This window comes from Phacochoerus africanus, chromosome 3, assembly GCF_016906955.1.
Source record: "Phacochoerus africanus isolate WHEZ1 chromosome 3, ROS_Pafr_v1, whole genome shotgun sequence".
Classification (NCBI taxonomy): Eukaryota; Metazoa; Chordata; class Mammalia; order Artiodactyla; family Suidae; genus Phacochoerus; species Phacochoerus africanus.
Window position 1 is genome coordinate 125280303 of NC_062546.1, and position 144179 is coordinate 125424481.

The following is a 144179-nucleotide window of genomic DNA, read 5'->3' on the forward strand; positions in this document are numbered from 1 at the left end:
AAATGATTCATGAGATGTCTCTGTCTAGGAGTTCCCATTATGGCTCAGCAGGTTAAGAATCTAACATTGTCTCTGTGAGGATGCATGTTCAATCTCTGGCCTTGCTCCCAGTTGTTTAAGGATCCAATGTTGCTGTTAGTTGTGGCATAGGTTGCAGATGCAGCTCAGATCCAGCATTGCTGTGGCTGTGGAGTACGCTGGCAGTGGCAGCTCTGATTCAACCTCTAGTCTGGAAATCCATATGCCACAGGTGCGGAAAAAAAAAAGATATCTCCTTCCAGATCCTGTCTTAAAATTTGATAGAAATACATTTTGGATACATACAAACTCGTCTCCTGCTTTTTTTTAAAAAAAAATTGACATTGAATCATAAGCATTTTCTTATGCTGTACCAAACTTTAACCACCAGTCTTTAAAGACAGCATGGTGGTCCACCCTACCAGTGCTCCATCATTTGTGTAACTGTCATCCCTGGCTAGACATCACAGGCTGCTGGTCCACTGCTATCACCCACAACAGTGCAATGTACAAGTCTGGGCTCACAGCTTTGTATGCATTATGTCATTACAGGGAGATTCCAGAAGGGAACTTATTGAAACAAGGGGCTTGAATGTTTTGTCACTAATCTTTCTCAAGTGGTGCACCAAATCCTCCCTGCCAGCCAGAAGGGTCCATGGAACTGCAAGTACCTGTCTTGACTGCTACGTGGATTGGCAGAGCTCAAAGGGGAATACCCTGGAGTTCCCATTGTGATCAGCAAAAAATGAACCTTACTAATATCCATGAGGACGTGGGTTTGATCCCTGGCCTTGCTCGGTGGGTTAAAGATCTAGTGTTGTCATGAGCTGTGATATAGGTTGCAGACTCGACTCAGATCTGGTATTGCTGCAGCTCCAATTTTTTTTTTTTTTTTTTTTGGTATTTCTTGGGCCGCTCCCACGGCATATGGAGGTTCCCAGGCTAGGGGTCGAATCGGAGCTGTAGCTGCCAGCCTATGCCAGAGACACAGCAACGCAGGATCCGAGCCGCGTCTGCAGCCTACACTACAGCTCACGGCAATGCCGGATCCTTAACCCACTGAGCAAGGCCAGGGATCAAATCCGCAACCTCATGGTTCCTAGTCGGATTCATTAACCACTGCGCCACAACGGGAACTCCTGCAGCTCCAATTTGACCCCTAGACTGGGAACTTCCATATGCTGCAAGTGAGGCCATAAAAATTAGGAGGGGGCCACCCTGAGGGGCATTTCTCTGAGAGCCTCAGGTTCTCTGTTGCTGAGATACTCCAAACCCTGGAAATCAAAGTGGAAATCTGGGCCCTCGGGGCAGGACCTCCGCATCACATGTGTGGCCAGATTGTGCTTTCCCACAGCTTAATGCTACTTTCACAATTCTCAAGATGCAAATATTCTGCTGACCTTTAAAAATACGTTTCTTCGGAGTTCCCGTCTTGGCTCAGTGGTTAATGAATCCGACTAGGAACCATGAGGTTGCGGGTTCGATCCCTGGCCTTGCTCAGTGGGTTAAGGATCCAGCATTGCCGTGAGCTGTGGTGTTGGTCGCAGATACGGCTCCGATCCCACATTGCTGTGGCTCTGGCGTAGGCCGGCAGCTATAGTTCTGATTAGACCCCTAGACTGGGAACCTCCATATGCCACAGGTGTGGCCCTAGAAAAGGCAAAGAAAAATAAAATAAAATATAAGATAAAATAAAATAAAAATAAAAATCTTTCTTGGAGTTCCCCTTGTGGCATAGGAGAAACGAATCCAGCTAGTATCCATGAGGATGTGGTTTTGATCCATGGCCTCCCTTAGTGGGTTAAGGATCAGGGGTTGCTGTGAGCTGTGGTGTAGGTTGTAGATGCAGCTCAGATCCTGTGTTGCAGTGATTGTGGTGAAGGCTGGCAGCTACAGCTTGGATTCGACCCCAGCCTGGGAACCTCCTATGCCTCAGGTGCAGCCCTAAAAAGCAAAAAAAAAAAAAAAAAAAAAAAAAGAAAAGAAAAAAAAAGAAAATTGTTTCTTACTTGAGCCGAAAAAGCCTCTATGGGACAGCCTATGTTTCATTCCATTTCTGTCCCGTGATCAAGGCTATGGTAGTAGCACCATAGCAACTAAAACAGAGAACAGGGAGTAGTTCATTTCAGTTCTGCCAACACATCATAGAGTGGCCTGAAGTGGCTTGTTTCCTGGTGACCCTGATCATCCCATCTTGCCTACAACAGCCAAGTTATCCATTAACAGTATAAAACGGCATAGCTGTGAGCATAGGTGCCTGCGGTTGAGTTTCTCTTTAGAGAATGTCATAGTTCTCAGTCTCAAAGAGAACGGGCATTTTATGACTATTTTCTATGTACTGGGTTTCTTGCATGTGCCATCTTGCCCAACCCTCACCTAAGCCCTACAAGTTAGGGGTATTTATCCTCGTTTCACAAGAAGGAAATGAAAACGAAAGGAGTTAAGAAACTTGGAGTTCCCGTTGTGGCTCAGTGGTAGCAAACCGGACTAGTATCCACGAGGACAAGGTTCGAGCCCTGGACTTGCTCAGTGGATTAAAAATCTGGTGTTGCCGTGAGCTGTGGTGTAGGTCACAGACACGGCTCAGATCCCGCATAGCTGTGGCTGTGGCGTAGGCCAGCAGCTGTAACTCCGATAAGACCCTAGCCTGGGAACTTACATATGCCACGGGTGCAGTTCTAAAAAGACAAAAAAAAAAAAAGAAAAGAAAAAGAAACTTTCTTAGGTCACATGGCTAAAGTAGGTGGATGGGGGCAAGATTTGAATTGAGTCTACCTGACTCCAGGGCCAGTGCTCACGGCACTAACTGACACCACACCAACTATCAAACCATCCTCGGCTCCCCCTTCCCTCTCTCAAGAATGGATAATATACCCCATTTTTAGAGATTTTCAGGGAAAGTGCTTCCCCCCCCGACTACCGCTTGCTCACCCTAGCCCAGGATCTGAAGGGCCCTTCCTTCCCCTTTCATTTCTGTGATATCCGAAGTGCTAGGGCCAAGGAACATCTGGGAAGAAGCAGGGCTTAAGTGCCTCTTTGGAAACAGTTATGCACAGCACAGGAGTGCTTGTCAGAGAACACATTCTATCCGGGTAGTGCAGAGTTTCTCAACCTTGGCACGATTGACACTTCAGACTATATTATTCTTTACTAGGAGTTGAGGGGAGCTTTCCTGTGCACTGTGGGATTTTTAGCAACATCCCTGGCCTCTACCCGCTCTATGACCCCCTTGGTGGTGCAATGAATTGCCTCCAAATATTTCCAAATGTCTCCTAGGGAGCAAAACCATCCCCCGTTGAGAACCAGTGGGTAGCTCATAGGTCTGAGTGCAGTTAAGGCTGGGAGAGGGAGGAGGCCAGCAAGGGCCAGAACAGAATGTCATTCTGGAAGACATGACATCAAACTTGGCTTCCTTGACAGGCAAGAAGATACAACTCAGAAGATGTGGGAGGTATAGGGAAGGGGCTGTTGGATTAGTGCTCCCTGAAGGACTGTGGTTCTGACAAGCCAAGGAAGTGCCTGAATCAACAGGTCAGACCGAGTACTTCATCCTCCCTGGATCTGCATGTGTGAGGTAGGCATTGCTAGACTGGGTGGACCTCAGATCCAAAGTCCTGATGAGCTGGGGGGTGGGGGAGTGGGAGGCGTCCACCATCTCAGTCTATGAGGAATGACTCATTTCTATTTTGTGTGCTTGTTTGTTTAAATTTTTAGGGCCACAGCCATGGAATATGGAAGTTCCCAGGCTAGGGGTCGAAGTGGAGATATAGCTCCTGGCCTACACCACAGCCACAGCAATGACAGATCCCAGCAGCATCTGTGACCTATACCACAGCTCACGATGTTACCCCTGAGCAACCATGGGAACTCCTAGAGGAATGACTCATTTCTAATTATGCTTTATCACCAGCCTTCTGAGGAACACACCCAGAGGTTCGTCCAAGGTAGCAGGAGGAGCACAAAATATAAGAAACATCAGAGTACTTTCTCTTCTCTGCAGAACTGTGGTCAGTCCAGCGACTAAATCTCAGTCCTCAGAGAGTTCCCATTGTGGCTCATCAGGTTAAGAACCTGACATAGTCTCTGTGAGGGTTCAGGTTCAATCCCTGGCCTCGCTCAGTGGGTTAAGGATCTGGCATTGCGGCAAGCTGCGGCATAGGGCACAGATGTGGCTCCAGTCCAGTGTTGCTGTGGCTGTGGCATAGGCAGGCAGTTGCAGCTCCTATTGGACCCCTAGCCTGGGAACCTCCATATGCCATAGGTGTAGCCTTTAAAAAAAATCTCAGTCTTGGGCCCTGGCATTTTAACTCAGGCCTCTGGTCATAAACAGGGAGGACCTCTGCTCCATGACCAGTGTCAATGGCATCCTGGTGACTAATTTGACTGCCCTGGGGAGGTTGAAGCAGTGGAAGGAGAAAGCAAAACTTGATTATGTGCCAACTCAATAAAGCAGCTAAATTATGCTGATGATACTGATTGTGATGATGATGATAATAATAATGCTTTGTCTAGATCTTGGAAGAGGTTGAGGGTGAGTGGCCCATTGCTAAGAGTTTTAGTTATGAAAATATGAAGCATTAGGATGGATTTCTTACTCCTGGCTGGAATGCTCCTTTGTGCACCAAGGTCAAGTTCTTTCCCTTTTTTTTTTTTTCTTTTCTTTTTAGGGACACACCCACAGCATATGGAAGTTCCCAGGCTAGGGGTCCAATAGGGGATGCAGCTCCCTGCCTACCCCACAGCCACAGCAACTCCAGATCCTTAACCCACTGATTGAGGCCAGGGATCGAATGGGCATCCTCATGGATAGTAGTTAGGTTTGTTAACACTGAGTCAAGTGGGAATTCCCCAAGGTCACTTTCTTTTCCTCTTGGTCCCACAGCTGGGATACACTTTCCAGCCTCACTCATGATTAGGCTTGGCCACGGAATGAAGGTTAAGTAATAAGCTTCACTTCCAGGCTCAGCCCATTCAAACTGCCTGTACCATCCTTCACTGTCTCTCTTCTCCCCTCTGCTGGTGGCATGTGGAACTGCATGGGGATGGGGAGCCACAGAGTAGAAAGACCCTGGGTTCCTGAATAACTCCTGGGTGCAGAGGACCACTTCTATATTATCACTGACCCCACTGCCCACTTGCAAGAGCAAGAAATAATTTTTGTATGTCAAGCCACTGAAATTTGTTGTTGTTATAATAGGTAACGTACCATGATTAAAATGCAGTCCCTCTCCCATCCAAATCTGCCTTTGTGTTTCAAATAGCAGCTCAAATATTCCTTCCCCAGGAAGTTGGCTCTGACTGTTACAGTTCACTCTAGCCTCACCCTCTTTCAATTTCTAAGGCACTCGTTACCAAAGTCACATAATTTACCTACTAGCATGTTTTATTTTTTCTTTTTACAGCCATACTTGCAGCCTATAGAAGTTCCCAGGCTAGGGGTTGAACTGGAGCTGCAGCTGCCAGCCTACACCACAGCCACAGCAATGCCAGATCTAAGCCACATTGTGACCTACAAGCTCGGGCAACTCTGGATCCTTAACCCACTAAGCGAGGCCAGGGATTGACCCCATATCCTCGTGGATACCGGTTGGGTTCTTAACCCACTGAGCCACAAAAGGAACTTCCTAGCATGTATTTTTTTTTTTTTATAGCACTTCCTGATGGACTGTAAGTTTCTCAAGGCAAGAATCACATGTTAGATTTTTTTTTTGGGGGGGGGATCATCATAGTACCTGGTAAGAATAATGATAATAACTAGTGTATATGATGTCCCAGGAATCATTACTTATACATAAACACACTTATTCCTCGTGACAACTCTATGAGATAAATACTACTACTATCCCCAACTTATAGATGAGGACATTTAAGCACAGAGAAGTTCAGCCATTTGTCCAAGGTCACAAGGTAGAAAGTGACATAACCAGGATTCACACCCAGAAACTTGGGTAAGGAATGAGTTTCCAGGTATCATATCATTTTAACCATAATATTTTCAGGACTGTTAGCTTACCTGTTCAGTGAAACTGCAGGCCCCCTTGAGCAGGGAGCAATGGTATTGATCCCATTTGTTCCAATACTTGAAGCTGGCCAGTCCAGAGGAACTGCCACCCAACACCTGCTAACTGAAGGAACTGCAGACCAGCTGGAAGCAAATTGTGTGGGCAGGGCAGAATTTGCTCTCAGTGCTGGTATGTATTTACCATCTAGAGCCCTGGAAAAGGTCTCACTGCTACTTTAAACTAGTTTTGTAAAAAACAAACATTTTTTTTCCTGTGTGTTCCTTAAATCTAGAGACTACAACTCTTGGTAACTTCTCCTAAATTTTTTTTTTTTTGGTCTTTTGTCTTTTTTAGGGCTGCACCCGAGGCATATGGAGGTTTCCAGGCTAGCGGACTAATCAGAGCTGTTGCTGCCGGCCTACACCACAGCCACAGCAACGGCAAATCCGAGCCTCATCTGAGACCTACACCACAGCTCATGGCAATGCCAGATCCTTAACCCACTGATCAAGGCCAGGGATCAAATCCGCAACCTCATGGTTCCTAGTCGGATTCTTTTCTGCTTCGCCACGACGGGAGCTCCTCCTAAATCTTCTTTTAATTTTGTTATATTTCCAGTTTTGCATGTCAGGTTAAACCAGACTCTTAGACCCAAAAGGAAGTCCAGAATCTCAAGGTGGCCTGTCGTGGTCCCTCACTGGCCGGTTCATTCAGTCACTTGCTCAGTGTGTGTTTACTGAACCCCTGGCTTTCCAGCATACCATTCTGGGTTTCAGGGTGCAGGGTGGGGATGGTGAATCACGTAGTTTCCACATCTTGAAGACTGCACGGACACAGGGAAAATGGAAGGAACTTGCGAGGGAAGCTTCTACTTGCTTGTCTGATTGTTTTTCATCAAAGAATTTCACACATCCCCCCTTGTAGTCTGGACTTAGTGACTTACTTCCAAAGAATAAAATATGGCAAAAGAAAAATACTAACTTTATGTTAGGAAAATCTGGAAGACACTACCCTAAGTGGTGTGGCCTGAATTGTGGTACCCCCAAAATTCACATGTTGAAGCTGTGTTCTTCCAGTAACTCAGAATGTGCTCTTTGGAAATAGGACCTTTAAAGAAGTAATAATTAAGGTTAAATGAGTCATATGGGTGAACTCTTGAGCCAATCTGACTGATGTCATTATGAGATTAGGACACAGACAAGAAGAGGAACAAGGCAGAGACAGTAGGAAAAGGCAGAAAGCTACAAGCCAGGGAGAGAATCCTTAGAAGAAACCAACCCTACTGCCATGTTGATCTTGAACTTGCCACTTCTAGAGCTGTGAAAAAGTCTCTGCTTATTAAGCTGCCCAGTCTGTGGTATTTGTCACACCTTCCCTAGCAGGTTAATACACCAAGTGATCAGGTTTAACATCTCTTGGGATATGTCATATTCACATGCTGTGATGAGAAGATACCTCACCTCTTCCCCCAAATCCCATAACCCTAGTCTAATCATGAGAAAAACATCAGACAATCCAAACTGAGGGACATTCTACAAAATATCTGAATAGGATGCCTCAAAACTGTCACAATCATGAAAAAAAAAGGGAAGTTTGAGAAACTGTCATAGACCAAGAGACAAAGGGGGCATGAGGATGAAATGCAATATGGTATCTTGGTTGGGACCGTGGGACAAAGAAGGACATGAGTAGAAAACCTGTTAAGGGAGTTCCTACTGTGGCACAGCAGAAACGAATCCAACTAGGAACCATGGGGTTTCGGGTTCAATCCTTGGCCATGATCAGTGGGTTAAGGATCCTGTGGTATAGGTCGCAGACAGAGCTCAGATCTGCCATTGCTGTGGTTCTGGTGTAGACTGGAAGCTGTAGCTCCAATTAGACTGCTAGCCTTGGAACCTCCACATGCATTGAGTGCGTCTCTAAAAAAGACAAAAGACCAATGCTTTGTCTAGATCTTGGAAGAGGTTGAGGGTGAGTGGCCCATTGCTAAGAGTTTTAGTTATGAAAATATGAAGCATTAGGATGGATTTCTTACTCCTGGCTGGAATGCTCCTTTGTGCACCAAGGTCAAGTTCTTTCCCTTTTTTTTTTTTTCTTTTCTTTTTAGGGACACACCCACAGCATATGGAAGTTCCCAGGCTAGGGGTCCAATAGGGGATGCAGCTCCCTGCCTACCCCACAGCCACAGCAACTCCAGATCCTTAACCCACTGATTGAGGCCAGGGATCGAATGGGCATCCTCATGGATAGTAGTTAGGTTTGTTAACACTGAGTCAAGTGGGAATTCCCCAAGGTCACTTTCTTTTCCTCTTGGTCCCACAGCTGGGATACACTTTCCAGCCTCACTCATGATTAGGCTTGGCCACGGAATGAAGGTTAAGTAATAAGCTTCACTTCCAGGCTCAGCCCATTCAAACTGCCTGTACCATCCTTCACTGTCTCTCTTCTCCCCTCTGCTGGTGGCATGTGGAACTGCATGGGGATGGGGAGCCACAGAGTAGAAAGACCCTGGGTTCCTGAATAACTCCTGGGTGCAGAGGACCACTTCTATATTATCACTGACCCCACTGCCCACTTGCAAGAGCAAGAAATAATTTTTGTATGTCAAGCCACTGAAATTTGTTGTTGTTATAATAGGTAACGTACCATGATTAAAATGCAGTCCCTCTCCCATCCAAATCTGCCTTTGTGTTTCAAATAGCAGTTGATTAAGGATCTATGTTGTCATGAGCTGTGGTATAGGTCGCAGATGTGGCTTGGATCCTATCTTGCTATGGCTGTGACTGTGGCTGTGGCCGGCAGCTGCAGCTCCGATTTGACCCCTAGCCTGGAAACCTCTATATGCCAAGGATGTGGCCCTAAAAAGGAAAAAAAAAAAACAAAAAAACAAAACAAAACAAAAAACTGTTGAAATCTAAGTAAAGTCTGGAGTTTAGTTCATAGTATGTATCAGTATTGGTTTTTGGATTTTGTCAAAAGTGACAACAAATGGTAATGTAGGTTGCTAATATTACGGGAAATTGGATAAGGGATATATGGAAACTATCTGCACAAATTTTCTATAAACCTAAAATTATTGTAAAATTTAAAATACACAGAAAAGCAGAGAATCTATGTGAGCCCCTTCTTTCAATTCTTTGGGATCCATACTAAGGAGTAGATTTATTGGGTCATATGGTAATCCTGTGTTTAACTTTTTGAGGAATGGCCAAACTTTTTTACAGTGGCTACACAATTTTACATTCCTACTAGCCACTGTGTAAAGATTTCAATTTCTCTATATTCTCATCAACACTTGTTAGTTTCTATTATTTTGATTACAGCAGCCATTCTAGTTGGTGTGAAATGACGTCCCACTGTGGTTCTGATTTGCATTTACTAATGACAAATGATGCCGAGCATCTTTTCATGTGCCTGTTGGCCGCTTGTGTATCTTCTTTAGAGAAATGTCTGTTCAAGTCCTTTGCCCATTTTTGAACTGGGCTGTTTGTCCTCTTGTTACTGAATTATAGGTGTTCTTCATATATGCTAGATATTAAGCCCTTATCAGATATATGATTTGCAAAAATGTTCTAATCTGTGGATTGTCTTTTCACTCTCTTGATAGTGTTCCTTTGATATACTAAGGTTTCTAGTTTGAACAAAGTCCTATCTATTTTTGTTGTTTTTGCCTATGCTTTTGGTGTCATTTTTAAGAAATCATCACTAAGTCTAAGGTCATGTAAATTTGCTTCTATGTTTTCCTCTAAAAGGTTTATAGCTTTAGCTTTTACATCAAGATCTTTGATTCATTTTGAGTTAACTTTTGCATTTGGTGTAAGATAAATGTCCAACTTCATTTTTTTTTGTAATTTTATGTCCAGTTTTCCTGTCACCATTTGTTGAAGAGATGGTTCTTTCCCCATTGAATGGTCTTAGTATCTTTGTCAGAAATCTGTTGACCACAGATGTAAGGGTCTATTGCTGGATTCTCAATTTTATTCAATTGTTCTATATGTCTATCTTTATGCAGTGCCACACTGTTTTGACTAATGCAGCTTTGTAGAAAATTTTGAAATCAGGAAGTGAAAGTCCCCCTAATTTGTCTTATTCAAACTTGTTTTGACTCTTCAGGAGTTCCTTGCAATTGCATATGAATTGTAGGATAAGTTTTTTCTATTTCTGAAAAAAAAAATGCCATTGGGATTTCACTGAATCAGTAGATCATTTGGGGTAGTGTTAACATCTTAACAATATTAAGTCTTCTACTCCATGAACATGAAATATCCTTTTATTTATTTGTAACTTCTTTAATTGTTTTTAAGTAATGTTTTGTATTTTCAGTGCACAAGTCTTCCACTTTCTTGGTTAACTTTATTTTTAAGTATTTTATTCTTTTTTTTTTTTTGCTGTTAGAATTGTTTTCCTAATTTTCTTTTCAGATTGTTCATTACTAGTGTATAGAAAAAACCTAGGAGTTCTCTTGTGGCACACTGGGTTAAGGATCTGGCATTGTCACTGCAGTGGCCCAGGTCACTCCTGTGGCACAAGTTCAATTCCTGGCCCTGGAACTTTTGCATGCCTTGGGCATAGCCAAAAAAAGAAAAAGAAAAAAACTAATATTTTTATATTAATTTTTTTTAGGGCCACATCTGTGGCATATTGAGGTTCCCAGGCTAGGGGTCGAATCAGAGCTGTGGCCACCAGCCTACACCACAGCCATAGCAATTCGGGATCCGAGATGTGTCTTCAACCTACACCACAGCTCATGGCAACGCTGGATCCTTAACCTACTGATGGAGGGGCCAGGGATTGAACCCGTCTCCTCATGGTCACTAGTTGGGTTTGTTAACCACTGAGCCACATTGGGAAATCCTATTAATTTTGAATCCTATATTTTTGCTATTCATAGCAGCACTGTTCATAGTAGACAAAAAGTGGCAACTATTCAAGTGTTCATCCACAGAAGAATAGATAAACAAAATGTGGTATATACATACAATTGAATATTATTTAGCCATAAATAATGAAGTCCTAACACATGCTGAAACATGGATGAACCTTGAAAATAAGCTAAGTGAAATAAGCCAGTTACAAAAGGGCAAATATTGTGGAATATCTAGAGTAGGAAAATTCATTGAGAAACAAAGTAGATTAGAAATTATAAGGAGTTATAAGCAAGGGAAAATGGGGAGTTATTGCTTAATGAACACAGAGTTTCTATTTGGGATGGTGAAAATTTTTGGAAATAATGGTGATGGTTACATAATGTTATGAATGTAATTAATGCCAATGAATTGTACACCTTAAAAAATAGCTAAAATGGCAAGTTTTGTATTTTATATATATTTTTTACCATAATAAAAATAATTTTAAAAAGGGGCTGTGAAGGTCACTTGGACCAACCATGGTTCCAAAGCTGAATTTCTTTATGACGCACTGGCAGTCTCTGCTCTTACACTTCCGGTGACGTTGTGCTTCCCACAAACCAAAATCAAAACCAAAAAAACTAAAACAAAACAAAAACAAAGACTCCTTTTGTAGCTTGAATAATTATTCAGCCACACACAGGTAATTATGCATTTACATAGGCTTTGCTCAGTGTAGGGCATATGTCTATGATTTCTATACAAGGTGAGAGCAGAATCCATGAAGACATCGCTGCCTGGATCACTGGGCCTAGAGATGGGGCTCGATCATGGCAAATAAATGTGGGTTGCTTCCATACCATGGACAACTGGAGAATGGCACTTCTAGTTTTCAAATTTTAGGCTGGAACCATTAGTGGTCTGTGACTTGTTTTGCTGACCTAAGGCAATAAAACAACCATAGATTTTATCAGCAAAATTAGTTTATTCAGGAACAGCAAAGAATTGGGATTCACTGAATGCAATCATAGGCAGGTCCAAAGAACAAAAGAGAGGACTGTTTTTTATAGAGAAGGGGGAGGTAGAAGGGGCTGTTAAACAGGGTCCATTGAAGGAAATTAGGAGTTTGGAGTATAGTGGCTTTTCTTTGGCTGAGTTGTGATAGTCTCACTGGCTGGCTTTTGCCAGGCAAAGAAAAATTCTTCTTTGCTTCTGCTGTAATCTTCTTCCTATTGGAGATGTAAAGATACTCCCCTTTCTTTTCTTTCTTTCTTTTTTTCTTCTTTTGCTTTTTTAGGGCCACATCTATGGCATATGGAAATTCCCAGGCTAGGGGTTGAATCAGAGCTGCAGCTGCCAGCCTACGACACAGCCACAGAAACACCAGATCTGAGTGTCTGCGAACTATACCCCAGCTCCTGGCAACGCCAGATCCTTAATCCACTGAGTGGGGCAGGGATTAAACCCTCATCCTCATGGATTCTAGTTGGGTTCATTACTACTGAGCCACAATGGGAACTCTGATACTTCTCTTTCTGTTGAGTCTGCGACTTATTTGGAGTAGTAAGGCATAAGAGTTCCCCTTTCTGACCTCCTAACTCCATTTTAAATGAGGCTCTAGGAGTTCCTGTTGTGGCGCAGTGGTTAACGAATCTGACCAGGAACCATGAGGTTGCAGGTTCGATCCCTGGCCTTGCTCAGTGGGTTAAGGATCCCGCGTTGCCGTGAGCTGTGGTGTAGGTTGCAGACACAGCTCCGATCCTGCATTGCTGTGGCTCTGGCGTAGGCCGGTGGCTGCAGTTCCGATTAGACCCCCTAGCCTGGGAACCTCCATATGCCGTGGGAGTGGCCCAAGAAATAGCTAAAAAGACCAAAAAAAAAAAAAAAGAAAGAAAGAGGATCTACTTGTCAATTTTCATAGACATGACAGAATTAAATAGTATTGAATAAACATTACCATGTGGAGCAAGAGTGATATGTGTTATTAAAAAACTAAAAAGCAGAGTTTCTGCTGTGGCACAGTGGGTTAAGAATCTTATTGCAGATGTGGAGGTGTGGGTTCTATCCCTAGCCCAATGCAGTGAGTTAAACTATCTGGCTTTGCTGCAGCTGCGGTGTAGTTCGCAGCTGTGGCTCAAATTCAGTCCCTGGCCCTGGAACTTTAATATGCTGTGGGTGTGGCCATAAAAAAAAAATGAAAACAACAACAAACTTAAAATCTTATTTCCACTCTTTTCCTTTTCCTCCCTTCAAAATTTTGTTTCTTGTACAATTTTCAAGTTTAAAAAATATGGTTACAGGCAAGAACAAATATATGTTCTCCTCCCCTTTGCACAAAAGATGGCATATTCTAACATAAGTTCTGCACTTTGCATTTTTTCCCCACAACTTAGAAATCTTCTTATATATCAGTACATAAGAGAGCTTCTTTGATTTTTTTTTGTAAAAGCTACACAACATTCCATTGACAGATGTATCAGATCTTTGTGATCATTCCTGTTTGGATATTTAGGTTGTTTCCAGTATTTTTCAAATATTGCTGCAATGAATAATTTTGTAGATACATCATTTGTACATAGTCAAGTGTATTTCTGAAGTGAAATTGCTAGGTTAAAGAGCATATGCATTACTAATTTTTATAAATATTGCAGATCGCTTTTTTGTATAGGGCTGCACTAACTACTCTCCCCACCACCTTATTACAGAGCCTCTTCCTCCATGGCCTCACCAAGGGAATGTTATCAGATTTTTTTCAGTCTAGAAGTGAAAAATATTACCTCAACATGATTTTAATCGGCTTTTATCTTATTTTAGGATATTTTTCACATATCAATATTTTCTCTTTTGTAAATTATCATATCCTTCGCCTGTTTTTCTCTTGAGTTTTAGTCTTTTTTTTTTACTGTTTTATTAACGCTTTATTTTTTAATTTAATTTATTTATTTATTTTTATTTTTTTCCCACTGTACAGCAAGGGGATCAAGTTATCCTTACATGTATACATTTTTTGCCCACACCCTTTGTTCTGTTGCAGCATGAGTATCTAGACATAGTTCTCAATGCTACTCAGCAGGATCTCCTTGTAAATCTATTCTTTTTTTTTTTTTTTGTCTTTTTGCTATTTCTTGGGCCGCTCCTGCGGCATATGGAGGTTCGCAGGCTAGGGGTCGAATCAGAGCTGTAGCCACCGGCCTACGCCAGAGCCACAGCAACGCAGGATCCGAGCCGCGTCTGCAACCTACACCACAGCTCACGGCAACGCCGGGTCCTTAACCCACTGAGCAAGGGCAGGGATTGAACCCGCAACCTCATGGTTCCTAGTCGGATTCGTTAACCACTGCGCCACGACGGGAACTCCTCTATTCTAAGTTGTGCCTGATAAGCCCAAGCTCCGGATCCCTCCCACTCCCTCCCACTCCCATCAGGCAGCCACAAGTCTTTTCTTCAAGTCCATGATTTTCTTTTCTGTGGAGATGTTCATTTGTGCTGGATATTAGATTCCAGTTATAAGTGATATCATATGGTATTTGTCTTTGTCTTTCTGGCTCATTTCACTCAGTATGAGATTCTCTAGTTCCATCCATGTTGCTGCAAATGGCATTATGTCATTCTTTTTTATGGCTGAGTAGTATTCCACTGTGTATATATACCACATCTTCCGAATCCAATCCTCTGTCGGTGGACATTTGGGTTGTTTCCATGTCCTGGCTATTGTGAATAGGGCTGCAATGAACATGCGGGTGCATGTAGTCTTATTGTTCTCTAAGGGTATACATTCATTAGGGAGATTAGCCCTTCAATGATATGAATTTAAAAAAGATTTTTTTATCTTCCAGATCATTCATCTTTTGGTTTTGCTAATAGTGTGCTGTTTTTGCCATGCATATGTTTTCACATTTCTTTTATTATTATTTTAAGGTTTTTATATTTATGTAGTCTAACTAAAAAAAAAAATTTTTTGAGGGTCGCACTCGTAGCACATGGAATCTCCCAGGCTAGGGGTCCAATTGGAGCTGCAGCTGCTGGCCTATACCACAGGCACAGTAACACCGGATCCTTAATCCACTGAGTGAGGCCAAGGATAGAATCCGAGTCCTCATGTTTACTAGTCAGGTTTGTTACTGCTGAGTCACAACAGGAACTCCTTTTTTCCTCTATTTTTTTTTTTTTTTTTATCTTTCTAGGGCCATGCTCGCGGCATATGGAAGTTCCCAGGCTAGGGGTCCAATCAGAGCTACATCTGCCAGCCTACACCACAGCTACAGCAACTCGGGATCTGAGCCAAGTCTGCAATGATCTACACCACAGCTCATGGTTATGCCAGAGCCTTAACCCACTGAATGAGGCCAGGGATCAAGCCCGTGTTTTCATGGATACTAGTCGGGTTTGTTAACCACTGAGCCTCGGACAGGAACTCCTTTTTTCCTCTATTCTTATTAAGGAATTCTTAGGTTGGGTTCTTGGTTGCTGTTTCAGTTGTTTACATAAATACAGTTATACCATTTATAGTATCCTATGACTGTTTCTTTCACATATTCTAGACATCCTTCCATGTGAGAGCTAAAGATTCAATTCAGTTCTATCAGCAGGAGTTCCCGTCATGGCGCAGTGGTTAACGAATCCGACTAGGAACCATGAGGTTGCGGGTTCGACCCCTGCCCTTCCTCAGTGGGTTAACGATCCGGCGTTGCCGTGGCTGTGGTGTAGGTTGCAGACGCGGCTCGGATCCTGCGTTGCTGTGGCTCTGGCGTAGGCCGGTGGCTACAGCTCTGATTCGACCCCTAGCCTGCGAACCTCCATATGCCGTGGGAGCGGCCCAAGAAATAGCAAAAAGACAAAAAAAAAAAAGTTGTATCAGCAGCTGTGTGGTGTGCCATGGTACTGATGTTTAATGACTCATTATCCAGGATTAATGGGCTTTCAAGTGAGTCCCACTTTTCAGTACTAAAGATGGTTTGGCAGGACAAATCTCAAAACTTTCAAAATCTAGTGAGTTTTGAGGCTGGGATATGAGAACATAGCTGGGGAACGCAATTGTTTCATTTGTTTCTTTAGCAGCAGGGCCCCCTAGTGGCTCAAGCACAGGAAAGTGGATCAGACTTGGAGACAGCTTCTCTTGACATAGAATAAAGGAAAGGGCCTTGAAATCTTCCGATTCAACTCCCTCATCTAACACAATAAGCTCAGAACTTGACCCAGAACTCTTATCTCTGAGCCCCCAAACCAAAGCTCTGCCAGTGCCAAGCTGTTCCTTATACTGTGTGATATTTCACTCTCAGAGGGGTTTAGCAAGTTACAGTGTATCAAAAGGCAGGTGGAATAAATCTTACATTCACTTAGGGAACTCCACATCTCTGAGACAGTTAAAACAGTTCTGGATAACTACAAGCTTTCTTCTCCCTTCCTCTCCTCTACTCCTTAGTGTCCTTGGTGGGAAAAACAGCCTGCCTTCTGAGTGCTGGCTCTGAGGAACAGTCAGCTGGTGAAAGAGGGCTCTGGAAAATCCTCCTGGAGCTCTGTTTGCATTTACAAGAATAAAGCTTTAACTAAGCACAATGTTTATTTCAAAAGTGTGTCTTGTGTAAGGTACTGGCTTCTTGAGTACAATAAATAGATTTGACATTTCCTCACAGCCTTCTGGGGCTGAGCACATTACTGTGTGTTCAGTCAGCTTCTATCTTTCCGTTCTCCACACCACCATGTCAGTTAGGAACTTTATGCTAAAATTCAATAATTATCCCCTTGTTACAATAGCCAAAACATGGAAACAACCTAAATGTCCATTGACAGAGGAGTGGATCAAGAAGATGTGGTACATATACACAATGGAATATTACTCAGCCATTAAAAAGAACGAAATACCAGCATTTTTAGCAACATGGATGGACCTAGAAACTATCATGCTAAGTGAAGTCAGCCATACAATGAGACATCAACATCCAATGCTTTCACTGACATGTGGAATCTGAAAAAAGGACAGACTGAACTTCTTTGCAGAACAGATGCTGACTCACAGACATTGAAAAACTTACGGTCTCTGGAGGAGACAGTTTGGGGAGTGGGGGGATATGCTTGGGCTGTGGGATGGAAATCCTGTGAAATCAGATTTTTATGATCATTATACAACTACAGATGTGATAAATTCATTTGCGTAATTTTAAAAAAAGCAAAAAAAAAAATAAAGAAAGAAAGAAACCATGTAAAAGGAAATACTTAAGGCTGTTGCCTAGTACTACATGTCAGATACTGACTCACAGACTTTGAAAAACTTATGGTTTCCAAATGAGACAGGTTCAGGGGTGGGGGGATGCAAATGCTGTAAAATTTGGTTGTGATGATTGTTGTACACCTATAAATGTAATAAAATTAAAAATAATAATAATAAAAAATACTTATCCTCTTGTAATTGCATTATTTAGCCCAATTACTTTCATGACTGTTGATTTTGTACCTTTGGTGAAGGTACAAGATCTTTATTGGCAGGATTTACACTGCGTTCCCTTTCATTGAACCAATTCTTGGACTTCTGCCCTGTTCACTCTGAATGGTCTCACCCATTCTCTTTAGAAGAGAACTTAGATACTTGGACTTCTTCTATTAGATGAATATTTATTTTTGTGCCTTTGGTTCCAGGCACTGTTAATTCCTTGCTCTCACAATTCTCAAAACAGCCTGAGATGTCATTCCTACCTCTGAAGGGGCAGACTTGAATTTAAAACCTAGTTTCCACCATACAGGGGAAAGAATGCCCATGAACTCTCTTGCAAGAAAATGAGAATTTCCAGAGAGAAACCATCCATCTTTCTTTCTTCTCTTTCCATGTCCTTTTCTGGAGCCTAGCATTGGGTTCTGCCAGCATATTCTGACCAGCTAACAAAGGGTTCCAGGGTTATCAAAGCTGAGATGTAGCTTGACTAATGGCATTCTGAGAATTCATAGCATAGCCAGCACCAGAGAATTCACATATCTCAACTTCACCATATGAGGTGGACCTTTCAGGGCACCACCTGAGACCTTATAGCAGGCTAGGCATGCCCAGAAACCCAGTCCAAGATATATGCTTTGTCAAGTAACAAAAGGCCCTATTTCTGCAAGGCTATACCTCCTAGGAAATAAATATTTGCTTATACTTCCCCTGGCCCTACTCCAATTAAAAGGCAATAACATCGTCCTCTTTAAGACAAAAACAATCAAGCAAGGAAATAGACTTCATTCCGAGTATTGCAAATGAAGAGCACTCCAGATATGAAAATCAGTTTGTCTACGCAGGATAGTTTTATGCTTTCATAGGGAGGAAGGTAGAAAAAATTATGGATTGACTTGCAGTCAGGAAATATCAGTCAAGTAAACAGAATATGCTTATCTCTGTATCTAGCTAGTTTTAGAAGAGCAAAGATGTGAACAGGAAATTGTTCACATCTTTGAACCTTATGAGCAGGTTCAGGAAGAAGGGGAAAGGTCTTTGACCTTGTCACAGGTAAGCAAGTGGGTCTTCTGTAAGTCTTATGGAACTCATGAAAAAGAGCAGAGAGTGAGTTTTACTTAAGAGACAAGGAGAAGAATGGTACTACTCTACAGTGAGTTGAACAGGTCTGTAAGTATCTTAACCACTGCTGTTTCCCGGGAGTATAAAGGGATCAAGGAAAGCACTTACAAGGCTCAACTAAGGTTCAAAAATGTTACTCTTCTCCAAGATTTCATCCAGGGGCCCTTCTGGATGCAAAACTCTGTACTTCCTATCATTGACCAAAAGGCTTCTTAATATGGAAATTCAGTAGTTTTTTTAGAAAGGAAGAAAAATCCCTTGAAAAGAGGCTCTTTTGATCATGCCACTTAGTAAAGCATCATAGTGCGTTAGACTTGGAACCACAAGTCCCAGAGAGCAATGCGACACTGCTTCCCCGTACTAAAGGCGGGAATCAGGAGCCTCGCTGCATGACGGGAGCGATAGTTAATTACCGTAGCATGGAAATTTTAATTTTAGCGGGTCTTCATTTTTCGGAAGATCCTCAAACAAGGCGCAGACGGAGAGCCAATAAGGTAATATTATCATCTCCATGGGAACCAGAGATAGGTTCCTCCAAAGGGAGGTTTTAAACTGCAGTTTCGACTCCCGCTCTGTTTCCCCACTAGTCTCCTTTCCGGCCGTGACGTGCGTTATTACCGTCGCGTCTTCTCATTGGCCGGGTGACAGATGACGGCGCTTGCGCACTGCATTCTTTTGAGGGTCGTGGGCAGACGCCATTTTGGCCCTAGAGGTGCTTCTGGGAAGTGGAGCGCTGACCCACACGCTTTGCCCGCCCGCCGGGTTGGGCCTCTGATGCTGGGATTTCTAGATCAAAGTGTTCTACCGCTGCCTGTTGCCTTATTCTCCGCACTCTCCAAACCCTTTGGTCGGGCGGGAGCCTCTGAGCACCGGGCTAGCGCCATCCGTGGTCACAGCGCCGGGAAGGAGGTGACGGGGGCGGCGCGGGGCGCAGACACTCCCCGCCGAGAGCCGCCTGAAATGGACTCGGAATATTACAGCGGCGACCAGTCAGGTGGGGCAGGGACGTAGGGTACAGGGCTGGGGGCTGAGTGGTTACTTGGCAGAACTTGGCCTCGCACCCGGCGGGAAAGGGGGGAGGCCCCAGAGACGTTCCCTTGCCGGACTCGGCCCGAAGAGGACCGAGGCAGAGCGGGGAGAGCCCGCCGACCGGCTGCGGGCCCCAAAGTTGGAATCTTGGAGAGAGGATTCTAGGGGGACAGCGGTCTTCTGAGTCGGCTAAAGGTGTTGAGATTGGGGAGTCACTTCTAGGTATTAGGCGCTTTCTTTGTGCAAAGTAATAGGGAAGGTCTCTCCTGATACGGGACTTTTTTTTTTTCCTTTTCAGGAGTTGAGAGTATTTTTCGAGAATCCAAGGGGTATATGAGGGTATATGGTATCTTATCTTCTCCAGACGTTTCACTCGGAGTTGGGACTAATTCGATCTCGCCTGCAAACTAGTTTCTCCCATTAAAGAAAATGTAGAACACTTATTTGAGTTGTATACATATTTTAGAATATGTATCTCTGGGACTTAACTGGTGATTTTGGTGCCCGTCCTTCACATTGAGAGCTTTCCTTTTTCTCCTCGCCTGAGTTTGTTCTCCTTTCTTTACCTGTTTACTCAATGAGCTCTCTGTCCCACTCCGCTAACTCTGTGCTAGGCACTGGAGATCGAGAGACGAATAAGGCAGGATCTCGTGGGGAATAAAAACGTTTCTTTTGCTTCCCTTTGTGTCCTAGTTCCATTGAGTATTCTTTATCAAAAAGTGCTTAAATAATTTTCTGAGCGTTAACTACCTTCTTTTCTGTTTTGAGTTACCTTCAATTCCTTATTTGACGGCGAGTAGTAATGACAATATACTGCTTTAAACGTTTTTTCCTATGTTTTCAAATTAGTTGTCACTTCATTTGTGTTTTTAAATTATTTTAAAACAAGTACTCATATATAATACATTCATATAAAGTGCTGAAAGACATGAAAAGTTAGTTCCTTGAATGTTCATTTTTTAAGCTGTTTTTTGTTTATTCCTGTATTCCTAATTTATGTTGTATCTTAGTGCATCTTTTTTAGGCATTCTGAAATGATTTCCTTTTATCCTAGGACTAGGATTTTAGCCTCTTCTGTGCCCTCTTCTCCCCCGTATTTTAACTGTTAAAATGTAATTTTTATTGACTAGTTAATAAAATATTAAATATATTAAAATTTAAGTATGCTTTACTCCTTACCTAAGTAGTCATAAACATGTAGTGATTTCATTCTTAAACAAATTTTTGGTTTTCTTGTAATTGTCTATAGTTCATTTTTGAAATTTATTTATTTTGGGAGTTCCCATTGTGGTTCATCAGGTTAAGGACCCAGCATTGTCTCTGTGAGGATGTGGGTGTGATCCCTGCCCTTGCTCAGTGGGTTAAGGATCTGGCGTTGCCTCAGGCTGCAGTGTAGGTCACAGATGAGGCTTGGATCTGGTGTTGGCTATGACTATGGCACAGGCCTCAGCTGCAACTCTGATTGAACCCCTCTCCCAGGAACTTCATTCCATATGCTACAGGTGCAGCCATAAAAGGAAAAAAAATTTTTTTTTAATCAAACTTTCTAACTAAGGCTTCCCATGTCCTCCAACAGCCCCACATTCCTCTCAGTACAATTTTATCCTTTTTTTTTTTGGTTGATCTGCAGCATATGGAGTCCCTGGGCCAGGCTTCAGATCCTAGCCACAGTAGTGACCTTATGCTGAATCCTTAACTCACTGGCCTGAACTGGAGATCAAACCTGTGTCTCAGTGCTCCCAAGACGCTGCTAATTCCATTGCACCAACAGCAGGCGCCCCTTACTTTGCATTTTTAAAGTATGCTTAAAGGTAGGTTGCAATTCGTTTTATAATAATAGTGTAGTAGTATATGCTCTCTTTTAAGGAGTTTGAACAATTTCTGGACTAGAGTTCTTTGTACTCTTCATTCATAAACAAATACTGTACATCATGTACAGAGCAGTGTTCTGAGCTCCAGGGATTCAACAGCGAACCAAAATCCCTGCTCTTTTGGCACTTGCATTCAAGTGAGGAAAGACCCACATTAAACAAAATTAACTTGGTAAGTTGTGTAGTACATTTAGAAGGTGGTAAGTGTGTGCTGTGGAGAAAATAGACTGTTATTTTAACATAAAGATGAAATAAAGTGCATACTATTATTTAGAGTTTGTTGACTCGGTCCTCGTTGATGTTTCCTAAGCTTCACATTCCTTTATGTATTTTCGCTGCCACATGTGTGAATAATACATGTTATCACTGTTGGTGTTTGTACAAATATTATACTGTTGTCTTATTCACAAGTTAGCATCATTAGTTATACTTCATCAGTGGTAACCTTTGCTCTTACATTATTCTTGATTCATTGTGTTCATTTCAGTTGTAGATGTCATCCATCTTACACCTTAAGTGGGTTTTTGTTTTATTTTTAAGCAGATGATGGTGGCGCTACCCCAGTACAGGATGAACGGGATTCAGGGTCAGACGTTGAGGATGATGTAAATGAGCAGCACTCTGGATCAGACACTGGAAGTGTAGAACGTCATTCAGAGGTATTGGCTAAACATCTTTGGGGAGCTTTTCCCTTGCGTTCTCCGAGACTTGTTTTATTTAGGAGTTGAAGAGACCCCTGTCATAGGGTCTAAGCTTCAAACTCTTGAAGTAAAGGATTATAAAATAATAACAGAGAACTACTTTTAAAATAAATAGGGATAGTGTGGTTACTTATGTAATCATAGGGAAATGAGTTCTGATTTAGTCCCATTTCGGATATTAGTCAGTTTCAACTGTGCTTATTGATTCAGAAGATAGGCCAGGCATTTGACATTTGACCAGGATTCCCCATTCCCAGAGTGATGTCTTAGAGCAGTGAGAGTTTGCAGTCTGAGGAAATACAATTGAAGTAGAAAGTTATGGGTGTTATCACCTATCAAATTTATATCAGGATTTGACTTTCTTCATATGAACTGTACCAATGTATACAGTGTATGTAATAACAACAAACAAAATTTAAAAAGCTGTTTTGCTTAATAATAGAGAATAGTGTTGGATCTTGTGTACAGCATTTCAACATGTTTGGCCTAATACATAAATATATTTGAACTGTTTAATTTGCTTTCCTGGTTATAGAGTCAGTACTACACAATGTTAACAAAATAAAATCGGGACTTTTCCAATAAATAAACTGTAAGTTTTCAGAAAATACAAACTGAAACATGTAGGAATGGTAAAGATGGCCAAATTTTCCTAAGATTCACATGCCATTTATTTGCTTGACTGCACATGCGGAGACTATTGTCCAGTTGTACATAGTACATGCAATCGTTAGAGACTATATTATTGACTCTGCTCTTTGACATATTACCAGTATACACATATATCCAAATATTTATTGAGCACCTGCTATGTTTCAGGCTCTTTGGACATATCAGTGACTAAATGAGTTTCCACTGCCACCAAAATCCTTCTCTTCTTGGATTTATTTTCAGTAGGGGGAGAAAGACATCAAACAATACACATTTTTTTAAAAATTGTGTAGCTTATTAGACGATGATAAATACTGTGGAGAAAGCAGAAATTTAGAACAGAGTGATGGGTGCCAGATGGAGGGCAGGTTTTGTTAAATTAGGAGAACCATGTAGACCTTATTAAGAAAGTGACATTTACAGAGTTCCCACTGTGGTGCAGTTGGTTAATGATCCAGCTTGTCTTTGGAGGTACTGGTTCCATCCCTATCCTGGTGCAGTGCATTAAAAGATCCAGTGTTGCTGTAGCTGTGGTGTAGGTTGCAGCTCCAACTCACATTCGCTCCCTGGCCTGGGAACTTCTAGATACCATGACCAGGAAAGACCGGAAAAAAAAAAAAAAAAAGGGGTGGGGGGGAGTTCCCGTCGTGGCGCAGTGGTTAACGAATCCGACTAGGAACCATGAGGTTGCGGGTTCGGTCCCTGCCCTTGCTCAGTGGGTTAACGATCCGGCGTTGCCGTGAGCTGTGGTGTAGGTTGCAGATGCGGCTCGGATCCCGCGTTGCTGTGGCTCTGGCGTAGGCCAGTGGCTACAGCTCTGATTGGACCCCTAGCCTGGGAACCTCCATATGCCGCAGGAGCGGCCCAAGAAATAGCAACAACAACAACAACAACAAAAAAGACGAAAGACAAAAAAAAAAAAAAAAAAAAAGGAAAGTGACATTGAGTCAAAGCATGAAAGGAAGTAACAAAATAGCCACGTGGCTATGTGGGGGAAGAACATTCCAAACAAAGATCCTAAGGTGGGAGCCATTGTGGCAAGATAGAACTAGGGAGCAGGTGAGATCAGAGGTAGGAGAGGAAGGCTTATCTTTTAGTTATTTTGATGTCATTCAGTTTTTTGTGTGCTCTTAAGCATTTAGACTAAATTCTAATTAATTATATAATTGATAAGTAGAAATTGATAACATAAACATTGTAAAGGTATATTTAATGTGTACTATCTTTCTATTTTGGAAAACAATATCAGGAGATTGACTCATGGCTTTATGCTTTAGTTATAAATGTAGTGTTGACTTTCTTTTTTCAGCTACTTTTTAAAAATTAGATAGATTCCAAATGAATGTGCATGTTGAAATTTGGAAATCATATAAAAATTTTAAAAAGAAAATTAAAGTTAGCATGCTCCTGACAGAAATGACTGTTAGCTTTTTATTATTACTTCTCTTGGATTTTTACTCTCCTTTTTATATACAATGTATGTATACATTTTAAAGTTACTTGAGATTTTACTATATATATTTTGTATCTATATAACATTTTTATCCCTTTAAGATTATACTTATGTATTTCCTCATGTCATTAAAGATTCTCACTAAGCATAATTTTTTTGTACTTCTCATTTTTTCTATTTTTTTTAAACTAAGCGTAATTTTTAATGGTGGGATAATATTTCATAGTATGGATGGAACATTACTTATTCAACAGTTTCATAATTAATGTTTAGACTGTTTAGCTATTATAAGTTCTGCCATGAACATATTTTTGTGCTTTTCATAGATATTCCCCTCCAGGAGAGTTATCCTAATTTACTAAACTTGCAAATTAGTTTCACTTTGGTACCTAATTTGATACTAGCAAATTTGGTGCAATTTGCCAATTTTACCCTTAAAAGAGTACTATTATCTTAAATGGAGCAGTGCAGATTATAGGCCCAAAACTTAGAAGATACGTATTGTTTTTCTGTTGCTGCCATAACAACCTGAACAGATTTAGTAGCTAAAAGCAACAGAGATTTGGAGTTCCCCTGGTGGCACAGTGGAAACAAATCCGACTAGGAAACATGAGGTTGCAGGTTTGATCCGTGGCCTCACCCAGTGGGTTGGGAATCCAGCGCTGCCGTGAGTGTTGGTATAGGTCACAGACACAGCTTGGATCCTGTGTGGCTGTGGCTGTGGTGTAGGCCGGCAACTGTAGCTCCGATTGGACCTCTAGCCTGGGAACCTCCATATGCTGCAGGTGTGTCCCTAAAAACAAAAACAACAATAACAAGAAATTTGTTGTCTTACAATTCTGGAGGTCAGAAGTCCAAAATGGTCTCACTGGGTTAAAATCAAGTGTCCTGAGGGCTGTGTTCCTTCTCTAAGGGAAAATTTGTTTCCTTGCCTTCTCCAGTTCTACAGGCCACTTACATTCATTGGCACATGACTCCTTCCTCCATCTTCAAAGTTAGAGCCATAGCACCTTCAGATCTCTCAGATTCAGTCCTCACATCTCTGTCTCTTATTCTGATCCTCCCACCTCCCTCCTATAAGGACCCTCCTTCCTATAAAAACCCTACTCAGATAATCCAGTATAATCTCCCTGTCCTTAGTTATGTCAGCATATCCCTTTTACATATTCATAGGTTCTGGGAATTAGGAAGTGGACATCTTTGGGGGAGGGCATTATTTTGCCTGCTGCAAGATGGTACTCAAAACATGATTTTCCAAATAATGTGTTTTGCCCATTTGCATTTTGGAGTTTAGGCTAGTTGTTTTAATTCATTTCACTTATAGTACTCACTCAACATGTATTTTTTTAGACCTCTAAAGAAAGTGTTGAAAAAAATCAAGATAATCTTTTAAAACTTAAAATTAATGCAGGGGTTCTCTAGTGGCTCAGTGGGTTGAAGATCTGGCATTGTCACTTCAGTGGCTTGGGTCACTGCTATGGCTCCAGTTTGATCCCTGGCCCAGGAACTTCTGCCTGCTGTTGGTGCAGCCAAAAAGAAAAAAAAAAAAATCGAAAACTTAAGTCAGGATCTTTAACAGTTGTTTGTTGTTCCATATTGGAGTCTGAGGCAAAAGGAAAACTCAATACCTATCCTGTTACTTAAATTTTAATATTTTATTCATCATGAAATTTAAAGTGTGCAATTCAGTGGTCTTTAGTATATTCACAACGATCACTCATCACTGTAGTCAAATTTAGAATATTTTCATTACCTCAAAAAAAAACCTTATAGCTATTTATTACCTCCTTATCACCCCTGCCCCCTAATCCCACTTTGTTCTGGGCATTTTATGTGAATGGCATTATAAAACGTGTTTTGTGACTGGCATCTTTCACTTAATAATGCTTTCAAGGTTTATCCAAGTTGTAGCATCTATCAGTACTTCATTCCTTTTTGTGATCAGTAATATTCCATTCTTTGGATATAATACATTTTGTTGATTCATTTGTCAGTTGCTGGACATGGTAAGTTGTTCCCAGTGTTTTTGTTGCTGCACCAGTTTACATTCCTACCAGCAGTCTGTGGGGGTTCCCTTCCCTTCTACATCCTCTCCAAAGCTTGCTATTTCTTTGTTTTTTGTTTTTTGGGTTTTTTTGAAAAGAGCCAGTTTTGACAGGCATAAGGCGATGTCTCATTGTGGTTTTGATTTGCATTTCCCTGATGATGAGTGATGCTGAGCATCTTTTCATATGTCTGATGACCATCTGTATATGTCTTCTTTGGACAAATGTCTAGTCAGATTCTCTGTTGGTTTTGTTATTGGGTTATTATTTTTTTAATGTTGTATGAATGTGTATTTTTGGATATTAGCTGCTTATCAGATATATTTTCTTAAAAATATCTTATCCCATTCAGTAGGCAGACATCATTTTGTTGATAGTTTCCTTTGCTGTGCAAAAGCTTTTTTTAAATTATTTTTTTATTACTCAATGAATTTATTACATTTATATTTGTATAATGATCATCACAATCCAATTTTATAGCATTTCCATCCCACGACCCCAGCGCATCCCCCCACCCCCAAACCTTTTTGTTTTGATATAGTTCCATTTGTTTATTTCAGCTTTTGCTTCCCTTGCCTGAGGAGACATATCCAAAAAATTTTGCTGAGACCAGTGTCAAAGAGTGTATTGCCTATGTTTTCTTCTAGGAGTTTTATGGTTTTAGGTCTTAATAAGTCTTTGTTCCATTTTTAGTATATTGTATATGGTGTGAAAGTAATCCAGGTTGATTCTTTTGCATGTAGCTGTCCAGTTTTCCCAACACCATTTATTGAAGAGACTGTTCCTTCCCATTGTATATATATATTTTTTTCCATTGTATATTTTTGACCTTTTTGTTGTAGATTAATCAACCATATATTCATGGGTTTTTGTGCTCTTTTTTCTGTTCTTTATATCTATGTGTGTCTCTTTCTTTTTTCTCCTTTGTTTAAATGTGTCTCTTTTTAATGCCAATACCATACTGTTTTTTTTGTTTTTTTTTTTTGTTCTTCTGCCATTTCTTGGGCCATTCCCACAGCATGTGGAGGTTCCCAGGCTAGGGGTCCAATCGGAGCTGTAGCTGCCAGCTTACACCAGAGCCACAGCAACGCGGGATCCAAGCCACATCTGCAACTTACACCACAGCTCAGTGGGATCCTTAACCCTCTGAGCAAGGCCAAGGATTGAACCCGCCACCTCATGGTTCCTAGTTGGAGTCATTAACTACTGAGCCACAACGGGAACTCCAATACCATACTGTTTTGATTGCTGTAACTTTGTAATATAGTTTGAGAGCAGGGCATGTGATGCCTCCAGCTTTGTTCTTTCTCAAGATTGTTTTGACTATTTAGGCTCTTTTGTGGTTCCTTACAAGTTTTAGGATTATTTTAGTTTTATGAAAAATGCCATTGCAATTTTGAGATGGATTGCATTTGGGTAGTATGGTCATTTAAAAAAAATATTTTTCCAATCCATAGGCGTGGAATGTGAATGTCTTTATTTATGTCATCTTCAATTTCATCTGTGTCTTACAGTTTTCAGTAACTTTGTTGGTTAAATTTATTCCTAGATATTTCATTCTTTTTGATGCATTTCTAAATGGGATTGTTTTCTTAATTTTGATAGTTCATTGTTAGTGTAAAGAAATGCAACAGATTTTTGTATATTGATTTGTATCTTGCAACTTTACTGAATTTATTGATTAGCTTTAACAATTTTCTGGTTGAGTCTGTGGTTTTCTGTATATAATGACAGTGTTCCTTCTTCCTTTCAGATTTGAATGCCTTTTATTTCTTTTTCTTGCCTAATTGTTAAGACTTCCATTACAATGCTGTATAAAAGTAGTGAGAGTGGGCATTCTTGTTTTGTTTCTGATCTTAGAGGAAAAGCATTCAGCTTTGCACCATTGAGTGCAATGTTAGCTGTGGGCTTGTCTTGTGGCCTTTATTATGTTAAGATACATTCTCTCTTTACCCAATTTGTTGAGAGTTTTTGTCATAAGTTGATGTTGACTTTTGTTAAGCTTTTTTTTTTGCATCTATTGAGATGATTGTGTGATTTTTAGCCTTCATTTTGTTAATATATGTATTACGTTTATTGATCTGTAGCTGTTGAGACATCCTTGCATCCCTGGAGTAAACCCCTCTTGATCAAGGTATATGATTCTTTTAATGTATTATCGAATTTGGTTTGTGAATTTTTTGTTGAGGATTTTTACGTGTGTTTGTTCATCAGGGATGTTGGCTTGTAATTTCTTTTCTGGTGTCCGTATTTGGTTTTGGTATCAGGGTAGTGTTTGGCTTCATAAAATGTGTTTGTTTCCCTTTTTTTTTTGTTTTTTTGTTTTTTGTTTTGTCTTTTAGGGCTGCACTCACAGCACAAGAAGGTTCCCAGGCTAGAGGTCGAATCAGAGCTGTTAGCTTCCAGCCTACGCCAGAGGCATTGCAATGCTGGATCCAAGCCGTGTCTGTGAACTACACCACAGCTCACAGCAACACTGGATCCTTAACCCACTAAGCGAGGCCAGGGATTGATCACACAACCTCATGGTTCCTAGTCAGATTCGTTTCCGCTGTGCCACGACTGGGAACTCCCAAAAAATGAATTTGAAAGTGTTCCCTCCTCTTCAGTTTTTTGGCAGCATTTGAGAAGGGCTGGTATTAATTCTTTAAGTGTTTGGTGGAATTCAACAGTGAAGTCATCTGATCCTGAACTTTTCTATGTTGGGAGGTTTTTGATTACTGATTCAGTCTCCTCACAGTAATTAGTCTATTTAAAATTTCTATTTCTTCATGATTCAATCTTGGTAGGTTCTGTGTTTCTATTAATTTATCCATTTCTTAAAGATTGTCCAGTTTCTTGGAGTATAATTGTTCTTAGTTTTTATGATTGTTTGTGTTTGTGTGATATCAATTGTAATGTCTCCTCCTTCTGTTATAGTTTTATTTCTTTGCATCTTTTTTTTCCTTAGTAAGTCTAAAGTATTCTTTAAAACAGATTTTAATTTTATTTAACTTTCTATTATCTTTTTAGTCTCTATTTTATTTCTGCTCCAATCTTTGTTATTTCTTTTCTACTAATAACTTTATTAGTTCTTTTATCTTCTTCTAGTTCCTTGAGGTATAAAGTTGTGATTTGAGATTTCATTTTTTTTTAATGTAGGCTCTAAACTTCCCTCTTATAACTGCTTTGCTGTATTCATAACTTTTAGTATGTTGCATTTCAGTTTTCGTTTGTCTCAAGATATTTTTTGAATTCTCTTTTTCCCCATTGGTTATTCAGTAACATGGTTTTTTTGGTTGTTGTTGTTGTTGTTGTTTTTTACTTTTTATTTTCCCACTGTACAGCAAGGGGATCAAGTTATCCTTACATGTATACATTACAGTTACATTTTTTCCCCACCCTTTGTTCTGTTGCAACATGAGTATCTAGACAAAGTTCTCAATGCTATTCAGCAGGATCTCCTTGTAAATCTATTCTAAGTTGTGTCTGATAAGCCCAAACTCCCGATCCCTCCCACTCCCTCCCCCTCCCATGTTTAATCTCCACATATTTGTGAAATTTTCAGTTTTCTTCTTGTAATTGATTTCTAGTTTCATATTTTGGTCAGAAAGGATGTTTGGTGTGATTTCAATTTTCTTAAATTTATTAAAACTTTGTGGCCCAGTAGATGATCTGTATCGAAGATCGTTGCTTGTGCACTTGGGAAGAATGTGTATTCTGCTGCTGTTGGATTGAATGTTCTGTAAATATCTGTTAAGTCTGTTTGGTCTAATGTACGGTTTAAGTCCAGTGTTTTCCTTATTGATTTTTCTGTCTGGATGATTTAACCATTATTGAAAGTGAGTTATTGAAGTCCCCTACTATTACTGTGTTGATGTCTTATTTCTTCCTTTAAGTCTGTTAACATTTGGGTCCTCTGATGTTAAGTGCATACATATTTACAAATATTAAATTTTTTGTTAAGTCTTTTATCATTATATGATGACTTTCTTTGTATCTTACAATTTTTGGTTAAAAGTCTCTTTTCTCTGATTATAAATATAGCTATCCTTTCATTTGTTTTCCATATGTATGGAATATCTTTTTCCATCCATTTTTTTTTTCAGCCTGTGTTTGTGCTACAAGCTGAAGTGAGTCTGTTGAAAACAGCATATAGTTTGGTCTTTGTTGTTTTTTTTTTTTTTTTAAGGCTGCGCCTGTGGCATATGGAAGTTCCTAGGCCAGGGATTGAGTCTGAGCTGCAGCTGTGACTCAGCGGCAGTCCCGAATCCTTTAACGCACTGTGCCAGGCTGGGGACCAAACCTGCGCCTCCACAGTGATTGAGCCACTGCAGTGGGAACTCCGGTCTTTTTTTTTTTTCTTCCACACATTCAACTTTTGGTTGGAGAATTGAGTCTATTTATAGTAAATATTGGTAGATATGAACTTACTATTGCCATTTTGTTGTTTTCTGACTGTTTTGTCATTTCTTTGGTTTGCTCTCTTCCTTTGGTTTGATGATTTTCTGTAACAGTATGCATAGATTATTTAAAAAATTTTTTTATATAGCTAGTATATCTTTTTGCATTGTGACTGATATAAAATTTCTTGTACTAGACTTTAAGCTGATAACTTCAAATACATACTGAAGTTATACATTTTTGCACTCCCCTCCCTGCATTTTATGTTTTTGATGTTGGTTTGTCTTTTTACCTAATTACCTAATCCAGTAATACATGTTTTCAGTGAACAGGTATTTTTAATACTCAGTGCATTTTAATTTCTTTGGTATTTCCTTTTTTTTTTTTTTTTGTCTTTTCAGGACCGCACCTGAGGCATATGGAGGTCTCCAGGCTAGGGGTCTAATCAGAGCTGCAGCTGCCAGCTTACGCCAAAGCCACAGCAATGCCAGATCTGAGCCTCGGCTGTGACCTACACCACAGCTCACGGCAACACCAGATCCTTAATCCACTGAACCAGGCTAGGGATCGAACCCACAACCTCATGGTTCTAGTCAGATTCATTTCCGCTGTGCCATGACGGAAACTCCTCCACTATATTTTTGAGGTTTTTTTTGTTTTGTTTTGTTTTTAGTGATTCTGGAGTTTACCACATGTTTTAATTTAACCAGAATCAGCTTTAGATTATGATAGCTTAATTCCAATGATACATATATTAAGCTTAGTGCTATGTAGCTATGTTCTTTTTGCCATTTTGTTATAGTATTGTTATACATATTATATCTATTAAAGTTAAAAACCCAACAATACATTGTTATAACTATTACTTTTCCAACAACAACAAAATGTAGTTCTCTGTTGGCCTCACAATTAAAGAGTTGGCATTGTTACTGCTGTGGCTCAGGTTCAGTCCTGGCCCAGGAACTTCTGCATGCTGTGGGTACAGCCAAAAAAATTTATTACTTTACCATCTATTGTTTCCTTAATTTAATACAGCTGTCTTTTTCTGATAAATCTGATATCTGTTACCTACTTTTTTCCTGGTTATGGGTCAGATTTTCTGATTTCTTTGCATGCCTCTTAATTTTTTGTTGGAAACTGGATGTTTTAGATTAACGTGTGGTATCAACTCTGGATACTGGTCCCACCCAGACCAGGGGCTTGTTTTTGTTAATTGCTTGTTTTGTGATCCACTGGATTATTTTAGTGAATTTTCTTTCCTCACCCACAGTTTTAAATCTCTGATGTTGCATCCTCAGGAATGTGCAGTTTGGCACATGTTCAAAGTTAACCTGGGATGATGGTAGTATTAGCAGGACTCTCTTTTTCTCTTTCTCTGACCAAAATCAGCTGTCCAACTCCATTGATTGCTCTGTTATTTTCTTTTACTTTTTAGGGCTGCACCCATGGCATATGGAAGTTCCCAGGCTAGGGGTCCAATTGGAGCTGCAGCTGCCTGCCTACGCCTCAGCCACAGCAATGCCAGATCCGAGCCTGGTTTGCATCCTGCACCACAGCTCACGCCAATGGTATTGCTGGATCCTTAACCCATTGAGCGATCAGATTCACATTCTCATGGATACTAATTGAGTTTGTTACCACTGTGCTGCAGTGAGTACGCCTGCTCTGTTATTTTCAGCAATGCCCTACGGCATAAATTGCTCAACAAGATAATCTTATCAAAGTCTGACTCCTTTGAAGGAATAGTTTCTGAGGTCTGAGTTTTATTCGTTCTGACCCCAAGATGACTCCTCCCACCTATCTTATTACCTGGTTATCTCTTGCAAACTAGCTGACCTATAGTTTATCCTGTATCTTGAATCTCCTCCCTGGTGCCTTCTACCACAACTTCCAGTGTTACTAAGAGTGCCTTAGCCTGAACTTCCCCAGGCTTGCCTAACAAATAAAGTCAGTTTCTTTGGGGAAAAATTAGAAGCTATCTAGGTGTTCCCGTTGTGGCCCAGTAGGTTAAGAACCGACTAGTGTCCATGAGGATGTGGGTTTGATCCCTGGCCTCACTCAATGGGTTAAGGATCTAGTGTTGCAAGCTGTGGCATGGGTTGCAGACATGGCTTGGATTCAGCATTGCTGTGGCTATGGTATAGGCCAGCAGCTGCAGCTCCAGTTTGATCCCTAGTCTGGGAACTTGGATATGCCACAGGTGTGGCCCTAAAAAGAACCAAAAAAACAAAAAGAAAAAGAAATTAGAAGTTGTCTAATTTATTCCCTACTTTCCCAAGTAAAACTCTGAGCCAGGGCTCCAATTTAGTGGTGTGTTTGTATGTGAGATGGCAAGTTTCTCTCAGTGACATCCCACCTCTAGAAGCTGAGCTCTCAGTGTTGGGGGGGCATTGGGTAGTATCTGAGGTACTCTTGGCATGGAACCACTGTCACACAAATTGGGGCAAGGGTGTTAGGGCCCCAGTATTCTCAGCATGCTGTTCCAAAAGTAGCACCTTCTTACTGTGATTGAGGGCTGGCCAGAAGTTGGGAGCCCACTTGCCTAGAATTTGTCTCCAGCAACATGTAGCTGGCGGCAGATTGAGAAAGGATGACATCATGCTCTTTTTGGGAACAACACCCCCGGCCGCCCGCCCTGGAAGCTGGAGGGAGAGAGAACCATTGGTTTTTGGCTGCAGCAACCTGGAGTATATTTTTGTGCTTTTTTTGGGGTAGATGCTTATTTGCTTTTCCCTTAGGACCATTCTTTGGGCTTTTTAAAAATACTTTTAACCAATTTTACTGGAGAGTGGGCCAGCTGAGGTTTTCATTCTCATATCAAAAAGCCTTCATTTGGTGTCATTTTTCTTTCTTTTGCTAACTGGTCAAAAGTCTATTATATTCCCCAGTTCACATCCCAGAAGAACCCAGGATGCTTTACTTGTCTATTACCACAGTCTCTATTGAGCCCTTTGGCTCTTTCATCTTATTGGGTCTCCTTCTTGTGTGGGTTTGAGTCCTGTCTTTGTCTTCCTCCTGCACCAAGAGCACAAGCCTTGTCCTGCTTTCCTAAACAGGAGATTCTGAGTAAGCCCACTTTTGGCATTTGGAGGCAGGCCTGCATATTCCAGGATGTTTAGTGTCTTGGTTCCCAAGCATTAAATGCAAAGATAGTAAGTAACATCCTCTCCAGTCATTGCCAAACGAAAATGGCCCTTCACATTCACAAATGGCCCCTTAGAGAAGGAGCCAGAACCACCCTTAGGTTGAGAACACTGAAGTGGACAAATGAAGCATCGAAAGCATAGGAAAGGAAACAGTAAATATCCAACAACATAAAAAAATGGGTGATTAAAATATAAATAGAACATTTGTAAGAATGGCAGTGCAGCCATTAAAATTGTTTTCAAAGAATATTTCATGACTTGGGAAAATCTAACATGTTACTTGAAAGATACATACATACTATTAATTATAATTTTATTTTATTTTATTTATTTTTTTTGTCTTTTTGCTACTTCTTTGGGCCGCTCCCATGGCATATGGAGGTTCCCAGGCTAGGGGTCGAATCGGAGCTGTAGCCACTGGCCTACGCCAGAGCCACAGCAACGCGGGATCTGAGCCGTGTCTGCAACCTACACCACAGCTCACGGCAACGCCGGATCGTTAACCCACTGAGCAAGGGCAGGGACCGAACCCGCAACCTGATGGTTCCTCGTCGGATTTGTTAACCACTGTGCCATGACGGGAACTCCCAAAATTAATTATAATTTTAGATCCTAGTTTACTTTTTAAAAGTAAATTCACACAGAGGAGATTAAGAGAACATTCCTTATAACAAAATGTAAATGATGTTGATCTTTGGGTTGTGTTATTAAAGGTGATTGTAATTTTCTTTATACTTTTCTGTTTTAAAAAATTACCACATTAATATTTAAAATCAAAGGGAGAATAATTTGAATAGTTGTCCCGTCATTTAATGTGGTCACCTATTTTTATTAGGATGCATCAAATATTTAAAAATATATTTAAAAATTACATGAAGGGCACATGTGGAGGTTGGGAGGGTGGGCTGAGTGGTCTCTGAGGAATGAATGTGACATTACCAGATGGAAAAGCTGGTTAAGGGTGGTGGTAATAATTCTAGCTGGAGAAAGGGGCAGGTTCAAAGGCCTAGAATTGAGCAGAACCTGTTATATTTCAAGAATGGAGTATTGTGGCTGGAAAGTAGAAGAGCTTAATGGAAGATGATACTGAAGGGTTAACTTTGAGTTAGATGGTGTAATAGCAAATCTCTCTTGGGTAATGGTGATATGATTTTATATTTGCATAACTTTTTAGAGTGAAAGGCAGAGTGATGGCCAAAATATGGTTTCAGATATTGGCTTTGTCACTTAATAACCATAATAACTGTCAGCTAGAAAAATTATTTCATCTCTCTTAGCCTCAGCTTCACCATCTTGACAGTAGGCTAAAAAAAGTTATTAGGAAGATAAAATAAAACTTACGGAACAGCTTTGAAAACTGTAATACCAGTTATAGTGTATGTAGGGAGGCAAAATTTTACCTCTATCCATCTTAGGTTTTCAGCTGGAACTCCTTAACAAAAAGACATTAACAAGAGAAAAACAAATGAGTTTTATTAACATGTGCAGCATACATCACACAGAAGGAAGAAAACCCAACAGGCAGAAATTCAAAGCAACAGCTTAAAATTCTAGCTTATATAGCATCTTCAACAAAGGATAACAATTTTGTGGAGAAATGACAGGACAAAGGAAAGCAGTTCTAGGCTTCCAAGACTGGCCAACTGGAAAGGTAAATACATGGGAAGAAACTAATGTAGTAAAGTTTGTTTGCCAATTTCTCTGCTGTTGATGACAGTCTATCTCCAGTAAAGGGAATATCCTGCCTTTTAGGTAGAAAAAGGAAAAGGTAAAGAGAGCTACTCTTGGAATTCCCATCGTGGCTCAGTAGTTAACGAATCCGACTAGGAACCATGAGGTTGTGGGTTCGATCCTTGGCCTTGCTTGGTGGGTTAAGGATCCAGCGTTGCTGTGAGCTATGGTGTAGGTCGCAGATGCGGCTCGGATCTGGCGTTGCTGTGGCTCTGGCGTAGGCTGGCGGCTACAGTTCCGATTGGACCCCTAGCCTGGGAACCTCCATATGCCACAGGAGCAGCCCTAGAAAAGGCAAAAAGACCAAAAAAAAAAAAAAAAGAGAGCGCTACTCTTGTGTTTTCTGCATATTAATTTCCTCTAGATCAAAATTTTTATGTCAAAGAGACATATTTTGAGGTGACATAATGTGGTTCCCTTTCATTATCTTATAATTATCCTCTATGGTGAGTAGGCAGATTATTTCTTAGGGGGTAGTCCAGAGTTAATCTTTATGAGGTCGAGGCCACACTATTTTAAGGCAAAAGAGACTTACCATATGAAATAAAATTTAAAAGTAATGTTCTTAGGCTTAGGCTTGGTTTTTCTAAACCAATTTGTATATAAGCAATTGCAGTAATAAGTTGATTACATATTTAAATTATTTGTTTTTAAGTTATTAACATCTTTTTGGCTAGGTTCCTGAAAGACATATTAACATCAGTGGAATTTTCTTTTTTTATGATTTTTATTTTTTCCATTATAGTTGATTTACCGTGTTCCGTCAATTTCTTCTGTATAGCAAAGTGACCCAGTCATACATATGTATATATTCTTTTTCTCCCATTATCCTCCATCATGTTCCATCGTAAGTGACTAGATATTGTCCCCTGTGCTATACAGCAGCATTTTTGTTATCCACTCCAAATGCAATAGTTTGCATCTATTAACACCAGACACCTAGTCCATCCCACTCCTTCCCCCTCCCTGTTGGCAACCATAAGTCTGTTCTCCAAGTCCCTGAGTTTCTTTCCTGTGGAAAGGTTCATCTGTGCGATGTATTAGATTCCGTATATAAGTAATATCATCTAGTATTTGTCTTACTCTTTCTGACTTCATTTAGTAAGAGAATCTCTAGTTCCATCCATGTTGCTGCAAATGGCATTGTTTTGTTCTTTTTTACGGCTGAGTAGTATTCCATTGTGTGTATATACTATATCTTAATCCGTTCATCTATCATAGACATTTAGGTTATTTCTATGTCTTGGCTATTGTGAATAGTGCTGCAATGAACATAGGGGTGCGTGTATCTTTTTCAGTGAAAGTTTTATCCAGTTTTATGCCCAAGAGTGGGATTGCTGGGTCATATGGTAGTTCTATATTTAGTTTTCTGTTGTACCTCCATACTGTTTTCCATATTCGTTGTACTGTTTTCCACAATAGTTGTATGGATTTTTAAGTATATTTGTTCTGTGTAGAGCACTTTGAGACCTCAAAATCTTCACACACCTTTCATGGTAGAGTAAATAGGAAAAAGGAGAAAGATTTATTTTAAATGTTTTTTTTTTTTCCTCTTCATGGCTGCACCCACGGCATATGGAAGTTCCTGGGCCAGGGATTGAACCTAAGCTGTAGTTGCAAACTAAGCTGTACCTGTAGCAAAGCCAGGTCCTTTATGCCTTCTGAGCTAGGTCAGGTATTGAACCTACAGCTCAGCAGTGATCTGAGCCACTGCAGTCAGATTTTTAATTTCTGCACTACAGCGGGAACTCCTTAAAAATGTTTTTGAATAGTCATAAAAACATAGGGGTTGGGGTTTTTTTTGGTTTTTTGGGTTTTTTTGTTTGTTTGTTTTTTTGTCTTTTTTAGGGCTGTACCTGAGGGATATGGAGGTTCCCAGGCTAAGGGTCGAATTGCAACTGTAGCTGCTGGCCTATGCAACAACCATAGTAGTGCCAGATCCGAGCTGTGTCTGCTACCTACACCACAGCTTACAGCAGTGCCAGATCCTTAACCCACTGAACGAGGCAAGGGATCAAACCTACATCCTTGTGGATACTAGTCAGATGCGTTTCCACTGAGCCATGATGGGAACTCCTGAAAACATAATTTTTTAATAAAACAATTTGAGCATAATATGACCTAGTTGTCAGTTCTTTCTTTTTCTTTTCTTTTTCTTTTTTTTTTTTTTTTTTTTTGCTTTTTAAGGTTACACCTAAGGCATATGGAGGTTCCCAGGTTAGGGGTTGAATTGGAGCTACGGCTGCCAGCCTACACCACAGCCACAGCAACACCAGATCCGAGGCCAGGGATCAAACCCAAAACCTCATGGTTCCTAGTCAGATTCATTTCCACTGTGCCATGGTGGGAACTCCTAGTTGTCAGTTCTAATTTTTGTTATTTTACTTGACTATCTCTTGAACAGCATGGAATTAGTTGTAGATTGTGGTCACATGGTTTTTTTTTCCATGGAAAATTTATTGAAGGGAATATGCATTTTAAAATTCAGAGGCTTATATAGTTCATTTGCATAGAAAAGTAGTATTCCCATCCTGAGGGTCTCACAGAAAAAAAAAAATAGTGTGTGGGTCTTTTGAGTAAGAGGTTGTTTGGAAATGGTGCCTAGCTTCTCATTGTTTTCTGACTGTAGCAAAGCCTAGAGGGCATGGCCATCCATCTGGCATTGAACTTGGTGACAGCCCCTTTAGCTCCAGCCTCACTTTGAATTGAGTAATGGTGGTGTCTCCTCTCATTTGATCTTTCCCCAGAGAGGCTGTGACTAATACAAGAAAGTATTCCTATGGGGAGTACATCAGAGCACCTAGAAGGTTCTTTTTGGCCATTGCTGTCCTTGTTTATCTTATTTCTTACAAGCTCTTTTGATTCCATCTACACTTCCTTTCTTTGAGTTAGATTTTAGCCTTTGTCTTTGTTAGATTTTAGCCTTTGTCTCCTCCTACAAAATTGAGGAGAAAAACATGTTGCTTTGGTTCTTCTCTGTTACGAATTCTCTTGCGGGGTTTCTGTTTTATTTAATTGGATTTATTTTAAGTATCTTCTGTATCCTGAAGTTAAATGCTTTAAAAAAGGTCTCTGGAATTCCCGTCGTGGCGCAGTGGTTAATGAATCTGACTAGGAACCATGAGGTTGCGGGTCCGGTCCCTGCCCTTGCTCAGTGGGTTAACGATCCGGCATTGCGTGAGCTGTGGTGTAGGTCGCAGACGCGGCTCAGATCCCGCATTGCTGTGGCTCTGGCGTAGGCCGGTGGCTCCAGCTCCGATTCGACCCCTAGCCTGGGAACCTCCATATGCCGTGGGAACGGCCCAAAGAAATAGCAAAAAGACAAAAAAAAAAAAAAAGAAACAAACAAATATCAAAAAAAAAAAAAGGTCTCTGATCTTAATGTCAATGTGTCATGAAGATAAATGTGTTAAAAAATCACCTTTCAGTGAGTTGGAGATACCGGGTGTTGTGGGGACATGAAAGAAGGAATGGTTGACCAGCTCAGCCTTCACAAATGAGTGTTGAAGGACAAATGTTTTGTAATTAATTAGTAATTCATAAGATATCTTATTATAAATGATTAACAATATTTATTGAATGCTCACAGGCATATGCTAACTGCTTGACGTGCATTTGGTCCTCTGAACAGCCCTCTAAATTATAGTTGCTGTTTCTGCTCCATCTGATTAAGGATGTTGAGGCTTTGAGAACTTAAGAAAATTTGCCTGGATTACACAGTAAAAGGTGACTGAGCTAGGGTTTGGGCCCCAGGTCTTACTAACTCTACAGTCTGGGTTGTGAACTCACACTGTAGTGCACAAAATCTATTCTACCTAGAGAGAAAGATAGAGGGGGCGTCAGAAAATAGGTCTTGAGGTGTGAAATGGACAAGGTGACGGAAAGATATTCTAGGCAGAGGGAGCAGCATGTCTAAAAGCATGGAGGAGTTCCCTTCATGGCGCAGTGGTTAACGAATCTGACTAGGAACCATGAGGTTGCGGGTTCGATCCCTGGCCTTGCTCAGTGGGTTAACCATCTGGCGTTGCCGTGAGCTGTGGTGTAGGTTGCAGATGCGGCTTGGATCCCGAGTTGCTGTTGCTCTGGCGTAGGCCATTGGCTACAGCTCCGATTAGACCCCTAGCCTGGGAACCTCCATATGCCGAAGGAGCGGCCCTAGAAAAGGCAAAAAAAAGATAAAAAATAAATAAATAAATAAAAGCATGAAGATAACAGTGAAGTTAAGAGTTCTATGTGCCTGCAATAATTTTTTTTTTTTTTTTTTTTTGTCTTTTGAGGGCCACACCTGTGGCATATGGAGGTTCCCAGGCTAGGGGTCTAATCAGAGCTGTAGCCACCAGCCTACACCACAGCCACAGCAAAACAGGATCTGAGCCGCATCTGCGACCTACACCACAGCAATGCCGGATCCTTAACCCACTGAGCAAGGCCAGGGAGCGAACTCACAACCTTACGGTGCTAAGGTAAGGGAACTCCTTACCTTAGCCACAATGGGAACTCCTTTTTTTTTTTTTTTTGGCAATAAAATTTTAATATGCAGTTAGAATCACTTGGATTAACTGTCAAAATGCAGGTTCTTTGACCCCCTTCCCCAGACTTACTGTATTACTGTCTATAGGTGAGAAGCACAAAGTGGGTTTTTAACCAAAGCTCCTCAACTGATTCTTCTGCAAAAATGTGGGAACTGCTGGTGCAATGATGCTGATGCTGGTGAAAGGGCAGAAATGAGTCTGAGAAGTAGAGGAGTTTGCTTCATCATTATATACAAGCTGTGTAGAAATTTTCTAGTACTGATCAGAGTGCTTTTTTTTTTTTAATCTTTTTAGGGCCACACCAGCAGCATATGGAGGTTCCCAGGCTAGGGGTTGAATCAAAGCTGTAGTCATTGGCCTACACCACAGCCACAGCAATGCAGGATCCTTAACCCGCTGAGCAAGGCTAGGGATCGGACCTGCATTCTCATGGATGCTAGTTAGATTCGTTTCCACTGAGCCAAAACGGGAACTCCTGCTTTTGTTTTTAACTGATTCTAAGATCAGCCAGCTTTTGAAAAAGGACCCTCTAGTATAAAGCTTCATTTTATTATAGCTTCATTTTATTACATGCATGCTTGCTGTAAAGCTGGAGTTTCTCAAAGTCAAAGCTTTGCAGCGTTCCCAGAGCTACACTGGATTAACAGCATTGTGTAATGAAACTTGGATTTCTCCAGTTCTTCCTTATGCTGTTAAGATGATGTGTATTGACAAACTCTAAGATGAGGATTTCAGATAAATTTTTTGGAACTAAGGTCCAGTGAAACATGCTTTTGAAAATGTTGTTATAGGTATTTCCTCACAGAATTAACTTGTGTGACTTGATGATGAGTGTTTTATCAATCTGTGAAGGAAGGTTGGTATGCAAGTTCAACAATTTTGGGTTTAACTTTTTTTTTTTTTTAATTATTTGCTTTTTAAGGCTGTACCTGTGGCACTTGGAGATTCCCAGGCTACGGGTCGAATTGGAGCTGCAGCCACTGGCCTATACCACAGCCACAGCAACACCAGATCCAAGCTGCATCTGGGACCTACATCACAGTTCACAGTGACACTGTATCCTTAACCCACTCAGTAAGGCCAGGGATCAAACCTGCAGCCTCATGGTTACTAGTCGGATCTGTTTCCGCTAAGCCTCGACGGGAACTCCCTTATTTACTCTTATTTGACATTCATTGAAATTTATGAATAGATGTTTGCTTTACAGCAGTTTTATTATTTCCTTTATAATTTAAAAATGTTGTGGTGCTGGTTCATAAAGAGTGTGTTATTATTTGTATGCTGAGATAAAGGACCAGATCATTCATTATGGCTAACTACAGTGTGAATGATTGTAAGAGGGAGGTATGAGGCATTATAGACATTTCTAAAGCCTCTGAGGATGCTTAGAGGTTCAATTTCTCTGGCAGTTAAAATTTTATCTTTTTTTAGCATTATTAAGAAATAGCATTAAAATGGCAATTTCTACTGTTGATTTGTTGTACTCATATTTGACTTTTAAAAAACTGTATTTTGGATTTTTTAAACTTTTTTTTTGCTTTTTAGGGTGCCATCTGCAGCATATGGAAGTTCTCTCTAAGAAAAGAGAGTGGCTCCCAGAGCTGCTGCTCTGGCCATAACCCATTGAGTCACTGAGTCATGACATCCTCTGTTGCTGTGGCTAATTAGGTCATGTCTCCCAGGAATTTAAAATTTAACTCCTGGATACTGAAATTTAGCGTGGTAAGAGCTGGGTCATGTTATTGCTACTGGTATAGTGAAAGGGCCTTGAGTTTCCTTTTTTAACTTCCTTGAGCTGCCTTGATTCCTACCTTCTTGATCCTTTAGCTGTTCATCCCACTTTGATTCTGGAGAGATTTTGTTTCTGGAGCTAGCCTGAGATGATTTCTGTTGTTTACATCTAAAATAAATTGAGTCACACATGATCATGTTGTTAGATTATGCCATGGGTGTGCATTCTAAAATCCTTTTACAGTTTTCCCTTTTGCCCTCTCTTTGAGTTGCCTCTGGTACCCATATGTTTCACTTTCTGTCCTCAATAATGTAGTTAGTTTCTGAACTCAATCATTACAAACCAGTTCCAAATACCTGTTGTCTTATTTATTTATTTATTGTCTCACTACGGCCACACCTGCAGCATATGGAGGTTCCCAGGCTAGGGGTCGAATCAGAGCTGCAGCTGCCAGCCTGCACCACAGCTACAGCAACACAGGATCCAAGCCGCATCTGTGACCTACACCACAGCCCACAGCAAGGCCAGGGATCAAACCTGCGTCCTCATGAATACTAGTCAGATTCGTTTCTATGAGCCACAACCAGAACTCCCCAAATACCTGTTGTCTTCACACCTTGTATAGCTCAGTCTCATATAGATCACTTCCTGTAGGCTTCCAATATATCACACCTCCCTTCATAATAGTGCGTATTACACTATGTTGCTATGATATGTTTGACTGTCTTATTAGACAACAGTTTTGACTCTTAGGTCACACACTGAGACATTTTCATTCTTGGTTCTTAGCACCTTGCACATAGTAGACATTGAAGAAATACTTGTTGAGTTAATTATTCCTCACTTTAAACTATTCTCATTTAGCTCTTTATTATTAATTCACAAATTCTTACTGTGATTTTGTATGTTCCAGACACCACTCTATAGTCTGAAGCACATAATGTGCCTTCTTGGTGAAGAAAACAGACCAAAAAATGGTTAATTTTTTCATCTATATTCTTTTAAAATATAAAAGAATTAAATTATGAAGTATGGCCAGAAGTAAGCTTTTAGCAGTGTATGGAGTATTGTACTGTATCACAAGATTCTGTGTTATTTCTTCTTTCCTAATTTAATAGATAAATGCCAGTTTTATTGGGATGATAGGATGTATAACTGATCAGGAATGGGTACTATGCTGTGAGTGTCCTGTGATAAAAAATGAAAAATGCCTTTGGGAAATTTGAAAAGGTTATGATTTTAGAAAGTTTCCTGAATATATTTGAATGAATATAGCAGTTACCTTTTCTTTGGAACGCTGTGCTGTCAGGATGGTATTCAGATATGGAGGGGGAAAAATCCTCAAACTTATAAGCTAATTTTATAATTTTTTGTATTCTTTTTGAAGTTGCAGACAGAGCATAATTAATCTTTAAATGAGCCTGAAGCAAGTTAAAGTGTGGATTTTGTGAAAACATTTTAATGCCATTAAGATTATCACTGTATGGAGTTCCCGTCGTGGCGCAGTGGTTAACAAATTGACTAGGAACCATGAGGTTGTGGGTTCGGTCCCTGCTCTTGCTCGGTGGGTTAACAATCCGGCGTTGCTGTGAGCTGCAGTGTAGGTTGCAGACGCGGCTCGGATCCCAAGTTGCTGTGGCTCTGGTGTAGGCAGGTGGCTCCAGCTCCGATTCGACCCCCAGCCTGGGAACCTCCATATGCTGTGGGAGCAGCCCAAGAAATAGCAGAAAGACAAAAAAAAGGGGGGGGGGGAGATTATCACTATTTTTTTGGTACTTAATTATTTCATTGCATGATATGCTGGGCATATACCTTATTAAAGACTTTTTGCTCCTTGGAAGTTGATCTGTGATCAGTTCAGATAATGTCAGCATGTATTCTAAAGAAAAATATTCAGCTCAGTAAATTTTTAAGGAGGAAAACTCAAGCACAGAAGTACTTTACTTTTTAAGTCAGAATATTAATTACTATGTTATTGAAAGTTCAGGTACTAGAAGGGAAAAAACTCCACATTCTAGTTATTAGTATTTTGGTCTGTTTAGTTTTGTATATTTTTCTCTACATTTTAAAAAATAAAGCTCTAATATGCTTATATTGTATTTGTACCATAGAGTTTTCAGATTACTTCATGTAACATTATATGTTAGTCTAGTTAGATTACTCACTGTTTTCCCTAACTTAAACTTTCGTGCCAAGTTTACTGGATGTATAACCAAGACTGCTCCAAGCCTGTTTTCCTATGAAAAATACTGTTGCGAGGAGTAAACTAGCAGGAGAGAGCTTGGCACGGTATTTGGCTATGTTAATTGTTCATTTCCTTATTTGTTCAGATTCACTTGGCAGAATGTACCCTATATATAATTTGGCCAAATAAAGTTTTATAATTTTTTCCTTAAAATAATTTTAACCTTTTAAAACCCTAAAATGTTCCTTTGTAAAAGAACTTGGAGGAGTTACTGTTGTGGCTCAGTGGTTTAGGAACCTGACTAGTATCCATGAGGATGCGAGTTTGATCCCTGGCCTCACTCAGTAGGTTAAGGATCCAGTGAGCTACGGTGTAGGTCTCAGATGTGGCTCAGAGCCTATGTTCCTGTGGCTGTGGTGTAAGCTGGCAGCTGCAGCTCTGATTCGACCCCTAGCCCAGGAACTTCCATGCTGTGGGTGTGGCCCTAAAAGGAAAAAAAAAAGAACTTGGATACATGTTTGCTTGTATTTATTTTTAAAATACATTGAGGAGCTAGAATTATGTGAGAAAGTTAGGATTTTCTTCAAAGTACAAGTGTCCTTTATAGTAATCTGGAGGGCATGCTTTGTAGATTTGGTGAAGCAAGTTACCTTTCCTCATTTTGGGGTTTAAACCATATTAGCTATTTCACAGATAAAGGGCCTTCTTTAAAGTAGATGTTTCTTAGGATGAGAATTCTATATTTAGGCATGCATGTTCCTACATTTGAAAGAAAATAGTTGAAAATTTTTTAACATTTTTACTGCCAAACCCTTTTTTGTTGTTGCATTTTCCTAATTTTTTCTCCCTTGATTTTTCAGAACGAACATAGTGATCGAGAGGATGGCCTTAACAAAAGACATCGTGTGACAGACTCTGAGAATGATGACCCCTCAAATCTTAATGCCAGTGACTCTGAAAGTGAGGAGCTTCAAAGGCAAAAGGACAGTGACTCTGAATCCGAAGAGCATGTAGAGGCTCCTGCGAGTGATTCTGAAAATGAGGACATCAATCACCAAGGGAGTGACTCTGAGAGTGAGGGGACCAGGAAATTACCTGTGAGTGACTCTGAAAATGAGGAACTTCTCAATGGGCATGCAAGTGACTCAGAGAATGAAGAGGTTAGGAAGCATCCTGCCAGTGATTCAGAGGTTGAAGAGCTCCCCAAAAGTCCTGCCAGTGACTCAGAAACAGAGGATGCTCTAAAACCTCAAGTCAGTGACTCTGAGAGTGAGGAACCCCCAAGACACCAAGCCAGTGACTCGGAAAATGAGGAGCTTCCCAAACCTCGAATTAGTGATTCAGAAAGTGAGGAGCTTCCCAAACCTCGGATCAGTGACTCAGAGAGTGAGGAGCCTCAGAGGACTCAGGCCAGTGACTCTGAAAACGAGGAGCTTCCCAAACCCCGTATCAGTGACTCGGAAAGTGAGGACCCGCCGAGGCACCAAGCCAGTGACTCTGAAAACGAGGAGCTTCCCAAACCCCGTATCACTGACTCAGAAAGTGAGGATCCCCCAAGGCACCAAGCCAGTGACTCGGAAAATGAGGAGCTCCCCAAGCCCCGTATTAGTGATTCGGAAAGTGAAGACCCCCCAAGGAACCAGGCCAGTGATTCAGAAAATGAGGAGCTTCCCAAACCCCGAGTCAGTGACTCTGAGAGTGAGGAACCTCAGAAGGGACCTGCCAGTGATTCGGAAACTGAGGATGCCTCCAGACACAAACAGAAGCCAGAATCTGATGAGGACAGTGATGGGGAGAATAAGAGAGAGAATACAGAAATGAAAAATGACTCCTTTCATTCAGATACCCATGCAGACAGGAAACGGTTCAACAGTTCTGATAGCGAGGAGGAAGAACCCAAAAGGCCCAAAATTGACAGTGATGAAGATGAAGAAAAAGAGGGGGAGGAGGAGAAAGTAGCAAAGCGAAAAGCTGCTGTGCTTTCTGATAGTGATGATGAAGAGAAAGCATGTAAGGAATTATTTTGGGCTGTTTATCCGTGGCTTTACTTACTGTCTAAACTTTTGAACTATGAAGCATTATTTCTTTTTCTGCAGTGTTACAGGTTATGTTCTCTCATTCAACTTGATATCACCAGGACACTGGTTTTCATTGGCAAGTCTTAATAAGTTTCCTTTGAGTTGTTCAAGATGATAAACTAGACTGAATTGCAATGGCAGTATGAAAGATTTATATGAAAATATTATTATTTTTTTAAACTGGAAAGGGTAATGTGTCAAAGAAATATGTTTACATGAAAACCCAACGGTATCCAGAATTAGCTGTGGGTCTCTTTGACAACTAATGCACAACATCCCATCTAGACAGTGACTGAGCTCCCACAAAGTACCCATCTTCATTTGTTAAACATTGTTGAATGTCCAAATTCAAGGAAGTTTGTGAGGGACTCTATTTAGAGACTCTGTGTCTCTGCAGAGTATTCCAATCTTTACTACTTGATTACTTTTTTGTGAAACATCTTTTTTGGAAAAGACATTCCCTTAGAACGTGACAGTTGTTAAAGGAGGAGGGAAAAGAGCATCACTTGTGTAGTTTACTAAGGGAGAAGAGAAAAAATCCAACTTGAGCAGTGACAGATGATTGAGGAACATGGGATTCCACAAAAGAATATCCAAGTCTTTTTTTGTTCTAAACGGTCTGTCATGAGCCTCTGGTTTTTTGCCACATATTGCCATTTTAGAGCACCTGTTGTACTTAGTTATGCAGTGACCATGATGGAATAAGATTAATGAGGATTTTCTTTTTTCAACAGCAGCAAAGAAGAGTCGTGTTGTGTCTGATGCAGATGACTCTGACAGTGATGTTATATCAGACAAATCAGGCAAAAGGGAGAAGACTGTAGAATCTGACAGTGAAGAAGAAGCAGGGAAAGAAGAGTTGTCTGATAAAAAAAATGAAGAGAAAGACCTGTTTGGGAGTGACAGTGAGTCAGGGAATGAAGAAGAGTAAGTGACAGTATAACCTTTATCTTCCAAGCATTCATATAAGGTGATAGAGAAGAGTTTGTTTTTCAAGTTTTTCACATATTAAAATTCTGTGTTGAGGTGTAATACACTATACCCTGCCTAAAATTGCATGACTTTGGGGGATTCGAGATTTTAGTTCTTGAACTGTTGCTACACACTACAACATGGATGAATCTCAAAAATGTTATCTTAAATGAAAGAAGTAAAGAGGATATATTGTTTGATTTCACTTACATGAAGTTCAAGAAAAATCAAAACTAATTTTTGATGGTGGAGATCAGAATGGTGGTTACGTTTTAGGATGTTGACGTTGAGGACTGACTAGAAAGAACCACAAGGGACCTTTCTGGGGAGATGGAATTGTTCTATATCTTGATTAGGGTATTGATTACATGAATGTGTTCTCTTTGTTAAAATCCACTGAAATGAACACTTAAGACCTGCACATTTTACTGTATGTAAATTATATCCAATTAGAAAAAGATTTTATAGTTCCTATGCAAATGAGAAGAGAGCCAGTTAAAGTTTTTTATATTTCTTTTCTAGAAATCTTATTGCAGATATATTTGGAGAATCTGGTGATGAAGAGGAAGAAGAATTTACAGTAAGTATAAGCTGGAAATATTTCTTCTTTGAGTATACTTTTTTTGTTTTTATGGTAGTGGCTGTCTAATGGGTGATTCCAGTAAGTAGAAAACAACTATGATGTATCCAGTAGAGAAATCTAGAAGGGGGTAAAAGGATCTGCAAAGGCATTAAAGAAAAATAACAGGCAAAATAGAATTAAGAGGAGGGAGGAACACAACAAAAAGCACTTTATAATGCTGAAGAGAAAGATTCACTGTACTTATGGAACTTATAAATATAGTCATGACAGACAAAGTAATTTGGACCAACCCTTCTAGAGATGAATACAGAAGCTAGACAAAATTTTTTTAAAATGTGCTCATGATCGTAAGAACAGGATAACAAAAGAATTACTAAGCCAAAACCCAGCAAAAGATAGAAACCTAAAGAGGTAAGCTCAGCATTTAGAGCTGCTTTTTCTGGGATATTCACCTGTTCATGCCGAGGGGCTAAATGTAATCTTGATTGCCTCCAGGTTCAAGAGACAAAACTTGGAGGTCAGGACCTGCTGAAGTCAGAAGACCTAAAAATCCCATGCTTTGAATTAAAACTGCTAGGATTAAGAGTGAACTGGAAGTTTATACTAGGCTTTGCTCAGATTTTAGGCCACACTTGAGTCATCTAGCAAGACAGAGAACCATGGGCTCAGAAATTTGATTACAATGATTCTTAACCCATTGGCTAGCTCTTAGGAACCTGACATGCAAGTGAAATCCTTTCAGCACAAAAGTAGCATCATCATAGACCTCAAATTATTTCTAGAAATTTTCACATACACAGTATGGTACACAATCATAGATAATGTTAAAAAAGTATAGTAACAACAGACAATAGAAGTAGAGCTAGGAGTTCTAGATACAGGAATTTCAGATACTGCCTTAAAAAAAATATATGTTCAGTGAGATAAAAGATTAAAAAGTTTCTCAGAACAAACGGTTTTTAAAAATACAAGGTAGATTCAGAAAAGAACCAAGTAGATATTCTGGAACTGTGAAAATGCAGTAACTAAAATTAAAAATTTGATAGATGAGTTTAACAATGCATTAGACATATCTGAAGAGAAAATGAATGAAATGGAATGTAGGTTTGGAGGAACTATTTAGAATAAAGCACTGAGATCTATTAGTGTGGAAAATATAAAAAATAAACATAATTATACATGAGAAGGTTTAACATAGTGAATTGGAATCCCGGGGGCAGGGGGAGATATACATACCCACACATAAATACATATATCAGAAGCAGTATTTAAAGAAATCATTCAGTAGTTCCCATAGTGGCGCAGCAGAAACGAATCCAACTAGGAACCATGAGGTTGCAGGTTCGATCCCTGACCTCGCTTAGTGGGTTAAGGCTCTGGCGTTGCCGTGAACTGTGGTGTAGATTGCAGACATGGCTTGGATCTGGCATTGCTGTGGCTCTGGCGTAGACCAGCAGCTATAGCTCCGATTCAACCCCTACCCTGGGAACTCCATATGCCGCGGGAGCGGCCCAAGAAATGGCAAAAAGACCAAAAAAAAAAAGTTTCATAAAGCCATAGATTCTAGAAGTTTTGCACATTACAAGCAGAATAAATACAAAGAAATCTACATGTAAATACATCACAGTAAAATTGAACGAAACCAAAGAAAACAGGAAAGTCTTAAAAGCAGCCAAAGGGGGAAAAAATTACATTCAGAGAGGCAACCATTTTTTTTAACAGCTAACTTCTCAACAGAAATAATACAATTCAATAACTGCTATCTTATAATTCTTTTATATTCAGCAAAAGTACTTTTTAGCAATGAAGATTCCCTCTTTATTTCATCTTGGCAAAATGCCTGTTGAAGTGAAGGAAGTACTAAAGACAGAAAGAAAATCTCAGGGGAAAGGTCCATGATGCAGATAGGAAAAAAGCAGCATCCTGTGGACAGGTCAAAATAGGTAGTGACCATGCAAAACAGTCATGCTGTGGTTTAAGATATGTATAAAATTAAAGCATATGACAGCAATAACAAACTGTGAAATGCTTACAGGTCTTTGCAGATACACATAAAAGTATATTAGTAGTCAGTTGGTAAATTACGATGTGCGTTGTAATGTCTAAAAAGACTAATAGTATGTGTGACTTCTGGTAGAAAGGAAAAAAGAAATAATAAAGGCTAATCAATCCAAAAGAAGACAGAATATAAGAAATTTAAAAAAGAAATATAGGAGTTCCTGTTGTGGCTCAGAGGTAATAAACCCAACTGAGTATCTATGAGGATGCATGTTCGATCCCTGGCCCCACTCAGTGGGTTAAGGATCTGTTATTGCTGTGAGCTGCAATGTAAGTCACAGACTCGGCTTGGATCTTGCGTTGCCGTGGCTGCAGTGTAGCTCATGGCTATGGTATAGACCGGCAGCTGTAGCTTCAATTCCACCCCTAGCCTGGGAACTTCCATATGCTGCAGATGTGGCCCTAAAAAGAAAAAAAAGAAATAAAATAGAGGCACAGTTAGAAAACTAGAAATAGTAAGACTGCAGAGGTAAACTTTGATAATATTAGAAATCACATTGAAATGTAATAAATGCTCCAATTAAAGGACAAGATCAGACTGGATTTGAAAAATCAGCTATCTACTAATTTTAAAGTTCAACTGAAACAGAAGATAAAGAGAAGTTGAAAATGGAAGGATGGAAAAAGATACTCTATTTGAACACTAACCAAAAGAAAACTGGTGAAGCCATATGAATATCAAACTGGTAGACTTTAAAACAAAAAGCAATGTCGAAGATAAAGAGGGTCACTTTATATTGATAAAAGGTGAAATTGTACCTAGTAACATGGATTTAAATATGTTGTCTACAAAACAAAACTTGACAGAACTGCAAAGAGAATGGACAAATCTCTAAGTGGAATGTAAAGTATAGAATAACCAGACTTAAAAACCCACAAAAGATAGAAGAGGGAATAGCTCTTTTTTATATAATCTGGATATAAACCCTTTGAAGATTATAAAAGATAAAAATATCTTTTATTCAGTGGCTTGCCTTTTTACTTTCTTAATGGAGTCTTTGGTGAGCAAAAGTTCCTAATTTTAATGTAAGTCAACTTTACCAGTCTTTTCTTTTATGTGGAAAGTGTTTTGAATTCTAAGAAATTTTTGTCTATCCCCAAGATTATAAAAATATTCTCCTGAGTCATTCTTTAGAAGTTTGATTATTTCATCTGTCACGTTTAGTTATATAGTCCACCTGGAGTGGGTTTTTGTGTGCAGCATGTATGAGAGAGAGTCAAGATTCTCCTGGCCCCATGCCCCATTTCTAATATCCAGTTGACCCAGGTTATCCTTTTCCACTATTCCGTCGTGCCACCTATGTCATAAATCAAGTGTCGCTATATATTTTCTAATCTGTTTCTAATGTATCTTTTCTGTTCCATTGGTCTATGCTTGTACCATTAATGCATAACTCTTGCTATTTGGTTATTTATGTCCTTTAAGGTTGTTATTCTCTTAAGATTGCCTTAAATTTTTTTGATTCTTTGCATTTCCATATAAATTTTAAATCAAGCTTTTGCAAAAAGTATAGACATTTTCTCTCTCTTTTTTTTTTTTGTCTTTTCTAGGGCCACACCAGCGGCATATGGAGGTTCCCAGGCTAGGAGTCTTATAAGAGCTGTAGCCACCGGCCTGCGCCACAGCCACAACAACACAAGATCCAAGCCTCGTCTGCCGCCTATACCACAGCTTATGGCAACACCAGATCCTTAACCCACTGAGCAAGGCCAGGGATTGAACCTGAAACCTCAGGGTTCCTAGTTGGACTTCTTAACCACTGAGCCACAACAGGAACTCCCTAGATTTTCTGAATGCCATGCAATGCAATTAGAAATTAATAGCAAGATCAACAAACACCTTTGCCACCCAAAAATTTAAAACATACATGTTATGCAGTTTTTGTGTTACAAAAGAAGTCAGTACTTTGATTACTGAAGCAGAAGAGAATGAAAGTAGATGAATTTAGAGTCTAATTCAAGATGGTAGGAAAAAAACCCTAAAGAAAATAGAAAAGAATTCATTCAGAAAATATTTGAGAACTTGTATTCCAGAGATTGTTTGAACATTGCCCTCATGGAGCTTTTTCTCAGTTAAGCAACATTTTACAAGAATAAGGTATGTCTCTAGTGTGGGAGAGTTGACAATAACTGGTTATGGGTTCAGTCCAGTGAGAAAAATAGCATACCAGGTGAACCATTGAGAAGGCCTTTCTAAGTATAACATAAAAGACCATTTAAATTACATAAAAATTTTAAAAAATTATACCTGGAAAACATTACCATAAAGAAAATCATACTGTACAAATGTGAGGATAGTGCAATTCCTGTCATGTAGCGAAAGCTAATTTTCCTAATTTTTAAAGAGGTTTTCCATACCAGTAAGACAAAGATTCAACAGAAACATGGACATAGGATAGGATATAGATGGTTATTAAACATGCTCAGTGTTATCCTTTATAAGGGAGGGCAAGGAAAGCAACAGAAATGCTTTTTCTTTTTCAGTTCAGATATTGCAAATATCAATGCTGCTATAGTAGTGAGAAGGTGGGGAAGAGGTACATTTAGGGTTTGTTGGAAGGAGAGTTAATTGGGTATAACCTCTGTGGAAGACAGTTCGGCAATATTTCTCAAAATTTCAAATACACATACCTAATGTCAGTGGGGAAATGTATAAATTATGGTTGCAGTTATATGGTGAAATCATCCAAAGCCTTAAAAGCAAAGATATGTGGATATCAAATTGGTCTTCAGATTCTGTTGTTAAATGTGGGAAGTGCTGAACTGAGTATATCATACTCATTGTGTAGAGTATGGTTCCACTTGTATAATGAAAGGGTGTAGTAAACACATGTAGTCTGTAAATGTAGACTACTCTGGAGGGAGACAGGAATACGTTGCTAATGGCTAGAGTGGTAGGAAGCTTTTTGCTATGTATCTTTTGTATCTTTTGGTATCTACTCAATTTTTGTTCTTTTTGAGTATATTACTTAGAAATGCAAAAAATTAAGAGCAGTTACACAGAATAGAGCCTGTGATGAGGTTGTGATAACTCTGGCTAACTTACCCTGCTTTTAGGGTTTTAACCAAGAAGATTTGGAAGAAGAAAAAAGTGAAACACAAGTAAAAGAAGCAGAAGATTCAGATTCTGATGATAACATAAAGAGAGGGAAACAGTAAGTTTGTTTTATTTTTTTAGAAAAGGACTTTGTTAAAGAGAACTTTAAAAAGGAAGGTAGAGACTAACGAACTATTTTCTCTTATTATGGATCCTCAAGTGTAGGAAAGAATCTTCCTTTTTTTTTTTCCTTCCCTTCTGCTTCTCTATATACAGTGCTTTTGAAAATTATTTGCAGTTGCTATTTTTCTTTTTTCTTTTTTTTTTTTTTGTCTTTTTGCTATTTCTTTGGGCCACTCCCGTGGCATATGGAGGTTCCCAGGCTAGGGGTCTAATCGGAGCTGTAGCCGCCGGCCTACGCCAGAGCCACAGCAACTTGGGATCCGAGCGGCGTCTGCAACCTACACCACAGCTCACGGCAGCGCCGGATCGTTAACCCACTGAGTAGGGGCAGGGACCGAACCCGAAACCTCATGTAACCACTGTGCCATGACGGGAACTCCACTATTTTTCTTTCATTTGCCCTTTGCTCAGCTGTCTTAGTTTGTGGAGACATATAATGCCAGGCTTTTTTTTAACTTAAATCCCACCAAGTAAGTTCTTTTGAAAAATAACCTAATAAAAACTTTTTTTTTTTTTCTCTTTGAGTGAGAGAGAGGGGGAGAGAGAGAGAGAGAGAGAACTCTTTGGGGGTGCCGGGGGAAAAGTTTTAGATACAATACTACTTGGTTATGTTTCATGTTCATTTGTTGAGATGGTTGGAATCAGTGTTCAGAAGAGTATGGTGTCTTGAAAGGTACCATTCATAGAATGATTTTTTTTTCTTTTTTTTTTCTTGTCTTTTTAGGGCCATACCCTCGGCATTTGGAGGTTCCTAGGCTAGGGGTCTAATCCAAGCTGTTGCTGCCTGCCTATACCAGAGCCACAGCAACGCCAGACTGAGCTGCGTCTGCAACCTACACCATAGCTCACGGCAAGGCCGGATCCTTAACCCACTGAGCGAGGCCAGGGACCAAACCCTCAACCTCATGATTCCTAGTCGGATTCGTTTCCACTGCACCACGAAGGGAACTCCCATAGAATGATTTGTAAGTTACTGTTTGTTGTAAAGATGATACTTTAAAAAATAGTCCTTAATTAGGACTCCTTAATAGTCCTTTGAATAGTCCTAGTGACATGCAAGAATTAAGCTGAACCAGTTTAGCAACACATTTGGAAATTAAATTATATAAACCATATTGTCTTATTTATACAGTAGTGGCAGGGAGCATGTTAGCTCCCTCGTTAAGTGTAAAAATTCAGGTGAAAATTGTGAAGGCTTTTTTGAGGCTCTTAGTGGGTTTGTAGATTTCCATCTTAATCTCAGTCACATTATGTTTTGAAAGTTTTATTTATCACTAAAAAACAGCATTTTATCTTTTTTTTTTTACTTATGCTGTAAGACAGAAATATTCAGATAATTGAACAGTGCTTTATTCCCCCGCAAAAGACAATGCAGCTAAATCTGAACCATAAAGTGGTAGGCAGTATCCCCTGAATGAGAACCTGAAATTTGGAATGTACCCTCTCAGGCAAGTGTATATGTGAGTGTGAACATAGTGTATGAAAAGTTTAGGACTGTTAGTATTTGATGTGTACCAGTTGAGGTAATACAGAAATTGAGCATAAAATCTATGATCAGCTATTCTTTTAAAAGAAATTTTAAAGGTACTTGTGCTTTAAAAGAGAGTAGCACTTTGTTGAGTTAGAATTAATAAAGTTGGTGGTTCTTAGGAGCTCCCGTCAGGGCACAGTGGTTAATGAACCTGACTGGGAACCATGAGGTTGCAGGTTTGGTCCCTGGCCTTGCTCAGTGGGTAAGGATCTGGCGCTGCCGTGAGCTGTGGTGTAGGTTGCAGACATGGCTCAGATCCCGCATTGCTGTGGCTCTGGCGTAGGCTGGTGGCTACAGCTCCGATTAGACCCCTAGCCTGGGAACCTCCATGTGTCACGGGTGCAGCCCTCAAAAGACAAAAAGACAAAAAAAAAAAAGTTGGTGGTTCTTGACTGATGAAAGTAAATGTGTATTTAAAGGGGAATTCATATTTCACTTGATTTTGTGTTACTTCTTAGCATGGACTTTCTGTCAGACTTTGAGATGATGTTGCAGCGGAAAAAGAGCATGAGTGGTAAGCGCAGGCGTAACCGAGATGGTGGTACTTTTATTAGTGATGCCGATGACGTTGTGAGCGCCATGATTGTCAAGATGAATGAAGCTGCAGAGGTGAGATAGGTTACTTTTAGCTTCATCTTTCTCCCACATGATTGGTTATGTGGAGCTTTTTTTTTTATAATCATTTACTGTTCTAAATTTTAAGCATGGAAATAATTTTAATTTTTTAGTAGTGTTTAGGGAAAAAGTGAAAAGATTTAAATATTAAGTAAAATGAGCCTTTTTTGCTCAGTGACTTCACTGGTATTATGGGGGAATGATTTTGTTCTCCGGTTTAGCTAGTTTACCACAAAATGATGTTTCTTCACATACAAAAAATTATAAACTTTATGATGTTATAAACCCATATGTCACTCTTTTACCTCTGATCAAGAAGTTGTATTTACCTCATTGCATTCTAAAATTCTGCCCAAACTGTAAAAATTGGCCAAGTATTATGCTTAAAAACAAGCCCTGCTCTTTCAGAGACAGTTGCTGAAGTATTATGAATCTAACTGATATGTATCTGGGATTTGTTCCAAAATAATTCAAAGGTGAAGGGAAAAGTAGCTAGAGAGATAGCTAAAACAAGGCTGGCCACATGTGTTTGACTGTTGGAATGTACATGACAATGAATCTACCATTTTGTTTTCTGTATTCGTAAAATTTAAAATTCTGTAAGTAAAGTAGGAAAAAAATAATCAGGCAAATAATAAAACTCTTCTTTAATAACTTTCTTTTATAAGCCTTATAGCTAGAAAATTATTCCTGGCGATAAACCAAAGTTTTCCGTGTATAATTTCTACCTTGAATGAACTCTTCAAAAATTTGACAGTTATGCCAATATAGTAAATTAAAATTGTTCTCCTTGATTTGTAATTTTTGAAACTAGTTTTGTGGGTCTGGGCTGTCTATTCTTTTTTGCTTTTTAGGGCCGCACCTGCAACATCCAGAGGTTCCCAGGCTCTAGGGGTCAAATCGGAGCTACAGCTGCCAGCCTACACCACAGCCACAGCAATGCAGAATCTGAGCCGTGTCTGCAACCTGCACCACAGCTCACAGCAACGCCATATGCTTAACCCACTGATCCAGGCCAGTGATCGAACCTGCAACCTCACGGTTCCTAATCGGCTTTGTTTCTGCTCCTCCACGACAGTAACTCTTGGGCTGTTTATTCTGTATGTAATTTTTCTTATAGGAAAAATTTCAGTTTCTCAGAGAAATTGCTGCTTTATTATATTTAAAGTTTAGAATTAAAGTAGTTTAATAACAGTGGAATTCATTGTTAACAATTCCTTTCTTTTCTTTTTCTTTTTTTCTTTTTCTTTTTAAATCTCTTTCTTACTGAATAGGAAGACAGACAGTTGAATAATCAGAAAAAGCCAGCACTAAAAAAGTTAACATTATTACCTACTGTGGTCATGCACCTTAAGAAGTAAGTATTCTATTTTCTTTTCTATTTTTTTTTTTTAAGTATTCTGTTTTCTTGAAAAAGTGTGAAAAAGTCCTTTTAATGGACTGATATTCAAACTTATGTACCAGTATTCTAGAGGGTTTAAAGAACGATCACCTCCTGTTGATTCACAGAAAACTGGCAATGAATAGAATTTCCTAAATTTGTTATTTCTTCACAAATTTTTCTTTTTTTTTTTTTGTCTCTTTGCCTTTTCTGGGGCTGCTCCAGCGGCATATGGAGGTTCCCAGGCTAGGGGTCTAATCGGAGCTGTAGCTGCCGGCCTACGCCTGAGCCACAGCAATGCATGATCTGAGCCATGTCTGTGGCCTACACCACAGCTCACGGCAACGCCGGATCGTTAACCCACTGAGCAAGGGCAGGGATCAAACCCACAACCTCATGGTTCCTAGTTGGATTCATTAACCACTGCGCCACGACAGGAACTCCCCACAAATTTGTCTTAAACTTTGATGTCTCATGCAAACAGAACAAATAGCAAACTTCTATTAATGAAAGAAAAACTTGGAAAGCACTAATTGTGTTCTTTATAGACTATTTAGAGTCTGATAAAATTGTGTTGGTTTTCCCAATGTGACTAAGAACAAAGCTATTCCTGGAAGTCTACTTGAAGCATGTATTGTACACAACTCATGTGTCCTCTTAAATAGCAAATGATGTTATTGGTCCTCCTGCAGGTTCTTCATTGATTTGCTCCCATTCCCAAGCACCTTTGAACATAGCCATAGCCTTTTTTTGATGACTAAAGAAATGCATTGTGGGATTTTTTTTTTTTTTTTGGTCTTTTTGCCTTTTATAGGGTCGATCCCGAGGCATATGGAGGTTCCCTGGCTGGGGGTCTAACCAGAGCCATAGCCACCAGCCTACACCAGAGCCACAGCAACACAGGATCCGAGCCACATCTGCAACCTACACCACAGCTCACAGCAACGCCGGATCCTCAACCCACTGAGCAAGGCCAGGGATCAAACCCACAACCTCGTGGTTCCTAGTCGGGTTCGTTAACCACTGAACCATGACGGGAACTCCAAGAAATGCATTATGACACCAATGAGCCAAACACATGGTCTAGGACTTACTGCTGCCTCTATCCCAACAGACGAAATTATCTGTATCAAATTTCACATATATAATCCTCATTCCCTGTTAACTTTTTTTGTTTTTTTAGGGCCACACCAGTGGCATATGGTGATTCCCAGGCTAGGGGTCAAATTGGAGCTATAGCTGCTGGCCTACACCACAGCCACAGCAACACCGGATCCTTAACCCACTGAACGAGGCCAGGGATCGAACCTACATCCTCATGGATGCTAGTCAGATTCGTTTCTGCTGAGCCACGAGGGGAACTCCCTGTTAACATAATTGATTCTAGTACATAAAATGGAATTTGAGTAGTATCACTATTTCATTGGGGTTTTTTTCTCCCAGGAGAATGGTATTCTCCCTGGTGTCCTGCAAAGAGTAGCACAATTCTGGGTTTTCTGTTAGTTGAAACAGTATGAGGATCACTATTCTAAACATTTTTTTTAGGTGTAATAATTAAAATTCATTATTCTTATTGTCTGAGTCATATCAGCATTAACCTAACGTGTAATTTTGGGGGGTATTTTTTTTGTCTTTTTTTTTTTTGTCTTTTAGGGCCTCGCTGGCAGCATATGGAGGTTCCCAGGCTAGGGGTCAAATCGGAGCTACAGCTGCTGGCCTACGACACAGCCACAGCAACGTGGGATCTGAGCCGCATCTTCGACCTACACCACAGCTCACAGCAACGCCAGATCCTCAACCCACGAGCAAGGCCAGGGATCAAAACCCTGTCCTCATGGATGTTAGTTGGGTTTGTTAACCACTGAGCCATCATGGGAACTCCATGGGGTATTTCTTTGTCTTTAATAAATCATCTTTACCTATCAGGTCTGTTTGTTTCTTGAAGATAGGAACTAAATATCATATTGCTACTGAAACCTATGAATAGCTGCTCAGTAAATAATGATATGAGTAAGTTATTAGAAGTACTTTTAGGAAACACCACCAAATAGCCAAGAAAATCCAAAGGAAGCTACAGTAGAACCAACATTCATAGCCTTGACCTTCCTTTTTTTTTTTAATTATTATTATAGGCAGGACCTTAAAGAAACATTTATTGACAGTGGTGTGATGTCTGCCATCAAAGAATGGCTGTCTCCTCTACCAGATAGAAGTTTGCCGGCACTAAAGATTCGAGAAGAGCTCTTGAAGATTCTGCAAGAGGTTAGAGGCAGATAATCTGACTTGTTTCTTTTCACCAATTTTCTGATGTGGTTTGTGTTATCATAACCTCTGTATTTTACCATATAGTTAGGTATTCTTTCTGCTGTAGCCTATCAGAAGAGATTTATTAAGTATGTTTATTTGGAACATAGCAAATAAAATGAGCATAAATAAAAGTAAGGCCTTTTAAAACTTTAACTATAGTATTGAAGGAAAAAGATGTTGGCGTAGCTCTGGTTAATCTGAGTAGTATAGTAGTGGTGGGCCTGTGCTGGGGAGGCACTTGAAGTAGGAGGAGCACCAACTTCAGCATCAGATAAGCATGTATTTGAATCTTGTCTGGATCACCTTTATGTAGCTGTAACACCCTGGGCAAGCTACTTAACTTCTGAAGGAATTACTGAAGAACCTTCTATGTGCCAGGTGTTTTATATATACATAGGTTCATTTATTCCTCAAAACAAACCTGTGAGGTAGGTATATTTCCATTTTACAGATGAAGAAATTAAGACTCAGAGAAGTTAAATGCCTTGTCCAAGGTCACATGGATAGCCAGTGGCTATGCTTGGGTTCAAATTTAGGTCTGTTTGTTTCAGAGGCCTGAAATGACCCTTGTTTTAAACTGCTAACCCTTGAGAATGCCTGGTTTACACTTGTCACATTGTGAGTTTTACTTCAACTCCGTAGTAGTACTGGACTCTTAACTCCTGATGTGAACATGAAGTATCTTTGTGCTCAATGTCTGTGATCCTGAAAATGGAACTTTTTTGGTTATTTATTCTGTTGTGAGTGAACCAGGTCTTCTTGGAGGCCCTCTAGAATAGAATGGCAGGACTCCCAGCTTCTGCATAATTAATATGTATGTGTGTGTTTATGTTCCCCAGCTACCTAGTGTGAGCCAGGAGACCCTGAAGCATAGTGGGATTGGACGAGCAGTGATGTATCTCTATAAACACCCCAAGGAGTCAAGGTCCAACAAGGACATGGCAGGGAAATTAATCAGTATGTACATTTTGCTTTCTGTTTGTTGTGTTTATGTATATAGACAGATGTGTGTATACAAAAGGTAACTTTTTTATTTTACCAGTAATCATTTAAAATGAGTCAGTGAGATGGAATAGAAAATTTTTTTGATAACTTCTTATAGGTACCAAGCTTTTTTTCCCCTGTAGTCTTAAAAGACCTCTCGGTATATTTAAGTGTGCTATCCAGTATTAAATATAACAAGTAAAATCATTTATTTTCTAATCGTGAATCAAGAACATGTAGAGAGAGAGGAATTAGAATGTAGGCCCTAGAGTCAGAGATTATTTAGTTCAAATTTACCACCTACCTTACTGCATATTCTTGGGCTAGTGATTTTTTTTTTTCTCCTTCTATTTTGGGGCCGAACCTGTGGCATATGGAGAGTCCCAGGCTAGAGGTTGAATTGGAGCTATAGCTGCCAGCCTACACCACAGCCGCAGCAACTCGGGATCCAAGTCGTGTCTGTGACCTACACCACAGCTCATGACAACGCCAGATCCTTAACCCACTGAGCAAGGCCAGAGATCGAACCCGTATCCTCATAGATCTTAGGTTCATTAACCACTGAGCCACGGAGGGAACTCCCGGGCTAATGATTTAAAGATCTAAGCCTTGCTTTCCTCCTCTGTAGAAGAGAATTATGTGTTTAGCTTGAATTGTAAAGAGTAAATAAGAAGATGTATATAAAGCATGGTGCCTAGAACATAGTAAGTCCTTAAGAAATGTTAGCCATTGCTGTTATTTTGTTATTTTTATAATGGACTCCAAAGCCTTTTGTGTATTATTATTCAGTGTTACCAGAGAAGCCCAGAGCAGTCTAACTGAAATTCATCTGACCATATTGTTTATGACACATCACCTGTCTTCATCATCCTCCTTAACTCTTCCTGTGCTTCCTGTTGGGAAGGAATTTTTAAACTTGAAGACTAGATCAAAAATAGTAACTACTTCTGTATCTGAATACAGTAGTTATTTTTCTATTGAATTTTTTTATTTATTTATTTTTTTTGGGGGGGGTCTTTTTGCTGTTTCTTGGGCCGCTCCCGCGGCAGATGGAGGTTCCCAGGCTAGGGGTCGAATCGGAGCTGTAGCCACCGGCCTACACCAGAGCCACAGCAACGCGGGATCCGAGCCGCATCTGCAACCTACACCACAGCTCATGGCAACGCTGGATCGTTAACCCATTGAGCAAGGGCAGGGACCGAACCCGCAACCTCATGGTTCCTAGTCGGATTTGTTAACCACTGCGCCACCACGGGAACTCCTCTATTGAATTTTTTTAATTATCAAAAGCTTTTAGAGAAATTTAAATTTATAAACTATAGAAGTATTACCTCTTTGATCTTATTAATAATCTTTGACTTACTGCCTATTAAATAATAAACTTTTTGATGCTTTAATGCAGTGGTTCTCAACCTTCTTTTTGCCCTAGACAGAGAGAAGCAGACTGTTCCCAATGGTAATAAGTGATTCTGAACCCAGGGGTGGGGAAAGTGGGTCAGTTTTCAAAGTCTCCCTGAGGCACCTTCTTGCTTCCTTCTTAGTTTCGTTAACACCTGAATTCTATCTGTAAAGGTCATTTTTTTTTTCTTTTCTTTATTTATTTTATTATTATTTTTTTTAAGTATACAGTGTTGGGCTTTTACTGACTAAACAGTAAAAGTTTTTGTTTTTGATTAGAATAAGGAAGTATAGGAATTTCAGTATCTTCTGTTTTCAGTATTTGTAAATGGTGCAACCGACAAGGGATTAATATCCAAAATATAAGAACAGCTCATTCAACTCAAAAAATAAAACAAAATCCAACCAAACAATGGACACCAGATCTAAATAGGAGTTCCCATCGTGGTTCAGCTAACGAACCTGACTAGTTTCCATGAGGATGAGAGTTCAATCCCTGCCTTTGCTCAGTGGGTTAAGGATCTGGCATTGCTGTGAGCTATGGTGTAGGTCACAGACACTGCTTGGATCTGTGTTGCTGTGGCTGTGGTGTAGGCCAGCACCTATAGCTCCTATTGGACCCCTAGCCTGGGAACTCCTATATGCCAGAGATATGGCCCTAAAGAGACAAAAAAAAAAAAAAAAAAAGATCTAAATAGACATTTTCACAAAGAAGACATAAAGATGGCCAACAGGCACATGGAAAGGTGCTCAACCTTGCTAATTATTAGAAAAATGCAAATCAGAACCACAATGAGGAGTCACCTCACAACAGACAGAATGGCCATCATCAAAAAGTGTGCAAATAATAAATGCTGGAGAGGGTGTGGAGAAAAGGGAGCCCTCCTACACTGTTGATGGGAGTTTAAATTGATGCAGCTACTATGGAAAACTGTTGGAGGTTCCTTAAAAAACTAAAAATAGAGTTACCATATGATTCTTCAATCCCACTCCTGGGCATATATCCAGAGAAAACCATAATTTGAAAAGATATAAGTACCCTAGTATTCATAGCAGCATTATTTACAGTAGCCAAGACATAGAAGCAATCCAAGTGCCAGGCAACAGACAACTGGCTTAAGAAGGTGTGGTGTATAATCCAATGGAGTGTTAGCCATAAAAAAGAATGAAATTATGCCATTGGCAGAAACATGGATACAACTGGAGAATATTATACTTAGTGAAATAAGTTAGGAAAAGACAAATACTATATGATAGCACTTACATGTAGAATCTAAAAAATAATCGGAGTTCCTGTCGTGGTACAGTGGTTAACGAATCTGACTAGGAACCACGAAGTTGCGGGTTCGATCCTTGGCCTTGCTCAGTGGGTTAAGGATCTGGTGTTGCCGTGAGCTATGTTGTAGGTCGCAGACTCGGTTCGGATCCCGCGTTGCTGTGGCTGTGGTGTAGGCCGGCAGCTACAGCTCCAATTAGACCCCTAGCCTGACAACCTCCATATGCCAAGGGAGCGGCTAGTGGCACAGCAGAAACGAATCCACTAAGAGCCATGAGGTTGCAGGTTCGATCCCTGGTCTTGCTCATTGCGTTAAGTATCCCATGTTACTGTGAGCTGTGGTGTAGGTCTCAGACACGGCTCGGATCTGGTGTTGCTGTGGCTGTAGCATAGACCGGCAGCTGTAGCTCTGATTAGACCCCTAGCCTGGGAACTTCCATATGCTGCAGGTGCGGCCTTTAAAAAGGCAAAAAAAAAAAAAAAAAAAACTAAAAAACAAACAAAAGAAGAAAACAAATTATAGTTAACAAAGGGGAGAGAGGGAGGAAAGAGGAACAAATTAGGAATTTGGGATTAACAGATAAAAAATACTAAGCCTAAATAGATCAGCAACAAGGCTATACTGTATAGCACAGGAAATTATTATACCCAGCGTCATATAACCACCTATAAGGAAATATAATCTGCCCAGAAAACTGAAACCTCTGTCATGATTACATGTTTTAAGTTATCTTTTTTTTCTCTTTTGTCTTTTTAGGCCACACCTGCGGCATATGGAAGTTCCCAGGCTAGGGATCTAATCAGAGCTGTTGCTGCCAGCCTGTGCCAGAGCCACAGCAATGCCAGATCCCAGCTGCGTCTGCCACCTACACCACAGCTCACAGCAAGGCCAGATCCTTAACCCACTGAGCGAGGCCAGGGATCGAACCCCAAATCTCATGCTTCCTAGTCAGATTTGTTTCCACTGTGCCATGATGGGAACTCCTAAGTTATCTTTTTGAATTTTCTGCAGCTGGAGCTAGTTTTGATGCTGGTATTTTGTTATGTTTATCCAATAAATGGTCCTAAAATAATGGTATCTTTAAGGAAAAAATATTCTAAATGCCAAAAATATGACATTACACTAGGATATGATTATTTCAGGGAATGGTAGTAGAAGTGCTACTTTTATGGACTAAATAATTTTGCTTCATTGTAGATGAATGGTCCCGGCCTATATTTGGTCTTACCTCAAACTACAAAGGAATGACAAGAGAAGAAAGGGAGCAAAGGGATCTAGAACAGATGCCTCAGCGGCGAAGAATGAGCAGGTATGAGGGAACAGGTATAAGTAAGTGGAGTAAATATCGTTGTGATAACTTGTTTTTTCATAAATAAGATCATTTAGGAAACCTGAAAGATGATAAGATTTTCTTTCTTCTCAGCTTGATATATCTCATAGCACATAATATCCTTTAAGTTTAAATGTGGTGGTGTGTAGTGAAGCATCACATCCCTTCCCAGCTTTTCTGGTTGGATCAAATCTCTACCACAGTTTTAGAGGTTGCTTATGTTGTTCTAGCCACTTACAGAGGAAAAATCTCCCCCCTCTTCAGTCTCCTTTCCAAAATTCTTAAGAGAGAAAAATGTCATTGGTTCAAATTGTATCAATAAACTGGATGGAGTTGCATCCGCAATGGCAGGGTCATTACAGGTGAGTTACTGCCTAATGACACCTGGTGTGCAGATGATCACTAAAATAAATAGTACCTTCACAAGATTAGGAATTATTTTCCCTGATCCAACATGAAGGTCTACGTTTGGTATTTAACTTTACTCTTTTCTTTTCTTAGTTATAAGAGTCTAACATTCCTAGTATCTCATCAGTTATTTTTTTCCCAGCACTGGTGGTCAGACACCACGAAGAGATCTGGAAAAGGTGCTGACAGGAGAGGAAAAGTAAGATTTTTATATTGATTTTCTACTTAGATTATATTGCTAATGTTCTGCTTGCTGCTTTGTTTTAAGAAAACAGCAAATGATGCTATGTTTACATTGGTGGTTGGGGGTTGATTCTAGTGTAACATTGAATATCCACATTGTAATGGGTGCTCTGGAGGATATAAGAAGATTGAGAAATAGTTCATTCAATAAAGATTTTGTTGCTGCTTGCTCTGTTAAGCTCTGGAAATACAGAATCAAATTAAAAGTAGTCCATTCTCTTAAAAGGTCTTTAGAGGGATTATAGTCACAAGGGAGAGTTTAAGTGAAGATGTGAGGTAAGCAGCAAGGCCTATCTTAGTGGTGGCAACTAGACTGAAGGCAGTAATGGGGTGGAAGATAAGGTTGGAAATGCAGATACTGACCAAATTCAAAAGTGCTTTAAATCAATTTGAGGAATTTTCACTTCTCTTTGTGATTTCTTAGAAAGTTTTGGGAATGGACATGATGTCATCAGATTTGACCTGGAGTGCTGATGCTGATGGCATGATGTAGGGTGGGTTGCAGGGCAAAGGAACTGAAAGTGATATAGTTAAACCGAGACTGTAATAGGGAAGCAGAAGGTTGAGAAGACCTAGCAGGCACAGAACTGCCGGGAGTTGGTGGCTTAGTGGGTGAAGGGTTAGCTAGAGTTTGAGGATTCCATCCAAAATTCTAACTTAATGTAGCCAAAATCATGGCGCTGCCATTCACTAGAGTGGCGAGGAGGAGTAGATATGAAGACATAGGTGAGCTTTGTTTGAGCATGTTAAATGTAAGATGACTGAGATAGTCCTATAAATATCCTGGCCTAGAACTGGAATTTGGGCTCGAGACATAGATTTGATGTAGTTACCTCCATAGCAAAGATTGTTGAATCAGGAAAGTACAGAGTAAGAAATAAGCTGAACTCTTCAGAAAGGGGTGTAACCAGAGTAGCCAGTGAAGGCCTGTGAGAAGATGTGGTCACAGGTTGAGGGAAAACCTAGAGGAGAAGGAAGCCATGATGGAGGGGCGGGGGTGGGTGTCAGCAGTCAGACAGCACCCAGATTGTAAAGGAGAATGAGAAAGTGTGCTTTGCTTATGCTTTGCCGATAGCGGCTGAGGGGAAAATAAGGGTTACGGGAAATTTTCTAGCCGGCTAATCTGTTCCTGTATATGGAAGTTACAGAAGCTTGATATTAACAATGGATAAACCATACAAGGGAATAGAAACTATTTAAAATTTTTCAGCCTCCTCTTCCTCTCCCCCCTCCAGCCTCTCTACCACCCCACCCCCAGCACACACACTGACACAGACACACATATACCCACTCTATTTACCACTGGGGTGGGTAGTTACCTAAAAGTTGAGTGATTTGACTGCCCAGACATCAAATAGGCTTTACTCTTGAAGGATGGTAGTCTTACTTTAGTCTAGCATGGTAGTTCTCAAATTTGTACATAAAAGTTACTGTGTGTGATACCTTCAAATGCTGGCAAGGGTGCAGAGAAACTAGGTCATTGCTGTGGGTAAAATGGTATAGCTACTCTGTAAAATAGTTGAGAGTTTCTTATAAGGTTGAGCATGCAACTGCCATACAACCCAGCACTTTGCACAAGATTCTTGGGCATTCATCCCAGAGAAATGAAAGGTTAATGGTTGTGCAAAAACCTGTATGAGTACAGCTTTATTTGTAATAGTCCAAAACTGGAAACAACCCAGATGTCCTTTAGCAAGTGAATGGTTTATTCATACCATAGAGTACTGCTCAGCAATTAAATGGGACACAATTTTGGTAGATGTAACAACTTGGATGGATCCTCAGGGGCATATGTTGAGTGGATAAAGCCAATTCCTAAAGGTTACATGGTGTATCATTCCATTTATATGACATTCTTAAATTGCCAAAATTACATAAACAAATAGATTCACTGATCACCAGAAGCTAGGGACTAGGAAAATGGGGTAGGGAGGTGGTCTGTAGTGAATACAGGCACCTACACACATGATAAAATTACATGGAACTGAATATACACACACACAAATAAATGAGTACAAGTGAAATGGGGGAAATGTAAGTACAAGTTGGTGGATTATAGCAACATCAGTATCCTGGTTATGATATTGTACTATAGTTTTGTGTGTTGTTATTTTGGGAGAGTCACTAGATCTCTCTGTGTTAATTCTTAAAACTGCATGTGAGGGGAGTTCCTGCCGTGGCACAGTAGGTTAAGAATCTGACCTCAGTGGCTTGGGTTGCTGCAGAGGTGCAGGTTCAATTCCTGGCCTGGTGCAGTGGGTTAAAAGGATTTGGCATTGCCTGGTGGGAACTTTCATATGCTGCGAGTGTGCCCATTTAAAAAAAAAGAAAAGAAAATAAGAAACAAAAAAAAATTACTGTTTTGAGTTGCATGTGCAAAACCATGTAAAACTACTTTATGGGCATATTCAGTTTAGGGAGTCAGTTTGATAGACTACCTGATTTTTCACCTCACAAGTGAACATGGGTAAGTTCCATTAGACCAGAGAAATTGAGATTCAAAGTCCTGGTGAAGGAACCAGCCTTAGAAAGGAGAGGGTTATGATTATATCCGAAGCTGAGGAGAGGTGAAAAAGAATCCTGAAAATGCAGAGGAAGTGGGCTTTGGGAAGAAAGTTGAGCAGTTTATACAGCAATAGGAATGATGGTGAGGCCAGCTAAAACATACAGCAGGAGGCAGGTTGGGTGACCTTGGGGGGCAAAGGAGGTCCAACACATGTGCAGCCGAGAATGGATGGACCAGGCCCTGGTTGGCTACATAAGCAGCATGCTCTTCTTTCCGTTCTCAGGGCTCTTAGACCTGGAGATCCTGGATTCTGTGCCCGGGCAAGGGTGCCCATGCCCTCCAACAAGGACTATGTTGTCAGGCCCAAGTGGAATGTGGAAATGGAGTCATCCAGGGTAAGCAAGCAGCCGAGGGGGGACGGCGGGGGGCAGGGGAGTGAATCTCAAATGCAGGTTACTGTGTGTCTTTTACTTCATGTTGAAAACCCTTAACAGCTCTTAAGGTTTATCTGATTTAAAAAGAGCTATTTTCTCTTATATTGCTGATGAGCTTTACCCCAGACTTAGAGCAGCTTATAAAGTTGGGAAGATTCTTCTTACTAATCCTTTTATTTCAACTGACTCTTGAAGCCTAGAGTGTTCTGAGGGTTTTTAGAACCCTCCCTTTCTCTTTAGCTGTTATAAGCAAATCTGTTGTAAAGTATTTAGGGTAGACACTTTCTCTGCCATCTCTGTAAATACCACTCAGTGATCCTCTTTGCTTCCAAGTAATCTTTTTTTTTTACTCTCCATTCAAACTACCCTTTCTAGCCTGGTATTCTTAAAAAGGGCCTAAGCCGATTGGAAAAGCATAAGAGGCGATTTGCAGAACAGAAACGTCTCAGCAAAGTGCACCGTGCTGTCAAGTTCAGCATTGAAGGCAACCGGATGCCCCTGTAGGCCTGGCCCTACCAGAGTGTATGGGAGGTATCCACATGGAAGCATGCTCTGTGCATGGGCTTGAGTTGTCAGCAGCCAGAGTGAAAACAAGTGTGTGTGTGCTTACTTAACCAGAAAAGGCTGGGACCACCTTGAGTTTCTGAAAAAAATGACCCTAACATTCACTTATGACATTCTAGTCCTCTTGAATATCTAGAAATTGATATGGGATTCCCTTCCTTTATCCATACCCTAGAGAATAATAGATTACCTTGCTGATAAGTGTTTCTGTCTTTCTGACTGGTGCCCTTTTTATTAAAAGGTCTTTGTTAGGGCCTGGAATTATAGTGGTCTGCCTTACAGGCATATAAACTGGTCAGTAAAGTCTTGGTGCCTTCTTGGAAGGGAGGTGGCTTGTTGTCAGTGGCATTTGAGGACTCGTTGCATAAAGCCTCAACACTCAATGTTTAGGAGATGAGTTTAATTAATACATACTCAGTACATGGTCTGAAATGAAAAAGACTTTGAAACATTCCTTAGGCCAGACTCACTGACTTGTCGTGCTCTGAGGTTAATAGTAGGGCCTTTGGAGTTACCGTGTGGTACAGTCAGGTTACAGATCCAGTGTCATCACTGCAGCAGCTCGGGTTGCTGCTGTGGCACAGGTTTGATCCCTGGCCCAGGAACTTCCTCATGTGCCGCGGGTGTGGCCCCTTTGTTGCAGTGTACACTTGAGAGTCCAGGTGTACTGCCTGCCTTTTGTGACTCTTCCATGACCCCTGCTTTGGCAGCTGTTTCCACATTCTACAGTCACCTTCCTGCCAGTTCACTTTGCTCTTAAGCTGCTATGAAAACAAGGTACACAGTCTTATTCACTGAGACTAAATAAAGGGGAGAAGAGCACTAGTTTGGCACTGAGAACCTCTTCATCTTTACTTCCTTACCTTTTTCCTTACTTTTATTCATTCCCATGTCCCTTGCTATCCCTCCTCCCCACCAACCATCCCTGTTTCTCTTTACTTTTCTGTCTCTTCCTTCCTTTTTTCCCTCTTTCATAACACTTTTTCTTCCCTAGCACACTTATTTTTGAGAATTGAGAACGATAATATGGCAGAGAAAATGTAATAATAAAAAATCTTCTTTTTAATTGTAATCAATTATTATTTCCCCAATACATTTTTTTTCTACTGTACAGCATGGTGACCCAGTTGCACATACATGTATGCATTCTATTTTCTCACATTATCATGCTCCATCGCAAGTGACTAGGCATAGTTCCCAGTGCTACGCAGCAGGAGGATCTCGTTGCTAATCCATTCCAAAGGCAATAGTTTGCACCTGTTAACCCCAAATTCCCAATCCATCCCACTCCTTCCCCCTCCCTCTTTGCAATCACAAGTCTGTTGTCCAAGTCTATGATTTTCTTTTCTGTGGAAAGGTTCATTTGTGCTGTATATTAGATTCCAGATATAAGTGATATTATTTGTTGTTTGTCTTTTTCTGACTTAACGTCACTCAGGATGAGAGTCTCTCGCTCCATCCGTGTTGCTGCAAATGGCATTATTTTATTTTTTATGGCTAAGTAGTATTCCATTGTGTGTATATACCACATCTTCCTAATCCAGTCATCTGTCAGTGGACATTTGGGTTGTTTCCATGTCTTGGCTATTGTGAATAGTGCTGCAATGAACATGCGTGTGCATGTGTCTTTTTTAAGGAAAGTTTTGTCTGGGTGTATGCCCAAGAATGGGATTGCTGCGTCATATGGTAGTTGTATGTGTAGTTTTCTAAGGTACCTCCATACTGTTCTCCATAGTGGTTGTACCAGCTTAATAATAAAAAAATCTTAGTGACCCTATGTCCTGAAGGGCAAGTGCCAGTCTGCTAGTGTTGCCTGTTCTGATCCCACGCTCCCTGTAAGTAAGTGATGGGGAGGTGGGAAGAGGGGGTCTGACCACCTTCTAGAGCAAGAGGTGGCCATATGAGGAGAGGGGAACTCAAGCAGAGTTCTTCCTTCATCGCCAACACTCCCCAGATCAAAATGGGCTGGTATTTATTTCAGCCTGTGTCTGGCTTCTAGAGCTCTGTCAAAAATAATAAGTATTAAGGCATGTTTTAGGGACTGGTAGTCCTCTGAATTACATTTCAGTAAATTGTCCTTAAACCGCCTGATACCTTCCCTGTTGAAGAAGATTCCTTACATACTCAAGTCTTTCATGTTGCATAGACACTAATGAGTGCTACCTGGAAAACGTGTTTCCCAAAAAGAAAATTGGAGGGAGTAAAATGGCTTTCAAATTTTGTTTTAAATGTAATTTTTATATAAGTAAATATACTATAGACTAAACCCCATTCCCAGAGTCCTACTCTTCTCCAAGTCATGACTGTTAGCAATTTGATGTGTTATTTTTTAATTTTTGTTACTTGTTTTGCCTTTTGTCTTTTGTCTTTTTAGGGCTGCACCTGTGGCACATGGAGGTTCCCAGGCTAGGGGTCTAATCGGAGCTGTTGCCGCCAGCCTATGCCAGAGCCACAACAACACCAGATCCGAGCTGAGTCTGCGACCTACACCACAGCTCACAGCAACGCCGGATCCTTGACCCACTGAGCGAGGCCAGGGATCCAACCCACAACCCCATGGTTCCTAGTCGGATTAGTTTCCACTGTGCCACAACAGGAACTCCTTAAATATATTTTCAATAATGCTTTAAACTTAGTTTTTTCTCCTTATAAGGAGAAAATTTTGAGTGTAACGAGAAAAATCACCCAGCACTCAAAAGCAGTTCCACCATGCCTTAATGTTAACTTGGGGTTATTTCTTTTCAGTCTTTTTTGTATGCATACATGAACTTTATTACTGGTTTGGGGTTTTTTTGTTTATGGTGGTGTTTTTTTTTTAACTTTTAAGGAAAATTATGATTATATTCTTGTATACGTTATTGGGTTTGTGTTTTACTTAAAATGGTAAAAGTTCATTTGAGTAAACATTCTTCAGTGACTTAATATTGTATTGTAATACGATTGTAGCATATTTTTTTAGGCAAACCTGTCTTGCTATCCTAAAGAAGTGGTATAGGGTTGACACATCAAGAGAGAAGTCTTTGAATTTGACATGCTAGGTACCAAGTTCTGTGTATTTTCAGGCTTGGGGTACCTGGCCATCTGCCAGCTACAAGTCTTATGAGATGAAACTTGGAGGAATTAGCACATCCTGGGTGTGTCCCAGTTGCTGAGGCTAGAGGGCTCAGACTTTTAGAGAAGGTCCTGGGAGTGGATAAGGAGAAGTCCATGCTGATGTGGAGAGCTGCTGGGAATTGAGTAATTGTCAAAAGTCTGAGCAGGTAAGGTTTCCGATGTGGACTGACTACAAGTGCTAAAAATCCAGGCACATTGTCTGAAAGGAAGTCATATATTTGGGACTGTCCAGAAATCTAGCATATTCAATAGGGTGATAGTTGCAGCTCTTTTTCATCTGATAATGAACTTTTATGCTCCCTCAGAGTCTAGTGCCAAGTATTAAAATTGATATAATATTTGGAATTGGGATAGACCTAGAAAATCTAGGGTGGGTGATCAACATAGCTCTAGTTCAAGAATGTTTTAGTTCCTTGCTTGTATCTGAGGTGGCATTTGAGTCCAGAGGAGAGATAAATCTTGAAGGGCTTTCCAGGTCAAAAGAACTTCTCCACGCTGGTACCAACCCTAGAGTATCTCCTAGTCTCTACCTTATTTTAGCATTTCATGACTTGGGCTTCACAGGTGATTCAGTAATAAACATCAAATTCTAAGGAGAAGAATTTGAAAACCCCTCTCTTTTTAACCACTCAACATCCTTAAAGATTAGAATTGTTAGCAATACTGTAGTCAACAAGAAGAGTTTGCCCTATTCTTTGACATAAATGGCAGACTTTTTCAGCATTTCTAAAAAGTGTTGATTTCTTGGAGAACACATCTCTTCAAGACACACAAGCTTTTCAAAATATAAAAGAAAATTACCTAGCCAGAAAACCTTTAAACATAAAGGGCAACCAGGAAGAGATGCAAGTAAGCTCCGTGGATCAGGAGACTTAATTTAGTTTTCTTTCTGTGTCAAACTAGTTGATTGCAAAATAGCATTAAATAGTAGTATAGCTGATATTATTGTGAGCACAGGTTGACTGAATGCCAGCTTCTGTGTTTATCTGATATTATTATCTCATTTCCTTTTCTCAGCAGCCCTGAAAGTAGTTCAAATAAGGGGCCATGATTTGCACAGGGTTATAGAACCCTGACCGGTGTCCAATCTGAAACTAGAGTTCCAGCAAGTACTCAGCATTTCTAACCTCATTTGTTATGCTTAAGCCTTTTTTCAGTGACTCTCCTTGCCTTAGAAGATCATTATTTTTTTATGCCAGCACTATTTGAAGGTATACATGTCAAGCGGTCACATCCATGTTTGGTCTTTGAAAGGGAGATGTTTTCTTCATTGAAATTTTAATATGCTTTTCTAACAGGGCTGTGTGCACTCTCTCTGTTGTTGGGGTCACTGACATATTCTGGTTATTCCAAACCTAGGAGCTCTTCTGACTGCTAACTTTCAGACAAAAAAAAGATGAAAAACAAAACTAGCTTTATGTGTTTCACTAATTTGCTCTTTAATTTTTACCCCACTCTTAGTTTCAGGGGAGCTCCAAGAAGGGTATCAGTCGACTGGATAAACAGATGAGAAAGTTCACAGACATCAGGAAAAAAAGCAGATCTGCACATGCAGTAAAAATCAGCATCGAGGGCAATAAAATGCCACTGTGACTTTACCTGGGATGTTTCCTCATCTCTACTCTAAAGAATGCGTGATGGACTCTTTGGAGAAAGATATTTTAAGAAAATTTTTAGTGAAACTGTAAATGATTGAGCTTGTATCAAATGTTGTCATAGGACCCGCATTTCTCTCGGTTGTATTTAAAACCATTTGTTGTGCACTTTGTACAGAGGAATACTAGTCATACTTCTATAAACTTTACACAATAAAATTCCATTCTGGTTTTGGGGGGCTGTCTCTTCATTGTCTTCAAGGATGCATTCTCCATGGGGACGAATATTGGTTGTTGGTGAGTGGGGGAAAAAAAATCTTAGATATTACAGTGGTTTGTGACCCTTCAAAGTTCAACCTACCCAATTGTGGTATAATTTGTCTGGTGTCCATCTTTGGTTCCTGACAACAAGCTTCTAAAACCCTGGATATTTCCCAGGTGATGGGAATGTCTTTGTGATGCTAGTGAGGTAAGTCATGGTTGAACCCAAGATAACGTTAGGATTGGGGCTGGGCACCAGAAAGGACCTACCACATAATTAGAGGGTTGGGACTTTGGGCAGGCCTGATGGAAATAGGAGGCTGTTGCTGGAGATTGGCTTATAGTCATGTGCCCAGTGATGTAATCAAACATGCCCAAATGGTGAGACTTGGGTTAAAAACTCTGGACACAGAAGCTTAGTGGAGCTTCCAGGTTGGTGAACACACTTGTGTGCTAAAATGATGGTGTGCCTTGATTCCGCAAAGAAAGGGTGCAAAAGCTCTGCGTTTCCTCCTGGGCCTCACCCCACTTTATGTGTATCTTCATTTGGCTGGTCCTCCTCATTTGAATCCTTTATAATATAACTAATCATAAATGCAGTGCTTTTCTGAGTTCTGTGAGTCATTTTAGCAAATTCTTGAATGTGAGGGGATTGTAAGAACCCCCAGATTTGTAACCAGTCAGTCAAAAGTGGGGATGGACTCCATTTGCAGCCATCATCTCCAGTAGGGCCAGTTGGTGGAGGACTGAGCCCTTAAACCATGGATCTGATGCTGACTTCAGGTCGTCAGTGTCAGAATTGAATAGCAGTGTCCTACTGGAAGGTGAAACAAAATGCTAACAAAATCTTATTTCTTAGTATTTCTCTTGTTAGAGAAAATTGTAATTATTTGATTTTAACTAAATTTGTTTTTCCTTGGGTGAATTTAATTTAAATTTTCCAGAATGAGAAAAAATTGAGAAATACTCTTAGAGGAAACATAGATATAATTGAAAATCACTTAAGTAATTGCTGATAAAGCAGTTGGTCGGTTGGGATAGAGAGTAATATAGCTTATGGCTATGTTGTTCAAGTCATTTTTATTAAAAAGACTCAGACTTATTTATGAAAAATCCGTGGTTAGTCAAGATGACTAAATCCAAAAATCAGCAATTGATTTTTTTTTTTTAATTATTTGTCTCTTTTTACAGTCACATCTGTGGTATATGGAAGTTGCCAGGCTAGGGGTCAAATTGGAGCTGCATTTGTGGCCTCTGCCACAACCACAGCAAGGCTGGGTCCGTAACCCACTAAGCAAGGCCAAGGATCAAACCTTCATCTTCACAAAGACAACGTCAGGTCCCTAACCCACTGAGCCACAACAGGAACTCCAGTAATTGGTTTGTTGGGGTTTTTTTGTTTGTTTTGTTTTTTTGTTTTTTGTCTTTTCTGCCTTTTTAGGGCCGTACCCACGACATATGGAGGTTCTCAAGCTAGGGGTCCAATTGGAGCTGTTGCCGCCAGCCACGCCAGATCCTTAACCCACTGAGCGAGGCCAGGGATGAAACCCGCAATCTCGCGGTTCCTAGTCTGTTTTATTTCCACTGCACCACAACATGAACTCCCAGTAATTGGTTTTAAATATAAAATCTTATGATTGGGAAAGGGCAACCTTGGTTTTCAAAAACACGTGAGAATCTTATTTGTCATAAGAGCTTTTGAACAACCAAAATAGCCTGAAGTTTGTGTATTTTACTCATAAAAGGATCAGGATCACTTTTCCCTTCCTTTTTTTTTTTTTTTAAGAGCCGCACCCACAGCATATGAAGGTTCCCAGGCTAGGGGTCTAATCCGAGCAGTAGCCGCTGGCCTACACCACAGCTACACCACAGCTGCAGCAACGCCAGATCTGAGCCTCATCTGCAACCTACGCCACAGCTCATGGCAATGCCAGATCCTTAACCCACTTAGCAAGGCCAGGGATCGAACCCACAACCTCATGGCTCCTAGTCGGATTGTTTCTGCTGCGCCATGACAGGAACTCCCACTTTACCCTTTCATCAAGCACAAATGTGGTAGTTTTAAAAAGCAGGAACATGAAGGTAACAGCTAACTAGTCGATGGAGATGGAAAACTTCTATGCAGTGTTGTTTGGCTTTATATTAAGACCCTCAAAAACACTTGTGAGAATAAAGCAGAACACAGCCATCTACTGAAGCAGACGTTGACCCTGATCGTTAAAAATTCTGAACAAGAAAAGTAAAGTAGTACTTTTTAAAAAGATTTTAAAGTTATTAATACAGTAGTTTGGCATTTAATGGAATAGGTTATGCTCCAGACACCTGAAAACTTCATCTATGTAGGATAAGACCCCTGATGGTGCCGGGTGTTAATGTGGTAATCATACCTGAGGAATTAAAAAATGATAAGAAAAAATTACTAGTTTCTGTATAATTGATCATTGACATATGGTTGGAAGAGCCTTTAAAAAAAAAAAAAATTGGAAATAGTTCCCGTTTACAGTAATGTTGCAAGAATGGTAAACTCCCATATACCCTTCTATGTATACCAAGTGTTAACATTTTGCCACATTTGCTTCATCACGTATGAATAACTTGTTGACAGCTTGCGTCTTGATCCCCAAATGTCTAAGCATATTTCTCCCCCAAAGAGGAATCTATAGTTTGTCCCAATGTTAATGTTAACTTTGACCACTTGGATGTAGTGATATAGAATCACATTTTTTTTCCACTAATGATTGTTGATTACTTTGGGGAAGTTGTATGTACATGTGTTAAATGCACATAAAATCTGCCATCATAAAGGACAATTTTTAAGAAAGAAATCTTTCCAGCTTGCAAAACTGAAACTACCTGTTGGACATTAACTTATTCCTATCTCCCCTCAGCCCTGGGAAGCATCAGTCTAATTTTGATCACTCTAGGTATCTCATGTAATCATACATTACCCTTTTTTGATTGGAATATTCATTCATAGCATAATGCGCTCAAGGTCTGCCCATGTTCGAGCATGTGAAGCGATTTCCTTCCATTTTAAGGCTGAATAATATTTGATTGTCTGTATATGCCACATTTTGTTTATCTATCTGTTGGACACTTGGTTGCAGCTACCTTTTGACTACTGTGAATACTACTTCCATAAACATGGGTTTAAAAATATTTGAGACTCTGCCTTCAGTTATTTAAAGTATATACCAGATGTGGAATTCTGGATCATAATTGTAATTTTTTTTCTTTTTTTGGTCTTTTTGTCTTTTTGCCTTTTCTAGTGCCGCTCTTGCTGCATATGGAGGTTCCCAGGCTAGGGGTCGAATCGGAGCTGTAGCCACCAGCCTACACCAGAGCCACAGCAACGTGGGATCCAAGCCACATCTGCAACGTACACCACAGCTCATGGCAACGCTGGATCCTTAACCCCCTGAGCAAGGCCAGGAATCAAACCCGCAACCTCATGATTCCTAGTTGGATTCATTAACTACTGAGCCACGACAGGAACTCCAATCATATTTGTAATTTGATCTTTTTGATTTTCCTGAAGAACTGCTGTGCTATTTTCTATTTTACATTCCCACCAATGGTGCAGAAGGGTTCCAATTTGTCCACAAATTCACCAACACTTTTCTGGGTTTTATGTTTGTGTTTATTAAGATTTTTATTGGTGACAAAAGAGCTTAAAACAAATTGACCAGAAGTCAAAATTTACATTACCTTGGTACAGATGCCCCTCAGTTTAGAAAAATCAAAGGAACTGCTGCTAAAAATATGGAACGCTTCACAAATTTGCATGTTATCCTCGTGCAGGGGCCATGCTAATCTGTATCATTCCAATTTTAGCATATGCCGCTGAACTGAGCACTCCTCTGGTGTTTTTGTTTTTCTTTTTCTTTTAGGGCCATTAGTGTGGCATATGGAAGCTCCCAGGCTAGATGTCTAATCCGAGCTGCAGTGGCTGGCCTACATCACAGCCACAGCAACTCAGGGAGTCACATTTGTAACCTACACTGTAGCTCATGGCAATGCTGGATCCTTAACCCACTGAGCAAGGCCAGGGGTCAAACCCACATCCTCGTGGATACTAGTCGGGTTCGTTACCACTGAGCCATGACAGAAACTACTCCCCACCCCCCTTTTATTTGATAGTAGCCATCCTAATGAATCATTCTAATTTTGATTTTGATTTCCCTAATAACATCATTTTGTACTTTTTTTTTTCCGTCTTTTTGGGGGGGCACCCATGGCATATGGAAGTTAACAGGCTAGGGGGCAAATTGGAGCTGTAGCTGCTGGCCTACACCGCAGCTCACAGGAACGCCTGATCCTTGACCCACTGAGCTAGGCCAGGGATTGACCTGATTCCTCACTGATACTAGTCGAGCTCATTAACTGCTGAGCCATGAAGGGAACTCCCATTCTGTATTCTTATTGGTGCTTTGGATATCTTACTTCTTTGAAGAAATATCTATTCAAATCCTTTGCCCATTTTAAAGTTTTTTCTTGAGCTGTCAGAGTTCCTTATGAATTCTGGATAATGACTCTTTATTAAGTATGTGATTTTCAAATATATTTCCCATTCCTTGGATTGCATTTTCACTCTGCTTTTTGTACCCTCTGATTTAACTTTGATATGTTTATCTTTTCCCTCTTTGATTGTGTTTTTCCTGTATCCAAGAAGTTGTTGCCAAATCCAGTGTTGTGAAGTTTTTTCTGTATTTTCTTAAAAGAGTTACAGTTTCTGGAGTTCCCATTGTGGCTCAGTGGAAATGAATCTGACTGGCATCCATGAGGACACAGGTTCTATCCCTGGCCTCGCTCAGTGGGTTAAGGATCCAGCGTTGCCATGAGCTGTGGTGTAGGTCAAAGACGCAGCATCTAGTGTTGCTATGGCCAGCCACTACAGCTCCGATTCAACCCCTAGCCTGGGAATTCCCATATGCTGCCTGTGCAGCTCTAAAAAGACACACACACACAAAGTTATAGTTTCAACTCTTACTTACATTTAGGGCTTTGATCCATTTTGAGTTAACTTGATTTGATTTAAGGTAAGCGTACAACTTTATTTTTTTTAAACTGGATATCCAGTTTTCCCAATGCCGTTTGTTGAAAAGATTATCCTTTCCCATGGAATGGTCTTGGCACCCTTGTCAAAAATTGTTTGACCATATAGGTCTATTTCTGAACTTTATCATTGTAGGTCTGTCTTTATGCCAGTGTGATACTGCTTTGAGTACTGCAGCTTCACGGTAAAATTTTGAAATCAGAAAGTGTGAGTCCTCATAATTCATTCTTTTTTAAAACTGTTTTGGCTATTCTGGGTCCTTTGAGATTTCATATGAAGTTAGGATTAATGATACTGTTTCTGTAATAAACACTGGGGTTTTAATGGGAATTCATTTGGTTCGGTAGATCACTTTGGGTAGTATTGACATCTTAACAATCTCTCAACCTATGAACACAGGATGTCTTCAGCTTTTACTGTTTAACTTCTTTCAGCAACATTTTTTAGTTTTCAGGGTACAAATCTTACCTCCTTGGTTTAGTTCTGAGCATTTTATTCTTTTTGATGCTATTGTAATGGAATTGTTTTCTTAATTCCCTTTTAGAATTTTTTATTGTTAACAGAAACAAAAAATTTGTATTGTGCAGAAATGCAGCAGACTTTTGCATATTGATTTTATATCCTTCAATTTTGCTGATTTGTTTATTCTAACAGGTCTGAGGGTATTTAGGTGTAGAATCTTTTGACATGTCTTCATGTAAGACTATGTCTGCAAACAGATTATTTTGCTTTTTTCCTTTCTAATTTGATATTTTTCTTGCCTAATTGCTCTAGCTAAGACTTCCACTACTGTTTGATTAGAAGTCTCAAAAATTGGCATCCTTGTTTTTTCCTGATTTTAGAGGGAAAGCTTTCAGTCTTTCACCATTGAGTATGATATTTGTGGGCTTGTCATTATGGCCTTTATTATTATTGTTACAGTTTCCTTCTATTCAGTTTGTTGATTTTTTTAAATCATGAAAAGATGTTGAATTTTTATTAGGTGATTTTTCTGCATTAATTGAGATGGGTCATGTGGTTTTTGTCCTTTATTAATGTCCTTTGTTAATGTGGTGTATTACAATGATTTTTGTTATTTTGAAACATCCTTAGAGTTCCCATCGTGGCTCAGTGGTTAACTAATCCGACTAGGAACCATAAGGTAGTGGGTTCAATCCCTGGCCTTGCTCAGTGGGTTAAGGATCCAGTGTTGCTGTGAACTGTGGTATAGGTCTCAGATGCGGCTTGAATCTGGCATTGCTGTGGCTTTGGTGTAAGCTGGTGGCTACAGCTCCAATTCAACCCCTAGCCTGGGAACCTCCATATGCCGAGGGTGTGGCCCCAGAAAAGACAAAAAGACAAAAAAAAAAGAAAAATCTTTACATTCCAGGAATAAATACCTCTTGGTCATGGTATATAATTCTTTTATGTGCTATCGAATTGTTTTGGCTAAAATTTTGTTAAGGATATTTTTCTATTTTATTTTATTTTTCTTTATTTTATTATTTTATGTTTTTGCTTTTTTGAGGCTGCACCTGTGGCATATAGAAGTTCCCAGGCTAGGGGTGGAATCAGAGCTGCAGCTGCCAGCCTCCACTACAACCACAGCAATGACAGATCCAACCCCATGTCTGCAGTATACACTGAAGTTTGCAGCAACGTTGGATCCTTAACCCACTGAGTGAGACCAGGGAATGAACCTGCACCCTCATGGTTACTAGTTATGCTCATAACCCACTGAACCACAAGGGGGACTCCTTGTTGAGGATTTTTTTTTTTTTTTAATTTCCTAAGGAGGAGTTCCCATCGTGGCTCAGTGGTTAATGAATCCGACTAGGAACCATGAGGTTGCGGGTTCGATCCCTGGCCTCGCTCAGTGGGTTAAGGATCCGGTGTTGCCGTGAGCTGTGGTGTAGGTCCCAGACACGGCTCAGATCCCACGTTGCTTTAGCTCTCCCATAGGCTGGCGGCTACAGCTCCGATTGGACCCCTAGCCTGGGAACCTCCATATGCCTCGGGAGCGGCCCAAGAAAATGGCAAAGAAGACTATAAATAAATAAATTAAAAAAATAAAAATAAAATTTCCTAGAGAAAAAAGCTATGATTTTGTTGTCATCAACATGAATCACAAAATGATTAAAATTTGTTCACCTCTGTTCTGTATTAGTGTTTTTTGTTTGTTTGTTTTTTGCTTTTTAGGGCCGAACCCACAGCATATGGAGGTTCCCAGGCTAGGGGTCTAACTGGAGCTACAGCTGCCAGCCTACGCCACAGCCACAGCAACGTGGGGTCCGAGCCGCACCTGTGACCTACACCACTGCTCAGAGCAACGCCAGATCTTTAACCCATTGAGCAAGGCCAGGGATAGAACCCGAAACCTCATGGTTCCTGGTTGGATTCATTTCTGCTGTGCCACAACCGGAACTCCTGTATTAATGTTAGTTAAATATTCTCTTGCTTTTACTGTTAAAAGCGTTGAACAGCTGTGATACATAATAACTGTATATTCTTGTTCATATTATATGCTAGAGTTGATTCCTGGACTCTGGCACTGAACTTACCGCTCATTGATATTTCCTACTTAACAAAGGGCCTAAAAATCTAACAGCAATTTACATTATAACTTTTAAATTAGGCAAAATTATTTTTCTAGCTACTCTGGCCGTGTGGCCTAGTTCAGCTTCTTAATTTGGTATAATACACAATGCTATTATTGTATGTAGCAAGAGAATTATCATAACATATTGACTCTTTCCCTCCTCTGCTGGTAGAAATAAAGGGTTAATAATTAACCAAATATCTATAATAAAAAAAATTCAGAATTTTAAATTTTAGAATTTTTCTAAAATTTAATTTGATAAAGTTCTTTATTTTTGAAAATGAAAATAAAATATTTCATAAATATATATTAAAATGTAGTTTATCCACACATAGTTATCTCTTAGCTAAAGTTAAGGTTAAGAGATAATTGTTTAGTATCTATATAACTTTGTTTATATTGCTAAGAGGTTTTTTCTTTCTTTTTTTTTATGTAGAATCCAGATGATTTTTATTTTTATTTTTATTTTTTAAATTAATTTATTTTTTTTTTTATTTTCCCACTGTACAGCAAGGGGGTCAGGTTATACTTACATGTATACATTACAATTACATTTTTCCCCCAGCCTTTCTTCTGTTGCAACATGAGTATCTAGACAAAGTTCTCAATGCTATTCAGCAGGATCTCCTTGTAAATCTATTCTAAGTTGTGTCTGATAAGCCCAAGCTCCCGATCCCTCCCACTCCCTCCCCCTCCCATCAGGCAGACACAAGTCTCTTCTCCAAGTCCATGATTTTCTTTTCTGAGGAGATGTTCATTTGTGCTGGATATTAGATTCCAGTTATAAGTGATATCATATGGTATTTGTCTTTGTCTTTCTGGCTCATTTCACTCAGTATGAGATTCTCTAGCTCCATCCATGTTGCTGCAAATGGCATTATGTCATTCTTTTTTTATGGCTGAGTAGTATTCCATTGTGTATATATACCACATCTTCCGAATCCAATCCTCTGTCGGTGGACATTTGGGTTGTTTCCATGTCCTGGCTATTGTGAATAGTACTACAATGAACATGCGGGTGCACGTGTCTCTTTTAAGTAGAGTTTTGTCCGGATAGATGCCCAAGAGTGGGATTGCGGGGTCATATGGAAGTCCTTTGTATAGATTTCTAAGGTATCTCCAAACTGTTCTCCATAGTGGCTGTACCAGTTTACATTCCCACCATCAGTGCAGGAGGGTTCCCTTTTCTCCACAGCCCCTCCAGCACTTGTTATTTGTGGATTTATTAATGATGGCCATTCTGACTGGTGTGAGGTGATATCTCATGGTAGTTTTGATTTGCATTTCTCTTATAACCAGCGATGTTGAGCATTTTTTTCATGTGTTTGTTGGCCATCTGTATAGCTTCTTTGGAGAAATGTCTATTCAGGTCTTTTGCCCATTTTTCCATTGATTGATTGGCTTTTTTGCTGTTGGGTTGTATAAGTTGTTTATATATTCTAGAGATTAAGCCCTTGTCGGTTGCATCATTTGAAACTATTTTCTCCCATTCTGTAAGTTGCCTTTTTGTTTTCTTTTGGGTTTCCTTTGCTGTGCAAAAGCTTTTCAGTTTGATGAGGTCCCATGGGTTTATTTTTGCTCTAATTTCGATTGCTTTGGGAGACTGACCTGAGAAAATATTCATGATGTTGATGTCCGAGAGTGTTTTGCCTATGTTTTCTTCTAGGAGTTTGATGGTGTCCTGTCGTATATTTAAGTCTTTCAGCCATTTTGAGTTTATTTTTGTGCATGGTGTGAGGGTGTTGTCTAGTTTCATTGCTTTGCATGCAGCTGTCCAGGTTTCCCAGCAATGCTTTCTGAATAGACTTTCTTTTTCCCATTTTATGTTCTTGCCTCCCTTGTCAAAGATTAATTGACCATAGTTGTCAGGGTTTATTTCCGGATTCTCTATTCTGTTCCATTGGTCTGTCTGTCTGTTTTGGTACCAGTCCCACATTGTTTTGATGACTGTGGCTTTGTAGTATTTCTTGAAGTCTGGGAGAGTTATGCCTCCTGCTTGGTTTTTGTTTCTCAGGATTGCTTTGGTGATTCTGGGTCTTTTGTTGTTCCATATAAACGTTTGGATTGTTTGTTCTAGTTCTGTGAAAAATGTCATGGGTCATTTGATAGGGATTGCATTGAATCTGTAGATTGCTTTGGGTAGTATGGCCATTTTTACAATATTGATTTTCCCAATCCAGGAACATGGAATATCTTTCCGTTTCTTTACATCTTCTTTGATTTCTTTGATTAAAGTTTTATAGTTCTCGGCATATAGGTCCTTTACCTCCTTGGTCAGGTGTATTCCGAGGTATTTGATTTTGTGAGGTGCAATTTTAAAAGGTATTATATTTTTGTATTCCTTTTCTAATATTTCATTGCTGGTATACAGAAATGCAACTGACTTCTGAATGTTAATCTTATATCCTGCTACTTTGCTGAATTTATTAATCAGTTCAAGTAGTTTTGGGGTTGAGTCCTTAGGGTTTTCTATGTATAGTATCATGTCATCTGCATACAGTGACAGTTTTATCTCTTCTCTTCCTATACGGATGCCTTTTATTTCTTTGGTTTGTCTAATTGCTGTGGCTAGGACTTCCAAAACTATGTTGAAGAGCAGTGGTGAGAGTGGGCATCCCTGTCTTGTTCCAGATTTGAGTGAGGAGCCTTTCAGTTTTTCCCCATTGAGTATTATATTTGCTGTGGGTTTATCATAAATGGCTTTGATTATATTCAGGAATGTTCCCTCTATACCCACTTTGGCGAGGGTCTTGATCATGAATGGATGTTGGACTTTGTCAAATGCTTTTTCTGCGTCTATTGAGATGATCATATGATTTTTGACTTTTTTTTTGTTAATGTGGTTTATGATGCTGATTGATTTGCTTATGTTGAACCATCCTTGTGAACCTGGGATGAACCCAACCTGGTCATGGTGTATAATTTTTTTGGTATGTTGTTGGATTCGGTTGGCTAAGATTTTGTTGAGAATTTTTGCATCTATATTCATCAATGATATTGGGAGATAGTTTTCTTTTTTGGTGGTATCTCTGTCTGGTTTTGGAATGAGGGTGATGGTGGCATCATAGAATGTCTTTGGGAGTATTCCTTCTTCTTCAACCTTTTGAAAGAGTTTAAGGAGGATGGGCACCAATTCCTCTTTATATGTGTGATAAAATTCACCTGTGAAGCCATCTGGTCCTGGACTTTTATTTGTAGGGAGTGATTTTATGACCGCTAAGAGGTTTTTTTCTTAGTTATAATACATTTTTGAAAACAATTTGCAAGTTTTGAGAGTTTCATGTGAGTCTATTACATGAGAAATATTGTCTTTAATAAATGTAATAAATTGAATAAAGAAATAGATTTACTGTAATAAATTTTATTTTTCTAGGGTTTGAAAATAAAACTATCAGCTTATGCAGTCCATTCAATTTAACAAACTTTTTTTTTTTTGCCTTTTTTGTATTTTCTAGGGCCGTTCCCATGGCATGTGGAGGTTCCCAGGCTAGGGTTTGAATTGGAGCTACAGCTGCTGGCCTACACCACAGCCACCGCAACGCCAGATCCTTAACCCAATGAGCAAGGCCAAGGATCAAATCCACAACCTCATGGTTTCTAGTTGGACTTATTTCTGCTGCGCCATGATGGGAACTCCATAACATTTTTTTATATGTCTCCTAAAGCAAAAGAAGTAAAAGCAAAAATAAACCAATAGGGGAGTTCCTATCGTGGCGCAGTGGTTAACGAATCCGACCAGAAACCATGAGGTTGCGGGTTCGGTCCCTGGCCTTGCTCAGTGGGTTAAGGATCTGGCATTGCCGTGAGCTGTGGTGTAGGTTGCAGACGCGGCTCGGATCCCACGTTGCTGTGGCTCTGGTGTAGGCTGGCGGCTACAACTCTGATTTGACCCCTAGCCTGGGAACCTCCATATGCCTTGCGAGCAGCCCAAGAAATAGCAAAAAGACAAAAAAAAGAAATAAATAAACCAATAGGACTAATTAAACTTAAAAGTTTTGGCACAGCAAAGGAAACTTGTGACAAAACAAAAAATGCAATGTACTGAATGGAAGAAAGTATTTGCAAATGATATGATCAATAAGAGCCAATATCAAAAATATATAGAGATCATGCAAATCAGTATCAAAATAACAAAATTTTAAAGTGGGCTGAAGGCCTGAATAGACATTTTCCCAAAGGAAACATACAGATGGTCAATAGGCACATGAAAATATGCTCAAACAATGCTTCCCATTGTTTGACTTCCTGAATGACCTATGGAGCTGGCAGCCTCAGGGAGGCCTTCTTCCCAGCTTGGCTTCTCTCAGTGAGGAATACGCATTTAATGTGCCCCACCTGTTTCTCTGTGGCTCCATATCCCTCTCATGGCTTTTCAGTGTCAAAGAACATTGAGTTGCATGGATGGAGCCCAGTCTATGTGTCCATTCACCATCTGAGGGATATCGTAGTTATTTTCACATTCTGGCAATTGTGATTAAAGCTCTCCTAAATATTCAAGTGCAAGTTTCTCTGTAGATATAAATTGTACTCATTTGGATCCATTGATACAACAGAGTTGAGATTTATATCATAGGGTAGGAAAGTGTTTCATTTTGAAAGACACAGTCCATGTTCACAGTTTCTCTAGATGGTAGCTGAGAGTATGTCAGTAAGGTGTGGAATCAAGCTGAGGAAGCAGGTAGAATTCGAAGATGCCAGGAAGAAAGATGTCACTGATATAAAACCATACCTCCCCCTTTTAGAGTTGACAGCTGGTCCTGAGAATTAAATGTATAGAAGACAGATGCACAGGAGAGAAGCATACACATATATTTCCCATAAGATTTATGTGACCCAGGGCGCCCTCCTAAGGAAGTGAAGAAGGACCCATAGAAATGGCAAAAGCTGGAGTTCCCGTCATGGCGCAGTGGTTAACGAATCCGACTAGGAACCATGAGGTTGCGGGTTCGATCCCTGCCCTTGCTCAGTGGGTTAACGATCCGGTGTTGCCATGAGCTGTGGTGTAGGTTGCAGACGCGGCTCGGATCCTGCGTTGCTGTGGCTCTGGTGTAGGCCGGCAGCTACAGCTCCGATTAGACCCCTAGCCTGGGAACCTCCATATGCCGCGGAAGCGGCCCAAAGAAATAGCAAAAAGACAAAAAAAAAAAAAGAAAGAAAAAGAAAAAAGAAACGGCAAAAGCTATATGCGTCTCTATTGTGTTGAACAATGGGCAGTGATTATGGAAAAAGGACTACACTGTGTGGGGAGACTAAGGAGGATGAGCGTTATGTTGAACGAAGTCTCTCTGTACAGAATTCTCTCCTGCTCACCTCTCTGCCCTCCAGGATAATAATGTCACTCTCCTTCCAGCAGAGGAAGGACTTCTTCCATGTGGAACAGGGGTGGGATGGCGGAATAGATTATGTTAGCTCCTGCTTCCAGGAAGAAAGAGGAGGAAGGTCCACAAGTCTTTCTTGAACCTGCTGTTTTCAGGGGGGTTGTTATTTTGTTGTGTTTTTCCTGTTGTTTTTTCAAAGTGGCTGTAGCTCAAAACAATGTTCTGGTTTCCTTACGTCTAAGCCCTTTACCTGGGGTTTAGCTTCTGATGGGAGGAGGGCCACATTTCCCTGACATGATGAAGCCAGGGAGGCAGAGGAGAATAGGATGGGTGCGGGCTTGTGCCTATTCCTTCTTCATGTGTGAGGAAGATGATTCTGCACTTGCCATATAGGATCTAACTTTTCCATGAACAATTTGGCAAGATATCAGCTAAAAAGAGGAAGAACAAAGGTCACGACACAGAGAAGATTGGTAATAAATGCAGGGGTCTCTTGAGCAATCATTTCATCAGAAGCACATGCTCATCCCTGGTCTCTGGACCACCATGTGTGTGGCTGATTTGGTGTGTGGGTCCTTTTGAATGGACGGTGCTATCATTGGGCTACTTTTGGGTATTGTCACCAGCTCACCTGAGTGGTGCCATGGCTCCAACATTCCTTGGGGCTCATGCAAACATGGCATTGTGCTGGAGAAAGGAAGAGTGCAGGAGGTCGTGGAGCTTAAGGAACTTCTACGGGAGTGACTCTCTGAAGTGGGTGAGGTAGGAGAAGACCAGCTGGATATCTGTTTATTTGTTTGTTGGGTATTGGGGGTGCTCATTGTTTATGTTCTGGAAAATGTGAAATAACTCTTTAAAGTGGAGGTGTTTGGAACAAATGAAAACCAGAGGACCATCACCAAAACCAGTCCTGGGGCCACTAAACACCAACTTTGAAGAAGAAGGAAAGTTCACATCTACCCTACTCCTTACCTGTGGCACTATTTTCTTCTCCTAAAACCACTGCCTGCCTATTCTCTCTCAAGGGAGGACACTGTCTTTAGGGCATTAGCCTGCTGTGGTCTCCTTTGCCTAGCAAAGCTTGGGAGGTGGCCTCTCAGATAGCTCTGAGATACTGAAGAAGGAAAGGAGAGGCCAGAATATATAGGACTTTTTTTGCAACAAAGAGCAGGTAGTGGGAACATTAAAAGTTTACTGTCAAAGAAAACCGGGTATCTCAAGTTAGGGAATTGAGTGCTTTTCTGTGTACGGGAAGATGCAAGAGTCTGGGTTCACTGAAATCATTCCTTTGATGTGCACCTCAGCTGTCGGGGGGCCAGTATCCTGTGCTTTCTCATCCTGGGTCTCCTCAGGGTGCACCATGCGGGTGGCTGAATGGCTGATGGATTGATGGCTGGAATCTCGTTTCTACCTTGAGTTCCCTCAGGGTTCACCACTGGGGAAGCTGTAATGTGATGGCTTGATGGCTGTAACATCCTTTGTTTACATTGGCAATATATTTTTATTGATAGCCCTTCCCTTTGGTCATAAATTCAAGCAACATCTGGGAGACATTTCATGGCCAATTTTGTCGTATAGTGCTAGGAAAGGTCATTCCTAGATCAGATGAAGATTCTGTCTATATTCCAATCAAGGCACTAATTTCTGGAGTAAGCCGTGTGGTAATTTAAAATTCTCTGGGAGGAGTTCCCGTCGTGGCGCAGTGGTTAACGAATCCTAATAGGAACCATGAGGTTGCGGGTTCGGTCCCTGCTCTTGCTCAGTGGGTTAATGATCCGGCGTTGCCGTGAGCTGTGGTGTAGGTTGCAGACGCTGCTTGGATCCTGCGTTGCTGTGGCTCTGGTGTAGGCCAGTGGCTACAGCTCCGATTCGACCCCTAGCCTGGGAACCTCCATATGCCGTGGGAGCGGCCCAAAGAAATAGCAAAAAGACAAAAAAAAAATAAATTAATTAATTAAATTAAATTAAATTAAATTCTCTGGGAGTTCCCGTCGTGGTGCAGTGGTTAATGAATTCACTAAGAACCATGAGGTTGCAGGTTCGATCCCTGCCCTTGCTCAGTGGGTTAACAATCTGGCGTTGCCATGAGCTGTGGTGTAGGTTGCAGACGCTGCTCGGATCCCGCGTTGCTGTGGCTCTGGCGTAGGCCGGTGGCTACAGCTCCGATTCAACCCCTAGCCTGGGAACCTCCATATGCCGCGGGAGCAGCCCAAGAAATAGCAACAACAACAACAACAACAACAATAGCAACAACAACAACAAAAAAAGACAAAAAAAAATTCTCTGGATCACCTGTCTTACTAATCTATTATGATCCAGGAAATATTTTCCTTGTTGTTTCTTCCAATACCTAGAATCACACTATTACAATTATTCTATGTTGTGTTTATACATAGAATCTATTTCCTCAAGATGTTTAGCCATCGTCGGTTTTATTAGAGGCATGGTTACACACCTCTAATATAAGAGACAACAATCTTGTAAAATAGGGAGTTCCCATTGTGGATCAGTGGTAATGAACCCTACTAGTATCCAAGAGGATTTGGGTTTGATCCCTGGCCCCACTCAGTGGGTTAAGAATCCCACATTGCTGTGGCTGTGGCAGAGGCTGGCAGCTGCAGCTCCGATGCAACCCCTAGACTGGGAACTTCCATATGCCATGGGTGCAGCCCTAAAAAGACAAAAATAACAAAATAAAATAGAGTACAAGTAATACAGCTTAACATTAATAAAGTCATAGTGCAGCAGGGAGAAACAAAGCATAAAAAATTTGGAAACAAAGAACAAATTTATTTTATTTTATTTTTTCTGTTGTCTTTTCTCTTTTTAGGGACACGTCCATGGCATACAGAGGTTCTCAGGCTAGGGGTCCAATAGGATCTGTAGCTGCTGCTGGTCTACACTACGGCACAGCAATGCAGGATCCGAGCCACGTCTTTGAACTACACCATGGCTCACGGCCCACTGAGTGAGGCCAGGGATCAAACCTGTGTCCTCACAGATACTAGTCCAGTTTATTAAACCACTGAGCCACGATGAGAACTCCTATTTTATTATTTTATTTTATTTTATTTTATTTTATTTTATTTTATTTTATTTTGTTTCTTTTTTTGCCTTTTCTAGGGCCCTCCCGCAGCATATGGATGTTCCGAGGTTAGGGGTCTGATCAGAGCTGTAGCCACCGGCCTTTGCCAGAGCCACAGCAACGCGGGATCTGACCTGTGTCTGCAACATACATCACAGCTCACGGCAACACCACATCCTTAACCCACTGAGTGAGGCCAGGGATCGAACCCGCAACCTCATGGTACCTCGTCGGATTCGTTAACCACTGAGCCACGACGAGAACTCCTTTTTTCTTTTTTTAAAAACAAGTGGCTGTACTCGCGGCACATGGAAGTTTGCGAGCCGGGGTCAAGCCATAACCACTGTAGAAGCAACACTGAGTAGTTATGTTGTGACCCACACGGGAAGTCTGGAAACAAAGAACAAATTTAAACAATGATTTTCATAACTAGATGTAATCTGGTTGCAACAAACCACCTAGTCTGCCAGAGAACTAGCTAGAGAAGCCAAATTCTGAAAGAGAGAGAGAGAAAGATTGATTTTTCACCTTTGTTTACAAATGTGCACTTTATCAACTTGTGGTAGGTCACAGAATAGAGAAAAGTTTTTTCTGGACAACCAAAATTAAGCCAGTGTTATTTTCCCAAAAAGTCATAAAAGTTATTGGAGTTCCCATCGTGGCTCAGTGGTTAACAAATCCAACTAGGAACCATGAGGTTGAGGGTTTGATCCCTGGCCTTGCTCAGTGGGTTAAGGATCCGGTGTTGCATTGAGCTGTGGTGTACATCTCAGATGTGGCTCGGATCCCACTTTGCTGTGGCTCTGGTGTAGGCAGGCAGCTGCAGCTCTGATTAGACCCCTAGCCTGGGAACCTCCATATGCCAAGGGTGCAGCCCTAAAAAGACCAAAATTTATATATATATACATATATGTGTGTGTATATATATATGTGTATATATATATATATGTTGTGTGTGTGTGTGTGTGTGTAGTATATATATATATATATATATATATCTCCAAAAGTTTTAAAACACATGGGTTCATTGTGAAACAATACTCATTCATTTAACCAAAGTCACAAAAATATTTCAAGAAGTAAATATAGATCACCCTTAAGGGCAGAGAAACTCACACAATCTGTTATCAAAAGCAGCACTCCAAAAATCTTTGTTCTCTTAACATTCCAAAAACGCTTTGTTCTCTCTTTGTTCTCTGTTTCTTTTTAACAGAGAAAAATCAAACTCCAGTCTTGTACTAGCTTACGTTTAACAACAAATCCATGTAGTTAATTAAATCAAATCAATCTAAATTTAGTTAATCCTGACCATGCTTAAAACTCCTCTCAGGATTACTGTTCCACAACCTTCCATCACTTCCTCTATCCATGTTATTTGGTCCCTTATTTTTCCATCCAGAACAATCAGCTCTAGGAGAAAGTTTTTTTCTCCCATGCAGATTCCCAGGCTAGGGGTTGAATCAGAGCTACAGGGGCCAGCCCACCCCAAAGCCACAGCAACCCCAGATCCACTCCACATCTGCGACCTACACCACAGCTCATGGCAACACCAGATCCTTAACCCGCTGAGTGAGGCCAGGGATTGAACCTGCGTCCTCATGGATGCTACTCACATTCATTAACTGCTGAGTCACAACGGGAACTCCAAAGTTTTTTTCTCCTTAACAGAATATATTTCCACTCCTCGTATCTTCCTTTACTGAAAATATACATTCTACTTTCCTTGCATATTGCAATTTGCCTTTATTATTCCTAGTAGCTTTAATTACATATTACAAATTTAACCTTCAAAAACCTTAATCACTAACAAAATCTGTTAAGCAGTAAGTAATTGTAAACTCTCTGTCATACCAGAATTTCCTTGTGGAATTATCCCATAGCCTCATGAAATATATACCATAATTTCTTTCTTAAATATGGTATGAGGGGGAGTTCCTGTCGTGGCTCAGCGGTTAATGAACCCAACTAGGATCCTTGAGAATGTGGGTTCAAGCCCTGGCCTCGCTCAGTGGATTAAGGACTGGGCGTTGCCGTGAGTTGTGGTGTAGGTCACAGACACAGCTCAGATTCTGTGTTGCTACAGCTGTGGTCCCTTTCGACCCCTAGCCTGGGAATCTCCGTGTGCTGCAGGTACAGGCAAAAAACAAAAAACAAAAACAAAACAGTGGTATGAGAAGTTCCTGTTATGGCTCAGCAGGTTAAGGACCTGACTAGTATCCATGAGGATGCAGGTTTGATCCCGGGCCTCACTCAGTAGGTTAAGGATCTGGTGTTGACACAAGCTGCGGCGTAGGTCACAAATGTGACTCAGATCTGAAGTTGCTGGGCATAGGCTGGTGGCTGCAGCTCCAATTCCACCCCTGACCTGGGAACTTCGATATGACATGTGTGAGGACTTAAAAAAAAGAAAAAGAAATGAAAGAAAGAAAAAAATGTGGTATGAGACAAATCTAACTAGCATCCATGAGGACGCAGGTTCCATCCCTGACCTCACTAAGTGGTTTAAGAATCCGGGATTGCCATGAGCTGTGGTGTAGGTTGCAGATGCAGCTCGGATCTGGCATTGCTGTGGCTGTGGTGTAGGCCAGAGACTACAGCTCTAATTCTACTCCTAGCCTGGGAACCTGCATATGCCACGGGTACAGCCCTAAAACAAGACAAATAAATAAATAAACACAAACACCTTTAGTTTCCCTCTTGTAGGTAGATAAATTGAGAATTGTTTAGCAATTAATATTCCAATATTTTATTGTCTTTGGAAAGACCTAGATGTTCAATAAATTTTCATCATTTCACTTAATTTAGCAAAACTCGAGAATTTCAAGTTACCAAATATCTGGAGAGATCTCTTTATTTTTTAATAACTACACTTGTGGCATATAGAAATTCCTAGGCCAGGGGTTGAATTAAAGCCACAGCTGCCACCTATGGCAGAGCTGCAGCAATGCCTGATCCTTTTACCCACTGTGCCAGGCCAGGAATTGAACCCATGCCTCTGCAGCAACCTGAACTGCTACAATCAGATTCTTAACCCACTGTCCCATGGCAGGAACTCCTGGAGAGATTATTTTTAAATAGACTTTTTTTTTTTTTTTTTTGCTTTTTAGAGTCACACCCAAGGTGTATGGAGGTTCCCGGGCCAGGGCTCCAATCGGAGCCACAGCTGCTGGCCTACATCACAGCCATAGCAACGCCAGATCCGAGCCACGTCTGCAACCTACACCACAGCTCACGGCAACGCTGGATCCCTAACCCACTGAGGGAGGCCAGAGATGAAACCCACTAGCTCATGGTTCCTAGTCCGATTCATTTCCGCTGCACCACGATAAGAACGCCAGTAGGCATTTCCAAAACACAGTTATTTTTTAAAGAGTTTACCCCGAAGCTCTTACCTAATTTACCTTCAATTTACTTACAAGAATTTCATCATATCAAATTATTTTTCTTGCTGATAAATTTGCAACAAATATAGCAAGATATTATTTGACTTCTATTAAACCCAGGTACAGCAAAAGTATCATATTTGATGTTGATGTCTCTAAAGACTTGTATATATTAATTAGATCAAAAATCAACAGAATTCATCTTCTTTGTTTCAGGAAACTGTTCAAGGATGGACATGTGACCTGGTCCCAGGAAACCTGTGCCTCAGCTTGCAATAGAACTCTTGTGCATGAGAAGCTCTCTCTCCTCTGGGGTCTAGCAGGCCACTTGCTGCTGATGAATCAAAGAGTGAAACCCACATGGAAAGCAGAGCAAAGGTAACTCCTGCTGTCATCCTTCAAGCCACTGGATCCAGCTGGACCTGAAGCTGCCTGAAGCTCCATGGGCCTGGGCCACCTCGGAGCTCGCATGAAAACCATCAAAGCAAGGCACCACCTTGGCCACTGAGGCTCATGTGTATCAGTGTGTTCAGCACAAACCGAGGCGGAAAGAAGGGTCCAGAAAGAGAAACCCCAAGAGTGTACCTGCCCCCCTCCACACACCTATGTACCCATGGTCACATGAACACACAGAGTTCAGGCCAGAATGGTGGGGATCATGGTGGGGTTGGGGAATTGCAGCCGACAGGGAAGAGGGTGGCTCCAGGTGGATGGGGGTGTTTCCACCTGGCATCTTTGCATGGTTCACAATTAGCTTGGAAACAGTGAAAATAAGAGGTACCTCAGGTGGGCAATAAATAGCTGAGTGCGAGTGGGACTCCAAAAAAGAAAAAGGCTATTTCCAAGAAAAGTCAAAATACCAGTTCCCCAGTGCTCTCTTAAAATCTGTAGCCAGACAGGAAAAGCCAACTTTGGGATGGTTTCCTTGAGGGGAAACATGGGAAATAGTTCGGGAAACAGAGAGAGAAAGAGGATGAGGGTTTGGGAGAGGCCTGGGAAGGGAGGCCTGGTGAGTCTGTGCTTTGGATACAAGGCTTTCACTGGGGGTGGGGGGATGAAAGGGTGTGAACTTAGACAGCGGTAGTGGTTGCTCAGCTTTGGGAATGGACTTAATGCTCCTAAATTGCACAATTTGAGAGACGACGTGGTTCCACTTTATTGTTTTACTCTTAAAACATAGAGAATATCATAAATGACATGGAAGGAAAAAAAGGAAATTACAAAACACCCAAACACAAACCACAAGAGGGGAAGGAAATTAAATTTCGGGATGGGGAGCTGATGGGGATGACAATTGCAGGGGTGGTAGTGACCTTGGGGAGGGTGATTTCTGGAAAGGACCCAGGTCTCTTGCAAGAGCCAGTGTGGATTCTCCCCACAGGGATGGTAAATTAGGACCTACCACTGGGTGGCCTGCAGAAGTCAGTGCAGGCTCTCCCTGCTGAGGTGGGGAATCTGACCTGGCTCTTTGTATCCTGATGGAACCAGAGTAGCTTCTCCCTGCATGGGCTCTGCATTTTGACTTGGCTCTGGGTCTCTTGCGGAAACCAGTACAGGCTTTCCCAGCAGGGATGGTAAATTATTATCTGGCCATTAGAAGCCTGTGGAAGCCACATCAGTCTCTGCCTACAGGGGTATCGAATTTTCACTTGGCTCTGCTCTTTGCAGAAACAAGAGCAGACTCCCCCAGATGGGGTGGTCACCTGAAACCTGGCCCATAGTCTCTTTCTGGAGCCAGTGCAGATTCTCCCTGTGGCAGTGGCGCCTCAGCACTGAGATCTAGGTCTCAGGTGAAGCAGGTACAGTCTCTGCCACCAGGAGTTTTGAATTCTGACTGGGCTCTGGCTCTTTTGAAGGAAGCAGAGCAGGCTGAGCCAGAAGGGGTAGTGGATATTGACTTGGCTCTTGTTCTGCAGGAGCCAGTGCAGGGTTTCCCTCCAGGAGCAGTAAATCAACATTAATATCTGGGATTACTACCAGAGCGGTTCAGGTTCTCCCTTCAGCAGTGTTGAACTTGGACCTGGCTCTCTGTTTTCTGGTGGAGCCAGAGCAGATTCTCCCGTCATGGGTGGTGAAATGAGCCCTGGCGTTGGTGCCCTGCAGGAGCCAAAGCAGCCTCTCCCTGCAGGGCCAGGAGATGAATGTTGAGAGCTGGGTTTCCTGCCAGAACAGGTACAGGTGGTTCTGGGTCTCCTGCTGGAGCTGTGAGAGAAGAAAAGATTCCCTGCCTTCCTGCCTCTCCATGGGCTAGTCCAAGGACCAAAACCTTCCCAGAACCTTGAGACAAATCCCAGCCCAGGAACTTCTCTGCCTGCGGTCCACTAGGTGGGTGATGTGGGGTCAGTCTTTGCTCCTGGCCCAACAACATCCTCTGGGGACTCCCCCTTGTGTGGCCCAGAACTCAACCCCCACCCTCACTCACACTCACAGGGCCCCATCCCCATCTTCTCACCTTCAGGCTGTGCCTCAGTGGATGACAGACTGTCCATCGGACTCAGGCAACGGTTGACTTGGTTCTCTGTGCCAGAGTCGGATGTGCTGTGCTCCCCATGAGCCCAGGAGAGGACTCCAGGGAGGGGACTCATGGGTATTTGGTCTAGAGTCCTTCTCCATTCATTGCCCATCTCCTGGCGGGTCTCAGGTGAGGGGCTCTGCAATGACAGTGAGTGGCAGAGGACCCAGCCCTGAGGTATCAGAGCCCTGCAGGGCCATTATCTTATCACTGCTTCTTCTGCCCCATTGACCTTCTGATCCCAGATCAGGTGAAGCCTTGTCTGCTCAGATACACACCCGGGAGGAATGAGATCCCCCTGGAGGGCTGGGGGTAAAGCTTGGGTACAGGGCTCTGCCCTGACTCTCCATACTAGCCCCCTTCTCCCCAGCCAGCTTTGCTCTGGGTTGTGGACACGACCCACCCAATAGGCGTCTAACCCCTCATCAGACCTTGCTTAAGGCAGACTCACCCCTGAAAACCCCCCACCTCCACACATCCAGGGAAGGGATGTAAGGAAGCAAACATTAGTGAGCAACCTTTAGTGGTCCTGTCAGCCACTGGTCAGCATTGTGGTGGGCCCTCCCCCAAGCAAGTGACAATTAGTAAGTGACTGTCAGCCCTGCCCCCTCCCGAAAGGAGCCTGAATTCTGACTGAGGCAAGATGGTTTTTTTGAGACACCACTCTGCAGTCTTCTCAAGTCTGCTAGCTTTCTGATTAAATTCATTATTCCTTACCCCAACAACTGCTCTCCGAATTTATTGGCCTGTCCTGCAGTGATAGGAACACTTAGGTTCAGTAACAGGGACACAGAGCTACCGTGAGGGATCAGAGTGGTCCCTGGGCTGAACTGAAGCTTCCTGTGTTCCTCTGGGTCCCTCCAGGCAAAGGCCCATAGGCGTCTGCCCTGAGATGTGAACAGTCTTCTAGATAATATTGTCTCTGCTGTGCCCTTTCCTGAGGCCACGGCCCTGGGAGAACGGGACACAGCAGAGCACATCCATCTCTCCTCTGTCATCCCTCCTCTGTCCTCTCCTGGAGAAGTGGGTGCCTGGTTACCCACGTTCCAAGTTCTGTTGGGCTCTATCGCCAGGGAAGTGAGGTCACTTCCTGGGGTCCGCTTAGCTGGGCTTCCTCCTTACACAAAGCTCCCCAAGGCATCTGTGGCCTACTGAAGGCTCAGTATTCACCTCCCCTCACCCCATGCCATGTCCGTGCACAGTGACCCCACACAGCCACCGCACAGTTCTGGGGAGGCCTGGGTGCAGCCAGGGCCCCAGCTCTGAGGACACAGCTGCATTTAGACCCTGCTCCTCTTCCTTACCAGTGATGTGACCCTGCAAGCCAAGTGCTTTGCAGAGTCTCCCCAGTGCTCCATCTGCACAGAGGGGTTCAACTGGCATCTACCTCCTTAGGGACGCCATCAGGTCTATAGACCTAGAAACACCTCCATCGCCTGGAAACACCTTGGTATCACATATAATCACTTCAATCTTCCATCTTCGGATTTCCCATCATGGCTCAGTGGTTAACAAATCCGACTAGGAACCATGAGGTTGTGGGTTCGATCCCTGGCCTTGATCAGTGGGTTAAGAATCTGGTGCTGCCATGAGCTGTGGTGTAGGTCGCGATGCAGCTCCGATCCCCACATTGCTGTGGCCCTGGTGTAGGCCGGCAGTTACATCTCCAATTAGACCCCTAGCCCAGGAATCTCCATATGCCACAGGAGTGGCCCTGGAAAAGGCAAAAAGACAAAAAACAACAACAACAACAACAAAAAAAAAACGATTTCCATCTTCCCTGCATCCTTCTCTTCTTGTTTTCCACTGGTATTTGCTGGCTCATTCTTAGGGAACTGAGATCCTATCTGGCAAAAGCAGAATCATCTTCCCCACACATGAGGAAATAACAGGCACAGGTCCACACCCATCTTCTTCCCTGCCTGCCCAGCCCCTTCATGTCAGAAAAATATGTACCTCCTCTGTCAGAATCCAAACCACAGGCAAAGGTCTTTACAAACAACTATTGTCAATTATCGCTCTCATCCTCTCAGCTCCCTCCCCTCTAGCAACCATAACCTCCTTCTTAGGATCTGTGAGTCCATTTATGTTTTGTTGTGTTTGTTCATTTTTAAAATAGATTCTGCATAGAAGTGACATCAGAAGGTCTTTCACTTCTTCTGTCTTCTGTATCTCACTTAGCATGGTACCCTCAAGGTCCATGCTTGTTGTTTCAAGATATCCTTCTGTCTCTCTCTATATATATTTATTTATTTTTTTCCTGTTTCAGGGCTGCACCTGTGGCATATGGAAGTTCCCAGGCTAGGAGTCAAATCTGAGCTGTAGCCACCAGCCTACGCCACAGCCACAGCAACATGGAATCTGAGCTGTGTCCGAAATCTACACCACAGCTCACGGAGCAAGGCCAGGGATCACACCTGCATCCTCATAGTTGCTAGTCAGATTCATTAACTGCTGAGCCAGGACAGGAACTCTAAGACATCATTCTTTTTTAAGGCTGACTCCTATTCCATTGTGAGCATGGGTATATATATACACACACACACACATACACACAAATAATATATGTATATATGCATCATATATACCATATATCTCATATATACATATAGGTGTATGTTTATGTGTGTGTGTGTGTATATATTTGTATATATATATATATTTAAATATAATCTGTTCATCATTGAATTGACACTTTGGTGGCTTCCTTATCTTGCCTATTGTCAATAAAGCTGCCATAAACATATGGATGCATATATTTTTTTGAATGTGTGGTTTTGTTTCCTTCAGAAGGATATCCCCAAGTGTAATTCCTCCATTGTATGGTAGTTCTGTATTGAATGTTTCGAGAAACGTCCCTGTTTTCCATAGTGGCCCTACCAAGGCCTACTCCTGACAAAATGCAGGAGGGTTCCCTTTTCTCCACTTCCTGATCAAAACCTTTTATTTGTCGTCCTTTATATTATAGCCATTCTTTTAGATGTGAGATGACCATTTCCTTATTTTGATGTACATTTCCTTGATGATCAGTGATATGGATCATCCTTTCACATGTCTGGTGGCCATCTGTATACATTTTTTGAAAAATGTTGGTATTCTGCAATTTTTTAGTTAGGTTTTTAGTTTTTCAGAGGTTGGGTTGTTTTACTTCTTGGTCTACTTAGGATATGAATCCCTTACTGGATATGTCATTTGAAAATATTGTCTCACGTTCAGTCAGGTGCCCTTTTGTTTTGTGGATGGTTTCCTTTGCTGTTGAGAAGCTTTTCGGTTGGATGGAGTCCCATGGGCTTATTTTACTTTTGTTTCTTTTGCTTGGGAGACAGATTCAAAAATGATATTGACATCTCAGACTGATGTCAGAGAGCACTCTACCTATGTTTTCTTCAAGGAGTTTTATGGCTTCAGGTCTTCCATGGCAGCATGTGATTCCTTTTGAGGTTATTTTTATAGATGACATGAGAAAGCCTTGCAGTTTGATTCTTGTGCATGTGTTTGTCTAATTTTCCCAACACTATTGATGGAAGAGGTCCTCTTTGCCCATGGTGTATTCTTAGCCCTTTGGTCATAGGTGAATTGATTATACAAGTGTGGGTTTATTTCTGGGCTCTCCGTTCTGTTCCATGGATCTACATGTATTTCTTTTGTGCCAATGCCATCTTGTTTGGATGATTCTAGGGTTGTAGTTATTTTGAAATCCATAGCATGACGGGTTCAGTTTTGTGCTTCTTTCTTAGTATGTATTGAGTCTTCGGGTCTGTTTAGTTTTCCATACACACTTGAGAATTCTTTGTCCTAGTTCTCCAAATAATCCCTTTGGTACTTTGATAGGAATGACATTGAATCTCTAGGTTTCCCTGGAATGTGGAATCATCTGTATTCTCCCAACTGATTCAGCCCCCTCTTATGTTTTCCCCAGAGAGAGGCATTTCCTGGTTCCCTGCTCACCATCTTACCAGCTGGGCATTCTGCTAAAGTCTCTAGAAAACCCCTGTGAAACTCTAAAAAGGCCTTTGCAGGGAGTTGCCATTGTGGCGCAGCGGAAACGGATCCAACTAGGAACCATGAGGTTGAGGGTCTGATCCCTGGCCTTGCTCAGTGGGTTAAGGATCCGGCGTTGCCATGAGCTGTGGTGTAGGTCACAGAAGCAGAGGGATCCACCTTGCTGTGGCTGTGGCTGGGTCTGGGGTGGGGTGTGGAGGACTGGCAGTGAATTTATTTTTTGTCTTTGTCTTTTTAGGGCTACACCTGCGGCATACGGAGGTTCCCAGGCTGGGAGTCGAGTTGGAGCTGTAGCTGCCAGCCTACACTACAGCCACAGCAATGTGGGATCTGAGTTGCGTCTTTGACCTACACCACAGCTCATGGCAACACCAGATCCTTAACACGCTGAGCGAGGCCGGGGATCGAACCGGAGTCCTCATGGATGCTAGTTGGATTCATTAACCACTGAGCCATGACGGGAACTCCCTGGATTTTTTTTTTTTTTTTTTTTTAAGCTCCCCAGATGATTCTAGTGTGCAGGTTCAGTTTGCAACCCTGGCTTAGGATCGAGCCTCAGCCTAACACTTTCACTTTATTTTCTACACTGCCAGCTAGCCTATGAATTAGCGATCTGTCTGTGTAAACCAGCATCTTCATGTCAAAGTTGACATGCTTGAGGGAAGTAAATCAGGTACTTACAACTTAATGTTAATTAGTTCCTCACACCCAGTTGCGTTCTAGGTCAAGGAAGGAAGGAAGTTTGGAGGAAAGGAAGTTGGAGAATGTTGGGGAGGTGCCTGTTGGTGCCCCAGCCACAACTCCAGAGAAAAGACATCCACGGCAGCTGGCCAGCTCTGAGCATGACATCCAATCCTCCATCCACTGAGCATCCAGGCCAAGCTTAGGGACCATTGATGTATGGGGAAGTATCACCAGAAAGCAGATTTGTATGAGAAAGGAGATGGGACTATTAAAAATAAAAATAATAATAATAATAATAATACACACACACAAAAGAAAAAAGAAAAGAGATGGGAAGATGTCAGAAAGAAAAAATTTTCTTCTACCCTCTTAAGTTTACCTAACCTAAGTTATTGGGGATCTGGGATTCTTCTTCTTTTTTTTTTTTTTTTTTGTCCTTTTGCCTTTTCTAGCCTTTTGCTCCCGCGGCAAATGGAGGTTCCCAGGCTAGGGGTCTAATTGGAGCTGTAGCCACCGGCCTACACCAGAGCCACAACAATGCGGGATCCAAGCCATGTCTGCAAACTACACCACAGCTCACGGCAATGCAGGATCCCCAACCCACTGAGCGAGGCCAGGGATTGAACCCACAACCTCATGGTTCCTAGCTGGATTCATCAACCACTGTGCTACGACAGGAACTCCCTTCTTCTTTTAATTAATGGCTGTGTTGACCAAAAAAAAAAAAAAAAAAAAAACAACCTGAAAGCTGAGAGTTAAGTTTTTTGGAGGATGAAATTAAATTAGGACTTAAGCCCAGGAGATAGCATCTCAGGTAGCCCTGAGAAACAGCTGCAAGGAGGCCAGGGAGAAGCTAGGATACGAGAGTTTTTGCAACAAAGCGAAGGTAGTAGGAATGAAAGGTTTACAGATAACTATTTTTCCTTCTTTTTTTTTTGTCTTTTTGCCATTTTTCTTGGGCTGCTCCTGCAGCATATAGAGGTTCCCAGGCTAGGGGATGAATCGGAGCTGTAGCCACCGGCCTACACCACAGCCACAGCAATGCGGGATTCGAGCTGCTTCTGCGACCTACACCACAGGTCACGGCAATGCCGGATCTTAACCCACTGAGCAAGGCCGGGGATTGAACCTGCAACCTCATGGTTCCTAGTCAGATTCATTAAGCACTGCGCCACAATGGGAACTCCCAGAAAACAAGTTTCTGTGGGAAGATAGAAGGGTCTGGGCTTAGTGGAATCACTCCTTTGATATGCACCTCAGCTGTGGGCCAGTTTTCTTTTTATCTTTCCTGATTTCCCTTAGGCTCACCGGCCCACCCTTGGGAGTGACTGTTCTCACCGATAGCCCTGACACCTTTTGTTTGGTCCACTTAACTGCAGCCCAGGAGGCAGTATTTCATAAAGCTCTGAAATGCTGCCCCAAAGAGGAAAGAGGGAATATCAAGACCTATCAAGTCCTAAAGGTGAAGGGGGAGGTGCATGCAGCCCTGCACATATTTCACTGTTTGCTGCTGGTCTCATGAAGGTTACTAATGGTCACAGACATCAGTCATCATTAAAGGATTTTAGTGTTTTTTTAGATATGAGGAGATGCAAGAACTGGGCTCATAAAATGTCCTAAAAATATCTAACTATCCGAAGACCTGTTCTTCCATTTTTCTCAGAGCGCAGAGTGCCTCACTCCTGGTCTCCAGCCTGAGCTCCGCTCAGGGGGTGCTTCGGGTCAGCAGCAGCAGTGGCTTGTGTTTTTCTCCAGGTGGAAGCTGATGGCAAGTGCCAAACTTCAGTTCACAGCTGCACAAGCAGCATATGGGGGTTCCCAAGCCAGGGATTGAATCTGAACTGCAGCTGCAGCAACACAAGATCCTTTAATGCACGGTGCTGGGCTGGGGATGGAACCCACACTTACAGAGGAACTGGAGCCACTGTAGTCAGATTCTTTTTCTGTGTGTGTGTCTTTTTGAGTCCGCATCTGTGGCATAGGAGGTTCCGAGGCTAGGAGTCAAATCAAAGCTGTAGCTACACCACAGCCACAGCAATGCCAGATCTGAGCCATGTCTGTGACCTACGCCACAGCTCATGGAAATGCCAGATCCTAGCCATGTCTGAGACCTACGCCACAGCTCATGGCAATGCCAGATCCTTAGCCCACTGAGCAAGGTCAGGGATCGAACCTGTGTCCTCGTGGTTGCTAGTCAGATTCATTTTTGTTGAGCTGAGACAGCAACTCCCTATGTCAGATTCTTAACCCACTGAGCCATGGAGGGAACTCTGGGGTCTGCAGTTAAACTAACAAAAGAGAAGTTCCTATTTTGACTCAGTGGGTTAAGAATCTGACTAGTAACCCTGAGAATGCGGGTTCCATCCCTGGCCTTGCTCAGTGGGTTAAGTATCTGAAGTTGCCCCGAGGTGTGGTGTAAGTCACAAATGATGCTCAGATCTGGCATTTCTGTTGTAGGCCGGCAGCTACAGCTCCGATTCTACCCCTAGCCTGGGAACTTCCATATGCCACAGGGGCAGCCCTAAAAAAAATAAAAGTGTGAATAAATAACAAACTGACAAAGACAAGATTATCAAGAGAAAAAGATTTTAATCATGTGTATAAGGGCATTCACCAAAACAAACAAACAAGATTAAAACAATTTAACTCAAAGAGGTAGCTGGGCTCTGGTACCATCTTAGTAGAGGGAGGAGCCAGGGCGAAAGGCACTTGCGGGAAAACAACTCTCTGGAAAGATAAATGGGCTCTTACGGGAACTGATGGAAGATAAGATAGTTTTGTGATGATACCTGTTTGAGTGACTTCAAGTTTCTAGAGACAGGAGTCCATTTTCCCAGATTACTCCAGGAAGGGGATTTTTGACAATGGAGGTTGAAGGGTGGTAGAATATGCCATGACAAAATATGTCACATTGATAAGGGTTTATCTTGAACTGAAAGAAATATGAAAAGCAGCAAAGAAAAATTTTCTCTCTTGGAAGTTCTGGGCTAGGGGTTGAATGGGAGCTGCAGCTGCAGGCCTCCAGCACAGCCACAGCAATGCCAGATCCCAGCCGCAATGTGACATACCTGCAATGCAGGATCCTAAACCCTCTGAGTGAGGGCAGGGATCAAACCGGCATCGATAACGATACTAGTTGGGTTCTTAAACCACTGAGCCACGAAGGGAACACATTAAGAACAATTCTGTTTCCCCTCTGTACTGGGAAGGGCTCCTCATCGCCTGAGAGGACCCTGGAAGACTCCAGAGCCTAATCCCCCAGAGATGGCACTGGAGGATCCTCGTCACACTTGACTCACTAGCCCTTACTTGCCTTTACTGCCCCCCATATATTGACTTTCCTACAATTTGCCTTCCAGAAGCTCAAAGTTTTGTCCTGTAACTTTTCAAAAATGTGCTGTTCTCTTGTTCAGACGCTGTATGAGGCCAGCTTCTAACCACTCCTTTGAGTTACTGTCTGTGTTGCTCCCAGGTGTTCCGGAGATACCTATGCCAATGAACTTCTGCTTTTTCTTATTAAACTGTCATTCGTGGATTCCTGTTGCAACTTAGTGGAAATGAACCTGACTGGTATCCATGAGGATGCAGGTTCGATCCCTGGCCTTTTTCAGTGGGTTAAGAATCCGGCGTTGCTGTGAGACGTGATGTAGGTCCCAGACTCACCTCGGATCTGACGTTGCTGTGGCTGTGGTGTAGGCCAGCAGCTGTAACTCTGATTCGACCCCAAGCCCGGAAACTTACATATGCCCTGGATTCAGCCACAAAACAAAACAAATCACATTTGGAGGGGGAGCTAGGAGTTGGAAACAGCTGCTGCGGGTGCCAATGTGCACTGAGAGTCACTTGCCCTAAGCCAGCATCTGAGGAGCAGGCCATGCGGATGGGCCCAGTTGCTGAAGAACATTCAGTTCCATCAGACAAGTGGGAAGGATGAAACTCAGAGGGTTGGTTACGTATAGACAGATCAGACAGACCCAGAGAACATACTGGGCGAATATAGAGAAAAATATGTTAATTATTCCTGATCCACTCAATTTTCATGAGATACAAACTATTTATGACACTAGGTATCACCCTCTGGATGCAGCTGCCTATGGGTGACTTCCATTCTGTCCCAGGGGTCCTCCGCCACAGGAAGCCCAGGGCTGTTGGTCAGATTAAATGGTCAGTTACAGCTGTGCCAGGCCTCCTAGTCCTTTGACTCTAATAGCATGTGCATTCGCCCTGAGTCACCCCTGGCTGCAGGGCCCTTTGCTCAAACCTCCACTGTCGCCACTAGAACTCACCTTCACTGTAAAAGGCCAGAGTCAGAGAGGGACAGGACAGGTGAGCACTGTAGACCTAGGATTCAGGGGCCCATATGGCCCAGCCCCCTTGCTCCCCACCCCAGGTGTGTGTGTGAACCTGCTGCCTCTCTCCTGCCCACCCGCTCTTCTCACTATAAATTGATGTGATAACCTGTGGGATTCAGGCATCCTCATTTGGTCTCTAAGCCTTTCTATGCTGTGCCCTCTGGCTCCACCTGTTGGTGATGTGCTTGGAGGCTCCCACAGCATAAAGGGAGTTGGTTGCTCACAAACAGACTTGGATTAAGATATTCATCAGTGTGGCTGGTGGGAGGGGCTGTAAAGTCACCTCCTCTTCCTCACTAAGGTGAACAAATAAAATGAGGTGGATGAAAAGCAGAGCAATCTAAAGCAATCAGAAGCAATGAACTTTTCATACTGGGATCCTCAGTAGGAAATAATTTTTACATTGCAACATGTATCTATGACCTGTCTATTTTTGAAGAGATTCATGAAACATTTACCGTAATAATGTTTGAGGCGCCCTGATATTTTCTATTATATTGTATTTATTTCTGATATGTACTGATTATGCCCCCCGCCAAACTGATTTCAGGAGCCACTGTTGGGACCCATCTACCATCTGTAAAACACTGAATTAGACGTATGTATAAATCAATAGGAATGGCCTTAAACTACGTTGTTGGGTGAGGACAATAGGAAACATAAAATTTATAGCACTGGAGTTCCCACTGTGGCACCGAATCCCACTGCAGGAGCTCTGGGTGCTGTGGAGGTACAGGGCAGATCCCCCACTCAATGTGGTGGATTAAAGGAGCTGGCGTTGCCACAGCTGTGTCTCAGATTCAGTCCCTGGCGAAGCTCCATGTGACATAGGTGGGATGAAAGAAAGAAGAAAGAGAGAAAGAAAGAAGGAAGGTAGGACAGACAAGAGAAGAAGAGTGGAAGAAAGAAAGAAAGAAAAATTTATAGCATAATGCCATATAAAAAAGCAAAAATCAGAGTTTTCCTTCAGCACAGTGGAAACGAACCCAATGGGTAAAGGATCCCCATTACTGTGAGCTGTGGTGTAGGTTGCAGATATAGCTTGAATTCAACCCCTAGCCTGGGAACTTCCATATGCTGCAGGTGCAGCCCTGAAAAGCAAAAAAAAAAAAAAAAAAAAAATCACATACATATAAACACAAAAGGATACACAATAGTTAAGGATATACATCAAACACAAAAGGCAATACCACTGGGGAGTACCATCATGGCTCAGCAGGTTAACGAACCCAACTAGCATCCATGAGGATGCAGGTTCAATCCCTGGCCTCACTCATTGGGTTAGGGATCCAGTGCTGCTGTGAGCTGTGGTGTAGGTCACAAGACACGGCTCAAATCCAGCATTGCTGTACATCTGATGAAGGATGGTGGCTGCAGTTCCAGTTCGACCCCTGGCCAGGAACCTCCATATGCCCCTGGGTGGGGCCCTAAAAAGACCAAAAAAAAAAAAAATGCAGTACCACTGGGGGAATGACAAAAGTAAAATAAACTTCAGGAGGATATGGAATGCAAGGATGCCCACCTGTATGATCTGAGAAATGTTGGCTGGGCTCTGAACTGGGGTGTAACAAAACAAAAATATGGGAAGGGAGGTCATTTACTGGAAAAGCTTGAGAATCACATAAATATCCAGGAAACATGTTGGAGCTGGAGAACTGTACATTTAGAATTCTTGAATTTTTTTTCTTTTTTTTAGGGCCACACTTGCAGCACAAGGAAGTTTCCAGACTAGGGGTCGAATAGGAGATATTGCTGAAGTTTATGTTATGGCCAGAGCAACACCAGATTCTTAATCCTATGAGAGAGGCCATGGGTCAAACCTGCATCCTCACAGAGACATCAGGTCCTTGACTCAGTGGGCCACACTGGGAACACTGAGAATTCTTGAAATGAATTTTAAAAATCAGTTCATAACATCAGTGTCAAAATCTTATCAGGGGCAAAGTTGGAAGAGAAGAGGAAGAGAGGATGGTCCCCTCACCATCCACAAGTTAATATCAGCTGAAAGGAGGGTGGTCAGCTTTGGAGCTGGCAAAGAGGAGGCTAAGGGACCTAGCAGGTCACTGTACCCCCCTCACTGCAGGATCTGGGCCTCCAAGACTCGGGCCAGGGTGGGGAGTCGGGGGAGCTCTCTGTTGAGTGTACAGCCCTTTCCTGCCCAGAGTCTCTGCTGCCCAGGAGGCTGTGAGTTATACCTTGTCACCCTGCCCCCAGCCCTTGGTTACAGCTTTTCTGGACTGGCTTGGACCCCCAGGCCCAGCCCCCCAGCACTCAGGCCATCCACTTCCCTTTATTTTTTATTTTTTAATTTTTGTTTGTCTTTTTGCCTTTTCTAGGGCCGCTTCCTATGGCATATGGAGGTTCCTAGGCTAGGGTTCTAATTGGAGCTGTAGCCACCGGCCTATGCCAGAGCCACAGCAACTCAGGATCTGAGCCTCGTCAGCAACCTACACTACAGCTCACGGCAGCACCAGATCCTTAACCCACTAAGCAAGGCCAGGGATTGAACCCCCAACCTCATGGTTCCTAGTCGGATTCGTTAACCACTGCGCTATGATGGGAACTCCCAACGCTATTCTTTTTTTTTTTATTTCTTGGGCCAATCCCACAGCATATGGAGGTTCCCAGGTTAGGGGTCTAATCAGAGCTGTAATCACCGGCCTATGCCAGAGCCACAGCAACTGGGGATCCAAGTTGCATCTGCAACCTACACCACAGCCCATGGCAACGCCGGATCGTTAACCCACTGAGCAAGGGCAGGGATCAAACCTGCAACCTCATGGTTCCTAGTTGGATTCGTTAACCACTGCACCATGACAGGAACTCCCATCCACTTCCCTTTAAACTGAGCAGCCGGCTTTCCTGCAAGGACATTCTCTCTCAGGAGCCTGAGCCAGGAAGGGAGAGGTCAGTACCATGGGGTGAGGGCTGCAGCAGGAAGGTCTAGAGTCTGGGCAGGGGACTGGGCTGGGTCTCAAGCAGGCAGAGTTATAGGAACAAAAACTGGGCCAACTGGAGAAGGCCGGACAAGGGAAACAGGCCCTGAAAGTATGGCTGCTTATTTACTAGCACAACACAGAGCTGGGCTTATAAACCGAAATCCTCCAAGGGCCAATCAGGTGACACAGAGGAGTGAACAGAGCCAAGGGGAAGACTGGAGGCCCCCTAGAGACCACAGTGTCCACAGGGCAGTCAGCCAAAGTGGCCATTGTTCCCATGCAGAAAAGGGACACTCAGGGCTCCAAACTGTTTTGGTTTTCAAGATGTTACCTCAGGCAGATAGTTAGGCAGGAGCAGAGAAGCGGGGGCAGGGGGCCAGATGGCAGGAAAACACACGTCATGCAAACAGCAGGATCCATGGATGGGTAAAGAAAAGCTGGAACCCCTACATTGATAGGAAACCACAGCTTTTGGGGTGATAAGTGCCCTGGGGGCAGACAAAGAAAGGTCGAAAAGACTGCACATCTCCAATGTCTGGATATAACCTGTTGCTCATTATGCCCTCATTATAATAAAACTATAATAAAATTAGCTATGCAGATAAGCCATCATACTCTGATGGACGCCATGACATTTCCCATAAAATTAGTAAGGACAAAAATCCCCCCTCCCTTCAGGAAGGTGAGGCTGGGATGAAAATTAAGGAATATGACCCCCAACAGCACCTTCCTAGTGAGTATCCCACCCATATAACCAGTGTGCCAAAATCGCAGGGCAGCTGCTCACTTCTCTGCCTGCCTCTTCTTAAGAGGTGTATTTCTCACTTAAATAAATCCTCAATTTTCCTTCTCAATTTTCTGTCTCCTTTCTGAATTCTAACTGCAATGAGACAAAACCCTAACCTTCAGGAATAAAGAGAAGCCAGAAACCCAGAGTTTTGGGAAAACCTCCCAATTTTTGACTCAACAACACTTTTGCTTTTAAATAAAAATGCTTTGTAGAGTGAGTTCTTTGGTGGCTCAGTGGGTTAAGGATTCAGCATTGTCACTGCTGTGGCTCCAATAATTGCTCCGTGGCCCAGGAACTTCACATGCTGTGAGCGTGGCCAAACACACATGCACACACACACACACACACACACACACACACACACACACACACACACACACACACACACACACACACAATTTGTGGACAAGGGGAAGCACAGCTGACTCAAGGCCTGGAGGCTCTCCCTCCCGCTCCCACAGAGAGACCATCCTTTCCCACCTTATCTCTTCTTTGGATCCTCTGACAACCTGCTTTACTTGTAAACATCAAACCTAAAGAAACTAAATGGTCCAGGATTTCCTGGGCTTCCCCAGAGCCTAGGCAAAGCGCTGTCTAAACCATGTAACTTCCCCTGCCATGTACTGAGCTCACCACCCATTCCTGGTGCCCAGTTGTGCTTCGTGGATTCTTTGATCTGGCAGGCAGGTTCTGTGATCAGGGAAGAGCACAGGCCAATTTTGGGGAAGGGATGGGTTGGCAGTCTGCCCTATACACCTGCCCTGGGTGTGTCTGCTTAGGGGGACCATCCCCTAGAGACTGGGTGTCTTAGAGCATGCTGATAAGTCCCAGCCTGCAAAGGTGCTAGAAGTCTCCCCAACACAGGAGACTAAGGTCAGCCTGGAAACCTGAGCTCCCATCTCAAGGAAGGACTTGGCTATAGAAAGTGCAGACTCTACAGAAAGGCCATCCTCTGATGTAGGCCACCTACATGACTCCACATCATCCTCCAACCACGTGGGGAAGTTCTGATACATAACACAGTTCAGGAGAGATCCCTACTTCCTGCTTCATTCACTCATCGCTTCAACCATCATGAGCTCCCTTCCCTACCTCCCTCATCAGGAGCTGGTGCCCTGGGGCTCTCTGAGGCTGACCCCTATGCCCTCATCGAAAGTGTCACACTGGGCCCAGAAGGAAGCCTGTAAAGAAAAGCCTCAGGGAGGGCCAGGGAAGCCTCTAGGCCACTAGGATCTGGTAAACAAAGTCTGTATGGCTATCAGACCCCTGGGAGGACATAGGAAGGCAGAGCTGGAGCTGGAGGCAGAGGAGGCCAAGAGCAGGGGGACACCTGCTTGGAGGGGATGGAACTGACCTGGAATCAGGAAACCCTGAGGGGGTTTCTGGGAGAAGAGGGAGACCCTGGGGGTGAAGGCAAGGCAGTTAGTCATCAGCTTTTTTTTTTTTTTTTTTTTTTGGCCTACAGCAATGCCCAGATCCTTAACCCACTGAATGAGGCCAGAGATTGAACCCACATCCTCACAGATTCTAGTTGGGTTCGTTAACCGCTGAGCCACGTCGGGAACTCCTAGTCATCAGCTTTGAAACCTCCCAGTGAATAGGCAGCTCCTAGTGGCCTCCCAGTTGCTGCCTCAGGGTCTCCCAGTGTGTCTGCTCCACCTCATCTCCTAGACCAGGAGCTCCCCAACCCCAACTGCTCAAAGGAGAAAACCCCAGGGCAAGGCTCTCCCTAATGGCAGAGTGGAGCCTCCTGACCCATCTATGCTTCCCCAGTGTCAGAGGTCATGACATTCTGTGCCAGGCCTTTTGCTGGGCACTTCATAAACACAGCCCCATGTGTCACTCACAGCACCAAGATGAAGGTCCTTGCACCATTCCCCTCCCCTCACATCCTGGGGGTGGGGGTGCTCCTCCAGGCAGGCCTCTGCTGACTCAGAGTAACTGAGATGTGGAGGGCTGGGGGCCAGAGGGGCATGCCCTGGGATGACTGCTGGGCTAGTCCCGACCCCGCCCTCTGGGCCCTCCCCCGGCCGCCCTGCTCCGCACCTCCCAGGGGAAAAGTCCTGGGTTCAGAACTGGTGATTCAGAGCCAAGAAGCACGAGGGAACCAGGCAGGAGTGCCCTCGATGTGCTGGATACCCCGAGAGAGCCTGGAGCCGGGAGCTGGGGGCTGGGGGCTGCCTGCCCTAGGGGATATCGGACCTCACATGGTCGTGACTTACAGCCCCTGGCTCTCCAGCAGGGGTAGGCAGGGATGGGCAGGTGGTTTCTCTCTTGGGTCTTGAGGGTGGGTAGGAAGCCTCCTGGGGCCAGAACTCCAAGGCTGTTCCTGCACAAGTGCTCCTTGCAAGCCCCGGGGATTCCCAACTTCTTGGGAGAGGATTGTTCTGATTTTCACTGAGGTCAACAGTCTCCAACCCTTAGGTTCACCAGAGGGGTCCCCTTGAGGAAAGCAGGCCTGTGAGGCTTGCCTTATGTAACAAAGTGAGCATCTCTGGGGAAGCCAGAACTTTCTTGGGAGGCGGGGTGGGAAGACCATTGCCCCTCTCAAACTGATCATAGGGGCCAGGGTGGACCTGCTGGGGTTTGCAGACATGTCAGAGAAAAGGCTATAGTGAAGGGGCCTGTCTCTCGAAAAGATTGAGTTTCTCCTTAGAGTGATGCTAGGTGTTAATTTAGGAGAACCTGCCCATTCCTGTCCCCTCCCCTGGGATGTGAGTCTCCCCAAAGGGAAGACTAAGCCTGGGGGACCTCTGCCCTGCGGGCACTGCCTTTAGAAGACCTGTCCCACCAGCTTGCCTCCTCTGGAGCCTCCCTGCTGGATGGTCCTGAGGACGATGAGAGAGGCTTGCAGACTTTGCCTGCAAGTGCTCCGACCCCAACAACACTGACTCCAGTGATGCCGCCCCGCCCATTTTACAGAAGAGGTGACTGAGGCTCATAGGTGAAGCACCCTGTCCCTGGTGGCCACCTCAGTGTCAGAATCCAGAGTCAGAACCAGGATTTCTTGGCTCCCAATGCCACCTGCCGTTTTTTGCCTCTCCCTAAGAGGAGAAACTGCACCTACAAGCCACCCCCCAAAGCCCCCCTGTGTCCAGGGCACCACAGCCTGAGGGGTGGGGCAGAGAAGATGATGCAGGGATTGCTCCGCTTTGTTCTGGGACCTGCTGTGGGGTCCTGACCCAGCACCCTCCTGCGAAGGGCAGTGAGAAGGTGGGAGAAGGTGTGGTCTCCCCTCAAGGAGGTGAGGGCACAGTTAGGGAGGGAGACCTGGGAAGCAGGATTTAGAAGGAGGTGTGGGGGAGTGAGTGCTAAGTGAAGAGGGTCAGGAACTGCAGGCAGGACGAACTGGGGAGGGGGAGGGCTTTGTGCCAGGCTAGGAGGGGCAGGAAGACCAGGGAAAGGGACTTTATTTTTTAGTGGAAGAAAAAAAAGGGGGTTGGGGAAGATGAAGTCAACCCCTGGGGGTCTACTGGGGTGGTGGTAGGGGCTGTGCTTGGTTGAAAATAGTGCTTAGGAGCACCTAACCCCCTGCCTGGGACAGACGTAAGCCCTGATGGTGCTAAGGCTCCACCAGAACTGCAGGAGGTGGGTACTGTAATCTCTAGGGGATAAAGAACCTGCCAGAGGTCGAAGTGCTAAAAAGGAAGCAGACAGCAAGTTCTCCTGTGGCACAACGAGTTAAAGATCTAGCATTGTCACTGCAGTGGCTCGGGTTTGGTTTTGATCGCTGGCCCTGGGGAATTCCACATGCCAGGAGTATCAGGCAAAAAAAAAAAAAGCAAGCAGTTTGGCTTCTGCACCTGCCTGACCAATGCAGCAATGCAGGCAGGGGTAGGCCAGGCATTGAAGGGGGTGGGCTGACTCTTTAGGAAGCGTTGAAGAGATTTCCAGCAGAAGAAGCTGAGGAGGAGGAGGAAGAGGAGGAGGAGGAGGGCCTGACCAGGGCCTCAGCTGAGTTGGGGGTGAGAGGTGGAGTGAGGGGAGAAGTGGAGAATGAGGAGTGAGGAGCCCAAAGTGCCTACTTAGGGGTTGACATGATCACATGGAGCCCTGGGTTATAGAGGAAGACAAGACCTTGGCATTGGACTCAGTGGCCCAGGAAGGAGTGACACTATTGTTCTACAGATGACTGGAAATCATTCAAGGTTCTGGATGAAAAATGGAAATTCATGCATTTTGTTAGTGGAGAAAGTCCAGGCTCTAAGAGATTCAACTGACTGGCCCAAGGTCACAGCTGGACGCCTGAGGGTCAGGGGCTACTCTTGTCCCCTCTGGTCCAGCAACCTTCCCTGACCATGCGGCCCCCTGGCTGTCCTCCAGGAGAGGGTTTCAGGCCCTGGATCACTGAAAGCTTGGAGAGGTGCTGGCAGCTGGGGTAAGGGGCAGTGGTGAGGAGTGAGGACTCCAATGGATCCTATTAGCAGGAATGGTTTCAGTAAATCGGGAACTGCCCACATGCCGTGCACATTTATATACATATCCTATCTCATTGAATTACTGGTGTCAGAGTTTAAATGATGCCCTTGTGCTGATGGCTTTCTTGAGCAGTTATTAACTTAGAGTGATCTCCCAATGTCCCCTAAATTTCCCTCTTTAACTATGGTTCTTTATTGGGACTTCTGCACCTACCTGTACTTACTTCATCCCTATCACTTATAACCTCACCTGGTGACTTCACGGCTCAGGCTTTCCTGCAGGGGCACTAACTCCACTTTGTAGATGAGAAAGCCAGGGCTAAGGAGGTGAAGAAATCACACACAAACACCTTTAATGGTTTAAAGACACAGAGGTTTCAAACGTCTCTTGGTTTGTTTCTGAGTAGAGCTGCTTCTCCTAATGAAATCCAGAACAGACCCTTAGATTCCCAGTGTCTCCAGCAGGTAAGAGGGATCTCTTGTGGCTGAAGTGAGGGGGCCAGTGCTGACCCCTTACTCCCCTGTGTTAGCACCTGGAAGCCCTCTAGGGAACATGGAGATGCAGTTAAAACCATAGCCCAGACCCCTGCCCAGGTGCTCTTTCCAGTGCCTCAGACTGCCTTTGTCTTGGGTTTTTTTGGGTTTTTTTGGTCTTTTTTTTTTTGCCTTTTCTAGGGCCACTCCCGCGGCACATGGAGGTTCCCAGGCTAGGGGTCTAATCGGAGCTATATCTGCGGCCTATGCCAGAGCCACAGCAACGCGGGATCGGAGCTGCGTCTGCGACCCACACCACAGCTCACGGCAATGCTGGATCCTTAACCCACTGAGCAAGGCCAGGGATCGAACCGGAAACTTCATGGTTCCTAGTCGGAATTGTTAACCACTGAGCCACTGTGTTTTGAAGGATTGTCCATGTTGAGTCAGGGTCCTGAGCCCTTGGGCAGCCCTCTGGACGCTCCAGTCCTTGTCCTCACCAGTAACATTGAGCCCCTCCCATGAAGAACCAGTCAGTGTTTACGGGCTTCATGCATCCCGCCCCTGCACCTGATGCAGCTGTCCAGGCAGCTGGGCCAGTCTTTACTGTGATAATAGATGGATGACCTTGGATAGGTCACCTGACCCCTCTGTTTCTGTTCCCCATTTACATATCCACCAGGGAGCTTCATACACTACTCATCTTCCAGGTCGAGAGTGACTAGGACTCTGACTTAGGCAGAAGTGCAGAAATCCAGGCAGATCCTTTTTCCTGTGTCCCTGCGACTGCTCAGGGGGAAGTTAGCTGGCAACTGGTGTACCTGCTGGGGCTCTGACCAAAGGAGTCTCCCAGGAGTGTGGCTTTGCTTTCTGCCCTAAGTAAGAGCTGTGGCCCAGATCTCACGTGGGATTCTCCATTTGCACATAGTATAGGGCTCACCCCAAGAGTCCCCTTTCAGGTTTCCAGCCATGACCCTCACACATGAGATATCTTTTGCTTATCTCCCAAAGTGGGGGAGGGTGCAAGCTGGGCGGCTTCCTTGGGCATCGTAGAGGATGTAATTTATGCCTGGACAGGAAACTCTGTTTAAAAGGAGCTCCAGGAGTTCCCTTTGTGACTCAGCGGGTTAAGGATGTAGCTAGTATACATGGTGAGGGGGAGCTCGACCCCAAGCCTCACTCAGTGGGTTAAATATGCAGCATCGCAGCAAGCTGCAGCATAAGTTGGAGATGCGGCTCAGATGCCGAGTTGCTGTGGCTTGTGGTGTAGGCTGGCAGCTGCAGCCCCAATTAAACCCCTCGCCCAGGAACGTCCATATGCCACAGGTACAGCTTCAAAAAAGGGAGGGAGGGAGCTTCAGATGGAAGTGACTATATGCGAACTTGTCTGTTCATTTGCCTCGTGGCTCCTCTTGAGCAGGATGCCAGGTGTTGGGAACAGGGTTGTGACTAAATGGGAAGGCACTGCCTGCAGAGCACAGTCCCTGAGTGAGACAGACAGTAATATAAATATATACATGTACAAAACAGACAGGAATGGATACCTTGTGGTCAGAACACTGTCTGACAGAAAATGACCAGAGTCAGTTCTGGTTTCCTTGGGGCTGGGTGGGCAGGAAGAGCCTCTCTGAGGAGGTGATATTTCACTTGAGACCTGAGGAATGGAGAAAAGGGGGCAACTGGGAGAACTAGGAGGGGCTAGTGGGTCTGAGGAAGAAAGTTCTAGGCTTGTCCTGAACATGGGAAGTACCTGAAGGAGGTGGCTGGGGAAAAGGCCCCGGGAGGGGGCTCATCTGGAGTTTTATTCTTTGAGCATTACTTTTGTTGGGAACAGTGACCCAGGGTGTTCCAGGGCTGAGAGAAGGGATAGCTCACTGAATGCTTGGTGCATGTTGCCAAGAGAGGAGGGCGTGCACTTTCTGAGGTTGAAACCAGAGGCTGAAGCAGAGCCCCAGGGACTCCCCGACCCAGAAGCTACTGGGACAGACAGCTGTGGGCAAGTTCTGGATGGGGTACAAGCTGAGCCAGGCTGAAGGGCAAAAGGCAAACATCATTGATTTCTTTCTTTCTTTTTCTTTTTGTCTTTTTAGGGCTGCACCTGCAGCATATGGAGAGAGCTTCCCAGGGTAGGGATCTAATTAGAGCTACAGCTGCTGGCCTACACCACAGCCACAGCAACACCAGATCCGAGCTGTGTCTGTGACTTACACCACAGCTCATGGCAACGCCAGATTTGTAACCCAGTGAGCGAGGCCAGGGATCAAACCCACAACCATCCATAACCTCATGGTTCCCAGCTGGATTCGATTCCTATGCGCCATGACGGGAATTTCCAAACATCACTGATTTCTGAGGAAAACCAGGGAATAACATAGAGTCTGGTTCCTGGAACCTGCTGAAGCAGCTGGGTGGGATTAGGATAAAATGGGGCTGGTACTAGAGTTGGCTAGTGGCCTAGAAGTTAAGGGTCCATCCTTGTCACCACAGCGGCTTGGGTCTCTGCTCTGGTGCAGATTTGGTTCCTAGCCTGGAAAATTCTTCATGCCCTGGTTGAGGCCAAAAAAAAAAGGAAGAAAGAAACCAAGGTAGGATCCCCACTCAGGGTCAAACCAGCCAGGCCAGATAGGTTTTCTACCTTAAGAATGAGACTTCCCTGTCATAGAATTTGATTCCTTACTCATTATCGAAACCATTAAAGAAAGAAAGGTCAATTGTAAATCAACTATTATTCAAAAAACTTTTTTTTTAGAGTTCAGGAAGGAGTTTCCACTGTGGCTCAGCGGTTAGCGAACCCAACTAGGATCCATGAGGATGCAGGCTCAATCCCTGGCCTCACTCAGGGTTAAGGATCTGGCATTGCTGTGAGCTGTGGTGTAGGTCACAGACTTGGCTTGGATCCCAAGTTGCTGTGGCTGTGGTGTAGGCCGGCGGCTACAGCTCTGATTGGACCCCTAGCCTGGGAGCCTCCATATGCTGCAGGTGCGGCCCTAAAAGACAAAAAGACTAAAGTCCAGGGAATGCCCGATGAATAACTGGGTGGACAGTGCTTACAGGTCTTGACTGGAGGACTGGCTGGGAGCAGGGAGAAAGGGAGGAGGGCTCCCCAGAGAAGGCGAGACCTTGCTGGAAGATGAGGAGGAAGCTGTGACTAAGGTTCATGGGAGGCAGAAGAAGAAGAACATGTCTTCCTGTGGCTGCAGGCATGTTCTAGGTCCTCCCTGAAGAGGTTGGAGGGGTGAGGCCGGGCTTCCCTGACACACTGACTCTGTGCTTTCTCCCAGACCCAGAGGCGGCTGGCCCAAAGCAGGCCCTGCAAGTCCTCCTTTGAGTCCTTCATCCAGATCCTTATCATCCTGAGTGCCTCCCAGTCCGAGATTCTCTCATCCATCTCCATCTGTGATGGCCACTGGCTCCTGGCCGAGGACCGCCAGTTTGGGCTGTGGCACTTCTGCACAACCTCCAACCAGACTGCACCGCAATGCCTTAGTGACCTGAGTAAGGCCCACGTGCCTGGTGCTCCTCATGGTATCCCAGGTGTCTGAGGACCTCCGCTCACAGCACAAGTGGGCCATGGGGTCCATCCTTCTCCTTGTCTCTTTCATCTTCTCATTCAGGAGGGTCCTGAGCTTCCTGAACCTGAGCTTCCTGATCCTTCTCAGGAACCAGGTCACGCTCATTGGCCTCACCCTGACCTCCTAGAGTTGGTTCGCTGCCTCTGTCTTCTTCTTCCTCAATGCCATCAGTGGCCTCCACTCCAACAGCCTCACCCACATCAATAGGATCACCCATCCCTTGGGCCAGCCTACAAAAGGTAGTCCCCCTTCTGAGGACGTCAAGTTCTGCCAGAAACTGTGGTCAAATTGGGACTCTTCTAACATGTGACCTTGAAATTGCCATCTCTTAATCTTTGGGTGGTCAGGCCAGTGGCCCAGGGGCCTTTGTAGCTGATCTGTAGCCCAGAGACCATTGGGTGCCTCAGTGCCACCAGCTGTACCTGCTCAGCCAAGTTATTAGGATGATGATTTTAAAAAAGAAACATGTTTTAAAGTCTTTTCTTGGCTCCATCCTGGGATGGGAAGAGACTTGGAAGCAGGTCAGGTAGTACATGCCTAGGCTATCTGCACAGCCAAGCAGAGTTCACACCTACTTTATTGACTACGCTGGGATGTGGGCTATTGGGTTCCCGGGGTCTCCTGGATTGCTAGGAGTGAATCATTCTTCCAGTGGAGGGTGTCCCATCAGGGCCTAGGACTTTCTCCCGCCAACTCAAAGTGCAGTTTCTCTGCCTTAGCTTTGGTCATGTCAGGGAGGCAGAGGTAAGGATTTCTTTCAGATAGTACATTTTCAAATGATTTGACTTTTCCTTGAGCCCTGCCATTTGGGGGCCCATCATCCCAAGGTAACCCCAGCTTCCAACAGCTGCCATCCCCTCTGAGGACTCTCCCTGAGCCATGATGGGAACAACTGAGCCATGATGGGAACTCCCCCCAACTTCTGATACACTGTCCTCTCTGAGGTAAACATGAGTCTATATTGGGTGAGGGTCAGAAACCCTCCAGGTTTCATTTTTGAGCCTAGAACATATTTCAAAGAGCATGTCTTGGAGTCCCTGTCTTGGTGCAGTGGTTAACGAATCCGACTAGGAACCATGAGGTTGCGGGTTCGATCCCTGGCCTTGCTCAGTGGGTTAAAGATCCGGCGTTGCCGTGAGCTGTGGTGTAGGTTGCAGACACGGCTCGAATCCTGTGTTGCTGTGGTTCTGGTGTAAGCCGGCAGCTACAGCTCCAATTAGACCCCTAGCCTGGCAACCTCCATATGCCACAGGAGCAGCTCAAGAAAACACAAAAAGACCAAAAAACAAAACAAAACAAAAAACCCAAAAAACAAAGAGCATGTCTCTGGAGCTGCTGGACTGCAGGGGGTGCAGGGGACTGGCCAGACCTCAAATGATGGTTAACAACTACCCTGGATGCCAATGCCTGGAGGGGAGGTGGACTGGGGACCAGTGGAGATGTCCACCTTTATTGGCAGATCTGCATTTTTGTGCATCTGGAATTGGCCCTTTTCCAGGTTCTTTTCTTCCCAGTAGGCCCTCAGCCCATTTCATTCTACACTGACCCTTTGCCCCATCCCCCCCTGATGAATTCAGGCCTTCCTGGGATCATTCTGCATGACACTGCTTGCATGGGTTTTTGGTCTTTGCCTTGCTCAACCCCCCTTCTGGGCTTGACTGGGTGCCTAAACCTACATCTTGTGGTTTTTGTTTGTTTGTTTGTTTGTTTGTTTAATTTTGATTCCAAGTTGCACAGACTCCATGGAGATTGAGCAAAAGGTTTTGTTGCATCAACCCTATAGGCTGGGGTATTAGCTCTGGAAAATGGGCATCTGGCCTTTTGCCCCAGGGGCAGTCTATAGGGTGCAAAGGGGGTGACCTGGTCTGCAGGAGTGAGATGCAGCAGTGGGGCTCCAGGGCCACTTGTCCTGGGTCACACAAAGCCAGGACTATCAGTGAGCCCACCCGCCAGAAGATGGCCTTCCCTCTCCACTGCCAGGAGGGGTTGTCTCTGATTCTGTGCAGAATGCTGTCCCCTGAGCACAGAGGCCTTGTTTCCTAAAGGACTCAAATACTCAGTCTTCTTTATCCTCACATGTCTACTGGGGAAGAGGTGCTGATATTGGGGGAACTGGGATCCAGGGAGTTAAGGGTGAGACTAAAGTCCCCATTGGTGGGGCAGACATGCCCTGTCCCTCCTGCCCAGGAGCAGAGGAAGGGGACACAGACTCAGTGCAAGGGGATTTGAAACCAAAAGCCCTGGCCTGAGCTGCCACTTCCTTGCTGAGTATCTTGGTCAAGTCACAGGACCTTGGTGAACCAGGTTCTCTTCTGTCAAATGGGATTCTGCCCCATTTCCAGCTGTACTGCAGATAAATGGTAACTCAAAGAGCAGTAAGAACAGTAGGTGCCTCATACCAGGTTGGGGTGACTAAAACAGACCGTGATCCCCTGTGACTTGATCTAATTCAGCTGTTGTCTTGAAGGCTCTGGGGTAAGAGCTGCTGGCTGGGTGAGCTGCAATAAGGGGCAGGGGGGTCCACCAAGGGCCTCAATTTCTCCTGCTTCCTGAGCTTCTAGGCTTGTCCCTGAAAATTGGAGCAGGGTGGTCAGGGAAGCCCCCTCCTCCAGGAAGGGGCAGAGAACAGAGCCAGAGCACCCTTCTCCTTGTCTCTCAAGGACAACAAAACTGACAAATACAGACCAAATCTCATCTCAATTAGCATTATTCCCCTGCCCGCTTCTGGAAGCCCCAAACAGGCATGGAGATCTGCCAGGCAGGGACTCCAGGCTGAGATGCGGGGTTTGAACCAAAGAGGCTTGCATGGAACCAAGAGCTCTGATGAGGGTCTCTGTCTATACACCCTACTCATCTCCTGCCCTTCTTAACAGGCCCTGCCCTCAGGCTCTCTGGATGGGGAGCACATTTCTCAGAGGCCTGGGTGCCAAAGCCCTGACCCCAGGTGTCCAACCCTTCTCTGCAGTCCCAAACAGGCCTGTTCTTAGCTACTTAGGACATGGACAAGTCCCCAGAGCATCATGAGGGAGCACTTTTGTTATGGGTCCCATATACACAATTGCTCAGGGGTCCTGATGTGATAGGGAAGAACAAATCTGACTCTGCGTTAGATCTGTTTAACTTTAACTTTAACCACATGAGACTCATCCAACTCCCAGATCAGAGTTTGCCCTGACACCCACTGTCTGGAAGGGCCTGGAATCTGCTCTTATCATCACTGACAATCAGCTTCAATATATAAGCACCTCAAGCTGCTTTTCACTTGCAAAACACCTAATAAGAACCCTTGTGTTCACAGGAATACTGATGCCAGGTATCCATTTCTGGTCCTGGCTGCTCCTGCGCTCATCCTTTGGAAACTCTGGACACACTGCTTCTTGCTCACCCATCCCCCTACCACACTACCCAGGAAGTCCCCACCTGGGCAACTCCAAGTCCTTCAAAACAGGCTCCTCTACCCTTCCTCCAGGCAGACTCCCTGGTTTTCTCTCCAGCCTCTTTTGTGTTCATCTCCTGCTAAGGTGATCACAAGGGGTTCAAGTGCTGCTGCTTGTGGGTTTGTCTCTCCTGCCATGGAGTGTGTAATGGGAGCAGGACTCAGGGCTGATTCGCCCCCACTACATCTAGATGCTCAACATGAGCCCTGGCACATAGTGGGGGTGGAGCAGTGCTTCCAAAACACATGAACTAAATACCTGGGCTCTGTCCTCATGGAATTTATACTTCAATGAAAGAGATCTAATGGCTAAAAGGTGAATTCTAGGTCCATTCAACACAGATCAGGTGATCCTTTTCTGAATTCTTCATGTTTAAGCCAAGATCTCAGTAAATATTAACTGAGCAACAGTAACACAAAGTTGTAAATACCCTTCACAGGAGAGAGAATAACCAAAGAAGATTGTATGAAGGAGAATTTTTTGTCTTTTGTTTTGCTTTTTAGGGCTGCATCCACAGCATATGGAAGTTCCCATGCCAGGGTTGGAATTGGAGCTGCAGCTGCCAGCCAACACTACAGCCACTGCTGCATCTGTGACCTACACCACAGCTCACAGTAGTGCCGGATCCTTAACCCACTGAGTGAGGCCAGGGATCAAAGCTGCATCCTCATGGAAATTAGTTGGGTTCCTTTTTGCTGAGCCACAATAGAAACTATGGGAAGGAGCAAGTTTTGTAACTATGAATGAATGGCCAGTGGGGCTTTAGCAGAGATGAGGCAAAAGTAAGAGCTTGTGAGTTATGTGTATCAGTTAGGAGAAGCTTTTATGCTGAGTAACACAAGATTCCCCAAATGTCAGTGGCCTTCAATAAGGTTAATGTACTCCTTATGCTACCTGCTTGCATGGCTCTGCTCATGTCATCCTCCCCTCTGGACTCAGGCTGACAGACAATCTCCATCTGGAGGCTGCCAGTGCCACTTTAGAAGGAAAAGAAATGGCAAATCATGCACTGGTTCTAAAGTGTGTGCTCACATTGCTTTCGTTGTTCATAAATCCTTTTCCTTGACTGAGAGAAGCAAAGGCAAGGCTATATAATCCTCCAATGAGAGGGGAGCCCCAGCAAAAAGGGCACAGAATGTGGGCAATTTGTAGTCTGATTCTCCACCAGTCTTGAGATTAGGATGTTTATCTTAGGAGCAGTAGAAAACCACTGAATGCATTTTCCATTTTTAATAGGTACTTCTGGCCATAGTGAGAATAGCAGAGTGGTTTTGTGGAGAAACATTAGGAGGATGTTCCAGTTTTGCAGGGATAGATAGTACTATAGACTAGGGCCCTGGCAATGGAGCTGGAGAGATGCCAGTAATCTTGTTTAGCTTTGTTTTGTTTGCTTTTTATTTTATTTTATTTTATTTATTTATTTATTTGTCTTTTTGCTATTTCTTTGGGCTGCTCCCACGGCATATGGAGGTTCCCAGGCTAGGGGTCTAATCGGAGCTGTAGCCACCGGCCTACACCAGAGCCACAGCAACGCGGGATTCGAGCCGCGTCTGCAACCTACACCACAGCTCACGGCAACGCCGGATCGTTAACCCACTGAGCAAGGGCAGGGACCGAACCTGCAACCTCATGGTTCCTAGTCGGATTCGTTAACCACTGAGCGACGACGGGAACTCCTGTTTTGTTTGCTTTTTAGTGCTGCACCCATGACATATGGAAGGTCCTGGGCTAGGGTGTGAATTGGAGCTGTAGCTGCCGGCCTGCCCTATAGCCACAGCAATGTGGGATCTGAGCTGCATGGGCAACCTATACTACGACTCACAGAAAGCAATGCTAGATCCCCCACCCACTGAGTGAGCCCAGAGATCAAACCCACATCCTTATGGATACTAGTTGGATTTGTTCCTGCTGCACCTCAAGGGGAACTCTGAAACCAATAGTTTTAAAAGGCAAGAGGATCTAGTGCTCTGCAAAGAAAGCACAGGTGACCATGCGGACCCAGGAGGGTGGAAGAAACATAGCAGACTTGGCATCTCATGTCTTACCAGTTGCTGTTCCATCTTTTGGGAAGACAGCTAATCCAGTCTCTCTCTGTTCTTAGGTTCCCTGTGTTCTAATAAATCATCCTTGTTTAAAAAAATAGCACTCTGGAGTTCCCGTCGTGGCGCAGTGGTTAACGAATCCGACTAGGAACCATGAGGTTGCGGGTTCGATCCCTGGCCTTGCTCAGTGGGTTAACGATCCGGCGTTGCTGTGGCTCTGGCGTAGGCTGGCGGCTACAGCTCCGATTAGACCCCTAGCCTGGGAACCTCCATATGCCGTGGAAGCGGCCCAAAGAAATAGCAAAATAAAAGACAAAAAAAAAAAGACATTTAAAAAAAAATAGCACTCTTACAGCAGGCAGGTACCTGGTCTGGGCAGAGAATAGGGACACAGGGCCACATGGCAGTAAACTAAACATGCAAACAGTGGGATCATGGGCAGATAAAGAAAAGAAGGAACCCCCAGACAGATAGGAGACCACACATTTTGGGGAGATAAGTGCCTGGTGTCAAACAGAAAGGTGGGAAAGGGAGAGACTCTCCAGTGTTGGAATGCAACTTTTTGCTTATTTTACCCTCATTACAATAAATTTGCTATTCATATAAGAAGGATCCATCATGCACCAATGCCAATACTCCCCATCAAAGCTAAATAAGGACAAAAATCTCTCCTCCCTTCGTGAAGGTGGAGCTGGGATGAAAACATAGGACTACAACTCCCAAACCCCATCTACTCAGTGAGCATTCTGTACATGCGGTTGGCTGCCCCTTATAACTGGCTTGCTAGAGAAGCGCAGGGCAGCTGCTTGCTGCCCACCTCTATTTAAGAGGTATATTTCTCACTGAAATAAATCCTAACTTCTCTTTCTCAGTTTCCACCTCATTTCTGAATTCCTTCTGTGAGGAGATAAGAACCTCAACTTTGAGAACACCGTGGCAGCAGCAGAAGCAGCACTGGGCAAATGCATAGAGACCTAGAGCCCAGGCTCCTCACAGGCACAGGAAGCCCTGATCCTCCTCTGCCCGGGGTGCCCTCAGCAACAACGAAGGGGAAGGATGTAGATGCACAAGTGTGAAACTGTGGACTCAGCCCAGCCTTTTCCTGGGAGTGTTGTGGTTACTGTCCATGGTACTCATGGGCTGACTCACAGCTGGAGAGACAAGTTCCAAGACCCAGCCACAGCATGTCAGAGCTGAGGGGGTTTCAGGACCTTATTTTCCCCAGCACTTCATTTTACAGATGAGAAAACAGAAGGCCAGAGAGAGGGAGAACTTCCCCAGGGCCACACAGTGGTTGGCAGGCTGGGATTGGAAGCTCTCCACCAGAGGCTTACTCAGACAAACCTCATTTCCTTTGGGAGCCTCCTGGGTGACACCCACTACTTACAACTAACAGTCCTGAGAAACCACAGCTGCACGTAATAGGGGCTCAGTGGACATTTGCTGACTGCATAAGTCATTATAATGGGACACGAAAAGCAAGCCTTGAGGTGGGGAGAGGATCCCCAAATTCAATCTTGGAACAAGAGGTCTTGTTTCTTTTTGGTGTGGGTGGGTGAAATGGGGCTTGGGAAGGAAAGAGGTGAGTCAGGAATTCTCCTGTAAACAGAGGACAACAGGATATGGGAAGAGAATATGAGCAGATACATCTCAGGAAACAGCACAGAGGATGCAGCTGCCGGACCCTCATCCCTGCTCTCTCGTATCTCACTGTCTCTCACTTGGAAACGGTGAAATACTCACGAGTCTCCTGGAGAGGATGGTCACATGACCTTGATCTGGCTAATCAGCATGTTGCATCCTCCCCAGCCACTGTGATTGGCTTAGGACTGGGCGAGTGGCCAATCATGCTCCAGGGTGGGGTTTCTGTGCTGAAATTCTGGGAGCGAGGAGCTCTATTTCTGTTGGGAGCCTGTGGCAGTTGGTGGCCATCTTCCCCCATAAAGGCATCGCATCTGAGGGTGACTCCAGTAAGCAGAGCCCAGAAGTCGGGAGAGATGACGGCTGCTGACTTCATGGAGCACCAGGTACTGCCCTGCAGGAAGCGGTCTGCCTGTGGATGTCTCAGGTATGTACGTCAGTCTCTCCTGCTTGTAAGCTTGTTTAGGCCTTTTTTTTTTTTTTTTTTTTTGTCTTTTTGTCTTTTTGCCATTTCTTGGGCCGCTCCCACGGCATATGGAGGTTCCCAGGCTAGGGGTCCAATCGGAGCTGTAGCCACCGGCCTACACCAGAGCCACAGCAACGCAGGATCCGAGCCGCGTCTGCAACCTACACCACAGCTCACGGCAACGCCGGATTGTTAACCCACTGAGCAAGGGCAGGGACCGAACCTGCAACCTCATGGTTCCTAGTCGGATTCGTTAACCACTGCGCCACGACGGGAACTCCTGTTTAGGCCATTTTGGTTTTCAGTTACTGAGTTTCAATAAAATGGACGGTTCAGCTCAATTGGAGACCCTGGAACTGCGTCAGTGTGGGTTTAACGTCCAGATGTCACTGACAGACTTCAGTTTACTCTGGAGATCCCAGTGGATTCAAGACATCTCTCTTAGGTCAGCTATAAATTGCAGGATAACCCAAATTAATACTTACAGTATTAGTCCTGTTAAGGTAGCAACCCAGGTCCCCGTTCTTTTTTTTTTTTTTTCTTTGTCTTTTGCCATTTCTTGGGCCGCTCCCGCGGCATATGGAGGTTCCCAGGCTAGGGGTCTAATCGGAGCTGTAGCCATCAGCCTACGCCAGAACCGCAGCAATGCGGGAACCCAGCCGCGTCTGCAAACTACACCTCAGCTCATGGCAACGCCGGATCCTTAACCCACTGAACAAGGCCAGGGATCGAACCTGCAACCCCATGGTTCCTAGACGGGTTCATTAACCACTGAGCCACGACGGGAACTCCCTCAGGTCCCTGTTCTTGAGGACAAAACTGAGGGACAGGAGTTCCCATCTTGGTTCAGTGGTTAAGGAACCTGACTGGTGTCCATGAGGATGCGGGTTTGATCCTTGGCCTCTCTCAGTGGGCTTAGGATCTGGCGTTGCCATAAGCTGTGGTGTAGTTCTGCAGATGCAGCTCAGTTCTGGCTGATGTGGCTGTGGTGTAGATCAGCGGCTACAGCTCTGATTCAACCCCTAGCCTGCCAACCTCCATATGCTGCAGCTGTGGCTCTAAAAAGACAATCAATCAATCAATAAAATTAAATAAACTGAGGCTTAGAGAAGGGAGGTACCTGGGCTGTAGTGAGGAAGCGTGGAGCCAGAGAGAAACCCCAGATCTTGCTACTTGACATTTGGGAACCACAAGGTATGGCTTGTCCATGTGACGAGGCTGAGGTACCCAGGCCCATGCCAGTTACCTTGGGGGCCTGAGGCTTGGTAACTGCCCTGCAGCTGCTTGGAGACTCACAAAAGCAATTCCCACTGAAGGTCGAATGGGAGACCTTCCTTAACCAGCCCCACCATACCCTCCTAGTTCCTCCACACCCTGAATCCTTTTCTCTTGTTTGCATGACAGTTATGGAGTCATGATCCTGTGATCACACAGGAAGTCCTCTTCAGGGGCTGCCATCTGGAGTTGCTTCTGGGGAAGCCAAGAGTGCCCATCATTTATAGGGACTGCTCCTTCCTTTGGGGCTTGGGGGACCTACTCCCCACTTGTGCACCAGAGTCCTTTTCCAGAATATGCAGGGGACCTCACTGAGTTTGGAACAGGATGCATCCACTGCTGTCCTCTCCACATCTTCCTTGAAACTCAGCCCCTGAACTCTTTTCTCCAAATTGTGGCCCCCATGGCATCACAGGAGAGACCACGCTGACAGTGAATCCAAGCTCACCCTTGGATGCAAGGGTGAGGTGATATCTGATGGCTGGGAACCTTAGTTTACAAGGGACCTCACTCTTCATGCTGTAGAGCTGGTCAAGGCCCCTGGGGTCTGGAAGCAGTGTGTGGCCCAAAGTGAATCCATGGATGTTTTGATGGCTGGAGGTGAGGTCCCTCAGCCCCTGAAGGTCCACTGTGTGTAGGCTCAGGCTGTACAGAGCAGAAAATGCAGAGGCCTGACCCTGAGGTGTTCATAGACCAAATATAGATGAGCCAGACAGGCAGACAGGGCACCATAGTGTGTGAGCTGATTTCCTGGATGAAGGCTTGGGGACAGGAGCAGAGACCAAATATAGATGAGCCAGACAGGCAGACAGGGCACCATAGTGTGTGAGCTGATTTCCTGGATGAAGGCTTGGGGACAGGAGCAGAGACCTATATCTGCTGGGAAACTGGTTAAGGACAGAGAAATTTTAATTAAGACTTGAAGGCTCGATCAGTTACATGTTTGCCTGAAGTGATGGCAACCCCTGCTGAGAGTGGCTTAAAACACAAAGGCATCAAATCTTTAATGATATGAGAGGTGAGAGGTCCAGAAATGGTCTGGTAGCCCAGGAGTGTCCTCAGTGACTCAGATGCCACCCACCTCTCTACTCCACCATTTCCAGAATGTTGGTATTGCTCCCTCGTGGATACAGTGTGGCTGCCTTGACTTCAGCCATCATCTCTGCACAGTTTGCACTTAAGTCGGAAGTAAGGGGGCAGTTTTTTCCCTGCTTGTCTTTTTCAGGAAGGAAAATCTCTCACAAAAGCTCCCTGTTGTTGCTGCTATGTCCACAGTCTTCCAGGGCACAGTCTTTCCCCATGGAGGGCCTGAGGGAAAAGTTTTAGGTTTGAGGGACCTCAGGTCTCCTTCATAGTGCCCTCTGCTGTTGTAGTGCAGACACAGCTTCAGCAATGGATAGTTGAGGCTCTCATCCCACATGCTGAGATGTGTATTATCCGATAGGATCGTCATATAACTCTGTTGCTTTTAGGGCTCCAGCATAGTGATTTGATACAGGTACATATTGTGAAAGGATCACCAGAGTAAGTTTAGTTAACATCCATCCCCTCACACAGTGACAAATTATTTTTCTTATGATGAGAACTTTTCAGGAGTTCCCATCGTGGCGCAGTGGTTAATGAATCCGACTAGGAACCATGAGGTTGTGGGTTCGGTCCCTGACCTCGCTCAGTGGGTTAAGGATCTGGCGTTGCCGTGAGCTGTGATGTAGGTTGCAGACGTGGCTTGGTTCCCACATTGCTGTGGTTCTGGCGTAGACCGGCAGTTACAGCTCCAATTCGACCCCTAGCCTGGGAACCTCCATATGCCGTGGGAGCGGCCCAAGAAATAGCAAAAAGACAAAAAAAAAAAAAAAAAAGAGAGAGAGGACTCTTCAGCTCTCCTTTCATAGCGACGATCAAAATCACAACAGTGTTGTTAACCAGTCACCTTGCTGAACACTACATCCCCCAGACATGGGTATTTTAGGGCTGGAATTTGTGCCTTTTGCCATCTTTACCTCATTGCCTTCCCGCCTCAACACCCCACCTCTGGCAACAACCAATCTTTTCTCTGTTTCTATGAATTTGGTAATATTTTGATTCCACATACAAGTGAGATTATACTTATTTTCTTTTCCTGACTGACTTATTTCACTTAGCATGATGCCCTCAAGGTCCATCTATGTTGTCACAAATAGAAAGAGTTCCCTCTCTCTCTTTTTTTCGTCTTTTTGCCATTTTCTTGGGCCGCTCTCGCGGCATATGGAGGTTCCCAGGCTAGGGGTCTAATCGGAGCTGTAGCTGCTGGCCTACGCCAGAGCCACAGCAACGCGGGATCTGAACTGCGTCTGCAACCTACATCACAGCTCACGGCAATGCCAGATCCTTAACCCACTGAGCGAGGCCAGGGATCAAACCTGAAACGTCATGGCTCCTAGTCGGATTCATTAACCACTGAGCCACAATGGGAACTTTTTTTGCGTGGCTGAATAAGGTTCCTTTTTATATATATTCCACCTTTTCTTTATCCTTTCATTTATTGATGGACATTTTGGTTGTTTCCACATCTTGGTTACTATGAATAATGCTGCAATGAACACGGATACAGATATCTCTTCAACATATTGACTTCATTTCCTTTGGGTATATTTTTAGGAGTAGAACTGCTGGATCATATGGTAGTTCTATTTTTAATGTTTTTGAGGAAACGCTATACTATTTTCCACAATGTCTGTACCAATTTATCTCACACCAAAATTGCATGAATTTCTCTTTTCTCCACATCATCCAAATGTTGATTTTGCTTTTTTTTTTAGGGCTGTACGTGCAGCATATGGAGTTTCCCAGGCTAGGGATTGTATTGGAGCTGCAGCTGCTGGCCTACATCACAGCCGCAGCAACTTGAGATCGGAGCTGCATCTGTAATCTACACCACAGCTCACGGCAATGCCGGATCCTTAACCCACCGAGCAAAGCCAGGAATCCAATCTGCATCCTTATGGATCCTAGTCAGGATAGTTAACCACTGAGCTACTAAGGGAACTCCTTGCTTGTCTTTTTGATGACAACCATCCTGACAGGTGGGAGGCGATACCTCCCTGTGGTTTGATCTGCATTTCCCTGAGGAGGAGTGATATTGAGTACCTTTTCCCGTGTCTGTTGGCCATTTATATGTCTCCTGTGGAAATATGTCTATTAGTTCTTCTGCCCCTTTCTAAATCAGATTTTTTTTTTTTGCCATGCCTGTGGCATGCAGAATTCCGAAACCCAGCCACAGCAGTGACAGTGCTGGGTCCTTAACCACTAAGCCACCAGGGAACTCCAGATTGGTTGTTTTCTGGTTGTGGAGTTGTAGGAGTTCTTTCTATGTTTCCTTACCAGATGTGAGATCTGGAAGTCCTTTCTCCCCTTCTGTCTGTTGTCCCAACCTCTGGTTTCTGGACAGTGGGGGACCAGGCCTTTGGGATCCTCAGGTTTTCCCACATGTGTTTACAGTAGTGGGCGGGGGCATGTTCTGATAAAGCTCTGCGTGGCTATGGGTCACTGATTCCTCTTCTAGGAGGCTGGCTATGAGGAGTGCAGTGGTGGGTGGGCCCCATCCCCCTGAGTCATCAGTTAGCTGGTCACGTGCTCTGGAATTCACATTTCTTAGCCCCAAAGTGAAGGGGCAGTTTGTAAAGAGAGGACCTTGCAGCTACAACACAGAGCAGATGCTCTTGTTCATTGTTGGGATGACATGGAAACAAGTTGTTTGGAGCTGGCATTCCCTCCACTCAGAAAGCTCCGTTTAGACTTCTGGGAGGCTGGGCCTGATCTGAGCCACTGTCCCTGAGGAGGGAAAGGGTTCAGGCAGGGGAGGGAGGCGCTGCTGGATTGCACTAGCCTTGCTGTGTGAGGACAGCTCGGCGATGCCTGGCACATGTGGTTTGCTTTGTGCACATAAGCAGAGAGGTCCTTTGGGGAGGACTGGCTTCTTCTTCTAGTTGAGGGCCTACTGTGGGCCCAGCACAACAGGCCTCTGCATCAAGGTTGGAAAGCCTGACACAGAGAAGTTGGGCAGTGTTTCCCGGTCACATAGGTGGTAGGGGCAGCACTAGGGTATGATGCAGACCTGACTCCCAGCCCTCAATCTTTCTCCTTTCCCAGGAGCCTTCATGACCACACTTGTCAGTGTCCCTCAGAGAGGCCTGGATGTCAACACTGGAAGCCTTCCTTGCCTCACAAGCCAAGGTGCTGGAAGAGGGAGAACAGCGTGCATGTTGAACCCATGATGCCCAGAGGCTGCTCTCAGCCAGGGGCCCAGTACACTCTCTGCCTGAGTCCTGGATGTATCCTTGGGTGAGTCACCATGTCCCCTGGGCCTCAGTTCTCCTGTCTGTATGGGGCTGGGAACAGCAGCTACTTCACATGGGTCTGAGGAATGTACGGAATCCTTAAAGCGGTGCCCAGCATGCAGGGAGCTGTGCGGTCACTGTGCTGGTCTTCTGACCTTTTCTTCTTCCCTTGGCTGGATGAGGAGAAGCTTCATTGCATGTATCTCATCTTTTTTATTTATTTATTTTTTTCCCCGTCCTTTTAGGGCCACACATGAGGCATATGGAGGTTCCCAGCTAGGGGTCGAATTGGAGCTGTAGCTGCTGGCCTATGCCACAGCTCACAGCAGCATCAGATCCTTAACCCACTGAGTGAGACCAGGGATTGAACCTGCATCCTCAGGGATGCTAGTCAGATTCATTGCCACTGAGCCATGACAGGAAGTCCTGTGTGTAGTTCATCTTTAATCCATCTGGATTTCCCTTTCAAGTTACAAAAATGCTATTTCAAATGAATATAAAAACAGAAATTCACCACTGACTATATGTGGGCGGACTCAAAAAGCCATCTTTTGTATGGTTTCATTTCTAGGAAATACCCAGACTAGGTAAAAAACAGAGAAAGAAAAAGGATTAGGTGTTGTCAGGGGCCACAGGAGGGAGGAGTAGGGACTATGTGGGGTTTTTTTGGTTTTTGTTTTTTGGGGTTTTTTGTTGTTTTTTTGTGGGGTTTTTTTTTTTTTTGTCTTTTTGCCTTTTCTAGGGCTGCTCCCGCAGCATATGGAGGTTCCCAGGCTAGGGGTCTAATCGCCATAGCCACAGCAACGTGGGATCCAAGCCACGTCTGCAACCTACACCACAGCTCATGGCAACACCTGATCCTTAACCCACTGAGCAAGGCCAGGGATTGAACCCACAACCTCATGGTACCTAGTCAGATTCGTTAACCACTGTGCCACGACGGGAAATCTGGGACTATGTACTTTGGATACAGGGTTTGTTTGGGGGAAAGAAATAGTCTGAAACTAGACAGTGGAGATGGTTGCACAGAATTGGGAATGTACTTAATGCTCCTGAATTACAAAATATTAAATGGAAAAAAAGCTTCAAATGCATTATTTTAAGCTTAAAACATGAAATATAGGATGCTTTAAATAAAGTGAAAGAAAAAAAATAAAGTTCATAAAAACCCCAAAGAAACAATGGCAGGGGAAGGGAGTTAAAGTTCAGGTTGGGGAGCAGGTTGATGGTGTAGATCCAGTGCTGACAGCCATGGCGGTTGCAGAGACCACAGCTCACAGCAATGCTGGATCCTTGACCCACTGAGAGAGACCAGGGATAGAACCCCCAACCTCATGGTTCCTAGTCACATTTGTTTCTGCTGTGCCATGATGGGAACTCCCCAGGATGCCTTCTTGAACTGCAGTCCAGCTGATGGGTGGTCTGAGGACCATCTTTGCTCCTGGTCCAACCCCAGTTTCTGGGGACTCCTCCCTGTGAGACCAAGCTCTCATCCCTCCCACACATGCCCAGGCACCCATCCTCAGGCTTCTGACCTTTGGGCTCTGCCTCTGTGGGCTCCAGGTCCTCCAATTGATGCAGAGGAAGGATGACATGATGCTCCAGATCTGAGCCAGGTGTGCTGAACTGCATGTAAGCTGAGAACAGGACCCTGAGGAGTGGCCCAGCCTGGGTGGGTTCTGAGAAGGAGAACTTCCCCAATCATCTCTGGGCCTGGATCTGGAGTTCCCTTGATGGCCACACTCACTCAGAGCCTGTGTTGGCCCTGGTTGGTGTTATGGTGCCCCAGCCCCTCTCTTGGGGAGGTGGATGGGTTGTCCCCATCGCCCAGCTCCTGACTGACCTCCAGTGGTGTCTCTGCAATGACGGTGAATAGCAGGTGGATTGGTCTTGAGGTATGAGAGCTCTTTGTGGCCATTATCTCATCGCTGATTCTTCTGCCCACTTGAACTTCTCCCAGATGAGGCCCAATCCTGTGTCTTCATAGATATTCACCCGGGAGGAATGAGATTCCCCTAGAGGGCTTGGGATCAAGCTCAGGCAGTGTGATCTGCCCTGGATATTGAGAGAACCCCCCTGCCCCAGTCAGCTTTGACCTTGGGTGTGGCCGTGACCAGCCCAGCTGGCATCTAACCCCTCATCAGCCTGCTCTTGCTTGAGGGAGATCCACAATTCACAACCCCCCCACCTCAACACATCCAGGGAGGGAACCTGCTGCTACCCATGTGGGATCAGAGAGGCCCCCAGGCTGTGCTGGAGCTACCTGTGTTACCTCTGGGTTTCTTTGGGAAAATGCCCTAGGCATCTGCCCTTAGACCTGAACCACACTCTGTATCTTTGACAAATGTTGTCTCTGCTGCACCCTTTCCCAAGGCCATGGCCTCAGGAGAAGAGTGCACAGCAGAGCATATCCATTCCTACTCTGTCCTCTCCTTGGGAAGTGAGTGCCTGGTTACCCAGGGTGCAAGTCCTGTTGTGCTCTCTTGCTAGGGCAGTGAGGTCACATTCTTACATCCATGTAGCCCAAATTCCTCCTTACACAAAGCTCCCCAAGGGTACCTCTGACAATTCACCCCCCACCCCCTGCCACATCTAAGCCCAGTGACACCAACACAGCCCACACCACAGTTCTGGGGAGGCCTGAGTGCAGCTGGGGCCGCAGCTCTGAGAACACAGCTGGTGCAGACCTTCTTCCTCCTACTCACCAGTGATGTGAGCCTGGACAAGCCATGTGCCTGGCAGGGTCACCCCAAACCCCTATCTTCACAGAAGGGGTCATTCTCGCATCTCCCTCCTAGGGAGGCCATCAGGTCTATGGACCTAGAAACACCTCCAGTACCTGGAAACCCCATGACCTAGTATCACATGGAAGTCCTGCAGAGACTTAGCAAAGGAAGGGTGACATCCAGGGCTGGCTGAGCACAGAATACAAAGGCAGCAGGCCTGGGTCTGCTCTGGGATCTGGGGGAAGTCACTCCCTTTCCTGCCTGTTTCCAAGGACCCTCATGGGAAAGTTGAAATTCCATAAAATTCAGACATCGACCCCTCTGGCCTAAAAGCTTCCAAGTGCTCCTTTTATGTTTAGATTCAGGCTCGAATGTCTCATCTCAGCCCCTGTGCTGGGATGGCCCACAATGGCTGCCAGGATTCTTGCCTCTGCTTGAGACATCCTTATGTAATCCCCACACTCCTGTGGTGGATGTGGAATAGAAGGTAATGGGCCCCTTGGCTGAGAACAGCTGGGACTTGCTAGGCTGAGTAAATTTGGCCTAGCTTCTCTTTGATGCTTTAAGGTGACAGTTAATGGCAGGAAAGGAGCTCTGGTGTAAAAAGATAAGATGACCACATCGGAATTCCTGTTGTGGCACAGCCGAAATGAATCTGACTAGGATCCATGAGGATGCGCTTTTGATCCCTGGCCTCGTTCAGTGGTTAAGGATCTGGTATTGCCATGAGCTGTGCTGTAGGTCGCAGACGCAGCTTGGATCTGGCATTGCTGTGGCTGTAGTATAGGTCAGCAGCTACAGCTCCTATTTGACCCCTAGCATCTGAACCTCTATATGCCATGGTTGGGGCCCTAAAAAAAAAAAAAAGGATGACCACATCAATGAATTTTGAGGTCAAGAAGACCTCCCTGACTACACTTGTGCAGAAAGACTCCTAGGGGTCAGAAAGGGAGGGGACACCAGGCCATAAAAAGTTCTGCTAACCTTCCCATAAGTCTTTGCTCTGGAATCCATCTTGGCCAAAATATAGGGCACACATATTGAGGAGGGCCTCTGTTCAGTCAGGTGTGAGAAATAAAACAAGATAATTGGCCAAAGGAAATCAAGACCCCAAAGGATTGCTCAATAGAAGTGATTTATTCTTTTCTTTTCTTTGCACTTTTAAGTTCAAGTTGGGTGTTTTATTTATCATTTAAAATTTAATTTATTAGATTACAGTTGATTTACAATGTTATATTAATATCAGGTGTACATCAAAGTGAATCTGTTATACATGAAAATACTCATATAAGTGATTTAAATCCCCCTCTCTGGCATCTCCTCATTCAGGAGGATGCCTGCACCTGCACTTCTCTTTTAGGTGTGTATTACTGCTTTCCCTCCCTCTTAAATAAATGACTTCTCTGTATGCTCTCCTACATGTTGCAATGTGTCTCTAATATAAACTTTGTGCCAGTTTTTTGCAGTCTTTACCTCCTTGAAAGATTTCTTTCTTTCAAGGGGGGCAAGAATCAGGCAACTCTGCTTTTAGCCTCTGGCTGGTCTAGTGGTTAGGATTCTTGGTTATTCATCCAGGCTGTACAGCTTCAATTCCTGAGCAGGGAATTTGAGATCTCACTTCAAGCCATCACTCACTGCTGTCTCTCTGAGATCAGAGGAACATTGTGACTGGGTTCTAACATGTAGACTGATTGATGAAAATTATGTGCCTTCAACTCATTTCCTCTCTTTTGTGTTCCTTTCCCCCACCTATGCCTCTCTATGTTTCTATCTCTTTGTCTCCACCTCTGTGTGGCTTTCTCTCTGTCTCTCTTAGGGTCCAGAGGAGTTCACTTCAAAATGTACCTTAATGACATGTAGGTAATTTTGAATTATTATTACTTACAAGAAAACCCCATGCAGGAGAGGCACTTTCTACCTCCTGTCAGTCTCCTTGAGACCAGTAAAGAAATCTCTCCTATGAAAGGTACACCACCTCAGGGCTGAGTTCTGAGTGCTGAGGGATGCAGACATGCTGGCTCCTGCAAATCAATTCATTCTGGGAACCTCCTGTTGGGACTACTATTGTGCCAGTTAAAATCTTTGCAATGATCAAAGCCAACTCCTCTGTCTCTTTCTGAGCAAAGGCCTGAGTCTCAGCCCCTGTAGATAGTCTGGATTTATTGGCCCAGGCACTGACCTATCCTGCCAGACATTTTGTACAAACACATCCACTGGAAGAGTTCTGTTGCCTCATCCAGAAAGTAAGCAATGCCCCCGCCCCATTCCCAAAAAACCAGCATACCAATATCCGCTGGTCTCATTCTACAGAGAGTCCCTCTCAGAAATCACTTCAGCTCAGTGACTTCCTCCTGTCCCCTTTCTCATCTTAAGGTGGGCCTGAGGGCACCGCCCAGCTGAGTTGGAGCCAGTACCACAAAATGGCCTGGTGTTAGCCCTGTCCATTCCAAATGACCCACACACCAAATTGGCTATGAACACGGTGGTCCAGAGACCAGGGATGTGCATGTGCCTTCAAAGAAATCATTGTTTAGGAGACCCTAGCATCAATCTGCCATCTTGCCCCAATCCACCTGACTTTGATCTTGTTTTCAGTTGATATCTTACTAGATCATTCATGGAGAAATTAGATCCTATCTGGCAAAAGCAGAATCATCTTCCCCACACATGAGGAAAGAACAGGCACAGGCCCACACCCATCTTCTCTGCCTGCCCAGCCTCTTCATGTCAGAAAAATATGTCCCTCCTCCTCCCTGTTTCATATTCTTACCTCTTTGGTCATAGGTGAATTGGTTATACAAGTGTGGATTTATTTCTGGGCTCTCAGTTCTGTTCTGTGGATCTAAGTGTATTTCTTTGGTGCCAATACCATCTTGTTTGGATGATTCTAAGGTTGTGGTATAGTTTGAAATCAGTGAGCAAGATAGGTCCAGTCTTACGCTTCTTTCATTGTTTGTATTGACTCTTCAGGTTTGTTTGGGTTTCCATACACACTTGAGAATTCTTTGTTCTAGTTCTCCAAATAATCCCTTTGGTACTCTGATAGGAATGGCATTGACTTCTTGTATCGGACAGGAGCCTGGTCTCAGGACTCACTGGGGATCTGGCTTTGGAACAACACAGAGCTGCATCCTCATTGAGTGGAGTTCCATTTTCTTAGGACCAGTGGAGAGTTGCCACCATGGGAGGAAATGATGAAGGAAAAGTGGGGAGAAACTTCCTGAACCTGGCTGAATGCCTGGGGTGGAGTCCATCTGCTGAGGACTCAAACAAGGAAGGTCTTGATGTGGCCAGTCGTGGGGTTTTGGTTCATGTTGTGTGTGAGGCACACAGAGTCCAGTGTCCTACTTGGGCTTGTAATGTTCTGTGTTTCAGGCAAATTATGAGGGGACTGTCTTTTCTCTGGTGTGTTTCCCTGGCAGCTTTGTAATCAATGAACCGACCCCATACATGCAGGAGTATTCCTGGGTTCTCTCTTCTATTCTTTTTTTTTTTGTGCCATGTCTACACTGTCTGGTGTTTGAATTCAGGTGGTGAGTTTTTTCTTGCACTTGTTCTGGTTTCTTAGCAATCCCCCTGGCTTCTCAGTGTCCTTTGTGCTTCCGGAAAAATGTCAGGGTTGTTGGCTTAGTTTCTGTGAAAAATGCCATTGGAATTTTGGTAGGAATTGTATTGTATGTGTCTATTAGGGTGAAGTGGACATTTGAGCACTACTAAGTCTTTCCATTCATGAGCACAGGCCATCTTTCCACTTAACTTGCATCTTCAGCTTCTTCATCTACATCTTCACATTTTTTCTTTTCTTTCTTTTCTTTTTCTTCTCATTTCTTTCTTTTTTCTTTTTTCTTTTCTTTTTTTTTTTTTGCGTTTTATGCCACACTTGCAGCACATAGAAGTTCCCAGGCTAGAGACCAAATAGGAGCTTTAGCTCCCAGCCTACACCATAGCCACAGCAACAGTAGATCCAAGGTGCAACTGCAAGATACTACAGCACAGCTCATAGCAATGCCAGGGATCAAACCCGCATCCTCACTAATACTAGTCCTTTTCACTGCTGCTGAGACACAATGGCAACATTTTTTTTTTTTTTTAATTTTTGACCACCTAAGGGAATATGAAGTTCCTGGGCCAGGGATCAGATTGGAGCCACAGTCTCAAACTTCACTGCAAGTCTCAAACTTCGATGCCAGAACTTCAACCCACTGTGCCAGGCCAGGATCAAACCTGTGGCCCATTGTTCCCAAGACACTGCCAATCCCATTGTGTAATAGCAGAAACTCCACGTCTTAACATTTCATTGTCTTTGAATTCCTGGGTATTTTGTTCTTTGGGTGTTATTGTCAATGAGATGGTTTCCTAATTTCTCCCTCTGCTGGTTTATTATTAGTTTACAGCAACACAAGTGATTTTTGTCTGTTGATTTTGGATCCTGCCAATTCCCTTAATTTGTTTCTTACTTCTAAGAGTTTTTTGGTGTGTTTGTTGTGTGGAAAACTGGAATTGGAAATTTCACTGTTTCTACCACATCCAGGCATCCACAATACCCAAGGCATCATGGATCCTAATACAGTTTCCCCACAGTGCCCCTTAAAAGCATTATCACTTTGGATGAGGAGGATCTGGGTAGGACTTGGCCTCTATAACCAAGTTTGATGTTCTTTCATCACACCAAATACTCCACTGTGTTTTCCCCACCACATGGACACTCTGTCAGTAGTTTGTGTTCCTAAGACTATTGCTTGTTTTAAGGACTTGTCAGGTACTGCTTGACAGGGCTGTGGTTTTACCTTACTTATAAGCTAACCAGTTAGCCTACCAGAATCTCATGGATGCTGGCAAAAGACATGAGACTCTTGGATCAGAGACAAAGGACTTAGTTACTCACAGCAATAGCCGTGGCGAGAGCACTGGCATTTGAGCCAGTTCATGAAGTCCCACTTGTTACAAGGTGATGCCCAGTGGGCCGGGTGACTCTGCTTTAGGCAGGGGTTTGCATTACAGGAGAAAATCCTAGAGCATAAGTGACCCAAATCTTCTATGGGGGTGGTAATACTGCTGACCTTTGCCCTGGAGAGAGGGAAAGAGATGGTATTTTTATTATATCAAACAGAGAGCAACTCAGGCTTCTGCTCTGGTGGATGCCACTATTTCTATTTTCCAAGTCTGCTAGCTATACAAACATCCCTGACGAGACACACTGAATTTGACTGGGTTTATAAAGATTATTTTAAATGAAACTTTATCATCATTCAGTTCCTCTTTCCTTTGTTGAGAGTGTGAAGATATGCTCCTTTCTCTGAAGGTTGATTAATTGTATTCATACATAATGATTCTTTTGGTTTTATTTTTAAGTTGAAATTTTGTTAGTAAACATATGACGAAGTTCTTATGGGTTGGATCTTAAAGTAGTATTTCCAGAAAAAGTGTGAAAATATGTATGGAACCAGAAGAGGACCCTGGATAGCCAAAGCAATCTTGAAAAAAAAAAAAAAAAAGGAACAAAGCTAAAGATATCATGCTCCCTGACTTCAGACTAATACAAAGTTGCAGCAATGAAAACAATATGGTATCATATAGAAACAGACACCTAGACCAATGGAACAGTATAGATAGCCCAGAAACAAACCCATGAAATTACAGGCATCTTTTACTATGACAAAGGAGGCAAAATGACAATGGGGAAAAGACAGACTCCTCTAACAAGTGATACTGGGAAAATTGGACAGCTAATATAAAGTAGAATAAAATTAGAAAATTTTCTCATGCTATATACAAGAATCAACTTAAAATAGTTTAAAGACCTAAAGGTAAGACCAGAAATCAGGAAACTCTTGAGAAGAATGCATAGGCAGTGCACACTTTGACGTAAGTCTTAGCCATATTTTTTTATTTTTTAATTTTTTTTGTCTTTTTGCTATTTCTTGGGCCGCTCCCACGGCATATGGAGGTTCCCAGGCTAGGGGTCGAATCGGAGCTGCAGCCACCAGCCTACGCTAGAGCCACAGCAACGCGGGATCCGAGCTGCGTCTGCAACCTACACCACAGCTCACAGCAACGCCGGACCCTTAACCCACTGAGCAAGGGCAGGGACCGAACCCGCAACCTCATGGTTCCTAGTCGGATTCGTTAACCACTGCGCCACGACGGGAACTCCATAGCCATATTTTTTTTGGCTGACTCCTCAGGCCAGGGAAATAAAAACAAAAACAAATAAATGGGCATAATTAAACTGAAAAGCTTTTGCACAGTGAAGGAAATCATCAACATGAAAATACAACCAACTGAATGCGGAGAAGTTATTTGCAAATAATATGTCTGAGAAGAGATTAAAATTCAGAATCCACAAAGAGCTCATATAACTCAATATCAAAAACCAAATAGTAGTCTCTTAATAAATGGGTTAAGACCTTAGTAGACATTTTTTCTAAAGAAGACATACAGATGGCCAACAGGCCCATGAAAATATGTTCAACATCCCTAATCATCGAGGAAATGCGGAGTTCCCGTCGTGGCTCAGTGATTAACAAATCCAACTAGGGACCATGAGGTTTCGGGTTTGATCCCTGGCCTTGCTCAGTGGGTTAAGGATCTGGCGTTGCCATGGGCTGTGGTGTAGGTCACAGATGAGGCTCGGATCCTGCGTTGCTGTGGCTCTGGCGTAGGCCGGCGGCTACAGCTCCAATTCGACCCCTAGCCTGGGAACCTCCATATGCTGCGGGATAGACCCTAGAAAAGGCAAAAAGACAAAAAGACAAAAAAAAAAGGGGAAATGCATCAAACCATAATGAGGTATCACCTCACACCTCTCAGAATGGCTATGATGAACAAGACAACAAATAAAAAATGTTGGTGAGAACGTGAAGAGAACCCTAGTCAATGTGGGAAAGGAAATTGGTAGATACTATGAAAAATTATAAAGAGTTTCTTCAAAAAATTAAAAACAGAAGTGCCTTTGTGGCTCAGTGAGGTAAGGATCTGGCATTGTCACTGCTGCAACTTGGGTGGCTGCTGTGGCGTGGGTTCAGTCCCTGGCCCTGTGAGCTTCCACATCCTGCAAGCATGACCAAAAAGAAGAAAAATAAACAGAACTACTGTATTATGTGTCATTTCTATTCATGTGTATATATCTGAAAAAGTGAAAACACTAATTTGAATAGATACATTCACCATAGTACTCATAGCAGCATTATTTATGATAGCAAAGATATAGAAGTCATCTAAATGTCCATCAATGGATAAATGGATAAAGGGGATGTGATTGTACACACATATATATACACCAGATAGTATCTGTTCTATTAACTGGAACTTTTTTAGCTATAACTGGCAAATCTGTCCAATTAAGCCTTCACTCATGACTTTTCTCAGCCATAGAAAGCCCTGCACCTGTCTCAGCCCAACTTCATTCAAGTACAATAGCTGTCCTCTTTCCAAAAAGTGTCTTCTTACTAATCCATCTCCAACCCTGATAAAAGTAATATAACTCCTCAAACACAATCACTCTGACTAGGAACTATCACCACACCGCTGATGGCGATCTGCCTTCTAACTCAAAATGATATGAAAACAAATGTTGCTTTCTGCACTTCAAGTCAATTCAACTTTATAATACTAGCTGTTGGTGTCAACCAACCATACGTAGCATGTGTTCACATCCCGAAGTCTGCGGAGGTCCCTGCAGACTCTCACGTGCAGAGCCTTCCTTTCCTGCACCATCCCATAGTTTCCTCTCCACTTTCCAAGTGACACCTTAACAAAGCTTATTTTACAGCAGGAACTCATCTTTAAGGGAAGGGGCTCGGGGGGAGGAAGTGAGGGCTGTGGGGTTTGTCACTGACTTTGGCTGTTTTGTGGGGGGAAACCCTGCAGAGATTCAGACCTGGAAATTTGTGTGTGATGGTGGAAGGAAGGAGGACACATGGTACAGGGACCCTCGTGTCCAGCCATGGGATGAGCTGGGGAGCTGGGGACGAGCCTGGTGATGCATTCAGAATCCCTGGGCAAGAGGGAAAATTTTGCACATACTTTCATTACTTTTTCCTCCTGTGCCCCCTGAAAGTTGTAGGAATGTCCATTTTCATTAGTGGCATCAAGAATGTCTGCTTCAGAAGTTCCCAGTGTTGTGCAAAGGAATTGGTTGTGTCTTGGGGGCACTGGGACCAGCCAGCACAGTGGGTTAAGGATCAGGCCTTTGCCGCTGCTTAGGTTGCAGCAGTGCCTTGGATCTGACTCCTGGCCCTGGAATTCCATATGCTGTGGGGTGGCCATAAAAGGGGAAAACAAAAAGCAAGTGTCTGCTTCCCCTCATCCTCAAGGGCACAGAACTGTTCACTTCCTCTTTGTGCAAAAGAGCTTCGCTACCGCCTGTTAAGTATGGACAGTAGGGATAGAATGTACAAGTGGTTGGAAAATATTGAAAATGTAATGGGAAGTTGTTTTAAAACACATTCGTTTAAGTCTCATCTTTTACGTATGTTTTAAGTATGTCAAAATCAGAATTTACAACAATTCGACTTTCCTGGCTTTAAAGGAAATTATCTATAATATATTCAAATTCACCTCTCAACTTACCTCACATCCAAATTAAAATGTCACAATGCTGGACAGTTTCTCATAACACAGTAACCATTTTAAGGATTCTTAAATATCAGGTCATTAAAATGTATTTTGCAGGATTCCAGTGTGACTAGCAGTGTTAAAAAATACTAGCCAGGCTACTACCAAATTTTTTTTTTTTTTTGCTTTTCAGGGCCACACCCTCAGCATGTGGAGGTTCCCAGGCTAGGGGTCTAATCAGAGCTACAGCTGCCTGCCTACGCCACAGCCACAGCCACAGCCATGCAGGATCCAAGTCGAGTCTGCGATCTACACCACAGCTCACAGCAACACCGGATCCTTAACCCACCAAGTGAGGCCAGGGATCAAACCCAAAACCTCATGGTTCCTAGTTGGATTCGTTTCAACGACGCCATGATGGGAACTCCACTACCAAATTTTTTATAAGAATGTCAAAAAATTTTGTGAATCATTTTTAGGACATATAAACAAGAGTTGTGATTTTAAAAATACTAGCCATTGCATACTATTTAAGACAATTTAAGATGAAATATATGAAAATGTAAAACTTCAGCATATTTAAGAGCCAAAACAATGGCAGCTCCCCCCCACACTTAATTGCTGGCATCTGAATATGTGGAAATTCCTGTGCCAGGGATTGAATCTGAGTTGCAGCTGTGACCTGTGACAGTAGCTGTGACAATACTGGATCCTTTGACCCACTGTGCCAGGCTGGTGATTGAACCTGTGCCTCTGCAGCGACCTGAGCCAGTACAGTCTGATCTTAACCCACTGTGATGCAGCAGAAACACCACAATGGCACTTTTTTGTAAATTAGAGACTTTTCTTTTAAATAAACTTTCTCCTAATAAATCAAAATCAGAAGGCATTCAATTTTGTATATCTCTATTCAAATGGAAAATTAGGATATCTATAATCTTGTTTTTTATCATAATCCCCTTTCCCTTGAGAACTGATCTTTTGGGGGAGCTATGACCTCAGCATGTGGAAGTTCCCAGGCCTGTGATTGAACGAGCAATGCATAGCAGTGACCCAGACCACTGCAGTAGGAATGCTGGATCCTTAGCCCACTGCACCACAGAGAAACTCCAAATGTTAACTTTCAGAATGAGAAACATAATGGAGTTCCCATCGTGGTTCAGCAGTAACGAATTCAACTAGTATTCATGAGGACACCAGTTCAATCCCTGGCCTTTAAGGATCCAATGTGGCCATTAGCTGTGGTGTAGGCTGAAATTGCACCTCAGAGCCCACGCTGCTGAGACTGTGGTGTAGGCTGGCTACTACAGCTCCAATTAGGCACCTAGCCTGGGAACTTCCATATGCTGTGGGTGTGGCCCTAAGACAAAATAAAAATAAAAATAGAAACATGAAAATGTGAGTTGTTTAAACATTATACAAATTAAATTTCAAATAACATTGAAACACTGTCTTTCAAATATTGAGTCTGCTTGTTTACTTTCCCTCAGAGATCCAAGCACACAGTTCCCTTTACTTCATGCACGTGCCATCATCATATGGCTTCAAATCTGGCTTTATTGCTTGAATTTATTTTTCTCCGTGGTAAAAGAGGAAATTTTATTGCCCACCATGGCAGATTTTTATGATCTGGGGATGTACATGGAAATATCACTTGCACACCATATGACTCATCCAGGACTCACTTGTTTGTCCAGTTGCCTGAGGGTACCAATGCCGGGAAAGGGTATCTTCCTGTGAACCAGTGGAGATGGAGACACTGTGGTGAAGAAGTTCTCTTTGGATCTTTACACCATGTGCACAAACACTGTTTTAGAACAAATAACCCTTTTTCTTATTAACAAACATTTTATTCAATAAAAAATATGATGCAGTATCTGTTCACAAAAATTAGTGCTGGGAATGGGACTTATGGAAGGAGGGGAAGGATGTTACTTCCTTAAAATGTACAGTATCCTTGGTCTTTTGGAAGGAGGATTCATATTGATTGTCAAGAGCATGTATGAAAGTTGGAATGATCTAAAAATTAAGGAAGGGATTTGCCACAGTGGCCCAGTGAATTGAGAATCCGATTGCAGCGGCTCTGACTGCTGTGGAGGTGTGGGTCTGATTCCCAGCCTTGCACAGTGGGTTAAAAGGATCTGGTGTTGCCCCAGCTACAGCATAGGTCACAACTGCAGCTCAGACTCAAACCCTGGCTTGGGAACTTCCATGTGCTGTGGTTGTAGCTGTAAAATTTTAAAAAATATATTAAGGAAGAATAGTCTTCATTGGTCTAGTAGTAGATATGGATTGATGCGAGTGTCATCACTCAGTGACTATTAGACCATCTCACACATCCAGGATGGTCTGTATTGTTACTTACCTTGCAGAGAGGTTGGCAGGGATCCCATTCCTTCATGTGCTTGGAGTACATTGCACTGTCCTGCAGTTGATGAGTCAAATGTCAAGTGGACATACTGACTATATCCTCTAGTTTCACAGAAACTAATTCTTATAAAATGAGCAGGTGACTGAAGAAGAGTCCAGTTAATTTTCATTAGAAATCATTTGAACAACAAAATGGCCTAGATGGTGCTTGTACTGTTAGTAGGAACTCTTTTTATAGTCACATACCACCTGTTGAACCATTTAACCAAACAGATCTGTCTGTATGAAATATGATGTAAAAGATAGCATGTTTTTATGTCAGAAAATGGGATACCATAGAAGAGACAGGTAAATATCTACAAGGATACAGCCTTCAAAGACTGAATCATGAATAAATGGAAAGTCTGAGAGACGAAAAATGAGTGAGGAAAGAAATAATCAAAATCAATCTTCAAATGTTTCCCTGCAAAGAAAAGAATAGCCCAGGACCCGATGACCTCAACGGTGAATTTTTTCAAATATTTCAAAGAGAATGAACCTTCTTAAACTTTTCTATTTTAAAAGGCAGAAATACAAGTAATCATTTTATGAGGCCACCATTATGCTAATATAGGAGCCATAAAGGACCCTAGAAGAAAACTATGTGCCAATCACTTTGATGAATGTCATTGCAAAAGTCTTCAGCAAAAGACTAGGAAACTGATTTCAACTTCATTCACAAAGGATCATTATTAGGTGGAATTTATTCCTGGAATACAAAGATGTATTTTTCTTACATTACATTTTTCATTGCAAAATATGGAGAAAGACCCAAATAAGAGATAGTTAAAGGATGTTGGCACACTTTTTATGCCTTGGATGATTGAAGTTCAACCTGATTAGAAAATGAAGTAAACAGCTAACTCAGTGAACCTACTATAAATTCTAACCTAGGTGTATATTAATTTATGCATACAGTATGGGAGATGGTATAGAACATATATGATTAGGACTAGAGTGGAAGCTAGATTCAGTGCGGTAGTGTATAGACATGGGTGATAGTGGCTGTAGTGGTTCCTTACTCCAGGCTTCTCCTGCTCCACCCACACGTCTTAACTCACTTCCCTGCCACAGCCAAGCTTCTCCACCCCAGCCTCTCAGTAATTCCTGTTCCCTTTGTCTGGATGACCTTTTCCTGTCGATTCACATGGCTGGCTCCATCTTGTCTTTGGGATGTCACCGTCAATGCTCACTCTGAGAAGAGCCTTCCCCTAGTTCCCTAAGTAGCCTTCCTATCAGCCACCCATGATTCTACCACACATTAGCCTTCTTCCTTCTGTGTACTTATTGCCATTTGAAATTGTCTCATTTGTGCACTCGCTGGTTGTCTGCTTTTCCCCGTAGAATGTCAGCCCCAAGAGGGCAGACCCTGGGTCCGTCTTGTAGATCGCTCTGTTCCCTCCCCATTCCCTGTAGA

At 43.1% G+C, this 144179-nt stretch overlaps 1 protein-coding gene and 1 pseudogene across 5 annotated transcripts; one reads left to right on the plus strand and one right to left on the minus strand.

Annotated features, from left to right (window-relative positions):
• Positions 1-19100: 19100 nt before the first annotated feature.
• Positions 19101-72706, plus strand: IWS1 (interacts with SUPT6H, CTD assembly factor 1). Of its 5 annotated transcripts, XM_047772625.1 has the most exons (15): positions 19101-19407; positions 21854-21972; positions 44733-45882; positions 46685-46877; positions 47445-47502; positions 52621-52718; positions 54773-54923; positions 56204-56286; positions 58443-58572; positions 59457-59574; positions 63474-63585; positions 64157-64213; positions 67047-67158; positions 67573-67728; positions 72337-72398. In XM_047772625.1, the coding sequence occupies exons 1-14, from the start codon at positions 19188-19190 to the stop codon at positions 67699-67701; spliced, it is 2730 nt and encodes a 909-aa protein (XP_047628581.1). In that variant the 5' UTR covers positions 19101-19187; the 3' UTR covers positions 67702-67728; positions 72337-72398. The 5 variants fall into 5 exon arrangements, with proteins under 5 accessions (XP_047628581.1, XP_047628578.1, XP_047628580.1 ...); XM_047772622.1 differs by lacking the exon at positions 67573-67728 and having other exon boundaries at positions 72337-72706; XM_047772624.1 differs by lacking the exon at positions 67573-67728 and having other exon boundaries at positions 46688-46877; positions 72337-72706.
• Positions 72707-76487: 3781 nt separating this feature from the next.
• On the minus strand, positions 76488-76585 carry LOC125123746 (uncharacterized; annotated as a pseudogene).
• Positions 76586-144179: the final 67594 nt, after the last annotated feature.

What these genes read in the sequence shown, in the direction of transcription:
- IWS1 (XM_047772622.1), top strand. Translation starts at nt 19,188, where the DNA reads ATGCTGGGATTTCTAGATCAAAGTGTTCTACCGCTGCCTGTTGCCTTA. An exon ending in GAGTCAGGGAATGAAGAAGA is followed by an intron (nt 46,878 to 47,444) that starts GTAAGTGACAGT and finishes TTTCTTTTCTAG; the next exon opens with AAATCTTATTGCAGATATAT. An exon ending in TGGAAATGGAGTCATCCAGG is followed by an intron (nt 67,159 to 72,336) that starts GTAAGCAAGCAG and finishes CCCCACTCTTAG; the next exon opens with TTTCAGGGGAGCTCCAAGAA.